We start from the raw sequence: 144179 nt of genomic DNA, 5'->3' as shown, positions 1-144179 counted from the left end.
AGCAATTATAGCCGCAAATCTCTTTTCCATTCCCGTTTTTTTAAATCCCTTTTAGAGTTATTTAGCTAACGATTGTTTCAAAGAGGATCAGAATGGTTTTATTATTTTCTCGTGTGTTCGTATAGGAATGAATTAATTAGAATGTCTCTTTTACATTTAATTTGCGAGTAAGTACGAAATGCATTTTTTAGGTCGCTACTAACTCTGTCAATACATACCTACCTATACCTACAGTGCGGGGCCGAAAGTAATGTACATCGACATTTAGAAGGAGAAAAACAGATTTGTAGAGCGTTGACCCTGTCATTGAGACCGACAAAACGTCATATAGGTATGAGTGACAGAGACAACGCTTTACAAATCCGAAATGTCATTCTGAAGGCCGATGTACATTACTTTCTGCCGCGTACTGTACTAGTCTCGACCCCTTGCTTTTCTGGGATATATTATGTTTGTCCCCAAGATGCAAGCTATTTCTGTACCAAATTTCGTTAAAATTGGCTAAACAGATGAGCCGTGAAAAGCTAGCTGACAGACAAACAGAAAGACACACTGTTGTATTTAATTTGGATGGATATGCAAGCATGCATTTTAAAAACCTTTTATCCACCTACGGAAAAGCCTTGGAGCTATAAGCTATATCGAAGTTCATTGCATTTAGTTCATTCAGAAATTTCATTTCCTGTAAAATGTTACGTAAGCGGAAAGATCAAATTGTATCGAATTGGTAAACACTAGTGCTTCTATGTTCGTACATTGTATACAGAGCCTTAGGAGGTTAAGAGGCACGGTATAACACAGTGTATAAACAACAGTGGTTAATCCGAGCCGTCATCGAGTGAGCGCTGGCTGGGTGAAACTATCTGGAACCCGGCCAGTTCTATTATCTTGTGCATAGCTTGTGCTCAGCGATATAAGCACTTGCGGTGTAAATATGCATTATAATATCTACATAATTCTATGTGTCGTGATTCGATTAAATTACTGAATGGCGGTAGATTTTATGTTGGTAGTCTTGCGAGCATGTTTGAATTGCCCTATGATAAGTTCAGCACGTGTTTTTAAAAAGTAATCGACGAAGGGGGGGGGGGCGGGGGGAAATCGAGGATACATCGAAATGAGTGATCAGAGATTCATTACGCATCGTGCTCGATTACGAGTCGAGTTGTGAAAGGGCGCTTTGACCCAGTTACTGTGAAAGTTAATCTGTGTGGCTGTTATTATCGGTGAGTCTTTTTGAATTGTCCCAATTTGTATCAATAAATGTGAGTTTATCTATCTGTGGGTACGGTTGGTCGAAATGTTAATTGGAAGGCTGTAATAGTTAGTTACTGGTTGGTCTGAGATCGGTATGGGGATGGTGGAGCCGATCTTGGTAGGGAGATAGGTAGGGTTTACCTGGGCTAGTTACTTTTTATTATATTAATAGTTCTACTAGTTATTGATACATATTAAATCTAATTATGGAGTTCTCGTGCATTCTATTAATTTCTAACATATGAAAAACTGTCAATGCACATTCGAGCTAAGTATTTCTATTTGAAGTTCGGTGTAAAGTTTTTTAAGCTACCTGATTGAAACCCGGCTTTAAATGCTACTACAAAGTTCAATCAAATTTCATTTTCCTTATAATGTTCTACATCATTATATTATTATGAAATGCTATTAAGTACTCTGATGACGACCGCGACCTCGCCCCGTGGTTTTTTAAAAATCCTGTGGGAATTCTTTGATTACATAAAAAGTAACCTATGTAAAGGTTGCCAAGCCGCTCTGGCTTTTATAAGTTTTACTTATATATTTTACTAGCTTATTTTCGCAACTTAGTCCGCGTGGACTACACAAATTTCAAACCCCTATTTCACCCCCTTAGGGGTGAATTTTCAAAAATCCTTTCTCAGCGGATGCCTACGTTATAATAGCTCTCTGCATGCCAAATTTCAGCCCAATCCGTCCAGTAGTTTGAGCTGTGATTGATAGATCAATCAGGCAGTCAGTCAGTCACTTTTCCTTTTATACATTTAGAGGTATGTTTCCATTTGTAAGCTCTGCTTGGTTCAAAAAGCTTCAGGGATTGCAAGAATTTGATTATTAGAACTATCAGTGTAACCCTCGTTTAATCATTCTTACCACTAGCTACCAAGGATTGTTTATTATAATACCAGCCCATTTAAAGGGAACTGCAATCGGACGTTGGTTTCCGAGGCCAATTAAAAACGTCTGCACTAACAAACGAGGCAAGATAGATGGGGATTACTACACGGACCGGCACTCGCGAGGAAGTGGGGGAAATTGCTGCTTCCGGACAGCAGGGGGATGTTTACTTCTATTTATCTGGTCCTAAACACATTCCAATAACTATTTGCCTTATACTTGTAGTTTTAGTGATTTAAACCCAAACCCGCAATGTATAGCTAAAAAACTCGAGGTCAATGCCCTGCCTACGACGCGTCATTATGGCGCATTGACCCCTGCGGCACCTAACTACGCAACGTTCGTTAACCTCTAGCGTCAGTCAGATGTTTTATTTGCAATACATTGCGAACTTTTAAAAATACTGTTTTTTAATCGCGTTTTTTTGTGGTATCTTATCAGTAATCATCAGCACTATGACCTGTCTTCATTTTTGCTATCGTTCTATTTACACTCCGTATATTGAGCAAATGTTGAGCATATGCGTGGAGAAGGAGCTCAGCTTCGCGGCACGTACTCCCACAGACTTCAGCCTGTCAAGAATATGCCACAACAACAGCAATGAGCAAATATTTCCTAAATTATGACGTTGGGCGGACGTCAGTTGGTTTTCGAGGTCAATTAAAAACGTCTGCACTAACAAACGAGGCAAGATAGATGGCTATCACTACACGGAACGGCACTCGCGAGGAAGTGGGGGAAATGGCTGCTTCCGGACAACATGGGGGTGTGTGCGTTGAAAACGCTTACAATGTTTTCTTCTATCATACCTATCTTTCTATCTTTACCTAGTTACACCAGCTAAGTATTGAGTTCGCGAGGCTTTCCTTTCCTTTATCTACTTACTAGATGCAGCGACTTTTTCCGCGTGGACGTGGAGGTTTTTAATAATCCCGTGGCAATTCTTCGATATTCAGGAATAAAAAATAGCCCATGCCCGTCTCCGGGATATAGTTACACGGGGGTTAAATCATTGAGCTGGTGTAACTTTGCAACCAGATATAATTTGCAAAAAATTACTTCTCACGAGCCATTTTAACTTTTTGGGTCAAAATTTAGTGAGAATGTGGCGTGAGAAGTCATTTTGTACGAACTATACACATTTTTATGAAAACATAACAAACCCTAAACACAGATATTTGTTTCTAGAACGTGTCTAGAAAATTTCACTGAATTTGATGGGTTAATATTCAAATTAACGCTAGGGCAGCGCGCTAGGTTAGGACGTATTTATAAGTACTATACAGGATGCAACCACAGAACGCTGGCAAAAACGAAGACAGGTGAAGACATGGTTATTGGTATCGTATTGCGTTTAGGTAGTATAACAATAACGTTAAGTTTTTGCTAGCGTTCTGGTTACACCCTGTACTTATCATCTTTTAAATACAGCGCAGCGTCATTAACCTCCTGTGATAAAGTCACCTTAGTTTCAACTTCAAATGTCTCCGATAGCATTAAATCTAGGTTCAAAAACAAATCAAAAGTTCTAATCTAAAACCAACTAGAGAGCAATATAAATACTCATTTATATTCAGCCTCGCAACAAATGAATTTATAGCTGTAGTCTATTTAATTGAAACGCTCCAATGCGGAGCCCTTAATATGGACATAAAGTTGCTAGAGGGTTCAAGTAAAGGACAGACAGACAAACGCTTGAATCGCGTATCTCGTTTTATTAATTTACTGGACCATACCCGTAACTTTGTCCGCGTAAGAGTCGGTTATTTCAAAATTTCGTGGGAACGCTTTGTTTTTCCGACAACTTCTTAGGCGTGTTTTTTTTATTTTTTATTTATTTATACTTTATTGCACACAACAACAACACGTTTGGAACCCTCGTAGCTTTAGTTTTAAGTTTGCATAATAATTATCACCACTATATCTTATAAATCTAACACCATACCAGACCATCAATAAGAGTAATTTATTACCTATTTTGAATAAATCATTTGACTTTGACATACAAGGATCTTAATCTAATAACCGTAGCATGCAAAGGCGGCCTTATTGCTAAAGCGATCTCTTCCAGGCAGCCTTTGACGAAAGGAATCACGAAAGCACGGGTTGGTGCGGCCGCCGAAATTGGCCCTAATGTATATTATATTGTTATAAATTAGACTTCATACACATGCGTGTATTTTAGGTTTTTAAAAATCTTAAGGGATTTTCCGGGGTAAAAAGTACCAACTTAGTCTATATCCTTCCCTGAGATGCAAGCTATCTCTGTCTGTACCTACCGGTTAAACAGATGGGCCGTGAAAATCTAGCAGACAGACAGACAGCCTAAGATTATCACATGACTCATCAACGCTTTACTTTAAAATTAATGGTGCCAATTTTTCAGAAAATCTTTATTTATCTCTGCTGTTGCCCAAAAATTTCTTCTTAATTGAAAGTCTTACCTCTGATCAACGACTAGACAAAGCGAATTACTCAAGAATATCCTTTTAAGTCGAGAAATTATTCAAATTCTTACAAATGAGGTAATTTGAGGGGGAAAACACTTCCTTTCCTTGGGGAAAAAATTTCGTTACATAGCGTTATTTTTTTTTCTTTTGAAGATAAGTTTTTTTTTCTGCGTCATATTCAACCAGCTCTGGTTTTTAAAACTTCAAGTGAAATTTCTAAAAATCCTTTCTTAGTGAAAGTCTACGTTATAAAAAAACCTGCATGTATAAATCTCAAGATCTGGAATGACCTTCCGGCATCCATGCTCCCTGCCACATATTATATCCTAAAAATCTTTTATGCCTTAAAGCAAATTTAAAAACTTTAAACACTTTATTTCATTTTATTTATTCATTTACTAAAGTATATAATTCGCCAACTTTATATATTCTATGCCACTGACGTTTCGGTAATATAAAAGGCCGTCACTGAAATTCAGCGTTGGGGTGTCTGGTACCTCAGATGTTTGCTATAGAGGTTTGTATCTGAGGGGCCCGAGCGACGTCTCAACACAAGCTGAGTGGCCTTCCTGTTCGAGGTGTTGCACTGCTGTACAGGACGATATTGCCTGCACCATGTACCTATATGATACCTTGAATAAACATTTTTCTATTCTATTCTATTCTAAATACCTTCAAGGCAAGAGTGAATTGGCATCTTCTAGGTAAAAAAATTATAAACCATAATGCTCTTTATTTGAGGTAAAATTACACCTACATATTTACAAATCAAAGTGAAAGAAAGTCTTTGAACGTTGGTGCGCGAAGTTTGAATGGGAGAGATGTGTTTTGATCATGTTCCGTTATTGTTATAGGTATGAGTATTAGAATATGAGTAAAATTGGGTCCTTTGTTAGAAATAAAAGTAGATGGAATTATATGATTATATTGAATGATTTATTTGATGTCGAATAAATCAGACCTTTTTGTTTTCGCTTAAAATCCAAAACGATTTGTTCTTTAGCAAGGCCACTGCGAGTTTCAAACTAGAGCCTCAATAGCTCAACGGATAAAGGAGCGGACTAAAATCCGAATGGTCGCCGGTTCAAACCCCACCCGTTGCACTATAGTCGTACCTACTCCTAGCATAAGCCTAACGCTTAATAGGAAGGGAAAGGGAAATATTAGTCATCATTGAAAAAAACTTACAGTAGGTAGGTACGCTTATAATGTTCATCAACCTTTAGAATGAGATTTCGGCTTTGTAGAGCGTTGTCTTCGTCACTCATATCTATGTGACGTTTTGTCGCTCTAAACGACAAAGACAAGATGTGAGTTAATGCCACCATAGCTTCTAAATGCCTAAATAGGTTAGGGTGTATGTATGGTGTATTAGAATCCTTACAATTATCCTGAGTGTCACTGGCTGTTTTCTAAGAGCGCCATTTTGAAATGTGAAAATTTATACTTTTTAGTTCGCTTTTAGCCAGGACAGTCATGTTTTTTACATTTGTTGATCTATGGTGTTTGAAATTACGTACGTACCTATGAATTGCCTGGTGGGAGGGTTCGGCCAGTTACCACCCTACCGGAAAAGCCGTGCCGCCAAGCGATTTAGCATTCCCAATGCCGTGTAGAAACCAAAAGGGTGTGGGTTTAATTTAAAAAAAAACTGCCATACCCCTTCCAGGTTAGCCCGCTTTCACCTTAGACTGCATCATTACTTACCACCAGGTGAGATTGCAGTCGAGGGCTAACTTCTATCTGAATAAAATAAAAATAAATAAACTTTTTCCTTTCAAAGATCAATATTCGATTTTATTTGAAAAAATTTGTATTCAGATGAGACCGCCGGAATTTTACTACATCGTGTAGATTTACTTGTGTATTGACGCGAACACCGCATATTTTTGGGGAAAATAAAACGGGGGTCGAAATGCCTCTCTGGGGGTGAAATCGAAATGACTTCACATTTTCGCCCCCTCCCTACCCTGTTTCGATTTCAAATAAAATATTATGTCACTAAATAAATGCTTTCAGGTAGGTAATCGAATATTTATTGGTGCGACGTGAGAGGACCAAATTTAAAATGATACTCGAAGAGTGGAGACCACGTAGGTATAAGTATAGTACGCGACAGATTGAGATGGCAATTGGAGTATGAGGCAGGGGAGGAGTTTTCCCCCTGCCTCGTTTGACACCCGCACGTCACCCGCGCTGTGCCGCACTGGGTTAGCGTGAGGGCTGTGCGGGTGTGCGGGGCGTCCTCACCTCTATTGCCATCTCGACCTGTCACGAACTTATACCTATTCTTAACCACCACGCTATCAGAAAGAAAGAAAAGAAAGAAGAAAGAAAGATCACTACCGCCGCTTTTTATGATGACTAGCTTGTGTTGTGATATTTAATTGCTTAAAACGCATGTAACTCCGAAAAGTTAGAGGTGCGTGCCCGGGATCGAACCTCCTCCCAAATAGGAGGCGGACGTCGTAACCACTTCGCTATCACAGGTAAGCAAGGATTATAATATTTTACCTCAAAACTATACTCAGAATTTTCGGAAGCACAACTCAATTTGATCCAGCAAACACGGACTGTGTTTGGACCTGGAGCCCTAGACTTGAAAACGTGTCAAAGTGTACCGGAAAGAGATTTGTGTATTTTATGAAAATGTCCATGAATTTGTGGAAAATCTGTGCAGTGCAGAAGCGACATAATTCCTTGGGATTTGAATTTTAAGCAAAATACGAGTATGTCTCAGGGCTTTTTGCAACACTCATTACAATGGCTTACCGATATACGAATACTTTAGGGTACCAAGGTGCTGGAATGGCGACCTTGCACCAGAAAGCGCAGCGTTGGAAGACTTTTATTGATTTATTTTATTCAGATACAAGTTACCAACCTAGACGGAGTATGGCCCCTTTGGTTTCTACACAGCATCGTACCGGAGCTCTCACCAATGCGCCAGGGAGGTCGCCTTTTTAATGTATGAGTCAAAGTTCGTGAATTATGTTGTGAACCGATGTCATCGCATAGATTGCTTTGAGGAATCTTCAGAATTATCTCGAAGTTCGTAGCCTAGAGCTTTCTACGGCGAAAATGGAAAAACTTTTGAGTGTCGGAATTTTATTTGTCACTTCGGGGCTGCCGTACACTAGGTACCGTAAAAATATTTTGGAGCTCATTTTAGTATATCAACATTGTAATTATAATAATACCTACCTACTTTTAAATTTGTAATTTTTAACATTTGGTTATAAATATATTTTGTATCTCTTGTTTTATGAGCTGAATAAACTTTTATTTATTAATTTATTTATTTAATATGATTTACGAATGTACTTACTCTGTTTTTCTTACTTGAATGCACCACAAAAGTAGGTATATCACCTATCTATACATTACGACGATTTTTTATTTTTTATTTTATTTTTAACAACTCACCACCGACATTCATACATAAACAAATATTTACAGAAAAAAAGAGATTTATAACTAATAGGAAAAGATACATATAAACGTTAACAACTGGGTAGTACAGAATTAAGGGGTCACCCCTTAGGGGGTGAACAACAGGGGTTTGAAATTTGTGTAGTCCACGCGGACGAAGTCACGAGCATAAGCTAGTAAGTAATTAAATTATATAAATTATATTTTATATATTATACGTTATATACATTAGTGTTTGATAAATACTTTAGGTAATCTTTAACTTACTATAAAGAAATATAGAAAGAGTGTACAAAGAACGCCGTATCAATCAGAATCCCGTTAGATTGGGACATGATGCATGGTAATCTAATAAAAGAGCGTAAAGTCCTCATCCATTTGCCGATCTAACCACCCGGCCGTGCCGAGCTATTCAAAGCAATGTTCGGAAAATGTTTTCCAGGCTTCCGTATGGAGGCCGTTTACACGACACTGATACGATTTTTATGTATTTTAAATTGTTTATTAGACAATATTTCAAGATTTTTATTATTTTCTTTCAGCTCAAACAAGACATCATTTTTGTTTTAAGTACTTTCGAGCTCGTAGTTTTATGTTTACTAATTTTAATTTTATAATTTTTAATATTTGGTTATATATTTTGTTTCTATTGTTTTGTGAGCTGAATAAACTTTTATTTATTTATTTTATTTTAGATTCGCAATTGCATATATTTAAACATTATGTAAAAACACGCATAATTTTTGCCGGCTCTACTCGGTAAAATTTTCATTCTGAACCGGTGATAGAGTCAAAGACGTAGCATAAGTGACACTAGTTGTCCTACATGAAACAAATAAATTTTGATGTTTTGTCAATTGTGCTGTTTGATTCTTTAGGTGTTTCTCCGAATAGTTAGATAGTGTAATTGACTGCTTATTTTTTACGAGGTTGAAAAAAATAATTAAAATTAACTTAATGTATTTTGCTTCAAATAGAACTACTAACTACGCTACACTCTTTTACTACGCTAGTTGCTAGATATAAAAAAAAATTGTTTCATTATTAATAGCTACCTAGGTCGTTATATACCTGAGCTATTTATCTAGAAATTTAAGATTAGCATGTAGTTTGATTCTTAAATACGTAGAACTCCACTTAGCAAAAATTTTCAGCAATTCTACCCAAATGAATCTAGGGCATGTCAGATGCACATTTTTAGGATATAAATGTTTAATAAGTAAGTACATTATTCGGACATGATGTCGTGTAAACGTGTTTTTGGATCATTCCACTAGCACGGCTTCGTCAAGATTTCCGGATGCTGCGATTTGAGCCGGCGGCGTTTCGGTTTAGTCTATTATACAGTTATTTGAAGCGCTTTGTTTTAAAAATATTCTCCATCTACCCTCCGAGCTTGACATTCTGCCTGAGTGTATTGTTTTCTACAGAAGTGGAAGCAAGATATAGGCACATTTATATGTGGAAATCTCAAGCTCTGCCTATTTTCGTAGCCTAAAAGCTGGCGTTATTCAAAAAAGACTTTTATTTTTATTCTATCTTAAAGAGTTATTTCAAATGGTTATAAAATATGCAATCTTATATTTTTATTTAGAAGTGATAATGCTGAAAACAAGTTTGCACTAATAATACGCAAACAATCATGAATTCAAGAGTAAATTTTTTATTCGATTACGTTCACCTCATCCTCGCATTAATTTTAGTCTAACTATACACCGTTAGTTTTAGTGAACGCAAAAACCCAAACACGACGTGTCGAATATTTTTACATAAAGAATATAATATTATTATTTAAGGATACGAAATTTCAAAAAAATTTAATGAAAATTTACGAAGTTATAAAGCTTGCTATGTTGAGTCGTTGTCATCGCAAAAACATGGTCACCCCAAGCGAGCGGCTATGAGCGAACGAACGGCTGGCGTCGATCGTGCGCTGCCGCTTGCACGGCTCGAATCAGCTGGTGCATGCGGTCATTCAACTAGGACGTGTCTAAACGTACAGGATTTAAAAGTCATTTTTGGTCAAAATATAACACAACAATTTTTTTTTATATAATATATACTAATAAACAATTTATTTATTAACACCACTGTGCCATCAGCACAGATGTCCGTGTGGAAAAGAGGTTGATAAATTTGGAATCCACGGACTCTCTTGCCAAAGGAGCTCTGGTAGGCTGTTTAGGCATGGCTCTCTTAACGATACAATTAAAAGAGCTCTTGCCACCATAAATATTCCTGCGCTCATTGAGCCGGCAGGGATTAGTCGGGATGATGGCAAGAGACCTGATGGATTGACGCTGGTTCCCTGGGAACGGGGACGGGCGCTAATGTGGGACGCAACTTGCGTTGACACATTGGCCCCGTGTCATATCAGGAAGACAGCATCAAGACCGGGAGCCGCAGCAGAAACAGCTGAAAACGGCAAGCGGCGCAAGTATGCCTCTCTTATAGAGAGTTACATTTTTGTGCCGTTTGCCGTGGAGACCCTGGGGCCATGGAGTCTTAGTGCTAAAAAATTTTTACGAGACATTTCACCGCGATTAATAGCCTCATCTGGTGACAGAAGGGCTGGCTCATTTTTTGCGCAACGGATCAGCCTGGCTGTCCAGCGCGGAAATGAAGCCAGTATTCTTGGCACCATTCCACGCGGTCATGATTTATATAGTAATTAGATAAGGCTAGCTTTAAGTTTTATTGTAATAATAAAAAAAAAATAAAGAGAAAAAGAGAGTAAAAAAAAAAAAAAAATTTTTATATATACTCGTATTATAGTAACGGAGCTATAAAAACTGGATCCCTGTCACCTTCCAGCATAAATAAACTACTAAACCACAAAAGTTACATTAATTCTAAATAATTCACAACAATTTCGACGAATGTGTGCATTAAACGTGAAATATGCATACAAATGGCCGCCGAATTTCGGCAAATGCCTCAAGAATCACCGCAACACGTGTTTTTTATCGGCAACTGCCAATATAGAAGGCAATTTGGCTGTTTTATTGGACGTTAGATTGTGGGGACATCTTTATTGTTATCGTGCCTATTTTATTTTTAAACTAGCTTATGGCAAGGAATTAGCTAGCTGAAGTGGCAGTGGGCAGGTCACGTCTGCCGGAGAACCGATGGCCGCTGGGGCAGAGGTGTTCTGGAGTGGAAACCGCGTATTCGCAAGCGAAGTGTGGGACGACCTCCAACCCGCTGGACTGACGACCTTAAGAACGTAACGGGAAGTGGGTAGATGAGGAAGGCAGAAGATCGTGTGTGGTGGCGCGCTCTTGGGAAGGCCTATGTACAGCAGTGGACGCAAACAGGCTGATTGATTGATTTTATGGCAACGACATTATTCGCGTGGACTACACAAATTTCAAACCCCTATTTTACCCTCTTAAGGGTTGAGTTTTCAAAAATCCTTTCTAAACGGATGTCTAAGTTATCTGCAATTTCTGCATGCCAAATTTCAGCCCGACCCGTTCAGTAGTATATTATGTGCCAGTAGTTTGAGCTGTGCGTTGATAGATCAGTCAGTCAGTCAGTCAGTCAGCTAACTTTTCCTTTCATATATTTAGATTTAAAAAATATCTACTAACGACCGCCCGTGGCTTCGCTAGGCTTCGGCGCTCAACAGACACCGCGTTGAGTACAGAGAAGAAGGATCTCAGACACTTCTGAAACTGTCGGGCATACTCCAACATACAAGTGAGTTTAGCCGGGCATACAATATAATTATATTATTTATAATGTTAATGAATATCACTTACGATAGATAAAATGCTAAAATTTTGGCAGATTTACCTTGTTAAGGCCATTGCATTCGCTAATGACAGTTGCCGTTTCACCTTGAAACTAGCAATTTTTGTTTTGGCGTTTGGTTTTGGCGCAATTTATTGACATTTGATCAGCTGATACTAATTACTAACACGCACTTTTAGTACTTTAACGTACTAGGGTAAAGGACTCCAGTAAATGAACGAATACGAAACCTCGAAAAAATCGGTGTACATACATTTAAAAAAACGGGCCGAATTGAGAACCATCTCCTTTTTGGAAGTTGGTTACTAAATGCGAAAGTGTATCTGTCTGTCTGCTAAGGCTAATTTTTAACCCGTAAAATTAGAGAGTTCCCACGGGATTTTCAAAAAGCCTCAATCCACGCCCACGAAATCGCGGGCATCGTTTAGTATTTTTTTATTATTTTGTGTATCTATATTATAGTCATAAATTATTTAATAATCAAAAAGAGCAAAAATAATGCGCGGTATTAATTATTGTTATACTTATATTTTTTTATTTAACAGGAAAACTTACAGCTAATTGGAAAAGTAAATTGATAAGAACAGAAGAAAATTGAAGCTGATGACAAGTTTCACAAATAGAATTTATATAAGACTAGCTTATGCTCGCGACTACGTCCGCGTAGACTACATAAATTTCAAACACCTATTTCACCCCCTTAGGAGTTGAATTTTCAAAAAATCCTTTCTTAGCGGATGCCTACGTCGTAGATAGATAGAAATACTTTATTGCACATAAAAAATATTACATAACATGACAAAGAAACTAAAACGAAAAAAAGATTGTATGCAAAGGCGGCCTTATTGCTCACAGCAATCTACCAGGCAACCTTTGGTGAAAGGAGAAACTAGGTGTGTTGGATAGTACTTACACGCAATACAGAAAAATGAAGTAGTATAAAATAATATAATATAATTAATTAATAAGTACCTAACTATTTCAGTAATACATACATAACTATCATACATATACATATCTATTATAAATATCAATATATATACAATCCATAATAGTAATATATATATATATATATATATATATATATATATATATATATATATATATATATTACTCGACTACGACGACGATAGGTATATACCTATCGTCGTCGTAGTCGTAATAGCTATCAGCATGCCAAATTTCAGCCCGATCCGCCCATTAGTTTGAGCTGTGCATTGATAGATCAGTCAGTCAGTCAGTCAGTCAGTCACGTTTTCCTTCTATATATTAAAGATCAAAAAACAAAAAAAAACTCGACTGAGGGAGAGAGAGAATAGAGGCAAAAGTAGTAAATGTTTGTCGTATACCGTCAATTGTAACACCTACAGTTGACGATTGATTTTTAAAAAACCTAATTCTACGCGGACGAAGTCGCAGGCATCACCTAGTAGTTTATAAGTCACTTAGGACCTTTGTAAACAGCGTCATACTTACTCATAGGCGAACAAAATCCGACACGATTTTATTCCGAACGTAGAGGGCTGGCAAAACACCCGACATTTCTTGTCGGCGCCAACATAAAATCGGTTTTAGTCAAGCGTGCATCATATAAAATGTTCTGCCACTGGAACATCCGATTAAAATCCGGGCCCGACAACCGACAAGTGGGAACCGACTCTTACGGAAATAATCGACTGTGATAGACAAACAGACGGAAGGACGGAGCAAATCGAACCATAAGGGTTCCATTTTTAGGGTTCCGTAGCCAAATGGCAAAAAACGGAACCCTTATAGATTCGTCATGTCTGTCTGTCTATCCGTCCGTATGTCACAGCCACTTTTTTACGAAACTATAGGAGCTATACTGTTGAAACTTGGTAAGTAGACGTATGCTGTGAACCGCACTAAGATTTTCACACAAAAATAGAAAAAAACAGTAAATTTTGGGGGTTCCCCATGCTTAGAACTGAAACTGAATATTTTTTTTTCATCAAACCCATACGTGTGGGTTATTTCTTTCTTCAGTCTTTAAAAATGAAATTGAAGTTTCTAATATAATTTTTTTCCAAACTGAATAGTTTGCGCGACACTTCCAAAGTGGTAAAATGTGTGTGTGTGTGTGTGTCCCCCTGTTACTTCTAAAATACTAGAATGATGAAACAAAAAAAAATATGATGATATTACCATGAAAGTTTGCTTTCACCGAAAATTGGTTTGAACGAGATCTAGTAAGTAGTTTTTGATTTATCGTGCAAAATGTCGATAAAATACGATTGAAGTACGGAACCCTTAGTGCGCGAGTCTGATTCGCACTTGGCTGGTTTTTACGATTATGGTACGGAAACCCTTAAAAACTCTTATTCATAAAAATTTGTATCAGCTGGTTTAATTCCTGGTAGTTTTTATTTATGGTAAAAACCTGTGATTTGTTCATTCACTTGAGTCTTTTACCTTAGAACCTGCCCCCCAATTGTGTAAGAATAACCATTTCATGGCTATCGCAATCGTCAAGAATTCTGCGCTTTGATTGGCTGTGAAAAAATGTAAACAGCGAATCAACCAATCAAAGGGCAGAATTTCTTGACGATTGCGATAGCCATGAAATGGTTATTCTTACACAATTGGGGGGCTGATTAAACCGACCGCCCCATATCGAAACCCAGTAAATGACATTTTTTGAAAAATCGTTATCTTATGTCATAATTCTTACTTCAATAGTATCTCCCATTATTGTAAGGAAAACATCATTAAAATCTATACTTCCACATCCATATCTATACTCCATACCTACTTAATATTATAAATGCGAAAGTGTGTCTGTCTGTCCGTCCGTCGGTCTGTCTGTCTGTCTGCTAGCCTTTTAAGGCCCATCCGTTCAACCAATTTTGACGAAATTTGGTACAGCGATAGCTTGCATCCCGGGGAAGGACTTTTTACTTTTTATCTCGGAAAATCAAAGAGTTCCCACAGGATTTTAAAAACCTAAATCCACGCAGACGAAGTCGCGGGCATCCTCTGGTTTTCCATATAACAGAAATTTTGATACCTCTAAAGTCTAAACCTACAGTACGCGACAGGTTGAAAAAATGGTAATCGCGGAGGGAACGCCTCGTATACCCGCACAGCTCCTGCGCTAACCCGGTGCAGTCGTGCGCCTTATGACGTGCGGGTGTACGGCGCGTCCCCTTGCCATATCCCGATTACCCTCTCAACCTGTCGCAGGCTATATATAGTAAGTGCACCTTATACAATGAGAAAACCAATTCAAAGCCTAGTAAGTCGCTGTGACCATTTTAAAAACATAACCCATGATCTAAAATCCAAATCAAAACAGTAAAGACGTTTAATAATGCATTAAAAGTAAGAATAGGAAAGGCAATAAGCTCTATAGTACGCGAGATGAATGATGAGAAAATGACAGATGGAAATCGGGGTATAAGGCCCGCACACCCGCACAGCCCCCACGCTAACCCGGTGCGTGATAGCGCGATTGACGTCCCCACCCCGATTGCCATCTCGACCTGTCACGTACTATAGGTACATGTTAAATGTTTGCAAGGAAAATACTTTGCATACAATAATGTTTTTTCTGCATTATTTAACAAAGTCTAACTACTAGAAAATCTACTGAAAATACTTAGTCTTAAAATAAAATAAATTAAATTATCTCCCTGCGATCTCGTCTGATGTCGTTTACAGGGTTTGGATTTTAGGCAGCCGAAATGTCACTGTTGACGCTATCAGAAGACCTAAAGCTTACGCTAGAACACAGAACTGTCATAATTCGTGTTCACTTAACCTAACGTCTCTCAGAGGGCTGAGAGGCAATAAATCTTTTTCTTATAATCCATACTAATAGTATAAATGCGAAAGTGTGTCTGTCTGCTAGCTTTTCACGGCCCAACAGTTTAACCGATTTTGATGAAATTTAGTACAGAGTCAGCTTATATCCCAGAGAAGGCTACTTAGGCTACTTTTTATCTCGCAAGAGTTCCCAGGGGATTTTAAAAAACCCAAATCCACGCGGACGAAGTCGCGGGCATCATCTAGTTTTAAATATCAATTTAATTTGAAATAGCCTTAATAATTATTATTAAGGCTTCAAGTTAACAGGTTATGCCAGATGCTTTCAAATTTTTTTTTCAAAATTTAAGAAGAAGAAGAAAGGCATAATCATCATCATCATCATCATCATCAACCGACAGACGTCCACTGTTGGACATAGGTCTCTAATAAGGTCTTCCTCATGGCACAGTCTTTCACCGCCTGAATCGAGCGGCTCCCTGTGACTCGTTTGATTCGTCTGTCCACCTAGAGGGGGTCTTCTAACGCTGCGCTTTCAGGTGCGAGGTCGCCATTCCAGTACCTTGGGAATTGGGATCGTACTTTGTAAATATATATTGGCTTTTCGAATTACGAGCGCTCATTGCCACTTGAAATGAAATGAAATTAAATGAAATGAAATTCAAATATGGATCTGACACATAGGTATAATACTTACTTAGAAAATATTACTGTCTGTCAACATAATCTATGACAACCTCACAACTAGTACGTAATACTACGATAATTTTAAAATAAATTTGAGTAGTGAGCAGGCTTCATTTTGAGATAAATAAATCCCTATTTTATTATTCAACCATTACCAGTACATATAAACACAACTTTCATTCAAAAATAATAAGTTTATAGCGTAATTTTACGAAGAAATGGATGCGCACAGCTCCGCCCGCCATGAAAGCCAAAAGGCTACTGACAGGATTTAGCGCCTGCAAGAAAATGAATAATTTCCGTTCGTTTTAGATTATTTAAGAAATGAAATACATTTAGTTTAAAACCAATAATTTAAAATGATAAGATAACCTAAACATATTGTTTTGTGATGGTTTGAATTTAACACGTTTAGCCGTTAAAGAAAAAAACAACAAAACAAGTAGATCATAGCAATGTTTTCAACATCAATTCTTCAAAAAACGGGATAATTTGAACAAATGTGATATAGGTCATTATGATCTTCACAAATTGAAGTTTTTTATTACATGTATTTAATAGCTATTAATGCTTTAGGAAAGAAAATCTTTTTCTTCAAATTTACAGCATTTTCGCGATTTGACACTTCCTTTCCCCTTAACGTGAAAAGAATAAGCAGTGATAGCCTAATGCTGACGTTGGACCTCCTAGTCGGTGATAATGCTGAACCTGAAAACCACACTAGACTTTAGAGCCTCAGAGTTCTATTTTGCAAAATGACGGATTAACACCAACTTCACTGAAAAGTTTTGTTTACTTGCCCATACTCGAGACTCTCTGTAACGATAACAAATTGTTTTCACTTCTCATGAACTTGTAATGATGTAAAAACAATCTGCGAACGCAAAACTTTCTCAATCACGTTAAAAGGCTACATGTACAATAATTACGAGGGGGTCTAAATTGCCATTCATCTATCATAACCCCCTTGATATGCTAATTAAAATTTATGGCGAAACGATTTTTCCTCTAAGGTTATAAATTAATGCCAAGTGTTCCCATAAGGGTATTTCCCACATTTAGACGTATGAAGAGGCTATAGAGAGAATATGGGACAAAAAAAGTGTTCCCATAAGGGTATTTCCCACATTAGGACGTATGAAGAGGCTATAGAGAGAATATAGGACGAAAAAAAAAACTGTTATCATTACCCTACTACAACATTACTAAAAATGTGAAAGTGTGTTTGTTTGTTGGTTTGTCCTTCAATCACGTCAAATAGGAGCAACGGACCGACGTGATTTTTTGCATGGGTATAGTTTAAAATCTGGAGCGTGACATGGGCTACTTTTTATAATACAATAATAATAATAAAGTTTTTTATTATAGGCAAAAGAACCCAGTATACATATTATTCAAATAAAATATACCATTACAAATATTAAAATAACATTAACTACGTGTACATACAAACTTAAAAACTAACTGTGAAGTGTGAATGATAAAAAACTCTTCACAGGCGTCATTGTCAACAAATCCATTAATTCTATTTCTGATTTCTATTATGATGCACAGATAGCCAATTTGTAAACATATTGCTAGGCATTCCGTCACAAACCATCTATAGAATACTGTTCTGAGTTCTGTACTTTATCCCGGAAAATCAAAGAGTTCCCACGGCACGGGATTTTCAAGAACCGAAATCATCAGCTATAGTGTTTGTAATAATTCACCTTCATTAAAAACTCTCGTGTTAGATGTGGAAAAATCCTTAATTGCATTGAAGTAAATCACTAGTCTTATTACAATTTCAATCGCTCTTGAATATTCATATTGAAATATATTTACATAAATTAATATTCTCTCTTAGGGAAAGAGATTTTAAAATAGAATTACCTACATAGGTACGGTACATACAATTATAGGAGAAATATAAAATTCTAGGGTTCTGTAGATTTAACTTTTCAGGGTTATGTGTATTTTTGAAGGAAAACATTCCGAGAAACTCTGGTGAAAAAAGGTGTGTGAAGTCTGCCATTCAGCACTGAGCCAGCGCGGCAGACTATGGCCTAAGCCCTTCTCATTTTGAGAGGAAACCTGTGCTCAGTAGTGGGCCGGCGAAGAGTTCATCATGATGATGATGATGATTAGTGCTCTGGAGGTTAAAGCAACTTCAAAATATATTAAGTTGCCAATTACCAACAATAAGTTGCCTTCAATTTATAACCAATTTTCTGGCCAATTTCGTGAGGGTCTATTGGCTCTTAGGTTTCCAAATTGGAGTAGATACTAGATTGTCCAATTTATGGATGCTATTACTAAACTGTCAGCTGAATCTTTTTTCAAATTGCTTCTAAGAAATTATTCTTAAAGTATTTCAGAAAATTTCTAGATGATGGCATAAAACTTTTAATTACTAATGGACTATACTATAATATACTGAATATATCCGCGATATCATAGAATGGTGCCAAGAATACTGGCTGCTCAAGAATACACGCTGGACAGCCAGGCTGATCCGTTGCGCAAAAAATGAGCCAACCAGATGTGCCTTTTAATCGCAGTGAAATGTCTCGTAAATTATTATTTTTAGCACTAATACTCCATGGCCCCAGGGTTTCCACGACAAACGGAACAAAAATGTAACTCTCGTATGGCAAGAGGCATACGTGCGTCGCTTGCCGTTTTCAGCTGTTCTGCTGCGGCTTCCGGTCTTGATGCTGTCTCCCTGATATGACCTGCCTCCTTGTAATATTTTACTTGATAGTCGATTTAAAAAACCTATCAAAAAGTAAAAGGGCTACATCATTCACTTGCATGTACCTACCCTCTATAGGGTCTACGAATGCTTGTTACCTGAACACACTAGGGGATGTGAATTCTAGTCCCTTAGGACCTGTTGAAGGGTAGATCGGTCCAAATCGAATTATCTATCAAAAGAAATAAGCTACTTACAAATATGTCATTGTGATAAATTGACTTTACACAGAAGTGGGGGAGTTAGAAAATGTTTCAATCAGTACCCTTATTATGAATGCGAAAGTGTGTTTATTTGTTGGTTTATTGGTGTGTTGGTTTGTCCGTCAATCACGTCGCAACGGTGCAACGGATTGACGTGATTTTTTTGCATGGGTTTAGATAAAGACCTGGAGAGTGACATAGGCTACTTTTTATACCGGAAAATCAAAGAGTTCCCACGGGAATTTAAAAAACCTAATTCCACGCGGACGAAGTCGCGGGCATCAGCTAGTCTACTATATTAACGGAAAGAAAGGAATGCGTACTATAGTCCGCGACAGGTTGAGATGGCAATCGGGGTATGAGGCGCGTGCCATCACACGTCACTCGCGGTTGCCTGTACCGTCTTAGTGTGGGGGCTGTGAGGGTATGCGGGGCGTTCCCTCCCCGATTGCCATCTTGACCTGTCGCGTACTATAAGAATGTGGATAAAACGAATTTTCAGTACGCGGCTGAAAGTAATGTACTTTGGCCTTTAGAATAACATTTCGGCTTTGTAGAGCGTTATCTCTGTCACTCATACCTTTATGACGTTTTGTCGGTCTCAACGACAGAGACAGTGCTCTACAAATCTGCTATCTCCTTCTAAAGTTCGATGTACATTAGTTTCGGCCACGTACTGTAGTTCTGTATGGCGCAATCAGATGACACCAGTTTCAATTACAATTAACATAAGACGACCAAACTAAACCCCAAATCTAATAGACAGAATACAATAAGATTTCGAATGCAAATAACAGCAAATTGCACTAGAACTTTACGGAGTTAATTAAGTTCCACGACACGATACACTTAATTTCCATTATCCCATCCCTTTCAATAACCCTCAAAGATATTTATTCCAAACAACATTAATAGACGAGTACAAAGTTGTCAAACGGGTCCTAAACTGCTAACAATATTCTCAAGTTGAAACTACCTCGGAACAAGACATCAAATGTTACGCCCACAACACCCTTAATAAGTTTGACCATGGTCCCCCTATCACACCAAAACGAATCTTTATAAACGATAACTTCGTCAAAAACAACTTCTGTACACAAAAAGCGGTGATAGCCTAGTGGTACAGTTCACGACAGTTACCTACCTTGTAACAAAATGTCGAGACGTTACTGGCAAGTGGCAGGTGTCAAATCACTATTATTCATATTATAATATATCATATCACATTATAACACAACGCACAACAGACGGAAACGTTTAAGTGCGGAAACCAGCCCAGAGCGAAGAAGAAGATCACATTATTAATGCTAAAGTGTGTTTGTTTGTTGGTTTGTTGGTTTGTCAGAACGAAGGAACGGAGGAAAGGACGTGATTTTTTGCATGGGTATATTTAAAGATCTGGAGAGTGACATAGGCTACTCTTTGTCCCGGGAAATCAAAGAGTTCCCACAGGATTTTTAAAAACCTTATTTCACGCGTTCGAAGTCGCGGGCATCAGCTAGTAATGAATAAAAAAAACAAGCATAATTTGTTCGACTTGTTCATGTTACGCGTAGGTGTAACAGAGTGCCTGACTGACGCATCTGTCCCTTTTCATTAGGCTAGTTCGGATTACAGGAGTATGAATAAAACATAGAGGGCTAACAGCAAATTATTAACGAGTTGTTTACGGCCCGGGTAAAGTCTCAGACTGTTATGGTTTGCTATGGTAATCTGTATCAATACTGTATAGAATTCTCTGTGCTCAAATCAGAAATGAGGAGATCCGTAGGAGAAACAGAATAACTGACATAGGTCTACGGGTTGCGCAGCTCAAGTGGCAATGGACGGGGCACACAGTTCGAAAAACCATTAGACGTCTCAACGTGCTAGAACCTGCACGTACACCGGAAAGCATAAAGCGTAGCAATGGAAGACCCCTGCCTCCTGGGCTGGGGTCTTCCAACGCTTAGTAGGGGAACTAGTTGGACAAACAACATCAAACCAGTAGCAGGGAGTCGTTGCGCTGGATTCAGGCGGCCCAGGACCGCGGCGTGCATTGACTTACTAACTTCGTATGGACGCGGCTATTGAACAAACAAAATGGCACCGACTCAGTGGTGCTTTAGCACCAATGCAACCTCAGTGACTTCTGGATTTCAAACGGGTCGTTCATTAGTATCTAAGAGGTGGCGCTGATTTATTTGGTTCCAAAACCGTGAAAAATTTTGTTCGCTTGACCATAAATAAAATTATCTTCTCACTTATATCGATGGCGGCGTGTGAAATAGGCTGGTCTCATCGGTTGGTCGGCTCGGGTTTTAAAGTATTTAATTAAAACACTTTAAAGTCTCCTTTATTCTACAACAACACAACAGAAAATTAGTTAAACGCGCCGCACGGTTGGAACTTAATGAATTATGCTGTACATCCGAAGTTGGTCATCTAATTTCCCCGCTATGGCAAGCAGTAGGTACATGAGTAATAACTCGGCAAGGCACAATAGCTTTGTTCCGACATGTTATTGAGTTAAGTGTGTTAATATTGTATATTATGTTATAGTTTATGCTATCTATTTGCAATAAATAATAACTATTACTTGGGTTATAGCTGCAGCTATCGATAATTTAGTATGCTTATGGTTATTCCATACAAGCCTATGATTTATCTGAATAGAAGAGACATTTTCAACAAGTGGAAGATGAAATAGGTACCTACAGACTTTTATAACTTTATTTTACAGACTAGCTGATGCCCGCCACTTCGTCCACGTGGATTTAGGTTTTGTTTAATTTCCCGTGGGAATTCTTTGATTTTCCGGAATAAAAAGTAGCATCTCTCTCTCCAGATCTTTAACTAAACCCAAGCAAATCACGTCGATCCGTTGTTGTGCCGTTGCGATGTGATTGAAGGACAAACCAACAAACAAACTTTCGCGTTTATAATATGGGTAGTGTTATCGACAAAATATAGGTATTAATGTGTTATGCTCATTAAAATCTTCTTACTTATAAATAATGATTTTAAAATGATTTCGTGGTTTAACTACATAATATTTTAATGTAGGTAGGTACATGTTCCACGAATAATTTGATGTTTTTATTTGTTGATATTTCAACCCAATTGCACGGATCGTCTCGTCACGACGGGACCGTCGTGGTCACGACAGTCACGACGGGACCGTCGTGGTCACGACAGTCCCGAGCAATGGAGTTATCTACATTAAAATATGAAAAGCTAGAAATTATAAATTTCCACATGACTCCTTTTGGAAATCAAATCTCGCACTTATAAGACCACTGCGCCAGAAAGGGTGTCAGAAAGTTTGAATATAATAAAATTAAGCAATCATAAAGTCAGATTGAAATGCTACAATCTTGCAAAACACAAATACAAAATGTCCTGGGCGAACTTAAATGGGTTATCGTAAAGTTATTACTTTAAGACCACCTGCTGGTAGAGGATAAGCAGCGAAATATGGCGGTACACTTCAGTGAGATTATGAGCCATAATACCAAATTATGGTGACGTTTTAATGGTAAAGATAGGGTGTGATAAGAAAGTGCGAAACAAAAGGCTATTCGGGCGGGTATTGAGACATTTTGCTGATAGTTGGATGGATATTGTATACTTAGAAATATTTATTCCTTTGCTAAAATGTTATTTTACATACCTGTAAGTCTTATTTTAAGGCTCGATGGATGGATATTGTATAGAAATATTTATTCCTTTGCTAAAATGTTATTTTAGATACCTGTAAGTCTTATTTTAAGGCTCGAGGTATATTTAGAGACCATAGTACGACGCCTTCAAATGTCATCTAAATATATAAAAGGAAAAGGTGACCGACCGACTGACTGACTGAGCTATCAACGTACAGCTCAAACTACTAAACGGATCGGGCTGAAATTTGGCATGCAGATAGCTATTATGACGTAGGCATCCGCTAAGAACGGATTTTTGAAAATTCAACCTCTAAGCGGATGAAATAGGGGTTTGAAATTTGTGTAGTCCACGCGGACGAAGTCGCGAGCATATATTATTACTAGACTAGCTGTCTAGTAATAAAATAGATCCTTGCAAGGGAAAAATAGAAATACGTATGGAATATGAAAGAAACGCGACGGGATTCAATACGAATCTAAATCGATATATTGCGGACAGGTGCGCCTGGGACGTGAGCTCTAACGTGAAGTCTTATCCAGGATTGACGAAGCTTAGTCTTTGACCAATCGCGATGTATTGCACGTCTTGATGCTTGGTGAAAGTCATAAGCGGCGCAAGCCTCTCTTATCGATAGTTATTAAATTCTTGTTCCGTTTGCTGTGGAGATGTTGGAGACATGGAGTCTTAGGGCTGATTCACACGTTTCACGAATGGCAGCGGGCGGCAGCGACGCGACAAGGTCGGCCGAGCCAGCCGCAGCAGGCTCGCGTCGCCGCCGGCGGCGGCCACGGCATGGCACGCGCCAGTTGACCAGTTCAGTTTCTACATTCGGCAAGAAAACTCGTGTGTTTGGAGTAAATGATGAAACTGGTTATTATAGCTCTTATTTCTGAAGAAGAAGAAGAAGAATAAAAAAGAAACCAACAAAGGCAAAAGAAAGTTTAAAATTATTTTACACTGAAAGTGCTCGCCGCGCCGCTGCCGCTCCGGTGTGAATCGGCCCTTAGTGCTAACGAACGAGACATTTCACCGCGGTTAATAGCCTCATCTGGTGAAAGAAGGGCGGGCTCATTTTTGCGCAAAGGCGCCTGGCTGTCCAGCGCAGAAATGCAGCCAGTACCTATTCTTGGCACCATTCCCATCATCATGGTGTAAGCCATGAGTTTCTATAAATGCAGATTTAGATCTGGTCAGAAGCTCTACCAACGATGCGCTTTCTGGTGTGAGATTGCCATTTTTTCCTTCACCGTTAAAGCAAGTGATATTTAATTAATTAAAACGCACACAACTCCGAAAAGTTAGAGGTGCGTGCCCGGGATCGAACTCCCGACCTCCGATTAGAAGGCGGACGTCCTAACCACTAGGCTATCACTTCTATAAAGAAATCCTATAGGTAGTACCTACTTAGCATAAAAGTGTAATATCTTATTCCACATGGAAATGCATCCAGGATGTCTCAATGCACAGGCTTATCTAGACTCGCTACGGCTTAAGTTCCGTTTTCCACCATTTGTTATATTTGGTACACTTATTGCGTCGTTTCAGATGGTACAAGTTACAGAAGGTAAACAATAATTTTTTTATTAATTTAGAGCCCCAATAGCTCAACCGGTAAAGGAGTGGACTGAAAACCGAAAGGCCGACGGTTCAAACCCCGCCTGTTGCACTATTGTCGTACCTACTCCTAGCACAAGCCTGACGCTTAGTTGGAGAGGAAAGGGGAATATTAGTCATTTAACTTGGCTAATATTCTTTAAAAAAAAAATCGAAACATGAAAAGGCTGGTACATCAAAAATTACCAAGTGCGGATTTGCAGATTTCATACACCTTTGAGAATATTATGGAGAACTCTCGAGAAAGAATGGGAGATAAGTTTTAAACTAACAACTTAAAATTTAGTATGCTCAATACTGGCGTTTCAAGTCATGTTGTTCGACAATTCTAAATTATTATAACAAGCTCAGCTGCGCGATTGCGGTAAAATGACAGCTATAACGTCACGGTCGCAATCACCTCTGATTGGTTGACGCTCGCTTACTATTGGCTACAATTAATTGTTACGACAAGAATACCATTTAGCCAATCACAACAAATTATTGCGATTGTAATAATGACTAGCTTATGCTCGCGACTACATATATTTCAAACCCCTATTTCACCCCTTTAGGGGTTGAATTTCAAAAATCCTTTTTTAGCGGATGCCTATGTTATAATAGCTATCTGCATGCAAAATTTCAGCGTGATCCGTCCAGTAGTTTGAGCTGTGCTTTGCTAGATCAGTCAGTCAGTCAGTCAGCCAGTCATTCACCTTTTCCTTTTATATATTTAGATTGATGCAGGTTTTACGAAATAGACCTACTGAATATAATAAAATTGTCTGTTCTTTTCATATTACATTGGCAAGAAAAAGATGTGAATACTATAAAATTTAGTTCCCTTCAGAATCAGTACAAATAACTCTTAAACTACTAGTTTTTGCAGTTAATGGCTTTTTAGATATAAAATGGCAGAATTAATGGCGGTGTTCTCACTAGATTACAACATGGGGTTATTCAAGGGGCGGACCAACAAATTTCTAAAAGGCCGGCAACGCATCAGCAGTTCCCCTGGTGCTGCAAATGTTTATGGGCAGCGGTAATCACTTAACATAAGGTGACCACCCTGCTTGTTTGCTCGCTATCTCTATTAAAAAAAATAGTAATGTGTGGCCACAGCTTTAGACGCGCAATAAGCGCATATAAAAATCAACAAGGCATAGGAAGAAACGTTTTCGCCATCTGTGCTATGATTTATCCTCAGTGTTTCGCAGCGAAGCCTCTGACGATAAATCTAAGGAGTTGTAAGTCGTTGCGTCGTAAATAAAGAATTTCGTCTCGGCTCGACTCGTGTCGTTTGGTCGCGCACACGATCGACATTTTCGTCTTGAAACATTTTTAAAATTAATCAGACGTACTACTACTACTGCAATTTTTAAAAAGACCTTTGTAGAACAAATCAATCAAAAAAAAATCTGTTTTAGAATGTACAGGCAAAGAGCCCTTTCATAAAATATGATACCCCACTTGATATAGTTATCTTACTTTGAAAATTTAAAATAATATTATAGTGAACTACATAATATGCACAAAACCAGCTTTTCTTCATACATTCGAATATCCGGATTTTCGATTATCCGAATCACTAACGACAACAGTTAGTTCAGTTAATCGAGTTTCCACTGTATATTAAATGCGTAAGAAGCTTCGCTTCTGTTGTCTAGCCCATGACATCTCATGGCTTTTTTCAAAATAAGTATTAATCACACTTGAATAACTTTGCCTCTAAGGAAAAGTAGAGCTTATACCTAGGTAGCAAGCTTACAGAGTAAGTTTGACAATGCAAACCTTTAAACTTTCGTATTCCAGTCCTCTTCCTAACCGTTCAGCTCTTGAGGCTTCAATTAAATAATAAATTATCTAAGTAAATTAATAAGAGCAAAGTAAGAGAAATAAAATCCTATAAAGCGAGACAATTTCGCAAATGACAACATTTATAATCCTGTCCAAATAGATTTAATCGGTGGGACTCCTTCTACAAGTACGAATGGCGACTCAACCCGCTTGAAGTTTTCATAGAGACTTTAGCTTCAATAGCTCAATAGTCAGGTTATCACCATCAGCATCTCAATTTATTATAATGAAATATACCTATTTACAAGATCAAGTTGAAAACTAAAACCCGACTACGAACGTCTAAAATTGGGTATCTGTCATGGTATATTTTAATAGTATATTTTTCCGTGGAGACCCTGCCGTCCTAGTGCTACAAAAAAAAAAAGATTCCGACGAATTGAGAACCTCCTCCTTTTTTTGAAGTTGGTTAAAAAGACATTTCACCGCGATTAATAGCCTCATCTGACAGAAGGGCTGGCTCAGTTTTTTGCGTAACAGATCAGCCTGGCTGTCCAGCGCGGAAATGCAGCCAGTATTATGGCACTATTCCACGTGGGCGTGATTTTTACAGTAATAAGATAAGCTAGCTTTCAGATTTATTGTAATATTTTCATTTTAAAAAAAAGAGTGCCTACTATATTTATATTAATTATGAACTCAGTAGTTTTTCTTCTTTCATTCGACATCCCACTCAATACAATAGCAAACAAAAAATCTTACAAAATGGAGCTTATGTCACCCGGACCATAACAACGAATCAATTGACACCTCAAATATGAAAATCGGCCCAGTATTTCAGCCGCTACAGTGGAACACACATAGACAAAGTTACATACATACATAGACTACCAGAACCTCTCCTTTTGGTTATGCCGTAGTCGGGTAAAAAGAAGGTCTTAGCCACATATTGAAAATCAATGAAATCATTGAAAATCCTCACTCGTACGAAGAAAATAGATCCGCAATTATACATCAATTGGATACTTTTTATCCTGAAAAATCAAAGAGTTCCCACGGGATTAAAAAAAGCTAAGTAAATCAATTCTGATCGTGATCAACTGAACACTCTACGCGGCTGAATCGATCGTTGAAGTAATTAGGTCGTGCTTCGTCGATCTACGCGACTCTTTGAATCAACAAAACAAATTTAGGAGATTAAAGAAAATTTAATTTTCTGCCTTCTCTGACTTATTTGACAAATTAGTGGAGTCCCAAACAACCAGCTTTATTATACCAAAGCAAATTAAAACTACAGTTAACTTTACGGGCTATTCGAGTTAGGTACCAGTTTTATATCACGTTGTATTTTCTGGGATTACGAGAAAAATATACTAATTCTAATTGGCTTTCTCCAGCTACGCACGTGTGGGACCAATTCAATGGACTAATAAGTTAACCTTCCTCATGAAAAAATCTAAATATGTACCTAACTAGCATACACATAGAAACACACATACACACACACACACACACACACATACACAAACACAGAACCGTTGTATATGTCAATACCTAATTAAGTTTAAATTCAACCACTATGTATGGGAAGGCCCTGGCCCCTAAAATACGGGATCTCCTAGTTTAGGGGCCAGGACTCTATTTAAGTCAAAATGTAATAATTCTGATCAATAAAGATTTATTTATTCGTTACTAGATGATGCCCGCGACTTCGTCCGCGTGGATTTAGGTTTTAAGAAATCCCGTGGGAACTCTTTAATTTTCCGAGATAAAAAGTAGCCAATGTCCTTCCCCGGGATGTAAGCTATCACTGTACCAAATTTCATCAAAATTGGTCGAACGGATGGGCCGTGAAAAGCTAGCAGACATACAGACAGACAGACGGACAGACAGACGGACAGACAGACAGACACACTTTTGCATTTATAATATCAGTATGGATTCATTCATTCATTTCATTCGTTAATCTTAAAAATCGTTCAAGTGCGAGTCGGACACGTACAGGTAAAAAAAATATTACAATCTTACACGAAATAACACTTTTAATTCATTATCATCATCATCATGATCAACCCATCGCCGGCTCACTACAGAGCACGGGTCTCCTCTCGGAGTGAAAAGGGTTTTGGCCATAGTCTACCACGCTGGCCATGTGCGGATTGGTAGACACACTTTTAATTACGTATTTTTAATTTTCGTGTCAGCAATTTTAAAATTAAACAATTCTTAGTATGTATTTATTGTTAAAGCGGCAATAGAAATATACATTCTGTGAAATTTTTTTAGTCTCTACCTAATATGGTTCACGAGATACAGCCCGCTGACAGACAGTTCTTGGCGTTCTTTGCTGGATCACCTTTTATCATTTTTATAAATTAGAATATTAATAAGTTCCACCTAATCTTATCACAACTCTTGACAGCGCTTATCAATTAAGCGATGGATTTTATCAACATTGTACCACGATGGTGATCAAACTGATAACATTTTTGATCGTCTACGTACGTCGTACGTACTTTAGCTACATATCATGGGGGTACGTTAATAATTTTATGTCTGACTAGCTGACGCCGGCGACTTCGTCCGCGTGGAATTAGGTTTAGAAATCCCGTGGAAACTCTTTGATTTTCCGGGATAAAAAGTAGCCTACGTCACTCTCCAGGTCTTTATCTATACCCATGCAAAAAATCACGTCAATCCGTTGCACCGTTACGACGTGATTGAAGGACAAACCAACAAACAAACACACTTTCGCATTTACAATAAGGGTACTGATATCTCCGATAATGATTGGATTCCATTAATTTTTTTTTTAAACCAGTTAGATATACACTAAAGTAGTTCCTTCAACCCTTACAATGAAACCCATTATACTAACATAGTTATTTAAGAATAAGAAACATAGTTTACTAACCTACTAATAATTCTTTTATTTTTATTTTTTGTTAATAATTATGCACTGTATTAGTAATAAGGAAAATATTGTAAGGAGAAAATAAAGCTATTTTTATTTATTTTTATTATTATTTTTATTATAGTTCCTTCAACCCTAACCGCATCCTCCAATCAAGGGGTAAGTGTTTACTGGTCAAATTTATTAGCCAACCTCAATCAATTATTCACATTTGGTTAGAAACTAATGTAGGCAAATCAAACAACGGCCGGTGGCGACCGGATCCAAAATTCATGTATAGTATGAACCCCATTGCGCGTTTCCCCAATTCGAATATAACGACGTAAGCGCACTTTCTTTAAGGTTATTAAATTTGATACCAATTCTTACTCGATAGTAGGACATTGTATCTGTTTGTCTGTTACGTTTCCCAAGCCCACTTGTAGAAAAGGTGCTGATTGAGATATCCTGGGGACGGTTAAAGTCTATTTTTTATCTCGGAAAACCAATAAAATTCCACGGGATTTAACGTAAAAAGAAGGGAGATTTCTGTAAGGGTATATTAATAAGGTGTCTCAAATTAAAATCTCAATGAACTTTTATTGATAAAAAAATCGGCTAATTTTTTAAATCTTTCGATAAAATTTATTGAACCACTAAACGATGGGCTTGTAATCTTTACTCAGTTAAAAAAATTGAATGGTGTGCGTAACAAGTCATACTTATATATGAACCTAGTAGATGATCCCCGCGACTTTGTCCACGTGAACATAGATTTTTAAAAATCCCGCAGGAACTCTTTGATTTTCCGGGATAAAAAGCAGCCTATGTTATTCAGGGTAAGTAACTCTGATTCGGATGAAATTTGAAATGGAGGTAGCTTGGTATCTACAATCCAAAAAGTCAAATTGGTTATATTGTGTGTGATTGTGGCGTGAAGGAGTAACAAATATTCAAACTTTTACATTTATAATATTATTAAGACTAGCTTATTCCCGCAACTTCGTCTGCGTGGGCTATGCAAATATTTAAGTTATATTTTACCCCCTTAGGGGTTGAATTTTCAAATATCCTTTTTTAGCGGATGTTTACGTCATAATAACTATCTGCATGCTAAAGTTTAGCCCAATCCATTTAGTAAGTAGTTTGAGCTGTGCGTTGATAGATCAGTCAGCCAGGCAGTCAGTCAGTCAGTCAGTTACCTTATCCTCTTTTAGAAGAAGATTAGGTTTTTTAAAAATTTGCAAAAAATATACCTTTAGAAGTTTATATACATATATTTAAAAAAAATTAAAAATTACGAAAATAAAAAAGGTACATTTGCCGTACAAAAACAAAGCTGTAATTTGACTGCGACGAAATAAATACATCAAATTCAAAGTCCATAATGAGAATGCTCTGCTAACGTTTAGAGCTAGGCCAGTATCCAGATAAACAAACGCAGGTTGTCGGTGGGCGCATGGAATATTCATGGCAGGTAAACACGGCTACGGAACCCATGCATGCGAATTAATTTAGTTATACCATCTGCATGCTGGAGCAGAGCTTGAGTAGTTTGAAATATTATGTATAGACTACGACGTAGGTATATGTGATACTAAAAAAAACCGGCCAAGTGCGAGTCAGACTAATACACAGAAATAAGACAAATAGACAAATAGAAATAAGACAGAAAAAAAGACTTTTTTAAAAGTATTTTTTTCGACATCTTGCACGATAAATCAAAAATCTGTTTTAGAATCTACAGGTAAAGCCCTTCCATAATATGATACCCCACTATCTTACTTTGAAAATTGAAAATACTAATTAGGTAATGATTTTTTTAAAATTATTTATTCACATATTCACGGTTTTCAGATTTTTGCCTTTACTCGTGCCATAAGACCTACCTACCCGCCTTTCATGACTCTAGGTCAACGGGAAGTATCATACAGGTTTTCTTGACAGACACGACGGACAGACAGACAGATAGACAGAGAAGTGATCCTATAAGGGTTTCGTTTTTCCTTTTGAGGTACGGCCTAAAAAATCAAGCCTAACCTACAGACGTGTACAATGTACATAATACAAATAATTTTACCTAATAGTCTTTCTAAACGATGAAAATCCAGATACCTTCACAATGAATTTGTAAATAGTGAAGACTCAATTTCAATCGACGAAGTTATCCAATTTCCAAACGAGCATTTTCCGCCAATTTTCGCAAAAAACAATTCCAAGTGGGCCTCATTAAAAACTCGAAACGACACTCTACAGGTTTCAGAAGTTGAGGCAGAAAATCTTAGTACGAGTTTTTTTTGGTCTTCGATAACGAAATAAGTAAATACACACGCCGCGCCGTCAGAATTAGCGAAACACAAAAAAGGACGTCAATTTTCTCCTCTCAATCATCTCATCTCACCCCATCATCTCAATTCTCGCCTCCTGGTCACAATATTTGTAATGTTCTCTCCCTTAAAAAATTTAGAACCGTGATTGTTGGCATCTTTATGTGGTCCAATCCAATCAACTCGCACAAAACGTTTCTGATACGAATCGCCAAGGTTTGGAATGCACTTCCGGCGGTGTCCTCATTTCCTGACACGTATAACCTAAATACCTCCAAAACAAGAGCGAACAGGCATCTTCTAGCGCAAGTGCGCTCCAACCTAGACCTCATCAATCTATCAGGCAATAAAAAAATTGATCGCATCTATGCGAAAGTCGATCGTAGGTATCTACTTACCCACCTTATTTTCGTGACCGTTTATTAGTACTTTAAAAAATAAAATAATTAAATTATTCTCCTGTGTTTCATTTTCCCTGACTTTTTTTGGACCGACTATAAATTATTATCGGTCTGTTAATGCGTAAAACATTGGTACCAGTATAATATTGTGTACATATTCCTCTGACGGTTAACCTATAATTAAAATATGTAATATTTTATAATAAAATTCCACAAGCAATTTTGGACTTGCCTTTACACAAGTTTAAAAAATGTGTTAAAAGTATGCTCCTAAAAAAAGCATATTATACAGTCGCAGACTATGTAAACGATACAAAGCTTGGATTTGACTCGCTCCAGCAATGCACGGGGCTGCAATGGCTTGTATAGAACGGTATAATAACATTGTAAATTGAAAAATTAAAAAGAGCAACCGCCGAGTTTCTTGCTGGTTCTTCTCGGTAGGAACGGCATTCCAAACCAGTGGTAAATTATAACTACCTGACTATTCATTAGCACTTGTAAAAAATTTGCATGAATAAAAAAAACATTCTATTCTATTTCTATTAAAATTTACGAAAACCATAAAAGTTTTCGAGATACACAAACTCATACCAGGAGAGCAGAAAGAGTCAGGTGAGTTTGAGTTAATTGTTCAAAAGCTTTGGCCGCTTGATTGACACGACACCCTTTAATTAAATCTTTTTAGGGGTTCATTTTATTTCATCAACTTTTATTCCGTAGTTTCGTAGTTCAAGGAGATTCCTGTTTTTGTTTTATTTATTTACCTAATTGTTTTTTCTTCTTTTCTCCTTGTTTATATTGTGGTGCTTTATTTCTTTCGATATTTCTTTCAACATACAATTATTTTTGTGTGACCATTATAATCATGATCATCATCATTGCCAACGTACTACGCTACTACTGAGCACGGCCCTCCTCTCAGAATGAAAAGGGTTTATTTAGGCCATAGTCTTCCACGCAAAAACACGTGCGAATATTTTATTTTCATTATTTTCATGTATTTTCTTGCAATCCCGTTTTGACATGATTGTATCCAAATGTTTTAATTTCAAGTCTTTAAACTAAACTAGTAATAAGCCATAGATATAAAGATTGCTTTAAACTATGACTTCAACGACCGATATCTTAGTAATATAAACGATTGTTTTTAAAGAATATTAGCCAAGTTTATCATGCTGACTAATATTCCCCTTTCCCCTCCAATTAAGCGTAAAACTTGTGCTAGGAGTAGGTACGACAATAGTGCAAAGGGTGGGGCTTGAACTGGCGACCTTTCGATTTTCAGTCCGCTCCATTAACCGTTGAGCTATCGAGACTCTTGGGTAGTGAGTATCGAGAATTGGGTAAAATATAGTAAACTAGCTGATGCCCGCGACTTCGTCCGCGTGGATTTAGCTTTTTAAAAATCCTGTGGGAACTCTTTAAATTTCCGGGATAAAAAGTAGCCTATGTCCTTCCCCGGGATGGAAGCTATCTCTGTACCAAATTTCGTCAAAATCGGTTGAACGGTTGAGCCGTGAAAAGCTAGCAGACAGACAGACAGACAAACAGACAGACAGACAGACACACTTTCGCATTTATAATATTAGTATGGATAGAACATAATACGTGACCTAATTTGACATACTCATAGCAATACCAATTAGCGAACAAAAATTTCCGCCCCTTTTAGCAAACGATGAAATACCTACTGCCGAAAGAATTAGTAGAACAAGCGGAAACGGGGCGTAATAATAGCCCACGTAATTTGTGCCGTGAAATTAATTTAAGGTCGTAAAATGCTCTACATGCTATGTGATCCGTATGTCATCATCATCATCATCATCATCAGCCGGTAGACGTCCACTGCTGGTCATAGGTCTCTTGTAGGGACTTCCAGACGCCATATGTCTTGAGCCGCCTGAAGCCAGCGGCTCCCTGCGACTCGTCTCATGTCGTACGTCCACCTAGTGGGGGTCTTCCAACACAGCGTCTTCCGGTGCGAGGTCGCCATTCTAGCACCTTGGGACCCCAACGTCTATCGGTTTTACGAACAATCCGTATGTATAACAACTTAATATCAAAAATGCTCGCCTAAACCTGATTCATCATCATGTTAATTGCTTGAAACGCATCCAACGAAACTGAAAAATCAGAGAGTTCCCGAGGGATTTTTTTGAACCTATAAAATTACAAATACTACTAGTGACAAATAAAATTACAGTAGGTACGCGGGCGAAAGTAATGTACATCGACCTTTAGAAGGAGATAGCAGATTTGTAGAGCGTTGTCCCTGTCGTTGAGATCGACAAAACGTCATTTAGGCATGAGTGACCGAGACAACGCTCTACAAAGCCAAAATGTCATTCTAAAGGTCGATGTACATTACTTTCTGCCGCTTACTGTACAGTATTCAAGTCAAGCTTATCGTAAAAAAATCGGCTTTTAAAACCAAACAAGGAACTGTTTACACATACGATCGAACAGCCCGGGGCAGAGTATTTATAGAATTCGCCCCCACACCACAATGGAATCAAAGGGATTGTAAAAAACGCCGCAAAAGTAGGAAATTCGCAGTTTATTCACAAAGAGTTCTAACACGGGCGCGCAGATTCTTTGCTTTCAGTTAGAGAGCATTATGGTTCTTTCAGACGGGCCACAATAACTAATACATCCTATGGACTTATAAAAAAAGAGGGGCTTCTTGTTGCTAAGAAAGGATCGTCGAAGTGCAGCACCCGGCAGGAAATATTGTAACTGTACCTTTGGAAAGAGGTAGCGGTTTCGTAGAGCGTTGTCTCTGTCGTTGAGACCGACAAAATGTCTCATAGATATGAGTGAGAGAGACAACGCTCTACAAAGACAATCCTTTTCTAAAGGTCGATGTATACGGTATTTTCTACTAAATAAATAAATAAAAATCTTTTTTTATTCGTATAAACTTTTACAAGTACTTACGAATAGTCGGATGCATCTACCACTGGTTCGGAATGCCTTTCCTACCGAGAAGAACCAGCAAGAAACTCGGCGGTTGCTCTTTTCAAATATTTGATATAGGTACAAGATTATGCCATGTATAAAATAGTATTTGCAGTCTTGTGCGTTGCTGGAACGAACTGCAGGTCAAATCCACGCTCTTTTATCATTTAGATAATCTTCAATTGTGTAATATGCTTTTTTAAATAGATTTTTTAAACTTATGCAAAGGTAAGTCCAAAATAGTTTGCGAGATTTTATTATAAAAGGTAATACCCATACCCACAAATGACTTTTGGACTTTCCTGAGGTCTCTCTCTCAGTCCCTTGCCTACTGCACTGCAATGGCGTAAAAATAAAAGTAATGGGGGTAATTAGTGTGAATGAGTGCGTGACCCCTTGTATCTACACTCGAGGCTGGCTTGTTGAGTGCTTCGTGGTGGTGTCTAGCGACAATCCGTCGGCTCTTTTTTTATTCGTCGCTTCATAGTAACAAAGCGTTCCAACGAACATCAGTGTCCGCACTGCTCTCAATAGTAATCCGCTGTAGACAGCTTTTCCGGTAGCATTGTAACTTGAAAACCAGAGCCAACTTAGAAATTATTTTCCACATAATAGAAAGAAGAATAGAAAAATAAGAAAAGAAAAATAGAACCCGCTTCTAAAACCACAGCATTCACCACTGTACCAGAGAGTTTGCCGAAACGTGTGGTCCGTCTGAAAAGACACTAGACCGTTAGTGTTTCCTTTGTAAGCCTTTCTTCTGTACCTCGGAGTGAAAAGCAACGTTCTTTATCCCTCCTCTGATTTGCTTTCCCTCTTTTTTTGCTGTCACTGCCGCCTTTACTCCCACCAGGGTGTTCTTTGACGTCCCTTTGTTTCCCGGTATTTGTGAAAGACTGCTTATTATTTTAATCTAAATTTTTAAAAGGATAATAGATTCCATAAAGCAAATAGGTATTGTGTTTAAGAAATTCCTAATTGAAATTTTCGATGTATAAAATAGCTGTTGCCTGCGACTTCGTCCGCGTGGATTTACGTTTTTAAAAATCCCGCGGGAACTCTTTGATTTTCCGGGATAAAAAGTAGCCTATGTGTTAATACAGTGTATAATCTATCTCTTTTCCAAATTTCAGCCAAATCCGTCCAGTAGTTTTTGCTTGATTGAGTAACAAACATCCACACTTTCACATTTATAATATTAGTAGGATTACTATAAAATATAAAATAAAAATAAAAATATACTGAAATAAAAATATACCATCAGCTCGAAACTTCAGTCTAGTGCTGACGTCACAAAAATGGCGGCCACGTGCATTAGCAATTTGCGGGACTTAAACAACATATCGCTTTCGTGGCGCTCACAACGCTTTGTCAATGAAAAAGTCACAAAAGTACTGCGAAGAAGTGTCGTCACACTGATTGTTCTCAAGCTGCAAAAGTCAAGTCGATCACCATCATCATCATGATCAATCCATTACCAGCCCACTACTGAGCATGGGTCTCATCTCATCACCGAGGTTGGTTGGTACATTGTTGTTTCACTGGGTGATACTAAAACATTTTGTCGTAGAAAACCTTCAACGGATTAAAAAATGAGCTCGATGGATATCATTCAGTGTTAGTAACTGAGTTAGCGAATCACCCTGGTGGGCTGAGAAGAGCCCACAACAAACTCAGCCGCAGCTGCAGCTGTCCTTTTCTCATGCTTAAACTTGTACCTCAACACTTATTTTTATTTTCAAAGTAATCACACCAGTGAAACCCAAATTAAAAGCTAAACTGAGAAAATTCCAGTATTACAAATCATACACATAGTCCACGTTGATTACATTGATTGCAATCACAAGAATATAAATCTTATCTATCTTAAAATAAGGTTTGAATTTACTTAGCGCAGCTCAATCAGATTCTGTTTTAATTTCACTCATCCCTAAAAATATTCGTGGGAGACTTATCAGGTGGCAACTTTGCCGATATCCTCTTAAAGTCTTCTTACACCCCTTGTTACTTTGTAGATTTTGCACCTATAAAGTGATGCAACTTTCATAGGATAGGGTTCTTGCGGGCTTGTCGTGAAACTTTTAAAAATGCGGCATTATTATATTGTGCAAGGATTTGAAAAGTTTTGTAAAATAAGAAGAGATAGACAAGATACTTATATCTCTTGCAATATAAATAAGTATAGGTGTTTTTCAAATAACTATAATATTATATTTTATGCCTTTGCCATACCCTCTGCATCGCAGTGGTACCTACTTAACTTCTGTGGTCTTACCAAGTCCAATTTCCAGCATTTAATTATTTATTTTTAATTTATAAATTATTTTAGATCTGATCTAGAAAGTATGAAATTTTCCAGACCAGACCGCCTTAATCGGTCTCTTCTGTGGTCTTACCAGGTCCAATTTCCAGCATTTAATTATTTATTTTTAATTTCTAAATTATTTTAGATCTGATCTAGAAAGTATGAAATCTTCCAGACCAGACCGCCTGAATCGGTCTAGTTGTTCAAAAATCTTATAATTTTATGCACAGTTATTTTCAGCTATCTCTTTGTTTTGTTCAGATCATATTTTTGTCAAGCTTTTTATCCAAAAATACATAAGTAGGGATATCTTTGTTTATCTTGAATACCTCTACCCAAGCATAATGTACCTACATAGAAATAGGTAAAATTCTACCATTTCCAACGATTAGGTTCGCATCTACGACCATTTGTATTGGATAATTAGTATTTGTTTAATATCCTGTCAATTTAATAAACAATCTCGTTTGCTATTATCTCCGAAACATCAAAGCATCTTAAAAATGGCTGACTTAAATAATAAATATCTTATAATCCTCCGAGCCTAAGTTAAAACGTTTATATCACGGATAAAACAAAAGCATTGAATAAATAAAATTGACAGACAGGCTTCGGAGTTTGCCTTTGAGCTAACTTTCATCATGACAAAAGTTTTATGACATGTTTTGTTAGAAAACTAGGCGAATGAACTATTAAGGGCTTGTGTAAACTAGAATCCACGGAGCTATAATATCCAGACTAAGTATATTAAAATATTTTAAATGCAAATTTCTGTCTATTGTTTATCTGCTAAGGTTTCGCATTTTATCCCAAAAAATAAAACTGTTCTCACAAGATTAAAAAAAAATCTAAATCCACGTGGACGAAGTGGCGTAGGTACAGACAGTGCAACAAGAATCGCACAAATTCAGCCAATCACAACAATTGAGATTGTACCTAATAATGATTGATGCAGATTTTACGAAAGCGACCTTCAGGGATGTGGTGATGCTTGTCACAGTGACAAAACCACAAACATGATTGACGCGTGAATCCTGTCTTGTCTGAGTACTAGACCTTATTTAAATTTTATTTCAGACAAAAGAATATTATTCTCCTTTACATTAGCTAAGAGAGGTGCAAAAGGTGAGCGAAATATAAAATTCATATTTTTTTCTATCAAACACACTATAAAAATGTCCAAAACACAATAAATAGCTTCTTTCTTGAAAAAAATTAACTATGTATTATTAATCATGTACTTTATATTATAATGCTTAGAATGTACTCTATATAATAATTTTAATTACTTACTAATGCCATATAAAGTTCTTCTTCTCTTATTATTTTTCTACTTCTAGTAATATAACTTAATGTTAAAACAAGTGCCACCGAGTTTCTAAAGTGACTCTTTCTCCTATTTACCCGCAGCAGCTCTCTCTTCGTTCTCTTGCTCTAACTCCAATAGTCTCTGCACAACTCTTTGTCTTCTTCTCTCCATTGGTGTCTTGGACCACCATGACTCGGCTGCCATATCCTGGATTTCAGTTATATTTTGATTACTTGCATAACAATTGGTTATTAGAACGTAGATTCTTGTAATAATAATGTTACTTTACGTGATTCTAATAACTATGATATTATTAATTGATTTTAATTTAGTTTTATCTAAACTCAAAAAAATTCAATGGAAATGACGTAATGAAAATGGACTTGCAAGTCAACAAAGCTTTTAAAAAAACAATGAGAAGAAGAAAGGAGATACTGACGGACTGAGATATCAAAGTAAAGCTCAAAGTGGATCTAAAAGCTTGAGATTTGCTATGTTTGTACATACACTCTGTGACATAGACCCCTACCAAGATATAATTTAGAGAACTTCCAATGGCGTGTTTAAAAAACCTGCATCCACGTAGATGAAGCTGGTGATATATAAGTAGATCTTACATGTTCAACATAAACAGGTTCAAAAGAGCTGAGTTGAACAGCAACTTCTTGTGCAGTAAATGCTCTGACTCTTAGTTGAAGTCGTCTTTTTGTAGTCAAAACTGCATCCAATGCTGCCAGTAAAGTACCTAAGAAAACAATTAATATTATTATTATTTATTTATTTTACACCTAATTGGAACGGCAGTGCCACTTACACTTACTAGATGATCAATGATAAATTTAAATACAAACACAAAAATACACAAAATACAAAACGATAAAATATTCGAGGATTTTGATTTTTGAATGTATGCTGAGAACATTGAATGACCTGTTCATGCAATGCTCTCCGCGTACGAGTATTTCGCTTACTCCCGAATCAAAATTATACACCCGTCATTAAATGGATCCCATTGGGCCATCCCATTGGATACTCGTGGTAATACTACTGATATTATTTTATTTTATCAAAAGAACAATTCAAGTTTGAGCCATCGTAGGGATCAAAAGGACAATTCAAGTTTTTGCCGGTCATCATTAAGGATTCTGAAAATGCTCACCAATTGTATAAGAATCAGACACTCTTGACAGACATGACAATTCCAATTTTGGTGATAAGGCACCAGCTCTATGTAATTTGATACGCCACATCAAAGATATACTTCCGTAATCCGCTCTTGGAATTTGAATCAGTTTCGAATAACACTGGAAAAGGAGTTTTTGTTCGGCTTCCCAAGGTGTTCTGGACGTACCCACGAATAAAACACGATCTTCTGGACAAATTCCTGTAATCATCGTCAAAATATTATATTTTGCTACACACCACTTCGTTATGCATTTAAAAAATACCTTTTATTATCTTCACTAAATCTTTCTTCAATCTTTTTGGGTCAGTTTTATCTGTTTTTGGTATCTTCTTCACAAAAGGTTTATCGGCGTCATTCATCCATATCACGGATGGTTGAAGAAGTCTAGATACTTTCATTATAAGATGTATCAGCATTATTAATCCAGATTTTCCTGGATATTTGCCGACTAAGTTTGCTGGAGTTAAATCGAAGAGTGTAGCTCCCGTTTCGCTACAAATTGCTTGAACTAACATTTTCTTTCCACTGCCTGCTGGACCTGTTTATGAAAAATATAAATTAAACCAGAGATTTACCGTATTCTGTGAAATGTTGATAATTACAGTGCACTAACCTGATATAAGTACTGATCTTACTAGAGGTGAATTAGTCCTCACATGTTCAGATCCAAGAGGCAGTATACAATACTCTTTTACCAGTTGACGTATGTCACCTAAACATGGCTCTGGATCTCGACCTTCACTTTTCCACTGAGAAGCTACTAAACTCTTCTCACCAATAAAATCATCAATTTTTACTACAGGATATGGACGTATGATTCCATTGGTAATCAATTCTTCAAAAAGAGATTCAGTAGTTCGATCAGGAGTTAAATCTTTTTCTTTCTTTTTCTTGCCTTTTTTTCCTCCACGTCGAACCTAAATGATACTTGAAAATTTATATCACTCAAATAAAATAATGCTTAAATTAAAATAGTTAAATCGCAATGACTGACTTACTTTCTTCTGTGGTTTTTTAGCTTTTTTTCCTTTATGAGCTCTATCCCTATCCAAAGCTGCCTGTAAAAGTTCTAACTCGCTTCTCATCATATCGTCTACGATGTTGCGAATTTCTTGTTCAATTTTTATCATTTTTTCTCTTTCTATCATGTCTTTGTCACATTTTTCATCATGTTTAACCTCGTCATCTCTATATTTCCATATATCTTCATATCTTAAAATATAATAGCCATGAAAAATAATAAATATTGATATTTGACTTACTTTAATTTGAAGTAACTTACTCCTCGTTAGCACTAACAAAGTCTTTTAAAAACGCTGAAGTTGAACATTTGAAAGATTTTAAGTCTTCTGCTTCATCTTTGTTTTTATTGTCTTCTACTTTATTATTCTTCTTATCCTTACTCTCTTTGCTTTTCTTAGAATCTTTTGATGACACGGGTGAAGATTTACTAAGTTCGCTGTCCATACCTGTACCTGTTAATTTTATAAGTTTATTATTTTTGCTAACAGTAAGCAACATAATTATTATAAAGTTACATTTATATCACCTTGCCTACTAAACATAGCTCTGCTGCCGCCACTGTCTTCTGAAGGTAAGTCAGGGAACTTGCCAGTCCTCTCAAAGTATTCCGAGATCCATCTTCTCAGTTCGTCTCCAATACGCTCATTTATTTTAACCCCATGTTGAGCTCGAAGCTGCTCCTCAATTTTTTCTAATGATTCCTGATATTCCTGTTCATATTCTTTTTGGACTTTACGACGAAAGTCTTTTACCTTTCGGGAAAAATATATTGTCAATAATTACCATAATCTAGAATTAGTTTGATGGTATGACGATCACTCACTTCTTCTGCTTTCTTTATTTCCTGAGATTCAGTATAAGGTGCTAACTTCATCCCAATCAATAGTTGTTCTTCATGTTTTCTCCTTCTGGTATCTCTTCTTGCTATATAACCTCTCCAAACCCGCTGAATAGCTGTTGCTGCTGCAGCTGACATTTCTCCCTTTTGATCCCGACCCTTCTCTTTTAAAAGGCGAATTTCTTTCATGAATTGTCCTCTGCAAAAATATCATCAACTCAGTATGTATTCTTACGGGATAAAGCTCGGACCTGAAACTAGCGTAAAGGCAGGTAGTATGGGCGCTAGGAAATAAAGGTTTTATGAGGATATGGATACAAATAGTGAGATTGATATATGTATAATTATCTCAGTATATCATTAAGTTGCATGGAATGAATCCTCAGTGTGTGCAGAATTATTGCAAGGAATGAACACTTTTACAATTGGATAGCCTTGGTTACGAGGTGATAGTTATCCCGTGTTAATTTACTACAGGTAAATAACTGAATTATAATATCAAATTAACTTTTTCCATCTTCATACCTAAGTCGTCCCTGTCTAGCCCTTTCATGACTTTGGATTATGATCACAGCTTGTTGTTCGGTTAGCACTAATGCCCGCGGTTTTGGAGGTTCATATCCAAGCTTCCTTAAAGTATCAGTTATAAAATCGCGTTTCTTTTCCACTTCATCTTCTCTTTCTCTAACAAAATATTGTGGAATGCTTGGTTCAGCTTCATGCGGTGTGACTCCAAGTTTGACAAGTACCTGAATAATACAATCGTATTTTACACAATAAAATTGTTTTAACTAGAACTTAAGCATAATCAGTACCCTTATTATAAATGCGAAAGTGTGTTTGTTTGTTGGTTTGTTGGTTTGGCCTTCAATCATGTCGCAACGGTGCAACGGATTGACGTGATTATTTGCATGGCTATGGATAAAGACCTGGAGAGTCACATAGGCTATACTGATATAGAGTTCCCACGGGATTTTTAAAAACCTTAATATACGCGGACAAAGTCGCGGGCATCATCTAGTAATAAAATATGATAATTATATCTGATACATTTTTTTACAATCTACATATAAAGGTACCCTTTACTAATTTAAACTGGCAATACTAAAATTATGCGTTCCTTTTCTGCAAGAAGCAAAGTTTTATCATTTCACTTGACGATCGAAAGCACTTCTTAAAACTTTATTTGAATGTAAAACTTTTCTGATCTTTTCTATTCTATTACTAGTTGATGCTCGCGCAGTTTGACATGTTTAATTTTCTAGGATAAGATTTAGCCTATATTCCTTCCCGAGATTCAAGCTATCTCTATACCAAATGTCATCAAAATTGGTAAATTTGATGACATTTGGTATAGGACCCATGAAAAGGTAACAGATAGACAGACGTACACACTTCCACTTTTATAACATAAAAGTGTACAGTGCGACAAGGCTCTCTTGGCACTTGAATGACATCGACAGGGGGCCGCTGTTGGAGAACAAAGGCTAAAAAGGCTCCCCCACACAGGCGCGTTATTATAGGTCGATAATATCGCATGCGTTATTGCGATATCTGTTTTCAGTACATTTTGTATTAGGATGGTCATGTAGTTACACACTGCTGCGATAATAACGCCGCAACGGAAACGTATCATCGCAGCAGTGTGTAACTACGGCATTCCGAACCAGTGGTAAATTAAAACTACCTGACTATTCATAAGCACTTTTAAAAAGTTTACATGAATAAAAAAACATTCTATTCTATTCTATTCATGACGCGCCTGTGTGGGGGAGCCTTTGAATATTCAAACAAGAACAAAGGGAACACTTGACGGCAACGTTAGTTCCAATTTACGCCACGCGCCAAGATAGCCTTGTCGCACTGTAGATTTGTGTAGATGTTCTCTTACCTCATCATCGTCATAAGTTAAATCTGATAAATGAAGCTCAACCAGATCGTGTTTAATTTCCAAAAGGCGTCCCAAACAAGCCTCGAGTAGTCGTTTGACAATCAAGCGCTTTTGCGGCTGCAGAAGTTGGTCGTACACCGCATCTAGTCTAGACAATAGCACCGTGTACCGTATTCGCAGATCAGATAGCAAAGGCTCGAAAGTTGACCTTTCAGCGCTGCCAGCTTCAAAAACCGCTTCGTCTGCCTGTGTTGCTTCGATTATTAACTCTGATGTTTCGCAAATTAAGTCGTTGTATGTTTTGTTTGACATTTTTCCTTAATTTTCCTTAAAATGCGGTTTTTTCTTCACCTGTTTTTTTATATTTGTTGACCAGAGTTACGCTGCAACTACACTTTTAAGCAAGCAACCTAAATGTGTTGCATATTTAAGGTATGTACTAATGACCAAGTGTCATAAACAATTATAATTATTATTTATGTAGACAAGTACATATACTTGTCTACACTATAGGTAGTATACCTATAGGTAATATTCACTCTTGCTTGAAAATTGAAATTGATTATTTAGTTATGTAGGTATAACCGAATCCTAAACATTCAAAATTAATAATAATTATAATTGTTTATGACACTTGGTCATTTTTTATTTTTATTCAGCACGCGTAATATAAATTTACTTTTTTACAGCACTTATGTTTATAAATATTGTTTAATCCCACACTTGGCCTATAATATTAAACGTTAACTAGCGTTAAAACTACAAAACTACAAAATTTGCATATATACGACGCAATATAAGTTGATAAGTAAACATAAACGTGGTATTAGACAAATAATCCTAAATGAAACTCGCTTAATACTCTTTCTAAAAACATAAACAGCAGAAATACATGTAATATTTTTCCACCCACGTCAGTATATTGCGTATAATCTCAAAAAATATGCGCGGCTTTATCGAACAAACAGCCATCACTTGGTTTTGTTGAGGTGTGTACCCTGCTCAACGCGTTTTTTTTTTCAAACTGTATTAGCTTTATAAGCTTTTTATTCAAAGATCAAACAGTTCCCACGAGATATTTAAAAAAAATGATGCCCAGGACTTAGGCTTTCCAAAATCCTGTGGAACTCTTTGATTTTCCGGGACAAATAGAAGCCTATGTCCTTCCCTGGGATGTTAGACATCTCTGTGCCTTTTGTCATAAGCAGTTAAAGAAATGGAAATATTATAATGGATTACTATGCGTTCAACATTATTTTACAAATTACATTATTGACTTATCACAATTTTAACACGATATATTATTCAGTAAGTTTAAAACTAAATCTAAATCTAAATAAGTATTACTCTATATAATATCTCTCAACGGCTATACTCACGTATTTAGTCAACGTTAGCCCGCAGTCTTAACCGCGACGCGTGTGCGAACTGACTCCTTTGACAAAGGACCCCGGATGGGTTCGAAACTAGTCGGGTTAACGTCGACTAAATATGTGAGTGCAGCCGTTGAGAGATATTATATAGTATAATGTAAATCACTCACGAATCACGATAGTGTAAACGCTAAAATAAAGTATTATTCTAATAGGAAAAAAGGCGATCGAAAGGAGAACAACCCGCCGTTGCTATCACAATGTTACACTCGGATTAACGTGTTTATTTTTTGTTATTGTTAACTTATTACGCAATACTGGGTCAAAGTTTTGGACAAAGCTGGGGGATTTCATCTTATCTCAAGTTTTTAACCCAGTGACTCCATAGAATATTTAATGTTATACAAATAAAGGGATAAACTGACTGACTGACAATAATCTACAAGCTTGAGATTTTACAGGTAGGTTTTCTCTATAACTTAGAATCCCCACTTAGATTAATTAATGACATAATCTTGACATAATATAACCTAAGTACCTATAGGTAATACGCGAGAGGTTGAAATGGCAATCGGGGAGGGAACGCCCCGCACACCCGCACAGCCCCCGCGCTAACCCGGAGCGGGCGAGTGCATTTGACGTGCGGGTGTACGGGGCGTCCCCCCGCATCATACCCCGATTGCCATCTTAACCTGTCGCAGACTATAGGTACATACTTACCTTCAAAGCAAGAGTGAATAGGCATCTTCTATAGACAAGACTGTGCGCTCCAACCTAGACCTCATCTTTTTAGGGTTCCGTACCTCAAAAAGAAAAACGGAACCCTTATAGGATCACTTTGTTGTCTTGTCTGTCTGTATGTCGGTCTGTCAAGAAACCTACAGGGTACTTCCCGTTGACCTAGAATCATGAAATTTGGCAGGTAGGTGAATTTGTGGTTACATCACACAAAAAAAAAATTAATTGTGGTCATGAACTAATAATTAGTATTTTAATTTTCTTAGTATGATAACTATGTCAAGTCGGGTATTATAATATGAAAGGTATTCACCTGTGCATTGTAAAACAGATTTTTATTTATTTTTATGCATCATAGTTTTTGAATTATCGTGAAAATTGTTGAAAAAAAAACGACAGCAGTACGGAACCCTCGTTGCGCGAGCCTGACTCGCACTTGGCCGGTTTTTTCAGTAACCAATGCTTCAATTATGTTTTTTAAGCATGATTGTCGTCAAGTGCAAGGCTATCACGCAACAAAAAAATAAAAAATATCAAAAATTCCATCCTAGCTAAATCAGGGTGGGTCAACTAGTAAAACTATAACAAAAGATGCCATGAACGCTAGAGTATAATATTATTAACAGTTTATTGTATCCATAGACTTATGATAGTCTGAGTGTTGCAAATTTAAAACGAGTTAACGCGCGCCGTCTTAATAGTTTGAGAGCCGGGGGATTAAAAGTCCTATGGATCAGATATATTATAATATTATATTATACATAAATATACAAAAAACTCTAAAGCAGTTTTTGTTGAATGGTGGGTCGGTATGTATAGGATTTTGAATTATGTATTAGTATTTAGAAATACGTAAATTTAGAGTTACTCGTAGGTATGGTTAGGACTCTAGCATATAAACCTACGTGGTTTAAGCTGGAGTCAACAATAATAATATTATAACGTGCATTTGTAAAAAAAAAATAGATTGGTCTCACATCCGGTTATGATTTTAAACGTTATATTTAAGGTTACATTAAGGTACATAATTGAACTTTATTGATTTTTGTGTTATTACATACTAAATACATTTTGATTTGGGAAATAAAATAGTCAAGGATCGCTCTTTATACGAGTCACAATTCACAAGCTATGTTCATAGTCCACTTTAGTCGATTGCCATTAAAGATTTTTTTAAATATTTTTAAGTTATCGAACACATCGACGTCATAGTACAGTCGACACTTTTATTTGACTCATCAAAACCTTCAATTTGGTACACATTTTTACTATGTATGCTATAAAATATAAGACGACGCTTAAAATCATAACCAGAACCACCATTTTTGCAGCCAGGCAAAGTTAAGTAATAGTGTCCTGAAAAAGATCTATGGCAATACTACCTACTCACACGGAAAAAAATGCATAAGAATTTTAATCCCCCGGCTCTCGAACCATAATGCAACGACTTGTTCGTAACTCTATTAACGCTTTATACATCAACTTCGTAAATTAGTGTATAGGATTTACTTCTTTGTATAAGTTAGTATAAAGGTGATGATTGAGTGGGGGTTTAGACAGTTGTTGCTCAGTGTACATACCACATCTAAAGTTGTTCAAGAATATAATATCCGTTGTTAAACTTGTAAGCAATATGGACTAGTCATAATGAAGATAGGAGAGTTTAAATTTTAGCAAGACGCTCGCGGCTTCGTTTTTGAATCATCTCAGGTATTTTCGAAAACTTACAATAATATAGAGAAGTCTAACCCTAGCACTTCTTTTTTTTTAGAGAAAAGCCTCCAAAAAAATATATTGTTTATTTATTTTGTTTATTTGAAAGTAATCAACAGCGTAATTACATAATTATTATTTAAATCTATAATCTAAATTTAGTTTTAACAGAAGGCCACAAGAGATTACTGAAAATTATAATGAAAACTATTTTAACAGAATAGATTTAGAATAAATGTACCTATACATATACCTACCTACAATAATAAAAAAATATTCAATATAAAAAAATTAATAACTGAATGTGTTGCTGATCGCAAATCTCGAGAACAGCTGAACCGATTTTGCTAATTCTCTTTTATAATATTCCTTGAAGTACGAGGATCGTTCTTACAGAGCGAAAAAATTGTAAGTATTATAAAAATAAAAAATTAAAGAATCGACTGTTAGGCGGTACAAAGTTCGCTGGGTCAGCTTACTATCTTTAAAAATTAGAATTTAAAAAAACGCTAGCGCGCTCGTGTATATGTGCTCTCGCTGAAAAATTGTGTACCTACGTATTTTGTGTGAAAAACATTAATGCAAAAAGTAATATTTCTTGCGACCCATACCACCAGCGTCCGCCCAGCGGCGGCTCCGGGCAAAACTGTTATAAAATATGAACTGTCCAGCGATAGCCATTCATAATAAAGCCATTATGTGAATAAATGCTAACGACTATATTTACCAGGCGTCTACGCGTCCACCATTAAGGGTTAACCATTATACAAAGATGCTTTTCATCCTAGAAACGGTCTTGCGGTCTTGGAAAGTTTTGCTGGTGAATTGATATTTTAGTTACCAAGCAATGACTACTACACTAAAAAGCTTAAAAAACGCCCGACTTTAGCATACATACATACAATAATATTATGTGTGGAAACAAAAATTATTTTTTACTTTGTAGTGATTTTGGAAGTCGGTTTTTTTTAATTTTTCGTACCTCAAAAGGAAAAACGGAACCCGTATTAGGATCACATTGTTGTCTGTCTGTCGATCTGTCGTTCCGTCAAGAAACCTACAGGGTACTTCCCATTGACCTAGAATCATGAAATTTGGTAGGCAGGTAGGTCGTACAGCAGACATTACGGGAAAAATCGAACCGTGAATTTGTGGTTACATCACACAAAAAAAATTAAATTGCTGGCATGAACTAATAATTAGTTTTTTCAATTTTCAAAGTAAGATTACTTTACCAAGTCGGGTATCATAATAATGAAAGGGCTTTACCTTTACATTCCAAAACACATTTTGATTTATTTTTATGCATAACAGTTTTTGATTTATCGTGCAAAATGACGAAAAAATATGACTGTAGTTCGGAACCCTCTGACTCGCACTTGGTCGGTTTTTTTTATGAAATACCTGGAATTCAGGCGGTTCGTTTGATGTCGTCGATTCTTCGAACTATGTGCCCAGCCAATTTTGCCAATATATGATCACTAATTATTCATTTCTATCATTTGAGAAAATATTAATAAGTATCAGTAGGTATTTATTGTATCACATCCAGTAGTATTAGCTCGATGCGCTCTCCTCAATATCAGATAGGTGCGTTGGACGCTGTTTTGAGTAACGAGCTTGAGCCTTAATAGCTCATTGTGCAGTTTTTTTTGCAACTATGTGGACCCACCACGGCTTTTAATGCAAAAACGGTATCAAAAGCTTGTGTAAACATGTCCTTTTTGTAGCTTGTTATAGTTGAATAGCCACACTACTGAGCTTGACCACGATAACGGTAATGGAAACAACTGCGAAAAAAAACTAATTAATATTCCTTTTTAATTTAGTGCACTTCTTTGTATTTTTTTGTAACCGACCACATCTATTAGCAGGCATTAGCAGAATATAATATAATATATAGTACTAACGTAGCATTAGCTAGTACAATACGCGGCAGAAAGTAATGTACATCGGCCTTTAGAGTGACGTTTCGGCTTTGCAAAGCGTTATCTCTGTCACTCATACCTATGTGACATTTTGTCGGTCTCAACGACAGAGACATAATATGCTCTACAAAACCACTAACTCTTTCTAAAGGTCGATGTACATTACATTCTGCCGCGTACTGTAGCTAGGTACCTATTAGATAAAACAAAATCATATAAACCTCAAAACCTTCATAGAGAAAAATCAAAAAAAAAATAGCAGTCAGTGGGGACATATTACTATCTCTATGGTGGGGACTGCCGACAGAATTGAAAACAAAAACTATGAAAGAAAGCCATAAAAACTATGAGTTGTTAGGAGATACTCTGACTGACGAAAGCATACTTGACACTTTCATTAAAAATTGAACCTTATTAATTGGTCGCATTAAGGAACAAATTTTATTAGCTGATAAAATTAGCATGTCGGTGACACGATCTTAAAGTTTCTACTCATCTCAAAGTCGCCCAACACGTCTTAATAAGTTTTCACTTCAATAATAAATACAAATAGACCTGCAAACAATCGCATCAAAACCGCGCAACATTAATTCACCGCATAACCTTCAACTTTGACGTTTGAACCCGTTTCCAAGATGGCGGCGCAAGATCATGCGCGCGCGCCGACAGGATAATGTCTTCATTTGAGATAATTCCACCGGTTCGGTCCACATTCCATCGAGATGGGTGGGATCTGACCACGCAGAAATTGTATGATTTATTTTGAACTAGCTTTTGCCTACGAGTTCAAATCAAATCATTTATTCAAATTGGGTAGTAGGTAGATAGGTAGGTACCTTTTTTTTCTTGTCAGTTGTGGAATTTTTAAGATAAAGCTTATTTCAGTAAACTTAACACTGAAGTTGAAGTGGCAATGAGCACCTGCTTTGCGTTTGTCCGTCTGTCCGTCCGTCTGTCGTGTCTGTCAAGATACGCTGTAGGGTACTTCCCGTTGACCTAAAATCATGAAATTTGGCAAGTGGCTAGGTCTTATAACACAAGTAAAGGAAAAATCCGAAAACCGTGAATTTGTGGTTACATCATATTTTAAAAATTAAAATGTGTTCATGAACAAATAAATTAGTATTTTCAATTTTCAAAGTAAGATAACTATACCAAGTGGGGTATCATATGAAATGGCCTTACCTGTACAATTTAAAACAGTTTTTTATTATTTTTATGCATAATAGTTTTTGGTGTATCGTGCAAAATGTCGAAATAATATGACTGTACGGAACCCTCGGTGCGCAAGTCTGAGTCGCACTTGGTCGGGTTTTTATTTTTATTGACATAAAACTGTCGTTGAACATCACTGCATCGCTCATAAAGTTAAATAATTTAAACGACAACTACTTAGACCTTCTAGTCAGTAAAACTTTTCCGTCCATTATTGTAAGACCGTAAAAGCTTGTAAAAGCCGTTCGTAAAATGATCAAAAACGCTATTAAGTATTTCGTTCTGAAATGGGCACCAGAAATTCATTAATGGCATTCTAAACCTCTCAACGATCAAACTCAAGTCTTGCTGCGTAAATCCTTTGACTGTTAAGTTTTTGAATGGTATTTGGCGGTTTAAGGTGAACACACACTTATCCGAGCCGAACGCGTCGAACGAGACGAACGAAACGAATTTTAGAATTCTGTATATGAAAATATCTCATGAAACCTCGCACACTTCTCCGCGTCGAATCGTCTGAATCTGCAAGAACCACCGAAATCCTAGACGAATTCGGATGTCGTCATAAGATTCAACGTGGTTTATGCGGTCGACTCGACAGATGCGCTCGCATTCTGTCAGTTGCGTACGACAGAACAGAGTAACTCGCGAGTACTATTTCTTCATTGTTTAAAAAAATGAGTGAATTCAATTTGAGTCGATTCCTTCGGCGCGGTCTATTCGTCTAGTGCGATTGTGTGCGAGGCCTCCTTGACTTCGATTCGTTCGACGCGTTCGGCTCAGATAAGTGTGCGTTTACCTTTAGGGCCTACTCATACAGACGGAGTGGAATGACAGCGAGTCTTTTTTACAGTTCCATATCTCTAGAGATGAAACGAAACCCTTAGATCGACACCTCCCACGTAAGTTGTTGTATCCCCAAAACCGCAACTTTTCAGTAGAGCGTTTTAAAGATACAAATTGAAATTAAAGCTTCATTTTTCAATATTTTTTTGTGAAATTCGGTATATGGTTATAATTTACAGTACTTTTAACTATTCTGAAAAATACTTTATAAAAATACTTCAAATTTCTGAGATTTTGTTCATACAACATTTTACGTGGTGTTTTATCTTTGGAAAATGTTGTATGTGATACTTACAACAACTTACAGGGGAAAACAAGGACTGTGTGTCATTGTATGTGTTAATTACAACGGTGTACGTTGCTTAAATTATAAAAATAGTATTGTATGTGTGATCATTTTCAACAAATAGAAGTCTTCCGCTGGACATAAGTCTCTTGTAGGGACTTTCAGTCACTACGCTCTTGCGTCTCCTGAATCCAGCGGCTCCCTGAGACTCATTCGATGTCATTTGTATACATAGTGTGGGTCTGCCAACGCTGCGCTTTCTGGTGTGAGGTTCAAGTACTTTAGGACCCCAACGTCTATGAGTCCTTTGAATTATGTGCCCCGGCCATTGCCACTTCAGCTTCCCAAACCGTTCATGTCAGGTACTCTGGCTTTTGGACAAATATCCTCATTCCAGATTTGATCACGTAGAGAAACTTCAAGTATAGCTGTCTCCATCACCCACTTAGTGACTCTGAACTTTCTGTGAATGTGTCACATCTCAAATCCATAATATTATGTCATCACTGGCAACATGCGCTGTTCGAAGACTTTAGTTTCCGTACGCTGCCTAGCTGAATCGGACTCGGTGGCTGATCTGTTTCTCGAAATTGGACTTACCTAACTTGGTTGTGTGTCCCAGTTTTACACACTCTTCTATATTTTTGAGCAAAGAGCTCTCAAAGACTACTGGGTGGGCCGAAACATAGGTATTAGACATGCTTTTCGTCTTAGTCATGTTCATTTTCAGGCCCACCTGATATGAAACTTTAATAAGGTCACTGTGCAGTATATCCGGTTTCCCAGTCTCTGCGATAACAACTATGTCATCGAAAAATCGAAGGTGAGTAGCTATTGATGTTAATGTCAAGTTCATTCCAATCCAGAAGCTTAAAGACGTGTTCTAAAGTAGCAGTGAAGAGCTTTGGAGAGTTGCGTCTCCCGTTAAGTGTTACTCTCTGTCACTGCAATTGGATTGGCCTCCTCGTCTGGCCCTGTATGTGGACTGACATGGTGGTGTTTTCGTACAGGTACCTACTTCAGCATTTGTATGTACCGGTAGTCAATCCGGAATCTCAATAGCGACCTTAATACAGCCCAAATTTCCACTGAATCGAAAGCTTTCTCAAAGTTCACAAACGCTTAGCAAAGTGGCCGATTATAGTCTTCAGTTATATGTATGTATAAAATGTTGCAGCTTCTGAATGTGATCTATGGTGCTTAAGCTATTTGAGAATCAAGCTTGTTCAGGATGCTGAAAGTCGTCGAACCTATAAGACTGACTTACGAAAACAACAGCTTGTAAACATGTCTCTAAAGCGAAATGAGTCTATGTTTCTTCTTGAGTAATGTTTAACTTTGTAATTACAGTATGCAATAAACCAAATTAACTTGAATATAAGATTCACTATTAATTTGCACACCAGAAGGTACCTAGTAGAATGTGTAAGGTGACTCAATTAATACAAAAACTGCTTCTGTATGCAAATTCCAGTGAATAAACTATTATTTATTAAGGTGTTATCGCCTTTTTTGAAGAACAGGACCGTTACACTACAAACAAATCATCTTTTAAAATTTTGAAAATAAAATAATAAGAACCACTACGCTCCTGTGCCATGCTCTTATATTTTGCCAATATTTTTAAGCTCCTGCTCCACTCTATGATATCTTTCTTCTTCTGAGTCGTTCACTCTTGACAGAGTGGTCGTGGCTATGAATTTTTCACTGATGCTCGTGCGATCTCCCTCCAGCGACTTCTGTTGGTGGCATTATGTGCACACGTGGAGACAGGCGTGTTGGTTGCGGAGTGGATTAAGTCTGTCCACCTAGTTGGGGAACGCCCACGTGGCCGTGTGCCCTCCACCTGACCTTATACCACGAGGTGTTCGATGGTACCACTCTTCCTCGTAATGTGCCCAAAGAACTTGGTATGGTATCTTTAATCCAGCGTTAAAGTTCCGAAGTTGCGTGTTTGTGTATCAGAGATCTACCGGTAGGCAAATGCATCTGCTCTAGATTGTAGTCACATTTGTTGTCTTTTTTCCATGAGCTTGAGAGTATGGTCATAGAAATTATTTATTATTTTCGGACGATAGGTCGTAAAGAAAGTCTCAACCACCTGGACAGTCCCTACCATTTTTCTTCTAATATCATTGCTACCAACCTATTATTGGTAAGGTAGGCTCTGAAATAATACAATATTGTGTTGATTTTTGGTTACTTACATGATATCCTAGTGGTATTATAAGCGAGTACTTATTTCACTATCTATCATAGGTTTACATCGTCATCAATCGAAACTTTAGCTTTGTTTTATTGGCGTACAATGTTGTATGTAAGAAAAAAAAATGTCATAGCAACGTAAAATATAGCATGTGATCATACAATAAAATTTTGAGTAACAAATGCCGATGTAAAATGTTGTATGTATTACTTAACACAAAAATCAATATAATTCTGCAACGTAAACGGTTGTATGTCATTATACAACACAGTTTTTTGTATCCTCAACGACGTAAATTGTTGTAAGTAATCTATACAATAGTTTAGCTTGGCATCACTATTAACTTAGTAAAATATGATAATAGAATAAAAAAATGCGTAGACAACCGAGATATATCGGAGACTTGACTCACAAACCTGGTGTTTGAAGTCCGGCGTGATCTGTTGTATGTGTTACATACAAGGCGCAAATGCGTGACCTCGTCCTACGTAAAACGTTGTAAAGGTCGATGTGATGTTTTACGTCGTCGTCGTTTGTAAAATACAACATTATACGTCTCATAAGTACCTTAAAAAATAGCATTTTTAGCATTTTATAAATTTGAATGTGTAAAATAGATAAAAATAGGCTTTGTTATGTAAAAAACGCAAAATGCCAATTTTGTGGCTTACAACAACTTACGTGGGAGGTGTCGAGATATAAGATTATTTCGTTGTTTGTCTGTGTGGCAAGACTCGTCAAGGGAATCAAAATCCAGGTACAGGGTACTTGCCGTTGACCAAGAATCATAAAATATTATGGTTAATAATATCTCTTCGGGGATATTGTTGGCTATGGATAATGACCTGGCAGGGGGGAGGTTTCTCCGCGTGTCCCTCTGACTAGCAGAGGGCACAGTGCAGGACTAGGCATCATTGGTGCGCCTCGGACGTGTGGTGGGAGACCTCGTGAGTGGGTCCACGGTGGAGGGTCCGCCTCGGCGGACGTCGCTGGCTGGGTCGCGGTTGGTTGCTTTGGTGTTCTTGTAACCCAGCCACCAGGAGACGCGCAGGAGAGCCGCTGGGTTTTAGTGCGTATTCCGGTCATCTCTCGGCCGGGGAGTCCCACATACCTTGCGGAGGATGCACATTTCCCAGCGTTAAAAAAAAGGTACCTGATATAATATACCTTTCTACACATATATCTTTGAAGAACAACAATAAGACACCTAATTCTCGCATCTGCATTTAGTTTGTTATTTTATTTTTTATTATTATTGCTATTTAATATTCAAAGAGCTTAAAAATTCACCAAGTCAAAGCCAACTTCTGAGGCTTCGTGTTAATACCTAAAAGCACCGCTGAAAGACTTTCGGCAGTTAAATAATTTTATTGCACCATTCTCTTCGAGTTATTGTTTTGTTGGGGCTGGTTTATTTCCTACTTCAGTCAGTTTATGACTAATTAAATCAAAATAAAACTTGATTCAACATAATTATATACTGTTCTAGCTCTCTACACGCAAAAATCTCAAATTTTTCAAGCGGTTCAAGCTGAACCAGCGCTTGATCAATATTGCCTACCAATGGTCTTGGGCTGTAGTAATAAAATGATGTGATTTTTTGTATAGCGGTAGGTAGTTTATGGGGCTAGAATTCATTATTAAAGATATTGACGACCTCCCTGGCGCAGTGGTGAGTGCTGTGGTCTTATAAGTGGGAGGTCCCGGGTTCGATTCCTGGCAGGGGTTTGGAATTTTATAATTTCTAAATTTCTGGTCTGGTCTGGTGGGAGGCTTCGGCCGTGGCTAGTTACCACCCTACCGGCAAAGCCGTGCCGCCAAGCGATTTAGCGTTCCGGTACGATGCCGTGTAGAAACCAAAGGGGTATGGGTTTAATACAAACTGCCATACCCCTTCCAGGTTAGCCCGCTATCATCTTAGACTGCATCATCACTTACCATCAGGTGTGATTGCAGTCAAGAGCTAACTTGTATCTAAATAAAAAAAAATAAAAAAAAAATCATGATTTCATTTCTTTTTAACATAATTAATTAATTAATATTAATCCCGCTGCTGTACGGAAAGCGATTAATGACGTCACAAGACGTAAACGACAAATATTTTTCAATTATGTAACATGAAATTTTTCCACCAAAACAACAACAACAAAACCAGTTTTCAAGCAATTGACAGAAAAAGTTAATTACAGTACGCGGCACAAAATATTGCACATCGACCTTTAGAAAGAGATTTCATAGACCGTTGTCTCTGTTGTTGAGACCGACTGCCATCACACCGGTGGTAAGTGATGATGCAGCCGATGGCGCGCGCTTGCTTTGAAGATGCCTATTCACTCTTGACTTGAAGGTACTATAATTGGACGGGAAAACTGATGCTGGACGGGTGTTCCAAGTCTTAGCGTTTCGAATTAGAAATGAGGAGGGAAATCGCTTCGTACGTATCCATGGAATATCGACTACGTACGGGTGCAGACCTTGGTGATGCCTTGCGGTACGATAGTAGAAGGTGAAGGAGGTATGAATGACAGAGACAACACTCTACAAAGCCGAAATCTCATTCTAAAGGTCGATGTACAATATTTCTTGTCGGCTATTGTACTTAACTACGGTGTTTAACTGGTATCTTTTGTAAGGCCGTCTACAAACTTTTTTGGCAGCTTAAAAGGCTCCCTGATTTATAAAAGCTCTGTAACCAAACCTCTTCAGAATTTCGACGAAAATTCGGGATGACGCGGGAAAATTCAGGAAGTAACTGCCTATTATCGTCTCACTCACGGAAAAGGACAGCTTTTACCAACATTGGCACTCACAATGAGTGCTCTTGAAGACACGATTCAGTTTGAGAGAATGATATTGATTCTGATGGTAACTATAAAATTTAAGAGTATCACATCTTTTTCTTACCAATGTAACTAGAAAAGGACAGAAAAACTTAATTATGTTAATTTAAAATCTCGTAAGTGCCAGTTTTGAGCACATTGTTTAAATTTGTAGAGTAGCACTAAAATATTAAGTTGTTATTTTTAAATTCACTTTTCTTTTTTAGCAATATTGAAAAGAAAACGATGCAGATACTGTAACTAGAAAGACATCAGAATCGACGCCAGTTTAAGACCTGGGGTTCCTGGGACAACAGCTAAGTATCACTCAACTTACAGTTTTAACACGACTAGTAAATCAATAATCTTCTATAGGTAAAAATAAATAAATAAAAATGAATCGGCGAAATGTGTACGCGCATAACTTCCGAACGACTGCACCAAATTGGATATTATGTAAATATTTTAATGTTCGTTATTGTATTTTATACCCATGCAAAAAATCACTTCGATCCGTTGCTCCGTTGCGACATGATTGAAGGACGAATCAACAAACCAACAAAACAGCAAACCGACAAACAAACACATTTATGATATGAGTAGGAGGTAGTGATGACAAGCGAAACGCGATGCGCATCGAATAAGAACCCTGCTACTAACGATTAAAAATTTAAAACAATGTTTTTAAAACTTAGCTATCTGAAATGTCTGAAATACTTAGATAAAAAACGCAGAAACTTAGCAAAGCGTGTTTCACAAGAAGTCTAGAAAGATCTAGGTATAAAAGACATCGCAGCTATGGTGGGGAATTAAAAAACGCTTTTATTTGCTCTTTTTTGTCTGAGGTGCCATCTTTGACTCAAAGGCCGTTCGCACTCCTTACATTGAAAGTTTTGAAAGGAAATGTCTTCTGCTAGGATAAAAATAATGAATGCATTTAGCTACGCGCGATATTATCTTAAAATTTAGGAGATCTTGGCAAAATTATGTCTTTTTACTTTATTTTATTACATTTAAACTAAAGGAAACGAATTTTAAAATGTAATAGAAAACCATGCCTATGAGAATTTAGAAAATAATTTTTTTTTCATGCTTAGATCTGCCGAACGACTATAGTACGCGACAGGTCGAGATGGCAATCGGGGAGGGAACGCCCCGCACAGCTTCCGCGCTAACCCGAGTGACGTGCGGGTGTGCGCGGGGAGTCCCCCCGTCTCATACCCCGACTGCCATCTCAATCTGTCCCGTATTATACGGGGTGTAACCAGAACGCCGCGCCGGCAAAAACAAAAACCGGTGATAGTACCTACTCATGAGGTTTTACGAAATTCAAAGACGTCAATAGCACGATTCGGTCGCATCAGATGCGCCAAGGAAAAGTGAAGGACAATTAGCAGCAAGGTGATGAGCCTGATGTCAAAGAATTTAACCCAATTTTAGAAAAGAAGAGAAGAGACAAACCGTTCCATACAAATAGCGTTTAAGCCAATAAGATATGTTAAGCCTCTTCTGAAACTGTGCTAACACTTTTACCTACTTTTAGAATATTCCAGTAAAGCCTTCCAGTCTCTCCCGGCTAAAGTATTTTAGCCGGGAGAGACTGGAAGGCTTTAGTCAACTTTAGCACCAAAAGTTCGATACATATGTTGCAAAGTCGGGTTTAGACTGGATATTTTCGAAAATGTTTACTAGTTTTGAAGATGGTAAAATCGGGTTGGAGGTAAGAAAGTTTTCGCTTATTTAGACCTACCTAGTGGCTTTAAGGCTTTAAGATGGCTCACTGCAATGTATACAAAGAAACAAACAAAAAATGTGATTAGTGATATCACGACCCTCAGCGAAAAGAAGACTAACCAGAGAAAAATAGATGTAAATAGGTCTTTGTTTTACATCTGTCAGTAGAATAATGACTATCTATACATACATACAGGGTGTAACCAAAACGCTAGCAAAAACTTAGCGTTATTGTATACTACCGAAACACAATCCAATACCAATATCCATTTGATTCATTTTGTAGTTTAAATGTTTTAGTATTTTTTAAACCCGCAATGTTTAGCATGCAAAACTCGGGTCAATGCCCCGCCTACGATACGGCATTGACTCCGAGTGGCCTACTTACGCAACGTTCGTCGATCTCTAGCGTCAGTCAGATGTTTTATTTGCAATATATTGTAAACTTTTACAAAATCATCGTATCGTATCAGTAATCATCAGTAGGTACTAGATATCACCTGTCCTCGTTTTTGCTAGCGTTCTGGTTACACCCTGTATAGCCTCGACTTATTATAGTGATATTCGTAACAAAATGAAATAAAGTAATGAAAAGAACCCATATAAAAGTGTCAAATTCACGCGAAAACATTTGTCGAATACACCGCAAGTCAATTACAGTGGAACGGAAAACAATTACATGTATGTCCGATCGCAGCCAGCGGAAAAAGAAAATGGCAATTCAGTGTTACATTGTATTGTTGGTTTTCTAAAAGCTATTGAAAAAGTTTTAATAGAGAGCGTTTATTTTTGAGACTGGTCGATTGTTGGACTTACTCATTGGTGTTTGGTGAATTGATTAAATCTATACCTACTAATAAATAAAATTGAAGTGTCTGTCTATTTGAACGGGCTAATCTTCGGAACGGCTGAACCTATTTTGACGGGAGTTTCACAGACAAGTAGAGGATTAACCAAGGAGTAACATGGGCTACTTTTTAAACCGACTTTCAAAAGTTGTTTAGCTAGTATAACAAATACCGCTAAGTTTTTGCTAGCGTTCTGGTTACACCCTGTATAAGTATAAATAGATATAGATAACACCTTATTTTAAACTACAAGACGCCTTACATTACATTGGAACAGACACCTTAGGAATTATAAATGTACATGAATAAGCAGGGTTTAGCAAGTCCGATTTGTTCCTTTACATACCACGCCATCCGTAGGTGTAAATACGGGCACAGTGGCAATAATTTTATATTGTTCGCCGATTGTGCCCGTAAAGGCAATATACTGTATTTATTAGTGCCCAACAATGGGATCCGGAGCAACATCTGTTACGTGCTAACACGGAATACTGGAGTGTTAAGCGCAGTCCACACTGTAGACATTTGCGTAAAATTTGTATGGACGTAAAGCGAATGGAGTGCTGGACCAGCAGGGCGATTGTCTAAAACCTGCATCAATCATTATTACAATCTCAATTGTTCTGATTGGCTGAATTTGTGCGATTCTTGTTGCAACAATGCATTGTGGCCAATAGTGAGCGAGCATTAACCAATCAGAGATGATTGCGATCGTGACATTGTAGCTGTCAAATAACCGCGGTAGGGCCACGGATATAAAATTGTATGGGGGATTAGATTTTGCTAACTATGGGCCTCAGGTTAGCTCAGGCTAGCGAATTATGCTTTGTAGTTTGGGGTCCAAATAAAAATTAGAGATTCAAGAACTAGAGTAACCAATATAACTTAACGAATCGTGAAGCTGAAAATATGGCATGAGGTGTTAATCAATCAATCAGCCAGTTTGCGTCCACTGCTGGACATAGGCCTTCCCAAGCGCGCGCCATCACACACGATCCTCTGCCTTCCTCATCCATCCACTTCCCGCTACCTTCTTAAGATCGTCAGTCTAGCGGGTTGGAGGTCGTCCCACACTGCGCTTGCCTATACGTGGTCTCCACTCCATAACACGTCTGTCCCAGCGGCCATCGGTTCTGCGGCAGACGTGGTCTGCCCACTGCCACTTCAGCTGGCTTATTCAGTTACTATGGTTCTCCGACGGATTTGCTTGTTACGGATTTTGTCCCTCAGAGAATGAGAGAATGAGGTGTATAGAGGACAAAAATAGCGAGTAAACGAGCAGGCGGGTCACCTGATGTTAAGTGATTACCGCCGCCCATGAACATATTTAGTACTAGAGGAACCACCAATGCGTTGCCGGCCTTTCAGGCATTTATTGGTTCGCATCTTGAATAACCCCCATGTTGTAATCTAATGGGAACACCGCTGAAGGGAGTTGATTCCACAGTTTGCACATGTGTGCGAGGAAAAAGGATTTGGCACAACGGGCGGTTGAAGTGCACCAGGCAATTTAGAAGTCAAGTAGCTAAGCTAACTTGGCCAAGTAGTTTTTTGGCTATTATAATAATATTACAAATTCCCCATATATATTACCCATATATATTATGTACAGTATGCTCCCGGCTTTAGAGCGAGTCCGTTTGTATTGTTTGTTAACCAAAATAATTATCATTCCTTATTTTCATCTCAGTATAACATGCTTATGCTACTTTAAAAACTATTGGTTTAGAAAGCTAACTGTCCACCTACATTTTTTAGTTAATCATAAACCGTTTGTTCTATGGACTATCAAAACCCGGCCAAGTGCGAGTCTGGCTCGCGCACCGAGAGTTCCGTACTACAGTCGTATTTTTTCGACATTTTGCACGATAAGTCAAACACTATGATGCATAAAAATAAATAAAAATCTGTTTTAGAATGCACAAAAGACGCCCTTTCATATTATGATACCCCCATTTGATATAGTTATCTTACTCTGAAAATTGAAAATACCAACAACGTAATCCTATAAGGGTTCCGTTTTTCCTTTTGAGGTACGGAACCCTAAAAAACACATAAATCTAGTTTAAGTACAATTTTGTTATTCGTACATCCTACACCCATCCCCTTAGGCAAGTCACGGCGATCGGTTCCCTCTATTCAACTAAAATTATCTTACAATGAAAGGGAAAATTCTGTAAATTGCACCCCATGACACCCCATTACTCTATCGCATTCGCAGGGGTGAGTTTATCACAACTTTGGTTGTAAACGTGTTGACATAAAAGCTCTATCGCCTGAGTAGCATCCCTTCGATCTAATAAGCGGGATCATCGGGAAAAAATCGCTGTAAAAATATGGCTAAGAAAATATGCAGGGGATGAAATCCATCCCGGATTTTTAACGCAGTAACGCCCTTATTCAAACCCCACATTCAAACAATCTATCAGTACCTACCCTTATTATAAATGCGAAAGTGTGTTTGTTTGTTGGTTTATTTGTTTGTTGGTTTGTCCTTTAATCAGGTCGCAATGGAGCAACCGATGGACGTCATTTTTTGCAAGGGTATAGTTAAAGACCTGGAGAGTGACACATAGGCTACTTTTTATCCCGGAAAATCAAAGAGTTCTCACGAGATTTTTAAAAACCTATGAACAATGCACTAACCAAGTAACGAACAGACAGACAATTGATACCCATTTATTTATTTAAATAAGACAATTTTATTACGTCATGTCACACAAAATTAATATTACTTACGCGCCTGCAATATTTATTTCGGCAATAGTTTATTTACATAAATTGCATTAAAGTTTCAGTGGAAAAATACTACAAAATAATTTGATTAATGTCTCATCACTATGATCAACCCATCACCGGCTCACTACAGAGCACGGGTCTCCTCTCAGAGTGAGAAGGGTTTTGGGCATAGTCTACCACGCTGGCCATGTGCGGATTGGTAAACTTCACACACCTCTGAGAACATTATGGAAACCATTAGTCATAAAGAACTCTCAGGCATGCAGGTTTCCTCACGACGTTTTCCTTCACCGTTAAAGCAAGGGTTATTTAATTAATTAAAACGCACATAACTCCGAAAAGTTAGAGGTGCGTTCCCAGGATCGAAACCCCGACCTCCGATTAGAAAGCGGACGTCCTAACCTGTCACAGCACATGTCTATTCGACCTTAATTATTAATTAAATACAAAACCAAACTGCTAGTAGGTATTGTAACATCGTAGCCAGGTTCCTCGATGAAATGATAGACATACATAGCCCGTTTAGTAAAACGTTTATTTCTCTCGAGCACTATTAGTTATTTACGGTGACTTTATTTCGTTTACTTGTTTAGCAATTATTGATGACTCACTTTATTAGATAGGAATTCGTAAATTTACGGTCGTGGACCGATATTAAAATGCGTCAATACTGACAGAGCAAGACTGGGCGTTAATACCGCCAAAAGTTCTTATTTATAGACGTTATGATTTTAGTATCATGACTCGTAAAAATATTTATACCTACTGAATTTATTCAAATCAAGACATATATTATTTTTTTAATATTTAAATTTGAGTCAAATGAAGACTTTGTATTTTCTTTATTTTAGTCAAATAGCCTCAAATATTAATTTATGAAATAAAAAGCTAACAGTATGAATTCCTAATTTCAAAGTCAAATCCAACTTCAGAAGATAAAATTACAGTTATCTACCTACCTAAAGATATTATAAAGACACTTCAGAGAATAGGTAAGTAAATAATATTATTACCTCTTATTATTGTACCTACGTTACAGACAAATGTACACGTATTCCATACCAAATTTCCAAAATCAATCCCCTCGCCTACCTACGGATCGTCCCGTTCATACGTATTCGAAACATGTAATGTTTTCATTAGCTCTGATGAGGAAACCTATAACTAAGTTACGACACGCGTGGGGCCTAACCCTTTGAAATATTATATAGGTGCTGTATTGATTGGAATTCAACCCTCGCGAATTGTGGATGTTAAAGATACTGGGGAAGAGGAATTATATTTGTACATACATATCTTAGATTATAGAGATAGTGTAGTTTTAGTGAAAGTGTAGTGCTAGTGCAAATCAAAGATCACACGAACAAAGTGAAAGACTAGTGCTAGTGCAATTGTGCAACACAAGAACAAAGTGTCTTCCAATAAGGTATCTTAACTTAACTATAAACTAAGCTAAGTCAATGGACCGATTCTTAGGTATAAGTACGTTTATAAGTTTAGGTTAATATAATATTGCTTATTAGCCTCTCTCATAGGCTAGATTGTAATGGTAGTAAAGTACTAGTGTCAGTAATTTACGACAAAAAAAAAACTTAGATTGATGAGACGAGAAAGTTTGCAAATTTTCCATCTGGCCTACAGTATAAATGTTTCGGAGAGTGTGCCCAAGAACTTTTTGACCTGGTTCCTCCTGCTTCAACTTCACACGTTATACACAGCGCTCATGAGCGGCTCACCACTGCGCCAAGGAGGTCAAAAATCAGTTTACAGAAAAGAAAACTATGGCACGCACAACAGACGGAAACGTTTAAGTGCGGAAACCAGCCCAGAGCGAAGAAGAAGAAGAAGAAACTATGGATCGTAACCAACTAACAATAGTAGGTACTAACTTAAAAATAGATATCAATAGGACATCCTACGGAAAAGTAAATACTACTCTACCAAAGATTTCCCGTTTTCTACGGAGGTGCAGCACAAAGCACCTTTGATTCACTTGCAGTCCATTAAAATGAAATAGGACGAAATCCTTAAATAATAGACTTTAAGCTCCTTATTGGAGCTCCTCAATGTACAATTGGAAGAGTTTTCAGGTATTGCTTCGGAAAATTTGAGCGAGGTGACCTGGGGACATTGTTGTATTGTTGCCTTTGAAAGTTGCTGAAGTAATTCTACTAATGTTGGTTAAGATTCGATTATTTTTGTGCTTTCCAACGATTTTATTGTTTTATGGGTTTGGAAGTCGAGTGTTTGAACTTCAAACGGAAGATACCTTCTTTAAAAAAAATGAAACTTTTCTTATAAATATTTATCTTATAATGGTCTCCCAGAAGAAATCTGAATCTGATTTGGTCGGAAGAATTTTGTTTTACTTTTAAGTAATTCCAACGGGATCTCCAAAACTCTCAATCCACGAGAAAGTCTAAAAAAAAACCAGTCAAGTGCGAGTCGGATTCGCACACAAAGGCTTCCGTAATTTTTTTTGTGATGTACCTAACAACAAATTTACGGTTTTCGGATTTTTTCCTTTACTTGTGCCATAAGACCTACCTACCTGCCAATGATTCTAGGTCAACGGGAAGTACCCTATAGGTTTTCTTGACAGACAGACAGATGGTCAAGAAAGTGATCCTATAAAATGTTCTTTTTTCCTTTTGAGGTACGGAACCTTAAAAAGCTAGTAAAATGAATAATTTCAGTAGATACCTACATAAGTCACTAGGTGGATGGACGACATCAGACGAATCGCAGGGAGCCGCTGGATTCAGGCGGCGCAAGACCGTGGCGTGTGGAAGTCCCTACAAAAGACCTATGTCCAGTAGTGGACGTCTATTGGTTGATCATGATGATGATGATGACATAAGTCATAAAGACTAAATTTATATCATGTAAGCACTTAAAACTGGACATTACAAAAGTTATCTAATCAAAGATTCCCTTTGTCCGCAACCCTTCCAAGTTCAACCCTAATGTGTCGGGTAGCAAAATGTCCTCGGAATATATTAGTTGTCTACCCTCTATTTAGTGGCTCTAAATTATTCACGGTCCTACATATTGACCAGTTATATTGTTATACAGATGCCATTTATGTATGACCTTTCTGTCCACCCCTTGAAGTTTCATCAATAATATAAGGTTAGTAGACATGAGTATATATATAGTACGCAAGGTAGTTTTCGTACCAGTAAATGGAACTGGAAAAGTCATTATAAGCAAAGCATATTATATTATTATTATACAAGGAAATTACACAATGAAAAGGTGTAAATAAGAACAATAATAATTAGTGTAGTAGTGTAAACAAGAACAATTAATGCAAAATGTGTAGTAAATGGGTTTTATGGGTTTGGAAGTCGAGTGTTTGAACTTCAAACGGAAGATACCTTCTTTAAAAAAAATGAAACTTTTCTTATAAATATTTATCTTATATGGTCTCCCAGAAGAAATCTGAATCTGATTTGGTCGGAAGAATTTTGTTTAACTTTTAAGTAATTCCAACGGGATCTCCAAAACTCTCAATCCACGAGAAAGTCTAAAAAAAAACCAGTCAAGTGCGAATCGGATTCGCACACAAAGGCTTCCGTAATTTTTTTTGTGATGTACCTAACATACGTAACGTAAATAAGAACAATAATAATTAGTGTAGTAGTGTAAACAAGAACAATTAATGCAAAATGTGTAGTAAATGTGTAGAAGTGTAAATAAGAACAATTATTTATCTAAATATACAAAAGGAAAAGGTGACTGACTGACTTACTGACTGATCTATCAACGCACAGCTCAAACTACTGGAAAATCGGGCTGAAATTTGGGATGCAGATATAGCTATTGGGTATGACGTAGGCATCCGCTAAGAAATGATTTTTGAAAATTCAACCCCTACGGGGGTTTTAAATTTGTGTAGTCCACGCGGACGAAGTCGCGAGCATAAGCTAGTGCCAAAAAAATATATCCCATCGATCGCTATAAGTATAAAAACGAAAAAAGCCTACATTACGACTTTGATGTAAGTAGGTACTTATAGTACGCGACAGTTCGAAATGGCAATCGGGGTATGAGGCTGGGGGACGCCCCGCACATCCGCACGTCACCCGTGCTATTAGCACCGGGTTAGCGAGGGGGCAATGCGGGTGTGCGGGGCGTCACCAACTCGATTGCCATACCTAGTTAAATTGAGTCACTCTACAACTCTCATTGCATAGATAGGTAACCACCCTAATCATTAAAGTCCTGACATAGATCAACTTATACTGGTCTGTATATTAGTTTATTGATATACCCACTTGACATGTTGACAAATCTGGGATACAATATGGAATACTTGCGTGCAATATTGCGGTCAGGCTGTATTCAGCTCTGTTTGGCTGCCAAACCTGTTATATAATAACCACTGTTAATATTATATCCATTTATGGTTAGCCATATTGGATATTCCGGTATTTAGGTTGGGTTTCGGTTCCTTAATAATAGGTAATTATTATTATCAAGCTGTGATAGCCTAGTGGTTAGGACGTCCGCCTTCTAATCGGAGGTCGGGGGTTCGATCCCGGGCACGTACCTCTAACTTTTCGGAGTTATGTGCGTTTTAATTAATTAAATATGACTTGCTTTAACGGTGAAGGAAAACATCGTGAGGAAACCTGCATGCCTGAGAGTTCTCCATAATGTTTTCAAAGGTGTGTGAAGTGAGGTGTTACAATTGCAGTGTTCTAACACTTTCGCCGCGACACGGGGTCTATTCCACCCCCGGCACGGGTAAGGCGAGAATAATGTGAGGTAATCGAGTTAAGCTTACATCGTGTCGTCAATGGGCGCTGATTGAGCTCTATAACGATGTTACCGTCAGAGACTGATGAACTTTGTCGTGTTTAGGGTCCAAAGGTCACTAGCGAGCGGGAAAGGGTTGGTCTGTGCGATAAAAGGGTTAGGGGTTAAATTAGCATCACAAGATGTTTGGCCTTGACTGAGGGTTACCTGACTAGGTCTTACCTTTCATTGTAGTTTGACAGCTGCTACAGTGCTAAGAAGGCAAAATATAGTCACAAATAAAACTTAACTACCAGTAGACAGTAGGTATAATATTATTATTTTTATTTTTCATGTACCAAAATAGTAGTTACAAAGTAATAATAAAATAAAGTTACATTGGAAATGCTTATCTCTAAACAGAGATTTCTTCCAGCTTCCCATTCAAGGTTGTGAGTAAGGCGTATCAGGAAGTGGAATAGGTTATACTTAGACTACAAGCAATTTTAATGATTTGTCAATCGAATTGCTGGCTAGTTCTGGCTTCACTTGGGAGGTTATCCTTCATGCAATTGTAACTGCAATACTATTTATATATTATTGCAGTTACAATTGCAGTGTTCTAACACTTTCACTGCGACACGAGGTCTATTCTACCCATGGCACGGGTAAGACGAGAAGGTGATAATAAGAGGCGTGTGAGTCGCATTGCCCAGCATAAGCTAGTTTTAAAATTCAAATCGCTCATTTGGTACAACTTGAGCCAAGAGCCATTAGAGCTAGTGGTTCAAACGACACCGTCTGGAAAGTACGGACAAAGGTGAATTTGTCAGCGAGTCAAACTACTGAGCGAAGCGCGACTCATTTTGTTATATTCTGTACGCTATGCTAATATTTGCTTAAATATTCTTGTCTCCTCTTAGTTCATTAGCGTTTCTTTAAGCAGCAATCCTATAAATATATAGCAACCTTATAAGTCCACGTACGCTTTTTAAAGAAAAAGCTTACGTGGACTTATAAGGAACCAAAAGCTTAATTTTCTAATAAAATTAAATAATATCTGTCTGTGTGTGTTGAGTCAAAACCGCGGCACGTACCCGAACGGACTCCCTTGAAAAAGGACCCCGTATGAGTTCGAAACTAGTCGGGCTAACGTCGACTACACATGTGAGTAAAGCCGGGACAGATATTACTTTTCCTGCTTGTTTTGCAGTGGGAGGGCGGTGCATATCGCATGCTGCGTGTTACACTATACATATTTATCTGTTTCAGCGGCTTATAGCAAATAAAGCTTTTGGTTCCTTGGATGTCATGGCAAAGTAGTTCCGCCTGTCTTTATAGGTACTGCATGGATATTATAGACTTCGCAAATTTGCATTTGCAATATTGTATGTTGTGTTCAAAGCTGTCCAATGACTCCAATGAGTGTTAGCGATGGAATCCCACCCATTGCACTATTGTCGTACCCACTCCTAGCACAAGCTTTACGCTTAGTTGGAGGGGAAAGGGGATAGTTATAGTAAATAATTTTTAAATACATATCAAAAATTGCGTAACCGGCAGGAATCGAACCTGTATCTTCTGGGTTCGCGTCCGATGCCTTGAAAACACTAAAAAATTATAAAAAAAGATAGTTATAGTAGTCATGGCTAATGTTGCCGCACTTGTAGTTGCCACCTTTCAAGGCGAAATGGTTCAACCATTTCGCTTTCTATCTATTTATATTTATATATCAATATCCTAGGCACAGGTCATCTAGTTATGATTCAGATCCACCACCCACGCAAATGACCAAGTTATAACTTAGAGTTTTTCTGGTACTACCCGTGCGCGATAAGTTGAGACTCGCCTGGAATGCAACCCTCCGCCCGCTTGCCATGTAACTTCCCCTCAAGCTTCCGTGTTGTACTGTAGACAACGCCAGTTTTTTAACATCTTAGTCTCGTACTTGCTTACGTCACGCAACGACGACGCGCTCCGATTTTGTCTACAGTACAACCACGCGTCTGTGGCGTCACCGCCCCCCAGGTCTCAACTTATTGCGCACGAGTAGTAACTACCTATTCTAAAAATATTTGTGTGGTTTATTTACGAATTTATAAACTTACTTACTTCATGAACTAGAAGTCGTTACATACTCGTAGTAACTAGCTGTAAAGCAGCAATAAAATCAAGCTTATAACTCAAACAGACAGATCTCGTTAAAAACTCATTCGCTGTACAATATCTTAGTGGCAGTAGGGTATGGGGTTACAATTAATTTCAGGGAGGTTTGCGGTTGCCTCCAGACGTGGTTCGCAAGGTGTGTTCCACTTTGTGTCTTCTAACTACAGTACCTACGCAGCCGTAAGTAATATACAAATACATCGCCTTTTAGAAGGAGATAGCAGATTTGTAGAGCGCTGTCCCTGTCGTTTTGACCGACAAAACTTCATATAGGTATGAGTGACAGAGACAACGCTCTACAAAGCCGAAATGTCATTCTAAAGACCGATGTACATTACTTTCGGCCGAATACTGTACGTTATTATTGAAGATTCATACTTCCATACTAATATCATAAATGCGAAAGTGTGTCTGTCTGTCCGTCCGTCTGTTTGTCTGTCTGTCTGTCTGCTAGCTTTTCACGATCCATCCGTTAACCGATTTTGATAAAATTCGGTAAAGAGATTGCTTGCATCACGGGAAGGACAGCTACTTTTTATCCCGGAAAATCAAAGAGTTCTCGCGAGATAACAAACATAATATCCACGCGGATGAAGTCGCGGGTGTCATCTAGTTTAGTAATATATAAACTGTAATAGAATAGGTAATAATGGTAATAATATAAATACTAGCAGGTACTCATAACTATGCTACATAACTAATCGCTGAATAGTAATTTAAGATAAGTACCACCCTACCGGCAAAGCCGTGCCGCCAAACGAATTAGTGTTCCGGTATAATGCCGTGTAGAAACCAAAGGGCATGGGTTTAATAAAAACTGCCATACCCCTTTCAGGTTAGCCCACTTCCATTTTAGACTGCATCAACACTTACCACCAGGTGAGCTAACTTGTATCTGAATTTAAAAAAATTAAAAAGGAACCTTGGCAAGTTCCTCAGCGTTTTCCATAAAAACATAAATTTGTACGATGCTATATTTAGGTACATTGAATTCATATGCACCAAAAAATCCTTAACTTAGGCACTTATAAAGATCTTACAAAACAATATACAAGATCTAAATCTTAAACCGACATCCCGGGAATAAAGAGTTTCGAAATGTTTCTCGACAAGTTTAAAAAATGCCAAGAGATTTTCTAAAATTTAAATTATTTCTACTCCGTCACAAAATATTCTTTTAAAGAAGTTTTTTCAAACGCTCATTACTATTCTAAAACGAAGCGAGTTCTCGAGCTATCAAGTAGGTAAGTAAGAACTTTTAAAAAGTTTTTAGGCAAGCCTTCAGTCGATAGGAAAAATGTACGGGAACTGCAGTAACGAATAGATTAAGTGCAGTTCGACGACAGTTTGTAATAGTTTAAGTTTTGCTTTCGATCGGAACTGGTAATAGTAATGAATAGACTGCGAGTCGACGACAATTTTTGGCACATTCGCCTACTTATTTCGCAGTATATTTAATAGGTTAAATGCTTGAATTGTGTAAGAAAAGTATGAAAAATAACATTATAAAAAATAAAGTTTTATATTTATATTTTTATGCTAGTCTTTTTACCTATACTTCACGGAAATTTCTAAATATTTCATTTCATAATGGAATTTAGAGCATATTATGTGAATTATTACATCAAAGAATAGAATAGAATAGAATATATTTTTATTCAAGTTTACTTTTAAGTTTACTATTAAGTTTTATAAGTGCTTTTGAATCGTTAAAAATCGTTAAATTTGCTACTGGTTCGGAATGCCATTCCTACCGAGAAGAATCAGCAAGAAACTCAGCGGTTGCTTTTTTCAAGTGTTCAATCCATACTAATATTCTTAATGCGAAAGTGTGTGTGTCTGTCTGTCTGTATTTTATAGAATGCAAAGCTTGTTTTTTGCTTTTCAGTTACCAGTTACTTTAGTTAGCAGTCAGGTTTTAGTTTTTTAATTACGTAATTTTATTATGCACAATAGTTTTTGATTTATCGTGCAAAATGTCGAAAAAATACGACTGTAGTACGAAACCCTCGGTGCGCGAGTCTGACTCGCACTAGGCCAGTTTTTCGAACTATGTGCCCTGTCCATTGCCACTTCAACTTCGCCACCGTCTGAGCTATGTTGGTTACTCTGGTTCTCTTACGGATCTCCTCATTTTTGATTTAATCACGTAGAGTAACTTCAAGCATAGCTCTCTCCATTGCTCGCTGAGTGACTCTGAGCTTTCTTATAAGGCCCTTAATGGAATTCTTCTTTTTGAAATGCTGTCTCCTATCAGAGGTTGGCAATCATTCATCTATCTATCTGCACCTTGGACACTGCCGCGCGGAAAAGAGATCGGGTAGTCTTCCCTTACCATTTGGCGTAAATTCATTAGCCACGATGGAAGCCACAAGAGATGGAGTAGGAGATAGAAAAGAGCCAAAAGGAACGAACCTTATGAACGGAGACACAAATGTGTAGGTCCAATACAAATGGTGAATCGACCGCGGCGATCAATTATAAAACAAAATTGGTTTCCGTTTCCGTTCTTGCCAGTCCTTATTGAATGAACATACTCGTAGCAATGGCTTGATTTAAATCAGATACTGTTTGAATTTTAATCGCGTTCTAGATTCTAGACGGCCTTTTTAATTGAAATGCCTAGTAACTGATTAATTTTACGGTAGATATGCCTCAGCTGAAGCTTCCCACTGTAAAATTAAACCACTACAAAAAGAACTAGGCCTGTATAATAAATGCCCAATGAGAATACAATAAAATAAAAATACTAGTAGGTACTAATGAAGTACGACCAAAATGAAAACCGGCCAAATGCGAGTCAGGCTCGCGCAACGAGGGTTCCGTACTAGAGTCGTATTTTTTCGACATTTTGCACGATAACTCAAAAAATATGATACATAAAAATAAATAAAAATCTGATTTAGAATGCACAAGTGAAGACTTCGAAAATTAAAAATACTATTTATTAGTATAATAGTTATTAGTTTATGACCAAAATTAAGTTTTTCCCCGAATGTCTGTTGTAACTAGCACCCGGGGTTGAATTTTCAAAAATCCTTTCTTAGCGGATGCCTACGTCATAATAGCTATCTGCATGCCAAATTTCAGCCCGATCCGTCCAGTAGTTTGAGCTGTGCGTTGATAGATCAGTCAGTCAGTCAGTCACCTTTTCCTTTTATATTTGTGTAGTCCACGCTGACGAAGTCGCGAGCATGAGCTACTATCTAACTATTAATTGTACAAGGTATAAAGAAAATGTTTTATAGTTTTACGTTAGCGTTTTTATTACCTAGCTTTAGAATGTATTACCATAAATCCTGTACGCAGCTTTAGTAGCACCTTCGAGGTATTTAGTAGTTTTAATAGCTTTTCCGGTGCAATTATGCGAGTTATAACATTTAAAGTGAAAATGGAAAAGAAAAGTTTGGTTGTTCTAGTACCTACTTAAGAAACTACAACCTTTTTTCTTCAATCCGCTAACCCAATAAATTTGTATCTAGCTTATTCCTGCGACTTCATCCGCGTGGACTACACAAATTTCAAACCCCTATTTTACCCTTTTAGGGGTTGAATTTTCAAAAATCCTTTCTTAGCGGATGTCTACGTCATAATAGCTATCTGCATGCCAAATTTCAGCCAGATCCGTCTAGTGGTTTGAGCTTTACGTTTATAGATCAGTCAGTCAGTCATCTTTTCATTTTATATAATATTTAGACAAGGTGTATAGCCAGTAGCGTGCAGATCATAGAAGCATATAATTAATACTTATTACTTACCATATACATACTTTACATACGCACTCGGAGTGGCTTTGATCACTAATCCACGGTTCACTGTCAAGTGTCTGCCAGTTTCGCAATTTTTGAGATGTATTAAAAAAAACCGGCCAAGTGCGAGTCAGGCTCGCGCAATGAGGGTTCCGTACTACAGTCGTATTTTTTTTGACATTTTGCACAATAATTCAAAAACTATGATGATGAAGGGTTCCGTTTTTCCTTTTGAGGTACGTAACCCTAAAAAACCGGTCAAGTGCGAGTCGGACTCGCACACGAAGGATTCCGTACCACAACATATTCTAACATTTTTTATGTGCAACACTGCAACGACAACAGCGCCATCTATAGTGATTAAGTAATTTTTTTAAACACGTTTTTTGTGATGTAATCACAAATTCACGGTTTTCGGATACTTGTGCTATAAAACTTACCTACCTGCAAAATTTCATGACTCTAGGTCAACGGGAATTACCCTATAGGTTTTCTTGACTGACTCGACAGACAGACGGATAGATGGATAGACAGACAGACAAACAACAAAGAGATCCTATAAGGGTTCCGTTTTTACTTTTGAGGTACGGAACCCTAAAACTTATTTACAAGATACGTTTGTTTGGAGCTCACTACGAATAAACCCCTCCTAACAGATGGGTAAATACCAAATATTTGTATTTTCACGTACAAAACTGAACCAGCGAGCGTCAAAACTATTAGCCCCTTCATTAGGTAAACGGTAAACCTGTCGGGAATCAGAAGTAGTAAGAACCGCAGGAGCGCTGGTGAGCTTGCACCTGCTGGGTTCAATTTACATTTAATTATACCGACGTTTTAATTAACCACTAATTTTAAGAGGTGTTCAAGTCTTGCCGGCTTAAATTGAGTTCTACGTGAGACGTTATGGAGTACCTACCTACCAAGATTGGTTGAACTCTACTAATATTCTTAAGAGATACTTAATAGGTTTCTTTATACCTACAGATTGACACTTACTAACCATTCTTTGTGTGTGATAGCCTCCCAAAGCCACAATAATACAAACTAACATCCAAACAAACGTTCCTCCCAGTGTTGGGGAAAATACGCAGCGAACGTTTCAGGTTTTATATAATAAGGAAGGTCTGGCACGCGCTGGCTTTTAGGCCATTGATGATTATTATTATTATTTATTATTTATTTATTATTATACCATACTGTGTAAGTACTGTCCTTACAGGGTAGTCCTAATGCGACAGTGCACTCTAATCTATCTTATACCTATTAACAATTATTATACTTAAAATTAAAAAAATAAACTATTTACAACGATAATAAAATTATCAATCTACTACTTAACAGCTATCTTATGTGTAACTAATAATCCACATTGCTATCCTTCTGAGCTCAGGCAGAGAGCAACAAAAATATCTATTTTTTCAGCTATGAAGTTAAGTTATGATGACTTAAATATATTCAGAGGATATACAAAACTAACGAAAGTAGAAGAGAAAGCATTCTACAGATGTTACCCAAGTATCGTGTTTTTTAATAATAAAAATGGCTAGCAAACAAGCAGGCGGGTCACCTGATGTTAAGTGATTACCGCCGCCAATGAACATTTGCAGTACAAGAAGAACCACCAATGCGTTGCCGGCCTTTCAGGAATTTGTTAGTCCGCCCCTTAATAACCCCATGTTGTAATCTAATAAGAACGCCGCCGAAGAGTGTTGATTCCACACATTTTAAAGACTTACTTCACTTTAGATACCTAAGTTCGTTATACGTATCTAGCTTCTTATTTTAACCGACTTCTAAAAAGGAGATGGTTCTCAATTCGGCCCGTTTTTTCGCATATAATATACTTAATATCATTGATTTCATTTATTTAAGCTAAACTGTACCTAGATATAAATGGAAAGTCTGAGATACGCGTAGTTCCGCCAATTATACAGCCATTTTATGCTGGTTAATTAGTTAATAGTTTTAAGTAGCACTAAAAGCAGCTACTATAGAGCCGAAAGTGTTTTATTTCCGCTTCAGTGTTTGAAAACTGTCTCTCATAATTAAGCCTGTCCGCGTTAAGTAAATGCGCGTCATTTCCAAGTGGCTGTGAAAAGTGATGGTAAAACGATTTTAAGTCCCTTTTCCCGATAAAAGCCTTTGTCAAGTCGTTTAAACATCCATTGGCGTTTGTGTGAACAATTTTATTATGATTTTCCGGATAATGATAATTGCTAAAGATTTTTATAATTAAATTAAGTACTTATAATCAATGACTTATAATGTATACTACATGCGTCCAAAATGAGTTCTCACGCGCTATTTTAAATTTATGTGTCAACTGGCATGTCAAAAGTACGATTTTAGTCCTTATTTTAAAGGTGAACCGTACTTTTGACATGACTATTGACACAATCATAGAGTCAAAAGCGCGCGTGATGACTCATTTTGTATGGTCTATATTAATTGGCCCTGAACTCCGCACAAAGTAGGTATATTTTATGACGTGTAAGACACATTTTCATACAAAATTCAAGTGCCTCAATAGGAGCAGACTGAATTCTGAAAGGTTCGCGGTTCAAACCCCACCCGTTGCACTATTGTCGTACCTACTCCTAGCACAAGCTTTACGCTTAGTTAGAAAGGTCATAATTAACATGGCCAAGATTCTTTAAAAACAAAATCAACTTTTCTTAGAATCCATAAAAATCGAATCCAACCCAACATTAGTAGAATCACTTCAGCAACTTTCAAAGGCAACAATACAACAATGTCCCCAGGTGACCTCGCTCGAATTTTCCGAAGCAATACCTGAAAACTGTTCCAATTGTACATTGAGGAGCTCGAATAAGGAGCTTAAAGTCTATTATTTAAGGATTTCGTCCTATTTCATTTTAATGGACTGCAAGTGAATCAAAGGTGCTTTGTGCTGCACCTCCGTAGATACGGAAAATCTTTGGGAAAAAAATTACTTTTAGAAAGACATTTATGTCCTCTTGGAGCCTAGGAGCCCTTAGCTTTAGCTTTGGGCTCGTATTTGGGGGATCCGGAGTTCATCAAGAGCATGCACCTTTAGTTTTTCGCAATTATGATTTCCAGTTTTTTTTCCGGTTCTTCTCGGTAGGAACGGCATTCCGACTAGTGGTAAATTAAATTAGTTGACGATTCAAAAGCACTTGTAAAAGATTACTTGAAAAAAATATATTCTATTCTATTTTAGTTACAATTTTTATTATTTATAACAATTTTATAATTTTATAAAATTTTATAAATCCAAATTTACTAATAATTTTTATCTACACTAATATTATAAAGAGGAAAACTTTGTTTGTTTGTTTGTTTGTTTGTACTGAATAGGCTCAAAAACTACTGGACCGATTTTAAAAATTCTTTCACCATTCGAAAGCTACATTATCCACGAGTAACATAGGCTATATTTTATTTTGGAAAAAAATAGGGTTCCGTAAGATATTTGGGTTTTTCGGACACAAGGTGTAAAAAATCAACCAGAAAAGTTACTTATTTTGCGTACGCTGCCTAAACTATAAAAGATAGAACCATAAAATGTTCTAATTAATTGTAGATCTTATAAATATCTACAAAAAAGTCCGCGACACACTATACCCATCTATGTCGAGTGAGGCACAGCAACCATTTTTTATTTAAAAATCTTGATTTTTTTTGGACTACATTTAAACGCGTTTATTTTACTCATGCTATTAATCCTTATCAAAATAAATGATTTCATCACTAAGAACAGTTTATGGAGATAATATTTGGTCTTTGAATGATTAAAATTGGACGTTTGGTTTTGAAGTTATGGCGAAATTAAAATATTACGATTTCTGCTGCACGGCCCGTTGTCTACACTAATATTATAAAGAGGAAAACTTTGTTTGTTTGTTTGTTTGTTTGTTTGTTTGTTTGTTTGATTGTACTGAATAGGCTCAAAAACTACTGGACCGATTTTAAAAATTCTTTCACCATTCGAAAGCTACATTATCCACGAGTAACATAGGCTATATTTTATTTTGGAAAAAAATAGGGTTCCGTAAGATATTTGGGTTTTTCGGACACAAGGTGTAAAAAATCAACCAGAAAAGTTACTTATTTTGCGTACGCTGCCTAAACTATAAAGATAGAACCATAAAATGTTCTAATTAATTGTAGATCTTATAAATATCTACAAAAAAGTCCGCGACACACTATACCCATCTATGTCGAGTGAGGCACAGCAACCATTTTTTTTATTTAAAAATCTTGAATTTTTTTTGGACTACATTTAAACGCGTTTATTTTACTCATGCTATTAATCCTTATCAAAATAAATGATTTCATCACTAAGAACAGTTTATGGAGATAATATTTGGTCTTTGAATGATTAAAATTGGACGTTTGGTTTTGAAGTTATGGCGAAATTAAAATATTACGATTTCTGCTGCACGGCCCGTTGCGAAGTGGGCGTCACCAAGGCGGGGGTGCGCGTGCGGGAGGGGAGTTTAGATCTATGAGTAATTCGGCAACAAATGAAGAAATACCTATGTATTTCAGGATTTTCGGAAATTCAACCCCCACCTCGATTTTCTAAATTCCACCCGAGCGAAGCCGGGGCGGGTCAGCTAGTATTATATAAAGAGGTAATGTCGTTAAGTTTGTTTGTAGGGGGTAATCTTTAGAACTACTGAACCGATTTTAAAAATTCTTTCACCAGTAGAAAGCTACATTATTCCTGAGTGACATAGGCTATACGGGATCTTTAAAAACCTAAATCTACGCGGGCGAAGCCGCGGGGATCAGCTAGTTCAACATAAAATTACAAATCGAAAATTTCATCTAAGCCACTGTAACGAGGCAGGGTACCCAGAACGCTGGCTATAGTACGTTACCTCGTTTATAATTTGTAACAATGTCTGTTTAGAAATGGGTGGTGCCGCAATTGCAAAAAAGCATATATATTTGCGTTCTATACGTTTATCAAAGTACGTAGATATTCACCTAATTCCAATCCGAATAAAAAATTGATAATGTAAGTCAAATAGGTATAAGAATTCTATGCATTCCTAAAGTAAATAGAGTCAGTCGAGGTACAAGTCCTTTGTCGTATCCTTTGAACGTTTGATGTCTTGACGTCTGTTTGCTTCATATATTCTGTACTGGCGAAATAGAATGGAAAATAAATAAATACGACGTGGAGTGATGGCTGCCTTCGTATATCAGTCGTTTGAAAGATCGAAACTTAGTGATCACTTCTTATAGTTTTGTTCTTAGTTTTCTTAAAGTAATAATGTATTTTACTGGTGCCTGCTATACTTATTGGTATATTATTTAATTTAATTTAATTTGTACCAAAAATATTTACAATAAAGAGAAAAAGAGAGTTAAAGTGGACAGGGAAGCACTTATCTCTATGAGAGTCTCTACCAGTGACCCTTGGCGGCGTATAGTATTCGATAAGAAACTTCTCTCAAAATATATCATTTATCTAAGTTAGCTCACTATCATCTATAATTCTAAACTGCATTGTCTACACAAGACGAGATCGTAAGCATTTGTTCAAGAGCTAAGTTGCCATCGATCAAAAAATTAAAACATTTATTCAATAATAATTCTTACGTGTATTTTTTCACACTAAGTATAATATATTTTATCATACATTTTGTATAACCGGTATTAATAATTTTTATGGTCATGATGATTTTTATCATTATGTTCTCACCTGACAAACTTAGCAATATTTTAGGCAAAAATTTGAGCAAATGGTATTGAAAAGTAATAAATAACGGAACAACGCACGTGATTTTGACGCATCGTAAGCCTAAGCTTGCGGCGAAACATACGACGCAATCGCATCCAGAATCGCATCCGAGCACTAAACGTACAACACTTCGCAACTACCCTCATAAACTAATCACACAACTATAGTAACAAAAGCCTATACAATAAAGGTTGAAATCGAATGTACCAAATGTTGCTGACACATGCAAGTCTCGGTGATCCAGGGGTGTTCGCCTGCCGAAAATTGGCATATAAATGTGTGTATTATGTAAAACAGTTAGGGTTGCTACACGTTTGTTTTGAGGTTTGCTTCCTGCAAGTCTGGCACAGATAACCTATACGGTAGAGTGAGCAGTATTGTTTGGCTTGGACAAATGGGAGGGACAAATTTTAGGGCTGTAATTAAAATGGACTCCGTAGTTTGGGTGTTATATTTATTACATCTGTTTCCGTGTTTACGCAGAGCCATGGCTTTTGACGATGTGATGACCACCATATTGTTTTCAGACCGTGCTAGATCTACTTTATGAATAGATTTCTTTTTAGTAATTGCTTTGTCTTCAGGCATCGGCTAATGCTGTGAGCTGCTGCTAATTAGACAATAATACGGCCCATGACCACCATGACATTGGAAAATTAGGATAGATGTTATTTCCAATGATTTGGTATTATATAAAAAGAAAAGCTGACTGACTGATTGACTGACTCAAATTACTGGACAGATCGGGCTGAAATTTGGCATGCAGATAGCTGTTAGGTGTAGCGTAGACATCCGCTTAGAACGGATTTTAGAAAATTCAATCCCTAAGGAAGTAAAATAGGGGTTTGAAATTTGTGCAGTCCACGCGGACGAAGTCGCGGGCATAAGCTAGTAAGTTATACAAAAATACATGAACAATTCACGGACAACTTATGTGGCCCATTGATCCACTTATTTGGCAAAGAGAAGCATTTTCCGTAGGTTCCTCACGCCGCGTAGCTTTTTGGTACAAACTCAAATTATTTACTTATGAGAGAGTGGGCACAGCCAAAGCCTTTGACAAACTGTCGTTTTACCTTTTATAGGTATAGGTTAACTTATCTAGTAACAAAGCTAAAGCGCTCCGGGGTAAAAGGTTACATGTCTATAGTGCGCGACAGGTCGAGACGGCAATCTGGGAGGGACCGCTCCGCACACCCGGTGCGGAGCGTTCTCTCCCTCCCTAAATTTAATACTAGGTTATTCCCGCGGCTTCGTCCGCGTGGCTTACACAAATTTCAAACCCCTAAATTACCCCCTTAGGGGTTGTATTTTCAAAAATCCTTTCTTAGCGGATGTCTACGTTATACTAGCTACCTCATACCTGCATGCCAAATTTCAGCCCGATCCGTCCAGTAGTTTGAGCTGTGCGTTGATAGATCAGTCAGTCAGTCAGTCAGTCAGTCACCTTTTCCTTTTATATATTTGGATTTAACAATCCACAAGAGAACGTACATAAGCGTAATAATTTTTTGTATATAAGATCTCATATACCCATTTATGCAGTGCCCCAGATAGTTAGGGTAAAGTGATCCACAAAGCGCTGCGATTGATTCTCAAGATGGGTACGCAAATCTGTCCCCAAATTGGCGCTCGTTAGAAGGGGAAAAGGCGTTGTGTTATTCCACTTTCCTTTGATAAAGGGAATAGGAGGATTTTGCATACGACACGATTTTTATGTTATCTCGAAATGGAATAAGTTTTGTAGACGAATATTCTTTTTCAAGTAGGTGTAAGAGAAAAGAGTGACACTTATTACCACTAGATAGAGTTGTCATCTAAATATATAAATGGAAAAGGTGACTGACTAACACACTACTGGAGAAATTTCGGTAAATTATGTACAATTTACTATATTTTAATAACCAATTCTGAAAACAATGATTCATAAAGAGTAATTTGTATACTGTGACCAAAATATAACTATGTACAGAACCTTGAAAGATCGAGGTCCTACTCGCACTTAGAAGGTTTTTTTACACTTTTCACATATTGAACTGAAATTTATTTAAATACAAAAAAGACACGCAAATGACCGAGTTTTTTGCTACGTCGTAGCTTCCCCGTAGCACGAAGCGCCCTCTGACAGACAGACGGACGGACTGATGCACGATTGACAGTGGAGGCTAGGGTAGTAGTAATGGGGTCCCGTTGACAACCTTTGGACGTACGAAACCCTAAAACAGAAACAGTGGACGAACTTGCAGGTATCAGTCCAATATAACTTACAGTACGCAGCCAAAAGTAATGTACATCGGCCTTTAGAATGACATTTCGGCTTTGTAGAGCGTTGTCTCTGTCACTCATACCTATATGACGTCTTGTCGGTCTCAACGACAGGGACAACGCTCTACAAATCTGCTAAACCCTTCTAAAGATCGATGTACATTACTTTCGATCGTGTACTGTACAATATGACTTTTACCAACAACATACCATTGCATTGTTGTGTTCGCAATAAAAAATGTATTATTCATGAACAAATTACTAGCGGGATCAACCGTACAATAAACTGTTACGGCTGTCTAAACTTGTTCTCGGCCTCAGAGGAACATGTTCCAACATGCACAACTGTTGTGAACTCATGAAATATTCTTGGACTCCAAGTTTTTATAACGTTAGTGTCTCTGTCGTTCGGAAATTGTCCGCTCCGTTGAAATTATGCAAAAACTTTCTAGGGACTCGGAGTATATTTCAGTTTATTACTTCAGAGTTGAGGGTGGATAAATTAAGTTATTCTACAATAACCTTCAATAATGATTTTAAGCTTATTTCGTGGTTTAACGACATATTTTAATGTATATAACGGGTACATACCAGGATTAATTTTTGTTTTTATTTGTCGATATTTTGACCCAATTGCACGGGTCGTGGTCACGACGGGACTGCGGTGCTGCGAGAGATGAAGTTCGAGCTGTCAAGGGCACTAGCGAACTACCCTCTTTCTTGTTCTTCTCGCTGGAACTTCACGAGCTGTCCGACAAAATACACTCACAACGTCACTATTATAAGTAATTAAATAAATAAAAATCTTTTTTATTCGAATAAACTTTTACAAGTACTTTCGAATAGTCAGATGCATCTACCACTGGTTCGGAATGCCTTTCCTACCGAGAAGAACCAGCAAGAAACTCGGCGGTTGCTCTTTTCAAATATTTGATATAGGTACAAGATTATGCCATGTATAAAATAGTATTTGCAGTCTTGTGCGTTGCCGGAACGAGCTGCAGGTCAAATCCACGCTCTTTTATCATTTAGATAATCTTCAATTGTGTAATATGCTTTTTTCAGGAGCATATTAACTTTCGATGTCGTACGATGATGTCTTGGTTTACATAATAATTCTACCACTGGATTCCACATACTTGCAAGTTTAAAACCATCCTCACGATTGAAATTCTGGTGTTTGCGAATTTCAATCGCTTTGCGCACTAGTCTAGGCATATAGTGGCGGTCTGTGGAGAGTAGTCGAGGATTGTGGTCTGTGGAGTTCAATCCAATATTTTGTGCCTGGCTGTAAAATATGCTGCAATCGCGAGGTGATGGTGTAGTCTTAGTTGGAAGCGGAATAAATTGGAAGGGGTAGGTAACACAGTATTTATTAAACTCATACCCCTTATCGGTCTCTACACGGCATCGTACCGAAACGCTAAATCACTTAGCCTTTGGCTTAGGCTTTGTCGGTATGGTGGTAACTAGCCGCAGCCATAGCCTCCCACCAGTCCAGACTAGCAACAATCCCAAATTATCCATGCGGGGAATCGAACTCGGGACCTCATACTTATAAAACCACAGCACTCACCACTGCGCCAAGGGAGAGAGGGAAGGAGGTAAGTAGGTTTTAATCAAACAACGTGTATGCTCGAAGTTACTCCAAGTTTTCAAGTCTTACAAGGCACTCTCGCTTCATCATAATAGCCATAATTGAGAAGTTGCAGCGATCTACTTTCGATTTACTTACCGCAATTCCAAACATCCTACATGAATACGATCCCAGACAAAAGACATTACTGTCTTACACCAGAACTCATAGTCAAGATAAGGGATTCTTTAGATAATGAATTGCATGAAGGTTCAATCATATTACATTGAGTTTTAGAAAGAGATAATCGGTAGCTTAGGCTTTGTATAGCCAGTGACGTGCATAGGGTTCCAAGCTAGGGTAGGGCATTAGTCAGTTAGGTTACCTATTTAGAAGCTGTCATGATGAAAAATGACCATTGAGCCATTTCAACTTGGGTAAGCAGTGCTTTTATGCCTCTATGACCTGCACGCCACTGTGTATAGCGTCATCTCTGCTAGTCGCTAGTCGATAATACTGACAAATCAGGGACAAAGCATCACATATGTGACAGAGACGACGCTCTTCGAAGCCGAAACTACTGATTATCTTTTTCTAAAGCTCGATGAGTGTGCGTAATCTTTATAGCCAGGAATGGTACAGTGCGCGGCCAAAAGTGACGAACATCGATCTTTAGAAGGAGACAGCAGATTTGTAGAGCACTGTCTCGGTCGTTGAGACCGACAAAGCGTCATATGGGTATGAGTGACAGAGACAATGCTCTACAAAGATGAAATCAAAAGTACGTCAAAATTGTCTGACGTCTCGTCTACCGTCTGCAGCGACGAGTCAAATTTGAAATGGAAAACGGCGCTTATACTCAGCAAAGTTCGTGAAGTGATGTCGTGTAAATTAGGGTGAACAATACAGAATACAAAGTTTGTAAGCGGGGCGCTAGTCGGTACATTGTTGATACGAATACTTGGGAATTTGTGTACAATAAACTAAAGAGGTATGCTGGGACGTAAGTACTTACTTAAGAAATTTTGTTGACAGGGAAAGTTTTGGATTGATGTTTTGGTGCGTGCAATTTTGTTATAACTTACTTTAAATTATTCCTCTTTTCCCGTCCTGAATAGTCTTAGTTGGCAAAAAAACTGGCCGAGTGCGAGTCAGGCTCGCGCAATGAGGGTCCCGTACTGCAGTCTTATTTTTTCAACATTTTGCACTATAATTCAAAAACTATGATGCATAAAAATAAATAAAAATCTGTTTTAGAAAGCACAGGTGAAACCCTTTCATATGATACCCCACTTGATATAGTTATCTTACTTTGATAATTATTGAAAATAATAATTGTTAGTTTATGACCACAATTTTTTTTATTTTGTGTGATGTAACCACAAATTCACGGTTTTCAGATTTTTCCCCTAATACCAGCTATAAGACCCACCTACCTACCAAATTTCATGATTCTAGGTCAACGGGAAGTACTCTGTAGGTTTCTTGACAGACAGACAGACAGACAGACAGACAACAAAGTGATCCTATAAGGGTTCCGTTTTTCCTTTTGAGGTACGGAACCCTAAAAAAAGGTTGACTTGACTGATCTATCAACACAGCTCAAACCACTGGACGGTTCGGGCTGAAAGGATTTCAACGTCCATGCGTTGCCCCTTTATCAATGCAACTGGTCCCGAATTGGACTTATTTGGCCAAAATATTGCTTAGTTTTCTGGTTCATAGTTCGAGATAAAATAATTCAAGGAATTGTTAAAAATCTAAATCCACAGACGAATAAATCATTGGTTGCCATCAAAAAAAGTCAATGACCGAAAAATATTTTCCATCCATTATCCACACCTGTTCGACACGATGTCAAAAATCTACAATACAAATCGATCAAGAAAAATAATATAAAAACGAAAATTCCCGAAGAATGACAATAGTAAACTTAGACAACTCCGCTCACGGGAAATTGGACATAAAGTTAAAACGGGTAGATACTAAAATCGCGTATTTACTGTAGAGTGTGCTGAATTTACATATTTATTGCCACCCTCGTTTGTGTAAGGATCTCTGCAATTCGAAGTCAAGACGGTCGACGCGAAAATTATTTTGTTAACAATGCTATGCATTTTTATAGTAGCCGTCGAAGAGAAACGAATTTAAATGAGTGTGAAACTAAAAATTGCTCCTTCCGCTCCCAAATTCCATCCCAAACCCAACAACATCCCACTATACGACGCAAAATTTGTTTTGTTAACAATGCTATGCATTTTTATAGTAGCCGTCGAAGAGAGACGAATTTAAATGAGTGTGAATCTAAAAATTGCTCCCTCTGCTCCCAAATTTCATCCCAACTCGAACAACAACCCACTAGAGAGCTCTCTCTCTCTAGAGCAGAGCTTTTGCAGAGACGTTAGCTCTCTTCGCGTGTTCTATCGCCTTTATAATGGGGAGTGCTCTGAAGAGCTTCTTGACCTCATTCCACCCTCATTTTTCTACAACCACACCGCGCGCCACCGTAAGGAATTTCACCCTCACCACCTGGGTGTCTGGTGCACTTCGACCGTCCGCTGTGCCAGATCCTTCTTTTCACGCACATGCAAACTGTGGAACCCAACTCCCATCGGCGGTGTTCCCACTAGATTACAACATGGGGTTATTCAAGGGGCGGACCAACATATTCCTAAAAGGCCGGCAACGCATCGGCGGCATTGGATCGGGCTGAAATTTGGCCTGCAGATAGCTGTTATAACGTGGACATAAATCGCTTGGCGACACGGCTTCGCCCGTACTACCTTTTCCACCGTAGCACCACACGATGTCGCACTGTCACGACACGACAGCCCGCCGTAGCACACATAGTCACATCGTAGTCACAGGCTATTCGCGTTCATCTTGTCACAAAACAGTCTAAAGTGTACAGATCCCCTAAACTATTCAGGTGACACGTTTTACGCCGAGAATAATGCGATTCTCGGCGAATAGACGATTAACAGGGCAATTTGAGATCGAGACGCGCCCGTGACGTCATCCCAGAGTTATTAGTCGGAGCTATTCGCTTTATGATAATTTCATAAAATTGGATAACAATGTTTTATGTGCGCTTTAGTATGATTAAGTTTAAAAATCCCCTTATTTATCCCTTACTAGCTTATTCCCGCGACTTCATCCTATTTCTCCCCCTAGGGGTTGAATTTTCAAAAATCCTTCCTTAGCGAATGCTTACGCTAAGAAAGGATTTTAGGCCAGTCAGTTTAGGTCAGTCAGTCAGTCAGTCGTCTTTTCCTTTTATATATTTAGATAGATTTTCCCTTATTTTTTTCGGGTTGTGCCACACAGCACGCATCGTCTACTGCCTACTGTAGATAAAGAATTGCACCTAGAGTAAAATGTTGTAAAGAGTTTCTCTACATCATCTCTCACCATCATCGTCATCATCATCATCATCAACAACAATCCATTGCCGCCTCACTACTGTCTCCTCTTCGGCGCAAACCTCAATGTTGTAACTTCACAGACAACTTGTTTTGTGCGCACGATACTTTTTTATTTTATTTTTTATTTTATATTCAGATACAAGTTAGCCCTTGACTGCAATCTGACCTGGTGGTAAGTGATGATGCAATCTAAGATGGATGCGGGCTAACCTGGAAGAGAATTGGTAGTTTTTATTAAATCCATATATCCCTTTGGTTTCTACACGGCATCGTACCGGAACGCCAAATCGGTTAGCGGCACGGCTTTGCCATGCAGACCAGAAATTTAGATATTATAAAACTCCAAATCCCTGCCGGGAATTGAACCTGGGACCTCCCACTAACAAGACCACAGCGCTTACCACTGCGCGAGGGAGTAGGTCATCAAAAATTATTAATATAAACATACATAAAATACTTTTAAGTGATGATGTTTGGTAGGTAAGCAATTAGTTTCAATGAATTCTATCCAGACTGTAGGCAGATATTCTGCAGTGGCACATAATCATAAATCCCGTCCGTTAGGTGGTCTGGAACAGACATAACGGCCGAAGAAATTAGAGGACTGACTCAGGGTAGCCTTTGTAAAATATTCGCTTTTAGAGGATACTAATTCTTCCGGAATTAAAATTATACCTACTATGAAATATAATTTAGAGACTGAGAAAAAAATCCGTACTTTCATTCACTGCCCTTATTTAAATGCGTGTGTTTTTGAATTTTTTCCTTTACTTGTGCTTTATTTGTGTTCTAGGTTACACTCAACGGGAAGTATACCCTATACTTTGATTCCCTTTTCTTGCCAGACACGACAGATAGACAGACAACGAAGTGATCCTATAAGGGTTCCTATTTCCTTTTGATGTACGGAACCCTAAAAATAACCTATGCTCAGGAGAGCAGACAAGACCCGCACCTACATTCAATATTATACAAAAATCATCTACAATCAATACAAGTATGGACTATACGATAGTCTCCTAAAGAGTGCCAGGCTAGGGTCCCTAGGGAAAGAGTCGCACAATACAGCTCTTTACTGGAGTGCCGTTAATTACTACATTTGTTCTTCCCCCTCAATGGGACCGTAAGTATTATATTGTATTTTGTGTGAATAAAAAATTATAATATTTTAGAATTTTACCTGTTCCAAAGATTGTCCATCGCCATTCAGCGTGGTAAAGGTGCCAGCTTAATGGGCACCTTTGGCCATGGGGCAACCAGGGGCGGACTTTTTGACGTCGTTTAATTTTAAGTTCGTAAAGTTTATTTAAGTTTTTATGTTTTAATTATATATTTTGAAGTACTTTTAATTTAGATTTAAGTTTATTTTTATTAAAATAAATTATAAAATTCATTACCTAAAAACTAGAAAAAATTTGAATACGTAGGTATACTTAAACTAGCTTCTGCCCGCGGCTTCGCACGCGTGGCCTACAGGAAACAAATGGCTTTTTTTTTTTCAGAAACAAACATTATAACATCAGGACGCGCGGTCTGAACAGCACCGAATAACATATAACCTTCCAACCCCCATTTCACCCCTTTAGGGGAGGGAGGGGGGGGGGGGTCATAGTCGTTTCTTAGCTTATAATATCAATCAATAATTAAAACTTTCCCATACAAACTTTCATCCCTTATTTTACCACCCTTATGGGCGAATTTTCCAAAAATCCTGAAACATATTTTTTTCATTTGTGACCGAAAACCCAAATACCAATTTTCATGCAAATAACTTGAAAAATGACCGACTTTCATACAAACTTCAATCCCCCATATAACCCACTTAGGGGTGGAATTTCGAAGAATCCTTTCTTAGTGGATACCTACTCTTTACAAAAAATAGAACGTCCAAATTTCGTGTCTTTAGGACCAGCGGTTTAGGCTGTGCGTTGATATATATGTCAGTCTGTCAGTCAGTCAGGACTTTGAATTTTATATATATAGATAGATATAGTCTCCAAAAATAGTCATCCACCTCCACGTCAAGAAAGAAGTTTCCTTCTGATTTTCTTCCAAAAGCATTTTCAAAAAGGAAAAACTTTCCTTCAAGAAATCGAAAATCTGCGAAATTCCTACCGAAATCTGGAAAGGAAAATTTCCTTTTTTTAGAGGAAACGCTACAAACTTCAGCTGGGTTTGCTGGAAAAATGGCCAAAATGTATTTTGTACCATCGTCTATCACCGGTCACTAAGTGGCTACTAAATCAACGTTCAATTTTCGTACATTAGTACTACTAATGTACGAAAATTGAACGTTGGATCAGTAGGTTTAACGGCGATACATCAAAATGGGCAATAATTGAATTCCGTGCGCATAATATCGCTTAACCGTTCTTCCCATTGCCCAATGTTGCCATTAGCATGCCAAACTCGCCGCAATGCATGCGAAAATCGTGCACATTTGCAAGATTAGAGCACAGGAGGATTAGCTCTCTATGCGTGTTCTATCGCCTGTATAATGGGGAGTGCTCTGAAGAGCTTTTTGACCTCATTCCACCCTCTTTTTTCTACAACCGCACCGCGGGCCACCGTAAGGAATTTCACCCTCACCATCTGGGTGTCTGGTGCACTTCGACCGTCCGCTGCGCCAGATCCTTCTTTCCACGCACGTGCAAACTGTGGAACCAACTCCCATCGGCGGTGTTCCCACTAGATTATAACATGGGGTTATTCAAGGGGCGGACCAACAAATTCCTAAAAGGCCGGCAACGCATCGGCGGCTCCTCTGGTGCTGCAAATGTTCATGGGCGGCGGTAATCACTTAACATCAGGTGACCCGCCTGCTCGCTTGCTCGCTATATCTATTAAAAAAAAAAAAAAAAACAGGATTGCAAGATTAGAGCAGAACGCTAGATACTGTGGCAATAGGTGTGAATTGTGAATGGGAATGCCCCGCACACCCGCACAACCTCCGCGCTATCCCAGTATGGGCGAGCGTGGGTGACGTGCGGGTGTGCGGGGTGTCCCCCTTCCTCATACCACGATTACCATCTCAACCTGTCGCGGACTATAAGTATGTATACCGATTTGAACAGTATGTCAAGACAAAAAGTAGAGTTTAGGTAGCTATCAAAAAGATTTATCCACTCCACTCCGTCTGCTTGCGCAGTAGCCTTGGTGCTAAAGAAAACTGAAATTTATTTATTTTAATCCTACTAAAGAGGTGCTCACTGCTCACTAGTAGCGAGCAAGTAGCAGTTGTAAAGTCTACAAAACTATTCAGGATTCTTGGCAAGACTCCTGCGAGCCGAGTTGGCGACTGACTTGTTCTTGAAATTCTAAGTGTTACAAGGAACGTATTCGTTAGAGACACAACTATTATTGAGGTCTGTAAAGTCTGTTTATATAGCTGATGTCCGCGACTTCATCCATCGCGGACTTAGAAAAGTATAAACTTACTTTTAAAATAAAAAATATGATGACCCCACGTGACCCCATGTAAATAATATACATATACCTATCATATTTCAGCAAAATAAATAAATGATTATGATTATGATTATGGTTTGCTTACTTTTAAGGATTCTGTACGTCCGAATGAAAAACGGAACACTTATTATAGTGTGTCTGTCTGTCACAGTCAATTTGCTCCGAATCTACTGGACCGAATATAAAAAAAGAATTTGAATCACTTTAGGGAGCAAATTAGAAAATTTAAAACAGTTCTCAAAATGTACCGTGTCACATATAAAAATAAAAGGGCTTGTTGTGAGCGTATAAAGTATTGAGTCTAAAATTTTGAGAAAAAAACAGAAAAAATAGTTCTTCATAATAAGATACAGCAAAAACTAGGTAAGTTAATGAAGTATAGGTATGAAGACAAATGAATGGACTTCAAAAATGGTTTTTCCATCAATTGCATGTTAACATTGGCATTATTTAAGCTTAGTATAATCCAAATAAATAAAAGGAAAAGATGACTGACTGACTGACTGACTGACTGACTGACTGATCTATCAACGCACAGCACAAACTACTGGACGGATCGGGCTGAAATTTGGCATGCAGATAGCTATTATGACGTAGGCATCCGCTAAGAAAGGATTTTTGAAAATTCAATCCCTAAAGGGGTGAAATAGGGGTAATAGCATACCTATAAATTAATTGCAAAATAAATAATCACATAAGTACTTACTTAGATGATTAACCAATAGGAAAATTCAAAATTAACAACTCGATCACCGATCAATAGGTATTGTGCGAAAATTAATGGCGTTTCTCTATAATAGCTTACATCAAAATGCGCACATATAATTGAATTCAGTTTGCATAATACCCGCCGCCGGATGTTGCCATTAATATGCAAAATTCCCGGCGATGTACAAGCGGAAATCGCGGACGGTATTATGCAAATCTCCGAATGTATGGCCAAAAATTGGCGTTTTATTGCCGAATGCCATTCAGTTGGCTACAAGCGCAAAAGAGCAATCGATAAAATGTGAAGCAGTTTCGTACACTCTTAACTTAATAAGCACTAGTTGATGTAAGTGACTTCGTCTGCGACATTTAATTTTTAGGGTTTCGTACCTCAAAAGGAAAAACGGAACCCTTATAGGATCACTTTGTTGTCTGTCTGTCTGCCTGTCGGTCTGTCTGTCAAGAAACATACAGGGTACTTCCCGTTGACCTAGAATCATGAAATTTGGCAGGTAGGCTCACTCCATGAAGCCCTCGGCAACCTGGGCGGTCTATTTGGCTTCTGGAGCGAGCTTGGATGACTGTAGTGAAGAATTCGGCGGGGAGGGGTAATGCACGCACAACAGACGGAAACGTTTAAGTGCGGAAACCAGCCCAGAGTGAAGAAAGAAGAAAATGAAAAGTCTTATAGCAGACATTAGGGGGAAAATCTGAAAACCGTAAATTTGTGGTTACGTCACACAAAAAAAATTAAATTATGGACATGAACTAAAAATTAGTATTTTCAATTTTCGAAGTAAGATAACTATATCAAGTGGGGTATCAAATAAACCTGTGCATTCTATAACATATTTTTATGCATCATAGTTTTTGAATTATCGTGCTAAATGTCAAAAAATACGACTGTAGTACGGAACCTTCATTGCGCGAGCCTGACTCGCACTTGGCCGGTTTTTTTTATCTCCTATACAATAGTGATAGTACACCTACTTTGTTGATCGTGTTTGTTCCCACAGATGGCATACAACAAACGTCGCACCTCTTATTTCCCCAGCGGCCGCCTCTCATAAGTCGCTTCACTTTGCTTACACGGCTAGTTTGCTTTGAACGTGGAAACTTTTGTTATTTTCCTACTTTGGAAGAGGAATTTGCTTTAAACATACGAGTAGATAATACAACGTTAGTTTTAGTATACGCAAAACTTGAAAGTACATAGTTTGTACAGAATCAGTAACAGAATCATTGCATGCAATCATTTTTAGTACGGATTATAATATTATGACCAAAAAATACTTTTAAATCCTGCAGGTTTGACCACCTAGTTGAATGACCGTATTTTTTTTTAATTTATAGACTAGCGCTTGGCTGCAATCAGACCTGGTGGCAAGTGATGATGCAGCCTAAGATGGAGCGCGCTTGCCTAGAAGATACCTATTCACTCTTGTCTTGAAGGTACCCATATTATAATTCGGTGGGAAAACTGATGCTGAAAGGGTGTTCCAAATCTTGGCGGTTCAAATTAGAAATGAGGTGGCAAATCGCTTCGGACGTATCCGGGGAATTTCGACTACTACGTACGGGTGCAGACCTCGGCGATGCCTTGCGGTACGATAGTAGAAAGGTGAAGGAGGAACCAGGTTGAAAAGTTCTTCGGCACACTCTTAATAAAAATAAAAAAAAAATCCTGTAAAATACCGATAGACAGACCGCAGGCACCAGCTGATTCGAGCCGCGTTCGCTCACAGCCGCTTGCTTGGGGAGACCATGTTTTTCGAGGACAACGACTCAACACCTACCAAACTTGTAACTTCATAAATTTTAATTAATAATATTTTTGAAATTTTGTATACCTACCTATATTATATTCTGTATGTAAAACTAAATATAAAATACTAAAACTATAACGTTGTATAATAATACTTACTGTTTACATAGCTAGATATGAGATAGACGTGACGACGTGTTTTTGGAGCAAATTCCAAAAAGTTGCAGCACTGCGTACCTACCTACCTACTTTTAATCCCTGAAAATCAAAGAATACCCACGGGATTTTGAAAAACCTGAATCCACGCAGACGAACTCGCGGGCATCACCTAGTGAAATTTATTATTATTTTCATTGCATTTTCATAATTTTAATACTTCTCAATGCTAGCCTTTGTTTTCAATTTCATAATATACCAGTATGCTTAGTACGAGATTTTATGTTTCACCAACGTTGATAGTATTCGAGTGTCGAAACACTTCAGCGTTATAGTAAACTTGTTCTTAACTGCCTTGTTTTAAAGCTCAAGTTTGTCTACACATCTACATCCAGTGCTCCATGCGGAAACGTAGCGAAATTAAAATCAGTGGCATTGAATTTTTGACTTCAATTCAAGGACCTTAAGATCCATTTAGCTTTGACGTTATTGTGTTTCGACCCTCAAATACTATCAACGTTGGCGAGACGTAAAATCTTATACTAAGCGTACAGGTTCGCTAGCTGCGAATTTGGGAGAAATGAGAAATGTAAGGGAAGGGATATGAGAAAAAAAGATGTGAGCATCCGGCCACAGTGTTCTCCACGTCAAATGTGGAAAACCGGGCGGAATTTTAGAACTGTGTATTAAAATTTATGGGATCCTCGATATATTGGATGCGGTTTCTATTTATAGATAGATAGATAGATAGAAATACTTTATTGCATACAAAAATATTACATAACATGACCAAAACAAAGAAACTAAAGCTAGAAAATAATTATATGCAAAGGTGGCCTTATTGCTCACAGCAATCTCTACCAGGCAACCTTTGGTGAAAGGAGAAACTAGGTGTGTTGGATAGTACTTACCTACATGCAATACCGGTAAATGTATTTATATGAATTTGACGACCTCTCTGGCGCAGTGGTAAGCGCTGTGGTCTTATTAGTGGAAGGTCCCGGGCTAGATTCCTGGCAGGGGTTTGGAATTTTATGATTTCTAAATTTCTGGTCTGGTCTGGTAGGAGACTTCGGTCGTGGCTAGTTACCACCCTACTGGCAAAGCCGTGCCGCGGAACATTCGCATTTATTCAGACATCCACATCCGCATCCGCGCATGTCAAAATATTGGCATTCACAACAACCCTGATCTGCATGCCACAGGCCGATCCGTCCAGTAGTTTATTGTGCGTTGATAGGTCAGTCAGTCAGCCAGTCAGTCAGTCAGTTTTTCCTTTTATAAATATATATTAATTAGATTAATAGCTGTTATTATTAAAGAAAGATGATATCTTTGGTCACATTCAAGACATAGTAACTCTAGGTCACTACCCAAAGAAATTCTTCACAAAATGAATATGGTACAAGCGTCCGTTTCGGCCATGGACTTAGAATAGCTAGATGCCGCATGTTCATTAAATAAGTAGTATGAAGTTATTGAAAACCAATCGTACAGTACGCGGCAGAAAGAAATGTACATCATAATTCATAATTCATAATTCATAATTTTTTATTGCAAAAAATACACGTGAAGTGGTGTTACAATATTTTTTTGGAAACAGTGTATTACCAAGTATGGCGTGCAATGTTAAATGTCAATAATATATACCTAATTTAAATAAGTCATCAATAATTAGTATTTAAAGGAGAATATTGAGTACGAAACAAAATAAAATATTGCGATTACAAAATGTCAATTATTAAAATTAATAAAATATTATATAAACAGACATCAAAAGTGGAAAAAAGTATGTCAACATGCTGTCATTAAAATTATTATTAGTTATAGTACTTAGATTAGTAATTGTTAACAACAAACACTTTATCCGCCAAATTATTATTCTTTGAAGTTTAAGAAGTCATCGACATTTTAAAGCAGAAAGCAGATTTGTAGAGCATTGTCTCTGTCGTTGAGACCGACATAACGTCATATAGGTATGAGTGACAGAGCCAATGCTCTACAAAGCCGAAATGTCATTCTAAAGGGTTATGTACATTACTTTCTGCCACGGCTTTTTTATTTTACCTACGATGACGTTGCGGGAGTCATTTAGTGATAACCACAACGCGTGATCAAAAATTTCAATCGCCTCGCGTAAATGAGCTAATAGACTTCAACAGAGTAGAAAATCTATTTTTATTACTAAGACTCCTCTTTCCGTCCGTCTGTCTATCAGCGAGCTGTCTCTCGTGAACCGTACCTAATAGGTAGAGAGTTGTCGCAGAATGTGTACCTATTTCTGTTACCGTTATTGCAACAAATATTAAAAACTAGCTGACCCGCCCCGGCTTCGCTCGGGTGGAATTTAGAATATCGAGGTAGGAGTTGAATTTCCAATAATCACGATTTGTGACCGAAAATCCAAATATTAATTTTCATAGAAATAACTTGAAAAATGACGGACTTTCATACTAAGTTCCATCCCCCATTTAACCCACATTCAGCCGCACTAGTCGCTAGATTGAGTTAAAACGAGACAGATTTATGTGAGAGATCTCTGTCTCGTTTTGACTAAACTTAAGTAACGATTATGCGACTCTGAGTACGGCTGTTAGAGTTGGAATTTCAAAAAATCATTTCTTAGTGGATACCTAGGTACTCTTTACTAAAAAAAAGTTTTATTTTTTGTACGATGGTACGGAACCCTTTGTGTGTGAATCCGACTCGCACTTGACTGATTTTCGTATTTTAGGAATGATAGGAAACGAGCACGCTGGCTTGCGGCATCTAGCTTCTCCGAGTCTGCGGTCCCAACATATTATCTCCGAGGTGTTCACGAGATGCATACCATTTACATAATCTATGTTACGCTAAAAAACTTTTTAATATGCCCTTTGAAAATGGAAATCGTGCTTTCTTTTTGTAATTTAGACACACAGACACGAATGAGGTAGAGTGCTAAACAAAGAAGGTACCATTATTATGCTACGAATTCTTTTATACACTCAGTTTTCTTAGTTTTATTTTACTTTTCATATCATACTATATGCTTTTACTCATATATTTAATCGGACAACAATAGACCCATTATGTGTTAGTAACAATAAATACTTATTAGGTAACTATGTTAATACTTAAGCACTAAGGAGTTTTAACAAAATGCTTTGCCTCACCAAAAGACGCAAAGTTCTGCACCTGCAGTACGACAAGGCTCTTTTGGCACTTGAATGACATTGACAGGGGGGCGCTGTTGGAGAACAAAGGCTTAGACTATTCAAACAAGAACAAAGGGAACACTTGACGGCAACGTTAGTTGCGATTTTAGCCACGCGCCAAAAGAGCCTTGTCAGACTGTACCTACCTACCTAGTCGAAATTCATATGTCTTGTGGGAGGCTTCGGCCACCCTACCGGCAAAAGCCGTGCCGCCAAGCGATTAAGCGTTCCGGTACGATGCCGTGTAGAAAGAAGGGGTATAGATTTAATAAAAAACTGCCATACCCCTTCCAGGACAGCCCACTTTCATCCTAGACTGCATCAGCACTTACCGCCAGGTGCGATTGCAGTCAAGGGATAACTTGTATCTGAATAAAAAAAGAAACCAGCCGAATTGAGAACCACCTCTTTTTGGAAGTCGGTTAAGAATTAAAAAAATCAGAGTTAAGATGTGAGTGGCGTGCAGGAAGGCATAGAAGCAAAAAAGCATTGCTTACCCTAGTTAAATGATCAATGCTCAGTTATTGCTATGCCCTGCCTAAAACCAAGTATCCTGACTTCAAACTGTCTGCACGCCACAGGACTTATCTCGTATACAAACCTGAATCTAATCAAAATTTCAAAAATGGAAACATTGAACCCTCTATCCCTTTTAAATTGCAAAAACCGAGTCTAATGTCTACGCTATAAAAGTAGTTATAAATCAAAACCACCGGATTCAATCATTGTTTGTGACAGATGGCTTTTCGTTCTAAAAACTTGATTTCAATAACATCATTGGAAAATTAACTTTCAGATCTGGGAATAGAATTCAGTTTACTGTAAATCTGGTGTTAGAATTGTTGGCAGTTAGAATATAAAATGATCAATGTCCAAATGTTATTGATAGCCCATGGTAAAATGTACCCACCATATTTTAAACTGACATACCTTAGTATTATCCGAAAGTTTTTGAAGTGAAAGTGTTTTAAACTACGTATAACTTTAGACAGTAAATTTCGATTTTTATAATTTTTATCATAGTGTTTTTACCTATTATACTTCAAGAAAATTACAAATTAATTTTAAATACATAAAATTTCAAAAATTGCGTAAGCGGCAGGAATCGAACCTGCATCTTTTGGGTTCGCGCCCGATGCCTTGACCACTCGGCCACGGTTTTGCTTACTGCCAGTGACGAAATTAGTGATATGTATGTTCACTCAGTACTGAAGCGACTGTTTAATGCCATCTAGTAGAGCGACACTTTTGCTTTTATCGAAAGTGAGTCTACTAAATTTGAAAGTGTCGGGGACGGACATAATATGCTACTTTTTATCCCGTAAAATCAAAGAGTTCCCTCGGGATTCTTAAGCAAAGAGCAATTATTATTCTTCATTTTATCAAAATTATTGTATGCAATAACTGAAAAAATGGGAATTTAACTATTTTCAGAGGCAACTTTGCAATTATTTTCTAACGAGTGAAGTTTCTGAAATCGTGTTTCAGAAACAATAATCAGGTCAGTTACGATCAAATTGTAACCAGTTTTTTTTTCATAAAATATATAGGAGCTATAGATTTTACGCAAAATGATCCTCATTCAGCTCAGTACCCTATTGTTATATACAGCGCCTTAAAAACCTAAATCCACGCGGACGAAGTCGCGGGCATCATCTCTTAGCTTATGTAGCATCACAATAATTACTAGACTCAGCATTTGATTTAGTTGGTAAGTTTGTTCAACACAAAATGTAAGTTAATTAAATGATCACTTGCTATAATTAATAACTGAGTTTCAGCGGTTAGTAATTAGTTAACCTCTAATTAGTGAGACGATGTTAGTGATCTGCGGATGACAAGTACAAATTCTTGAATGGTAATTGCTAATTAGCCCGCCAATTCAAAGCCAGTGGTTTACTGACTTAAATTTTCTAAAAACTTTGTTGTTCTTCTTATTAAAACCCTGTCAACACTTATTTTTGTGATTTAAACACATTTTTTTTTTATTCAGATAGAAGTTAGCGCTGGACTGATTGACAATCTCACCTGGTGGTAAGTGACGATGCAGTCTAAGATGGAAGCGGGCTAACTTGGAAGGGGTATGGCAGTTTTTAATAAACCCATGCCCCTTTGATTTCTACACGGCATCGTACCGGAACGCTAAATCGCTTGGCGGCACGGCTTTGCCGGTAGGGTGGTAACTAGCCACGGCCGAAGCCCCCCACCAGACATATGAATCGCTTTGTACGAGACTAGGTAGGTAGGTAAGCAATTCAAATTTATAATATTGTATTTTATAAACATTATAGCATCACTTTAAATAAATAACGAAAATTGTACAATGGAATTCCATGATAATAAAATTTCACTTACGAGATTAAGTTAATGAGCGAACATAATGATTAAATCCGTAATATAGATAAGTATATTAATGCAATTTACTGGATTAATCGACTTAGATGCGCTTCAGTCGCTCGATTGTGTTAATGATCCAGTTAACAGAGGACTCTCCGTCACTCGCTCGATACAAACATTTTGTTCTCATTTGAATATGCAGCAACCAAAATTAATAAAATTTTGTAGACACGTTTTAGAAACCAATATCCCTGTCTGTGGGTATGGTTTGCCAGATGTTTAGAATAGAATAGAATAGAATAGAATAGAATAGAATAGAATAGAATAGAATAGAATAGAATAGAATAGAATAGAATAGAATAGAATAGAATAGAATAGAATAGAATAGAATAGAATAGAATAGAATAGAATAGAATAGAATAGAATAGAATAGAATAGAATAGAATAGAATAGAATAGAATAGAATAGAATAGAATAGAATAGAATAGAATAGAATAGAATAGAATAGAATAGAATAGAATAGAATAGAATAGAATAGAATAGAATAGAATAGAATAGAATAGAATAGAATAGAATAGAATAGAATAGAATAGAATAGAATAGAATAGAATAGAATAGAATAGAATAGAATAGAATAGAATAGAATAGAATAGAATAGAATAGAATAGAATAGAATAGAATAGAATAGAATAGAATAGAATAGAATAGAATAGAATAGAATAGAATAGAATAGAATAGAATAGAATAGAATAGAATAGAATAGAATAGAATAGAATAGAATAGAATAGAATAGAATAGAATAGAATAGAATAGAATAGAATAGAATAGAATAGAATAGAATAGAATAGAATAGAATAGAATAGAATAGAATAGAATAGAATAGAATAGAATAGAATAGAATAGAATAGAATAGAATAGAATAGAATAGAATAGAATAGAATAGAATAGAATAGAATAGAATAGAATAGAATAGAATAGAATAGAATAGAATAGAATAGAATAGAATAGAATAGAATAGAATAGAATAGAATAGAATAGAATAGAATAGAATAGAATAGAATAGAATAGAATAGAATAGAATAGAATAGAATAGAATAGAATAGAATAGAATAGAATAGAATAGAATAGAATAGAATATGTTTTATTCAAGTAAACTTTTACAAGTGCTTTTGAATCGTCAGGTTGTTTTAATTTACCATTGGTTCGGAATGCCGTTCGGAATTTTAATAATCGTTAATATACTAAGTATGTAGTTTCAAACTAAGATGGGTTTAAAGATTTATATTAGGTTGAGCTCGTGTAATTTTAAATAAAACAAGTATTTTAACGGAAATCTGGAAAAACACAGACACAAAACGCAGTCGCGGGAATAATCTATAGTCTTTATAGCATCTTGTGAATGCACGATTATTTCTCACAGCGTTAGAATAAAGAATTTTCTTTCCATGTTCTTTAATAAAATATCAGTTAAAACATAGAAAGATAACGTACCTCCATGAATTGTAAGACGTGTTATAGCTGGAAACATTTCTCACACAGCACAGTCCTGCAGGCGGCGAATCTAAACTGCACTTTACATCTGTACTCTAGATTATTATTCGCTTACATAATGTATGCTAGTGCCGGCAGCTGTTGCGCCGTTTCAGTTGCGAATGCTACAAGATAATATTATTATTGTTGGTAGTTCTGCATGTTCAGGATTCTCAGCCTCAATAGCTCAACCGGTATAGGAGTGGACTGAAAACCGAAAGGTCGACGGTTCAAATCCCGCCCGTTGCACTATTGTCGTACCTACTCCTAGCACAAGCCTGACGCTTAATTCGAGTGGAAAGGGGAATATTAGTCATTTAATATGGCTAATATTCTTTAAATATATATATATATATATATATACTGTAGATGATATCAACTAGCGGTGAAAGCCTATTAGTTAAGATGTCTGTCTTCTATTCGGGAGGTCGGGGGTTCGATCCCGGGCACGCTCCTTTAATTTCTCAAGTCGAATTTATGAATTAAAGAAACTTGCCACAAAGTTTATGTAATTTATTAGCCATCAACCAAAGAAAATGAGGTCAAAATCAACATAAGTGCCCCAAAGACCCATAAGCCAACTTTCCATGGGTTTACTTTATTGTCCAAAAAATCTAAAGATTCACTCACCGTAAAGAGGGTCCCGAAATCTATTGTGCGAAAATACTTCAAAAGAAGATTCGAAAGCTTGACGATACAATATTTCATGGTCTGAGATCAGGTGGGAGATTTGGGTAGATCATTAATATAAGAGTAAGTTTAGTACCTTCATCCTTTTTTAGTTTCGGGAGAGCAATCATCTAAAAATACTTGACCGGGAAGATGTTGGAACTTTGAAGTGGGATTTTTGATCACTAAACACCCGTTAGTAGTTTATGGGGCGTTGAATGTGAAAAGCACCTTTGCATTAGGTACTTGAAAAGGGACCTATATTCAACAGGATGCATATTGATTGAAAATAATCCGTCAAACTGTTGAAAATAAGTATTAAGCCTTCTCTATTGAGTGTAGCATAGATGCGTATTTGTAAAACTTGGTCTAATCTGAATTTTAAACACTAGGCTTGTTTAATTATTTAATCCTTAGTTTATAACCAACCTGACTTACCCCTGTTGCTACTTCATATTGAACTACATCGGCCTTTTGAATGACATTTCGGCTTTGAAGAGCGTTGTCTCTGTCACTCATACCTATATGACGTTTTGTCGGTCTCGATGACAGACACAGTGCTCTACGAATTTGTTATCTCCTTCTAAAGGTCGATGTATATTACTTTCGGCCGCATACTGTACTTGTTTTACGATCACTGTACTGCCAATGAATCTTCCTACTCTAGGCGCTTCCCTCCACCTGTTTTAAATCGTCAGTCCATTGTTCCAGAGGGCGCCCTACATTACACTTACTATAGTATACGCGGTCTCCACTCTTAAGACTTTTCGGTGCAACGGCCATACGGCAAAATAATAATAATATCTAATAGGTCTGCCTGCTTCCTAATGGTTAAGAGCTTAGGCTTTGATGAGGATAATAACTCTTCAAAATAATCCACCAGCTCTCAGATTATAATAAGGACACACGGGACACGGGACACAAATGAATAGCACCCAAAGACATCCTAACGTGGAGTCCCGGAATCAATCCCGGAGTGATTTACGGCTCCATCCCGCATTCCTCTCGCTCCCGATAGTTTTTGTCACCCGTGTCCCGGATCTCTTTGAGTTATACCGGTCCTTTTCCCAGGAAATTGGGAATTACTTTTAGCTACTTCCTGATTTACATGAAGGTTTTCTTATTTATTAATGTAAAAGGTTTTGGAACATTTTGATGACTTAACTCGTGTAGTATTGTCTATTGAGCGCTATATCATAATTTGCGTGACATACAATCACACTTCCTTCAATATCTCTCCTCAACAATCAACGCTGCTTCTCGCACGTCGTTGTCGCTAACCTCCAATGCTATCCATTCATAGGAAAAATAGTATGGGTCGTCCCGAGCACCAGAGTTCAAAAACTAGTTATCTCAAATTGCTCATAGCTAGTTCGAGGTGTCAACTTAATCATTCCGATCATGGATATTATGTAGACCATGCTAACCAAATAGCCATAGACGTGACGAATCAAAAGAAGTTAATATAATATCTTCTCATAATAAAAATCCCAATCAAAAGCTTGGATTTGACTCGCTCCAGCAATGCACGGGGCTGCAATGGCTTGTATAGTACGGTATAATAACATTGTAAATTGAAAAATTAAAAAGAGCAACCGCCGAGTTTCTTGCTGGTTCTTCTCGGTAGGAACGGCATTCCGAACCAGTGGTAAATAAAAACTACCTGACTATTCATAAGCACTTTTAAAAAGTTTACATGAATAAAAAAACATTCTATTCTATTCTATTCTATTCCAATACAACCCGGGTATCTTTAGAACAAGAGTGAATAAGCATCTTCTAGGTAAACGCGTCCCATCTTGGGCCCTATCATCACTTTCCATCAGTTGTGATTGTGGTCAAGCGTTTGCCTATAATGAATAAAAAATATTGACTGACAGACAATACACGAGATTCGGTGGGTCAACACTAAAAGCAGGTAAGGTACTATCTATAGACCCCTAAGAAAGGATTTAAAATTTATCCCCTAAGGGTCGATTCACATTGATAGCAACGTAGCATATGAGATACTAGTTGTCCTACATGAAATAAATAAATTTGGATTTTGATGGCAAAACGAAGCGAATTTAATTTTTCAAAAAAATTGCTATGTAAAATTTTATAATTTTACTTCGATTTGCTGCCAATGTAAATCGACCCTACGGGGGATAAATGACGGGAAATCTCATCGGGTTGCTAGTACAAAATAAACTTCAATTTTTCTTATACTCAAGAAATCACGTCTCAAGAGGTCACAATATCCGTAATAGGATATTCAGGTTCATAACAGCAACTATTTACGCCGCTTTGCTCCTTTGATAAGATTTTTATGGCATTTATTTTTTCCTTCATTTCAAATGGGTAGTGGGGATTATCCCGTCCGGTTAAATCCATCGGAAAATTGTATTGGATCGATTCCATTTGGATAAGATAACCCTAATATAGCTTCAATAGCTCTACGGTTAGGGAGCGGACTGAAATTTTAAAGGTCTTAGATTGAAATCATACACTATAGTCTATTCACATACACGTAAACAAAAAAAAACAGTATGTATACAATAAATGAATGATAATTATTTAACATTGATTGAGTATAATTTAAGTCTTTTACTATATTCTTTAATTTTAATTATTTTAATATGGTGTTTTTTGTTGTATTCTTATTTTCATTAACTTTGTATTATTTGTTCTTTATTTTTAAAATTAAGTTAGTTTATAATTTTTAGGATAAGTAAGTAGGCATGATTTAATGCAAAGACGTACGCATTGAGGGTCAAACCTCTGTAGTTTTTTTTTGCAATGCGTGCTACCTAATATTAATGTTTTTTTTTGTATGTTGATAATACTTAAATTTAAAAAAAAGTACCTAGGTGCTGTGTTATTGCTTCATCGATGTTTCTCGGACTCACACACACTCACACTCACACTTAGTAGGTTTCACACATTATTTTGGGTGCATGATTTTTAACTTAACGAATTTGATTTGATCGTTGTCAACCAGTATACGAGTCTATAGCTGGACTGTGGAATTGCGGTCATTGGTCTCTTATAGGGAATTCAACGCGTCAAGTTCTTATGACTTCTATAACAGTGTGGGATCAACATTTAACAACTCATCCACCCCAAACCAACCACGATGCGAACTTTTCCTAAAAGTTGTATGTTATTTTCCCTCCACAAGTAAACAAAACAACAACGTAACATATTTCTGGCTCACAAATGTTTTACAAAAAGTTTTTTGTCGTGCAAATAAATAGTAAAATTAAAATGTTTTTTTTTAATTTTTATTTAATCTCTAATCTTATTTTAACCTCTAATAGTAGTAGTAGTGTAAAAATTAGCTAAGCTAATGCCTAGTTCCATGGGGTAGAATATAATAAGTACTTATCAATAATATTTTTTAGTCAAAGTCAAAATCAAATCATTTATTCAAAATAAGTGACATTATTTTGATTTCTTGTTGATTGACTTTTTGATTGTCATTTGTTGGATTTATAAGATAATAATGTAATGGTGATAATTAATCACTTAAACTTAAAAACTAAAGCTACGAGTATTCCAAACGCGCCCACTCTCAGCCACTAACAAACTCAGCTTAATAATTCTCATAGTCCAATGGATCGGCAATCCAACACGACCTGAGAGAAATTAAAGGCAGGATCTACGGCTTTACGAGCTTATCGACGTAATATTTTGTAACACTTTTTAACTCCAGACCGCTACTAAAAATTTCTTGAACAACCCAAAACTTTTTGGCACGGCCCGGTACTCCAACCTAGTATATTATCATGAGCAGTCGAATAAGCTGGTGGGAGGCTTCGGCCGTGGCTAGTTACCACCCCACCAGCAAAGCCGTGCCGCCAAGCGATTTAGCGTTCCGGTACGATGCCGTGTAGAAACCAAAGGGGCATGGGTTTATTAAAAACCGCCGTACCCCTTCCAGGTTAGCCCGCTTCCATCTTAGACTGCATCGTCACTAACCTCCAGGTGAGATTGCAGTCAAGGGCTAACTTGTATCTGAATTAAAAAAAAGCTAACCACTAGAACAATGACTAAGGAAAACTAAACCTATACCACAGACCACAGTGTTGAAACTTGAAACTACACTAGACACGGAGGCAATGTAGCATACATTATTTATGACGACAATATCCTTGAGTACTGCAAGTGCAGTTAGATTCAGTCTATGGGGCATTATGATGAATGTTGTACAGAAATACAGGGATGCTCTTATATACCTAATAGCTTCTACTCTCAAGTGAAAGACTTGGGGATTATCAAGCTGTGAACCATTAGCGTGTCAATATTAAGTGTAAAATATTTTTAACTTCGCGTGGATTTAGGTTTTTTAAATCCCGTGGGAACTCTTTGATTTTCCGGGATAAAAAGTAGCCTATGTCACTGTCCAGGTCTTTATCTACACCCATGCAAAAAATCACGTCAATCCGTTGCACCGTTGCGACGTGATTGAAGGACAAACCAAATAAATGCGAAAGTGTAGTTGTTTGTTGGTTTATTGGTTTGTTGGTTTGTCCATCAATCACGTCGCAACAGCGTAACGGATTGACATGATTTTTTGCATGGGTATAGTCAGGTCGTCTCATTTTATCCTGGAAAATCAAAGAGTTCCCACGGGATTTTTGAAAAACCTAATTCCACGCAGGCGAAGTCGCGGGCATCAGCTAGTAGGATATGAAAAGAACGAAGAAAGATCAAAAGATAGGAGGGTAGGTACCAACAGATACATTACGCTGAAAATTTTCTTTTCTTTTTCAGAGAACGCCCGCTGCATTCTATTATCGTGCGAACACAAATCGGATTGCGGCAAGATTGCATCTCTCAAATTCCTCGGGATATAAAGGCGTTTCACACGTGCCCCATCAAAGCAAATTACCGACGGAATATTCTAGATGGATGTAGACTTGGATTCCTTTCCAAGTTTTGCTTCTACGTATAAGACGAAAGCGATGAAATGGAAAATTGTTTGCGACGTCGCTACCCACTCGCTACCGACGCTCGCACCGCAAGATGTAAAGCTGCGCTCACACAGGGAATGTTTTTAAAAGCTTTATAGAGTACTGTGCCCGAAGGTGCCAACGGGCTCCTATCACTAAGATCCCGCTGTCCGTCCGTCTGTATCCGTAATAAGTAGGGAGCTGTATATTTCTCTTGCCGCTATAGCAACAAATAATAAACAAGATGGCGAATTTCAAAATGGCCGCCTTGATAATTGTTTTCATTATCTTTTACGATGGTACAGAACCCTGCATGTGCGAGTCTGACTCGCACTTAACCGGTTTTATTAGTTTGCCCTGTTTGTTGTCATTAAGGTGACGCAGGACGCTCGACCGAAATTGGCAGCGCACGTGGGTAACATGTTTGCTTTTCACTTGACATTGTATGAGAAAGTTGAGAGGCATAATGATTTTCACCGAAATCAAGCGCACGAAAAGGGTTTAGGAAAAGTATTTTTGAGAAAAAACTGCTGAATTTATGTTTGCAAAGTAAAGTTATTTCAACTAATGAATAAATAAACTACGTCTAGTGATAAATTGTTTTAGAATTTTCATATCCCTAATCTTATTTATTTACGCCCAAAGTTGTCATTAATTTAGTGTTAAAATAGGAATCTTTTGAGCCTCGTAACTTTTAAATCAATATTTTTTTCAATGTTTTATATATCAATAAACCTAGATAATGACAAGATAAATCGATATAATTCTTAGTTTTGTGCGTACAGTATCGAATATTGTTGTAATTTCCCTCCTACGTTTGAATGAAGAAAGCACCGAACTGAGTCCCCTTAACATAGTGGTAAGATTTTTCGGCTACTGCCAGTTGGGGCTTTGCCATGTGTCTGCAAAGCGGACAACAGCTGTTGTCTGATATTTAATTGTTTAATGCACACCTAACTCGGAAAAGTTAAAGGTGCTTGCCCGAGATCATAACTCTGAATAAGAGGCGAACGTCTTAACCACTGTGCTATCACGACTTAGACACGTATACCTAGCCCAAAAGATTAAAAAAAAAATACAAAAAAAATAACTTAAATTAAACTTCCACTACAAAATGTGACATCAACCAACAAAATGCGATATTGTAAAAGAAAATACGCAGCTCTTTTGTAATTAAATAAAAGCTCCGTGTAAACAAAGCTTTATATAAAAGCTGCAGCGGAAAATTTTAAAGGAAACCAACAAACCATTGAGTTTAAGTTAGTTTCAGAAATAAAGCCAATTCTCAAACTATTGGCCTGGACAATTTACTTGAAAACTACCCTCCATTTGTTGGAGAGGAGTATTGTTGGATTTCTGTTATATTTTTATTATACTTACTATATTTTTACAAATTGATTATATTACACAAACGGACATAATAATAATATATTCACCGCTGACTGTGTCAAGCTCTGGAATTCTTTCCCCGCTGAAATACGTCAGACGAAATCCTTAAACACCTTCAAAAATCGTCTGAAGAACTATTATTTATCTATGTAAACAGAATTATGTAGTATATTATAGAGATATGTAGCTATATAGGTATTTTTATATATATTTGTGTGTTATTTGTTAATCTATTGCTCCATAGTCCACAGCGACATGATGGAAGGACAAATGAACAAATAAATCAATAAAAAAAATACTTTCATATTTCGCGTTATAATATGGGTAGGTACCTACCCAATACCCATGTGACCAAATTATTTTTTTTGGAAAAAACAAATTTATACACGCTTTTTTTTCACGCTGAAATAACCCAATAACGGATAACAATAGTCAGTCAATATTAAGACACCGGTATACTGTGAGTTGATCCCCGCGGACTCCCTCGCAGAACTCCCAACAAGGGCGCTGAGCAAACTAATTTGTTTAACGAAGTCTCTATTCTAACAACTATCGTATTTTCCCCAGAGTATACCAAGCATAACAAGTCTCTTCCTATTTTCGCTGTAATTGATTTCCTAACAGGAAAGGTAAAATCCATTAATCAATAATTCCCTTTCGATTTTTCAATATGTACTACCATCGGTATTTTATTTTTATTTAAAAGGAGTACTTAACGCTAGTTACAAACTAGTAAATAAGTACAGAAGAAAACTACGTACAACTAAATTACAAGTTTTCACACACAGAGTTTCAAAAAATATGTAGGCAAATAAGTACTAGAAATATTTAAAGTGTAAAAATGCTTATAGTACAAGTAGTAGTAAAAAATCCTATAATTTTGTAAAAGATTATGATATTATAGTGCATATAAAACTTATGACTGACGCTAGAGGTCAACAAATGTTGCGTAAGTAGGTCACTCGGAGTCAATGCCGGAGTTTTGCACGCTATTCATTGCGGGTTTGAAAAATACTGAATCACTAAATTACAAAATGGGGCAAATGGTTATCGGTATTGGATTGTGTTTAGATAGTTGTCTAAAACCTGCATCAATCATTATTATAATCTCAATTGTTCTGATTGGCTGAATTTGTGCGATTCTTGTTGCAACAATGCCAATAGTGAGCGAGCATTAACCAATCAGAGATGATTGCGATCGTGACATTGTAGCTGTCAAACAACCGCGGAAGGGCCACTGGTTACACCCTGTATCGATTGATATTTTTATAAATTACTTTCGTTTGTTATTCTCTAAAGCTTAGCTTCCATTATCAATATAGTTCATCATTCTGTCCTGTATATTATATAGTTCCACTAGCCAATAGTATCGACATCCAATCTAGCAGGTGGGAGTCCCGGCGGAATTCCTGTCCCAACTTCTAACAAGACGCCAGCAAGAGCACGCTAATTTGTTTAACTTAGATAACAACTATTCTCTATGGACTCAAGTGACTTTGGTCTATTGGCTCATTTTGTTTTTGTCTGCTCTGCCGTGTTTCTATTCCCTTCCCTATACATTCCCTGGTCTTTATAAACAAAAGCAATTATTTAGAGTTCATGTTGTTTGAATTATTATATCTTTTATAGTGTTATCCTGTTCGCCTATATTATACAGGATGTAACCAGAACGCTGGCAAAAACTAAGACAGTTGATAGTACTGATGATTACTGTTATGATACAACAAAAAACGTTATGATACGAGAAAAAATATAGAAAAATCCTATAATTTTGTAAAAGTTTACAATATATTGCAAATAAAACATCTGACTGACGCTACAGGTCAACGAACGTTGCCAAAGTAGGTCACTCGGAGTCAATGCCGCGTCGTAGGGAAAATTAAATATAACTTGCTCTGACGATGAAAACATCGTGAGGAAACCTGCATGCCTGAGACTTCTCCACAATGTTCTCAAATGTGTGGACTTGCCCAGCGTGGTATAAACTCTATAAGTAAATTTAGTACAGTAGAGTTTTGTCATTTACCTAAACCTTTCTTATTCTAAGGATCTTTAGAGCGCACTCTGACTTTGGCTTAGACTTAAGACAGAGTTAAAATGAGACAGAGCTATCAGCTATCTCTCACATAAATTTGTCTCGTTTTGACTCAATCTTAAGTCTGAGCAAAGCCAAGTGCGCTCTGTAGATCTCAGCCTTAGAGGAAATCCGTGCTCAGTAGATGGCCGGCAATTGGTCGAGATGATGATAATCTTAGATTTACTTTTACCCAAACTAAGACTGCGTTAAAATAATACGAACACTTATCTCCTCACAAAATTAATTTCCTACGGCGGAAACTTTACCATTCGCGAGCAATCACCCAAACACGCCATCTGTGTGAACATGCGATAATTTATAACTTCAGCCCCCGGGATTGCGTTAAGCAGGCGACAAACTTTGTTGTGTATCTACCCCCAATTTCAACCATTGTGACTCTTAACGACGATTAGACGAGCGGTATGTCGCAATTGAGGTAATTATACAAACTGTTCTTTGCATACTAATGATAAAATATGTTACGTTCATATTACTTACATCCATACTTCCATACTAATGATATAAATGCGAAAATAAGCCTTCTGTCTGTCTGCTAGCTTTTCATGGTCCATCCGTTCAACAGATTTAAACGAAATTGAGTACAGAGATAGCTTGCATCCCGGGAATGACATTTACGGCTACTTTTTATCCCAGAAAATCGAAGAGTTCTCACGGGCTTTTTAAAAACCTAAATCCACGCAGATGAAGGCGCGGTTATCAGTTACCTAGTTGTTATTAAATAAATATTATAAATCAGAAAATGTGTCTGTTACCTGTTCACTGCTCATCCGTTGAACCGATTTTGAAGAAATTTGCTACAGAGATAGCTGGCATCCCGAAGATTTTACGCTTCAGTAGTTTGGAGCCAGAGCAGGCTTATCAGCATCCAAAGAACCGCCTGAACTACTGATTTTTGCCATGGGGGTTTTAAAAACCTAAACCTTTTTCCGGGATAAAAAGTAGCCTGTGTGTGTGTCACTCTCCAAATCTTTAAATCCATGCAAAAATCACGTCGATCCGTTGCTCCGTTGCGACGTGGTTGAAGAACCAACCAACAAACCAATAAAACATCAAACAAACCCACTTTCGCATTTATAATATGGGTAGGGAATAGGGACATAATATGGGTAGGGATTATAAAATCTCTTATTCTTTCTCGTGCACAGTTTAATATTCCGGTGAACCATTTATGGGATACCTTTTTCCTTTGACCAGGTCTGAGGGTTCCAAAAGTTGCAGAAACCAATAAAAAAGTTGTTGGCGGCCAAACAAAAGGGTGAATACCTAATCAGGCGTGTTTATATGTATCAAGTTGTTTCCGATACGTTTAATTAGACTAAGTTTCATAGCCCCAAGCGACCCCGCGGCAAAAATGTTGTTTCATTGTTACGGTAGATTTTTTTGATGTCGATTTGAGTTAAAATACCTATTTGTGTAAGGACCTACATATATAATACGCGACGCCTCGCACGCCCGCACAGCCCCTGCGCTACCGAAATAGCTCAATGGGTTGCGATGCTAAAGTGGCTATGGGCAGCGCACAGTTAGTACTAACCGGCCAAGTGCGAGTCAGGCTCGCACAATGAGGGTTCCGTACTGCAGTCTTATTTTTTTGACATTTTGCACGATAATTCAAAAACTATGGTGCATAAAAATAAATAAAAATCTGTTTTAGAATGCACAGGTAAAGACCTTTCATATTATGATAGCCCACTTGATATAGTTATCTTACTTCGAAAATTGAAAATACTAATTATTAGTTCATGACCACAATTTAACTTTTTTTGTGTGATGTAACCACAAGTTCACGGTTTTCAGATTTTTCCCCGAATGTCAGCTACAAGACCTACCTACCCGCCAAATTTCATGATCTAGACAGACAGACAGACAGACAGAAGACAGACAGACAACAAAGTGATCCTATAAGTGTTCCGTTTTTCCTTTTGAGGTACGGAACCCTAAAAACCGACTGACGGTGGGGTCCCAAGGTTCTAGAATGGCGACCTTGCACCGGAAAGCATAGCGTTGGAACTTGGAAGACCCCCAACTAGGTGGGCAGACGATATCAAACGAGTCACAGGGAGCCGCTGGATTCAGGCGGCGCAAGACCGCAGCGTGTGGCAGTCCCTACAAGAGACATATTATTATGATCAGCAGCGGTCGTCTATCCTTTGATAATGATGATGAAGATGATGAGACACACACTTTCACATTTATAATATACCTACTTAAGTAACTATGGATATGATAGTATAGATTAGTATAGAATAAACTCAAACTCAAACTCAAACTCAAATTATTTATTCAGAATTGGTAAAATTTTACGCTTCCTGATTGTCATAAATTTTTATTTGTAAGATGATAAATGATATAGTGGTGATAATTAATACGTACTTAAAACTAAAGCTACGAGGGTTCCAAACGCACCCAGGTCTCAGAAGAGCCCACAACAAACTCAGAATAGAAGTATGGATGTAGGTCGGTACTGGGCACAGGCCCTGTTATCATTATCAAGCTGTCCAATTTCTAGTTTCAACGTTTATTAAACTAAAATCACCCTAGGCATGCCCATTGTTATAAACTAAACAAAATAATAGCCTTTAGCATTACATATTCATGTTATTCATTGTGAAACATTTCATTTCCTAAATCACCACCCTATTCATTATAACATTTATGTTTAATTTTAGCTCAAAATTATCAACAAATATTATTACCAAGGAGCTGGTGGTAAATTTTTAGGAAGTTCCTATAATAGTATAACGCATATGTGGCGTGCAGGTGCAGGTCTGGGTGAGATTTATAGAGCGCACTCTGACTTTGCTTAGACTCAAGACAGAGTTAAAACGAGACAGAGCTATGTCTCTCACATAAATCTGTCTCGTTTTAACTCAATCTTAAGTCTGAGCAAAGTCAAAGTGCGCTCTATAGATTTCAGTCTTACAGGCATAAAAGTACCTACTGCTTGCCTAGAAGAATCGGCATTAATCCGTACCTACTTAGATACTGATGTTATAAATACAATAATGTGTCTGTCTGTCTATCTTCTCGACTGTACGTCTGTCTTTCTACCTTCTATCCTTTCACGGCCCGTTCATTGGTTTTGATGGAACTTGCTTTTTACGCCGGATAATCGAAGAATTCTGTCACGATTTTTAAAAACCTAAATCCACATAGACGAAGTTAATATGACGAATTTGAAATATGAGTTTTAAGAAAGATGGTTACATTGTTTGGTGATTACAATTTTCACAAAATATTTATCTACTAGCTTATGCTCGCGACTTCGTCCGCGTGGACTACAAAATTTCAAACCCCTATTTCACCCTCTTAGGAGTTGAATTTTCAAAAATCCTTTCTTAGCGGATGCCTACGCCATAATAGCTATCTGCATGCCGAATTTCAGCCCGATCCGTCCAGTAGTTTGAGCTGTGCGTTGATAGATCAGTCAGTCAGTCAGTCAGTCAGTCAGTCAGTCAGTCAGTCACCTTTTCCTTTTATATATATAGATTACCTCCTCAAACTTTACCACAAGTATTTTTATAATTCTTATAATGTTTGATTAATGAACTTGAACTTGACTTGACTTGAAGTGTAGGTATCAAGTCAAGTCAAGTTCAAGTTCATTCGCTTCAGTACTGAGTGAACATACATAATATCACAAATTTTGTGTCTGGCAGCAAGCGTTCCGTAGCTTAGTGGTCAGAGCATCGGGCACGATCCCAGGAGACGCGGATTCGATTCCTGCCGGCCCGCAGTTTTTGATATGTAAAAATTATTTACCACCAGTTCTTAAACTATAATAGCACAGAAATTTCAGCGTCCAATTACATCCGTTTATTAACAATGCATTGCGCCCCATGTGCGAGATTAAACACGTTTTATACATTGTTTGTTATATATTGCGGTCGGGCATACATCGTCAATTTTGTTACCTCCTTCGCCCAAATTGTAATTTTCTTTATGTGGTATTACCTATTTATTATATTTCCGGTCTTTATCCAAGTATATCCATACAAAAAATCACGTCGATCCGTTGCTCGTTGTGGTGTGATTGAAGGACAAACTAACACACCAACATACTTTTTCATTTAGATAACAAATTACAAAAAAAAATGATACATTAAATTTCATTTAGGTAGGTAACAATAAAAATTTGACGATTTATGCCTGATACATCGTCAATTTTGTTACCTCTTTCGCACGAATTGTAATTTTCTCTATGTTGACTATAAATAATTTAAGCAACTTTACCTAGTAGTGTTAGTTAGGTGATATCAGTGGCGTGCACAGGAGTTCAAGCCAGGGTATGCATTTAGGTATGAACTTATTTTACGGCAGGTTAAAATGAAAAATAAGCATTGACTTATTATATTGAGGGTAAGCAGTGCGTTTATGCCTCTATGAGCTGCACGCCACTGGGTGATATCCTAGTGGTTATTAAGACTTCGGCCTTCCATTTGAGGGGTCCAAGGTTTGATTGAGGGACTCATTCTAAATTCTAAGTCTATCTTCAAGTTTTTATTATGTGGAACCGTTGAGCTGTTGCTGCGTAATTGAAAGACAAAGGCGTGAAAAATGGCATAGGTTTAGTCACCCCGCAGGAACTTTTCCCGTTATAATAAGACGGAGCCTGTCACTTTCCAGGTAAATACCTGGAAAGTGCAGGCATTTAGCAGGAACGCAGATTCTATGAGAAGAGCTGGGAAAAAAGTCAACACTTAAGTAGTTAAGTACGGTTTTCAAAAGGCAAAACTCACATTAACTACATTTCTCTACTTTCTTATCAGTACCATTTAATTTTTACTACAATATAGATTATTTTGACGACCTCTCAGGGGACCAGGCTGAAAGGGATGTAATTTTTTACGATTTTTTAAAGGGTGCTCCGCAATTCTATACACGCGTCGTAATGGTGGTTTATGGCTGCTTCTCGTTTTGAATATTTTAATGTCCCCCTCGTTAAGTGACCTTATCTTTTTATATCGTATGTTTATTTAGTATGCAGTTTACCAATCCGTGTTTGGTCAGCGTGGTAGACTATAGCCTAAAGCTTTCTTATTTTGAGAAAAGATCCGTGCTTAGTAATGAGCCGGCAATGAATTGAGATGTTGACGATGATGATTAAAATTTTGCATATAATAAAAGGAAAAAGGTGACTGACTGATCTATCAACGCACAACTCAAACTACAGGACGGATCGGGCTGAAATTTGGTATGCAGATAGCTATTATGACGTAGGCATCCGCTAAGAAAGGATTTTTGAAAATTCAACCCCTACTTAGGGGTTATAGGTGAAATAGGTGTTTGAAATTTGTGTGGTCCACGCGGACGAAGTCGCGAGCATTAGCTAGTTGATAGATATGCATTGCACCCTTGCACTACACTGAACAAATGTTTAGTAAGCAATGATATCCTATTGGTTAAGACTTTGGCCTCCCATTTGGAATTCAATCCCGGCCAACTGAAGTTACGTGCGTTTCAAGCAATTAAATATCACTTGCTTTAACGGTGAGAAAACATCGTGAGGAAACCTACAGACATGAGAGTTCTCCATAATGTTTTCAAAGATGTGTGAAATTATAATAATAATGCCGCTGCCAAATTATTAAATATTCTGCTAAATTAACTAATTAACAATCGCCTTTATAGGCCGGAATATTTAGATTAAAATTGGGATTGCACGTTTAAAATGTAAATAGAAAATTTTGAATACAAAGTGTCTATCTACGATAAGACAAGGGAAATCAGGCAAGTGCTTTCAGAATCACTGTTTAGTATAACAACGCACTTATAACTGACTAGATGCTACCCGCGACTTCATCCGTGTGTATAATATGTTTGAAAATCCCAGAGGAACATAAATTTTACAAATCCCAGGTATAATCTAACTCTATTCCAAATTTCAGTTAAATCCGTTCAGTAGTTTTTGCATGAAATATTGTGCAAATATGTTACACACACACACACAACATACAAACTTTCACTATTATAATATCAGTGTGATAAGTTTCTGATAGCTGATTACCACAACTTCGTTCAGTTTAGGTTTTGCAAAAATCCAGTAGTTTTTTTTAAATAAAAATAGCGAGTAAACGAGCAGGTGGCAAAAATTTCAGCTATCTAGGGATTTCTTGGGATATACTTAAAATGCTAAGTCCGTTTCTGGGATGTCTAATTATTTCCGGGATTATAGTTGATGACATACACACGCTGACAGACAGATGGACGGACAGCAGAGGCTTAGTATTAGGGTCCCGATAGCACCCTTCGGGCACGGAACCCTAAAAAAGCAAAACTTGCTGACTCAGTGATTGACTCATCAGCACCCCCTCCTTGGACCTAGAAAGCTGAAATTTTGCACATGAGTTACTTCTATATTGCAGTAGACAAGGAATAAGGCAGGTTTTTTCGAAATTCTCGGGGTAGGATATGATTTATATTTTTGGCAAGCAAAGCCGCGGGCGGTCGCTAGTTTAAAATTTTAATGGGTATGTATTTTGGGATAAAAGCCCGGATAAATATTTAAATAAAAGCCTTGATGCTATCAGTGTTATGTAAAAGTGGGTATGAATTTAAATTGTATTAAAATGGCTTTTAACAAAACTAAGTAAGCTTTTAATGATACTCCTAAACTGCCTACTCCTAAAATCTCTGATCGTCTTATCTGTTACAGTTCTTGCAATTCACGAAGGCTAGTGAACTTTACTTGTGGTAACGTCGTTTACATGGTCATTGCGTAAGTGTGCGTGCATGTCGGACTAATCAGTCGCGAGCAAGCGCTGTCAAACGCACACATTTAGAGTAGGTACCTTACGTATACCGATACGACTTAAACACAAGCATGAGTCAGTGGCCTTCGTGAAATAATAAAAATAAAAATAAAATAAAAATCTTTTTTATTCGTATAAACTTTTACAAGTACTTACGAATAGTCGGATGCATCTACCACTGGTTCGGAATGCCTTTCCTAATAAATGCAAGAACTACACTAGCTAATGCCCACGACTTCGACTGTGTGGTTTTTAAAAATCCACGATCACGGTGCCAAGCTGTTCCACCTCTTGTGCCATTGGTGTGCGAACTCCCGTAATCTTCCCGAAGCTTTCTGCCGAGGCGACAAGCCCAGTAGAAGCCTGAACCCCCTTTCTCACGAACAACCCCGTCCAGCAGAACACTATCAGTACCTACCCTTATTATAAATGCGAATGTGTGTTTGTTTGTTGGTTTGTCCTTCAACCACGTCGCAATGGTGCAACGGATTGACGTGATTTTTTGTATGGGTATAGATAAAAACCTGGAGAGTGACATAGGCTACTTTTCATCCCGGAAAATCAAAGAGTTCCCACGGGATTTTTAAAAAACTAATTCCACGCGGATGAAATCGCGGCCATCAGCTAGTAGAGTACATAGAACACTTGCTCAAGACGTGGTGGAGGTCCTCCTCTGCCAGTCTATGCAAGCACACACTCCATTAATAGATCAGTATGCAAAGCCCCAAACAAAACCCCAATATTTAAGCCACCTCAACGAGCAGGCAACTGTTTTCTGAGCAAATTCGCTCATCGCTAAGTCTCGCGACGCATTTGCCATGCGTTAAGAGTATTAAACTTTTTGTTCCCCCAGAGGCACTCAAATTGAGCGTGAATTGCGTAAGGGAATGTAAACTCGTCATCCCATACACTTATTGGATGAGGCATCTTAAACAAATATACAGTACGTGACAGGTCGAGATGGCAAGCGAGAGGGAACGCCCCGCACACCCGCACAGCCCTCGCGCTAACCCGGTGCGGACGAGTGCGGGTAAAGTGCGGGCCGTCCCTCGCCTCATACCCCGATTGCCATCGCGACATGTCGCGGGCTAGAATGATATTTATTTGGCACATTTTGAGGAAAATCAGTAGGTAATTTTTTTTTTTTTAATAAATAATTATTATCTTTTTATCATTATCATCATAGTCAACCAAATAGACATCCATATGCTGGATGGCTTACGCTGCGATCTTGCACCCCTGAACTCCCAGTAGGAGGTCTGCTAAACGCTGCACTTTCCGGCGCGAGGTCGCTATTCTAGCACCTCGGGACCCCAATATCTACCGGTTTTTCGGACTATATGTGCCCTGCCCATTTCCAATTCTGCTTCTTTCTCTTTGTTTCTTTAATCTTTATTCAGACTTGTGCCAGAAACAACGTTAAACTTTTAGGCTAAAGCAGCTACAAAATCAAATAAAATAACCCAGTTTTGAAATTCTCAAAACTGTGCTACAAAGAACAAAGTAAGTACCTATTTAACATTATAAACGGTACTGACCACAGAATTCAAAAAAGGTATAGAAATAGCGAACATCGTGAATCTGTCGCCAAGCAGATGACTAGTGAAACATCAGTGTGCATTACTGTAAAAACAAATGTATAGTTAATTGTTTTAATTTTTAGATGCTATCGTCGCTAATACTGTTGTACACAATCTCTTAGATCGAATGACAGGTCTAAATCTTCTGCTATGCATTTCATAATGATCCTGCTCATAAAATGACGTCCTCCTTGGCACAGTGATAAGCACTGTGGTCTTATTAATGCAAGGTCCCGGGTTCGATTCCTGGCAGGGGTTTCTAAATTTCTGGTCTGGTCTGGTGAGAGGCTTCGGCTGTGGCTAGGTACCACCCTACCAGCAAAGCTGTACCGCCAAGCGATTTAGCGTTCCGGTACGAGGCCGTGTAGAAACCAAAGGGCATTCCAGGTTAGCCCGCTTCCATCTTAGACTGCATCATCACTTCTGCATCTCACCAGGTGAGATTGTAGTCAAGGACCAACTTGAATTTGAATTAAAAAATCCATACTTAATATTATAAATGCGAAAGTGTGTCTGTCTGTCTGTCAGTCTCTCTGTCTGTCTGTCTGCTAGCCTTTCACGGCCCATCCGTTCAACCGATTTTGACGAAATTTGGTACATAGATAGCTTGCATCCCGGGGAAGGACATAGGCTACTTTTTATCCCGAAAAATCAAAGAGTTCCCACGGGATTTTTAAAAACCTAAATCCACGCGGACGAAGTCGCGGGCATCAGCTGGTTAAAAATAAATAAAAGAGCAGCAGTTACTGTTTCTGTTTCTATATTTCAAACTCTGTGGTGCTGACTAACGCTAGTAGTTAGTATAATTAGATTAATCCTGACCCATTTGTTCTGGAAAGGTGCAATTCCAGAATTTAACTACATTTTACTCGTAAATTACTCGCAGTCGCAAACGGTTGGCTAAACTAAACTCCCAGCAAGATGATACTGCTTATAGGTCGTAACTCGTAACATAAACTGGTTTTAAAATTGCATCTAGCTATAATTATTTATTATTTATTTTTATTTTATTTTGTTTAATTGAAAGTAATCAACAGCGTAGTTACATAATTATTTAAATCTAAATCTAGTTTTAACAGAAGGCCACAAGAGATTACTTAAAATTATAATTAAAAGTATTTTAACAGAATAGAATTAGAATAAAATGTGTATACAATAATAAAATTACAACAGTGTGTGTGTATGCTTGTGTGAATGTGTGCTTGTGCGTGTGTGTGTATGTGTGTGTGTAAGTGGGAGTGTGTGATCGCATGCATTTTTAAATCTAGCTGTGTTGTCGCACTTGTGGTTGCCGCTATTTTCAACGGAAGTCACTTGGTATGTTGCGGGGAAGCCATCTTGAATTTTTAAGTCTTCCCCCCCGGTGACGCTGTAGCGACCAGTAGGGCCTACGCAGCATAGACAATCCGAAACAACACAAAAGAGACTCGACGACTATTAAATACTTTTTGTGTTTAACTCGCCATTTTGATTGAGTGGTTACAATTGCAATTATTGTGCTCTAATCAAGTTAATATTGCAGTTAGGTTATTATAAAAGGTACAACTCTCAATAAGCCTCTGCACGTTGGGATTAATATTTAATTTCACTTCGGTATGTTTATACAAATCAACATAATATTATTTTACTTTTAAAATATCAGTATAGACTAGCTTATGGTAGAACACGTCTTAGAGGAAAGTTTACCGAATTGTTTGCGACTACGAGTAATTTACGAGAGGTCTGTAATTAAATTCTAGACTTGCACCTTTGCGGAAAAGCGGTACAGAGCTGATCTAATTAAAAGGTTATCATTAGTCTTCGCTTGTTATTAGTTACGAAGTACAAATTAACTAAAACTTAGAACCTTTAGGGCGTTTGTACACTTAGCCGTGGTTTTACGGATCCGTGAAAAAAATATGGATCGAATGTAGGTACATAATATGACAGCCACTTTGAAGAATCACGGATACGAAATACCGGAAATGCATTGTATGGCCTCAGTCTTACGTTTGTTTGTATAAAGTAGCCTCATCATCATCATCATCATCATTATCAACCGATAGACGTCCACTGCTGGACATAGGTCTCTTTTAGGGACTTCCACACGCCACGGTCTTGCGCTGCCTGAATGCAACGGCTCCCTGCGACTCGTGTGATGTCGTCCGTCCACCTGTCTTCCGGTGCGAGGTCGCCATTCCAGCACCTTGGCACCCCAACGCCTATCGGTTTTTCGAACTATGTGCCCTGCCCATTGCCACTTCAGCCAGTAGCTAGCTAGTATTGTAGCTTCAGTAGAGTAGCCATTATAACTTTTTAGGGTTCCGTACCTCAAAAGGAAAAACGGAACCCTTATAGGATCACTTTGTTGTCTGTCTGTCTCTCTCAAATGGAGTATCATATGAAAGGTCTTCACCTCCACCATTCTAAAAAAGATTTTTATTTATTTTTATGCATCATAGTTTTTGAATTATCGTGCAAAATGTCGAAAAAATACGACTGTAGTACGGAACCCTCTATGCGCGAGCCTGACTCGCACTTGGCCGGTTTTTTTTTTTTCATGCGATACAAGAAGGGGGTGAAATAGGGGTTTGAAATTTGTGTAGTCCAGGCGGACGAAGTCGCGAGCATAAGCTAGTCTTACATAATTCAACAATTGACTATCAGAAAGTGTTTTACTAAACAACTTTGACGTTTGACTTTTATTACAACCTTTAAATACTTTAGAAGTTATAAATCTGGATGAGCTGATAAAACACCTTAGTTTTTTTAAAATCTTTTATTAACAGGCTTTTACATTTATGTATGTCAGCCTCATCTTAGTTTGTCGTCCTACTTGAGACACTCTTACTAAATTTTATATAGACTATCGCCTTTAGAAGTACCTACTGAAAATACTTATTTACTTTTGTAAAAACATACACTACGAAGCTTTATTTTTAAGCGCCTTGTAAGGTGTAACGGAATTTTTTCATTCGTTACAGACTCTGGTATTTTTTATAGAAAAAATACCAAAGGCTCACGCACCGAGGGTTTTGTAGTAGGTACAGTCGTATTTTTCGACATTTTGCACGATCAATCAAAAACTATGTATGATTCACAAAAATCAGTTTTAAGAATCCACAAGTGAAGCCCTTTCATATGATACCCCACTTGATATAGTTATCTTACTTAGAAAATTGAAAATACTAATTATTATTTCATGACCACAATTTTTTTTTTGTATGATGTTAACCACAAATTCACGGTTTTCATTTTTAACCTAATGTCTGCTATAAGACCTACCTACCTGCCAAATTTCATGATTCTAGGTCAACGGGAAGTACCCTGTAGGTTTCTTGACAGAGAGACAGATAGATAGACAACAAAGTGATCCTATTAGGGTTCCGTTTTTCCTTTTGAGGTACGGAACCCTAAAAAAGCGTTTCCGCACAAAATTCTCGCCCGTATATTTCAAACTCAGTGCTGTTTGATGTGACAAATTGCATCCTTTGTTGGCACCAAACTGTCGATAACCCCTCACTATTTGTCGACCTCCCTCACTAAACGATTTGATTCTTGCAGACTTGATGGAACGCGACTTTCTTCCTTTTTTCTTTTTTTGGAAATCTTACGATGTTTGTGTATATCTTCAATAAAAGCGAATTTCGTATTTTTCTATTGACAGCAATTCCTATTAGGTTATTTAACACTTCAGAGTATTTTCTTTCGATAATATAATAAATAACCTGCATAAAATTCAGTCACTTCTGTCGGTTCCTAAATCATATAGTACCTAAGCACAACGGCCTTGGTTAAGTAGAATTTATTTTTCTAACTAATCACAGAAGCACTGCGGAATGTCACATGCTTCGGAGTTTTATTGTAACAAAGAAGCAAAAAGTAAAAACTATGAATTAAAAATTGAAAATTGCGTATTATATGGCACAAATTATTTATTGTGTAAAAAACACTAAGGACTATCGAGTAGGTACAAAATATTCAAATCATAATAAAATAAGTAAGATATTAATATTATGTTTATCACAATATGTCACTGTTCTCAGTGATAATAAAATTCTCACACAAAATATAACAATATACAGTGATCACAGAAGCATGGCGGATTATAATAATATCCTTCGGAGTTTGAAATATTAAAGTATTTTAACGCTCTGATAAAAGTACAAAAATATTAAAATTATAATAAAATAAGTGTGATATTATGTTTATCACAATATTTCACTGTTCTCAGTGCTAATAAAATTCTCACATATTTAACAATATACAGTGATTACAGAAGCATGGCGGATTTTAGTAATATCCTTCGGAGCTTGAAATGTTGAAATATTTTAGCATTCTGATAAAGGTATACATCTACCGCTCAGAGCTCTAACATTAGGGCGGTCACAGAAGCACTGCGGAATGTCACAAGCACTTGGACGATTTAACTTGTGAACGGTTGGGTTGCTGCACGTGGGTTCTGCCATTTGTGGGCAATACAGCACGGAGTGTTCGCCAGGAGGACATGATCCTACAAAAGAAAAATAATTTTAAGTTTCTAATATTTTAGTTTTATGCAAAAAATCTAAGTAGTAAAGGAATAATGCACTAAACTTCTAGTTAAAACTTAGAACTAGTTACTTAGGTATAAATTCGGCACTATGTAGTAAAATTTCTAATATATTTATTTTGGTTTTATGCCAAAAAAATCTAGTAAAGGAATAATTCACTAATCTTCCAGTTAAAATTTAGAACTAGGTATAAGTTTCTGCACAATGTAGTAAAGTCAGTCGTGTGTTTGTTTGTTGAAAGCAAAGTGCTAACTGAATTTTTAATTAAGTTTTCAGCACTTTAATTAGATAGTGTTTTTTTCATAAATGCTCGCGACTTAGTCTGCGTGGATTTAATTTTAAATACTTTAATTTTACTATTAGGTACCTACTTTTATTTTCCGGGATAAAAAGTAGCCTATGTCAATGTCTGGGCCTTTAACAATACCCACGCAAAAAATCACCTCAATCCCTTGCTTCGTTGCAGGCAGCGTGACTGAAGGACAAACCAGAAAAAACCGGCCAAGTGCGAGTCAGACTCGCACACCGAGGGTTCCGTACTACAGGCGTATTTTTTTAAACGTTTTGCACGATAATTCAAAAACTATGATGCATAAAATGAATAAAATCTGATTTAGAATGTACAGGTGAAGCCCTTTCATATGATACCCCACTTGATATAGTTATCTTACTCCGAAAATTGAAAATACTAATTTCTAGTTCATGACCTCAATTTTTTTTGTGTGATGTAACCACATATTTACGGTTTTCAGATTTTTCCCCTAATGTCTGCTATAAGACCTACCTACCTGCCACTGACAGACAGACATACAGACAGACGAACAGACAGACAGACAGACAGACAGACAACAAAGTGATCCTATAAGGGTTCCGTTTTTCCTTTTGAGGTACGGAACCCTAAAAACCAACAAACCAACACATTTTCGCATTTATAATATGAATAGTAATACAGTACAAAAAGCCGGGTGTATCACCTAGTTAATTAATTGATTGAATATAATTAATATAAACGGAAACTATAATTAATCTATAATATAAAAATGAATCGCCAAATGTGTTGGTCATCGCAAATCTCGAGAACCGCTGAACTGATTTCGCTAATTCTTTTTTTATAATATTCCTTGAAGTACGAGGAAGGTTCTTACGGAGAGAAAAATTTAATTCAACCTCCCCCTCAATTTTCTAAACTCCACCCGAGCGAAGCCGGGGCGGTTCAGCTAATATAAAATATAATAATATAAACGAAAACTACTTACTGGTTGGAATACCTTGTGGGCTAACAGCAGCAAACGCAATAGTCACAATGAGTACCATCAAAATCGACTTCATGGTCTACTAATTTATTTTTCGACTACAAAACAAGCGAGTTAATACGACCACCAATAACTTTTGACTGTAAAAGTAAAATGCTTGACGCTTTTATATTGATCAGTTTAATATCGTCTCCAGGGGAATAACTGCTATGAGGAAAATAAAAGATACTTTTTACTATGAAATGACTTTGTTCCGTGTACAAGGCCTATTACGCCTTATATGGTAATATTATTTACTTCTATGATAAGGATAACACAAATTATGACTAATATAAGCTTGTGACTTTGCTTACTTTTATTTTATACTAGCTGATGCCCGCGACTTCGTCGGCATGGATAAGTTTTTGAAAATCCCGTGGGAACTCTTTGATTTTCCGGGATAAAAAGTAGCTTATGTCACTCTCCAGGTCTTTATCTATACCGATGAAAAAAATCACCTCAATCCATTGCACCGTTACGATGTGATTGAAGGACAAACCAATAAACCAACAGACCAACAAACAAACACACTTTTGCATTTGTAATATGGGTACTGATTGTTTACTTCTTTGATAACACAAATTATGGCTAGTAAAGCTACGATGGTTCCAAACGCGCTCAGGGTCTGAGAAGAGCCCACAACAAACTCAACCGGGTAATTTACAGCCTTAATAGTTCAACGGGTAAAGGAGTGGACTGAAACTCAAACCCCGCCCGTTGCACTATTGTCGTACCTACTCCTAGCACAAGCTTGACGCTTAGTTGGAGAGGAAAGGGGAATATTAGTCATTTAACATGGCTAATATTCTTTTGTAAAAAAAAAGAGTGGGCCCTTTTGCCTCCTTTTTGCGATCAGTCGGAAAACAATACTTTTATGAAAATTTCGTACAAAGCAATCCGTTTTAACATAATTGTCTTCCATTTCATCCTAAAACGCTTATTAAACGGCGAAGTAGGCGGTAAAGAACAAATATTAGACGAGGATCAAACGAGATTCCACCCAAGATCTGCTTTTTGTTCCCCTTTTAAGGGGTAGGGACAAAAGGTATTAGCTTTATGACAGCCCGTAAACATGAAATGGTAGGGTAGATAATGCACGGAAACTTTTTGTGTACCCTTTTGTAATACTTTTTGTACTCGTCGTTTATAAATCCCTTTGATATAAATTATATTAGGCACTTGATGACTTTAAGGCACATTATTTTTATATATTATTTTATAATTATAATATAGGCCCTTTGTTGTTTTGTCCTTCAATCACGTTGCAACGGTGCAACCATAAATAAAAGAAGTAAGGCCTTTACTTCTCTAATCTGTGGGTGCAACGGATTGATGTGATTATTTGCATGGGTATAGCAGGAGAGTGACATAGGGTAGGTACTTTTTATCCCGGAAAATCAAAGATTCCCACGGGATTTTTAGAAACCTAAATCCACGAGATGAAGTTGCGGGCATCAGCTAGTTAATTATACTCATACTTGATACTTCTTATTCCAAAAAGTAGTAGGTGATTATTGGTTTTGATGGTAACCCCATATTTTTTTTTTCTTTTATTATAAATGCGAAAGTGTGTTTGTTTTTTGGTTTATCCTTCAATCACGTCGCAACAGAGCAACGGATCGACGTTTCTTTTTTAATGAATATAGTTTAAGACCTAGTGAGTGACATAGGGTACCTACTTTTTATCCCGAAAAATGAAAGAGTTCCCACGGGATTTTTAAAAACCTAAATCCACGCGGGCATCAGCTAGTGCTGAATAATTTAATAGCTAGGCACTTCAAAGTAAGTTACTATACTAGATATATGTGGAGATAGATAACCTTTTCACGTTGGTGATAATAATAATAAACCATTTGATTAGCTGCGACACGATATCAGTAATTAAATGTAACGCATATGAAATTAATAGTACCTAATTACTTATTTTTATAAGTATTTAATCAAAAACAAGTATGTTTAAATATATGTGTTATTTACGTACACATCTCTCGCCTTGAAAATACTTAAATTATTCTTAGAACGTATCTATAATATATTTTCGCATAGTAACAAAATAAATATTATAAACTAGCTGCCCCGGCGAACTTCGTACCGCCTAACAGTCGATTCTTTTTCAGGATTTTTTTAAATTTTTCTCTCCGTAAGAACCATCCTCGTACTTCAAGGAATATTATGAAAAAAGAATTAGCGAATTCGGTTCAGCTGTTCTCGAGATTTGCGATCGGCAACACATTCAGCGATTCATTTTTATATATAGAGAAGATATACGAAATTGTCTGTTACCTTTTCACGGTGCATCCGCTTTATCGGTTTTAATGGTATCCCCGGATACCATGTCCGTATCGGGGGATTATTTTTCATCCCGGAAATTAAAGAGTTCTCTCGTCACAATAAAAACAAATCCACACGTGGTCCCGAGCGTAACTCATGCTTTATTAAAATATTTTACCTATAGTACCTATGGCTCAGTATTTTTCTTTCTTTTTATTCAGATACAAGTTAGCCCTTGACTACAATCTCACCTGGTGATAAGTGATGATGCTGCGAGCTAACCTGGAAGGGGTATGGTAGTTATTATTAAACCCATACCCCTTTGGTTATTACACGGCATCGTACTGGAACGCTAAATAGCTTGGCGGCACGGCTTTGCCGGTAGGGTGGTAACTAGCCACGGTTGAACCCTCCACATACCACATACCATTTATCCACCTACTTTGTGATGAAAAGCTGTGATAGGCTAGTAAAAGCTGTGATAGCCTAGTGGTTGGGACGCCCGCCTTCTAATCGGAGGTCGGGGGTTCGATCCCGGGCACGCACCTCTAACTTTCCGGAGTTATGTGCGTTTTAAGTATTTAAATGTCACACACATCGTGAGGAAACCTGCATGCCTGAGTCTCTCAACGGTGTGTGAAGTCTGCCAATCCGTCCTTGGCCAGCGTGGTAGACTATGGAAAAACCTTTCTCACTCTGAGCGGAGACCCGTGCTCTGTAGTGAGCCGGCGATGGGTTGATCATGATGATGATGACTTTGTGATAGTCACAAAAGCTATACAAATTAAGCTCAACATTAAGCAAATTGTACGACAGTTCGCAGGCGTTAACGATTCGTAATAGACCCTATTATGAGCCCCGGGCAGCTCAATTACTAGGTAAACAGAGGTTAATCTCCCAAATTATTTTAATTGCGATACCAACTGGTGTAATATCGTATTAATTACCTCTGGAGCTACAGCAATCGCAAAGGAAACAAATCAGGAGGATAATTCAGTCCAAAAGTTTAAGCTAAAGTGACCTAACCCACAATCTTACAAAATCGAATTATTCTTCTTTTTTTTTAATTTATAGACTAGCGCTTGGCTGCAATCAGACCTGGTAGGAAGCGATGATGCAGCCTAAGATGGAGCGCGCTTGCCTTGAAGCTCTTGTCTTGAAATTTCCGTGAATATGGGTACCTTACCCATATTGACGGAAATTGAATAGCCGGGACCCGCACACGTCCCCCACCACACGTCAGAGGCGCACCAACGCCTCCTCCCCCGGGGACGCAACGGGCGACAACGCCATCCCGCGCACGTCGCCCGCGTCTCATTCTTCGCCTCGTCCACTGTGCCCTCTGCTAGTGAGAAGGACACGAGGAGAAACCTCCTCCTTGCCAGGTCATTAGCCATAGCCAACAATATTCCCGAAGAGAAATTATTAGCCATGTTACCGGGGTGCTCCGGCCCGAATACCACTCTTTCCCTCGGACGTATCCAAAAGGGACCAGCAGCACCCAGGCACACTGGGAGGTTACCTGGCTGGCACCCCACGTTATTGAAAATCCTAGTAAAAACATACCAAATCTCCAGTTTCTAGACCTGTAAGTTGAATCGCTTAATCCGTGCGTCTATATGTCAGTCAGTTTATCCTTTTATAGGCAGACTAGCTGATGCCCGCGACTTCGTACGCGTGGAATCAGGTTTTTAAAAATCCCGTGGGAACTCATTGAATTTCCGGGATAAAAAGTAGCCTATGTCACTCTCCAGGTTTCTATCTATACCCATGCAAAAAATCACGTCAATCGGTTGCACCGTTGCGACGTGATTGAAGGACAAACCAACAAACCAACAAACATACACACTTTCGCATTTATAATAAGGGTACTGATAGAATTTAGAATTTTGATAATAATAAAAACGTTATTTTGGGGTTATGCTACTTTATATTGTAGACCCTGTCCTAAATTGTAATGTGAAGGCGATCATTACGAGGCATTAATTCAATTCAGTCAGTGGTTATTTCTTCACACACGATTCTTTAGTCGGTGATAGCGACATAATCATGATTTTTTTTTAATTCGTTTTACTACGAACGTTGTACGGAAGGTGATTAATGACGTCACAATCCATAATAAATGACTTCTTACACGCCATTTTAACTCTATGGGTCAACTGTCATGTCCTAGCCTCAATAGCTCAACGAGTAAAGGAGTGGAATGAAAACCGAAAGGTCGATGGTTCAAACCCCGCCCGTAGCACTATAATTTTACTGTCGTACCTACTCCTAGTACAAGCTTGACGCTTAGTTGGAGAGGAAAGGGGAATATTAGTCATTTAACATGGCTATTCTTTAAAAAAAAAAGTACGGTTCACGTTTAAAATAAGGACTGAAATCAACAATTGATACATATACCTAGTTAAAATGGCGCATGAGAAGATAAAGCCAGTTACACACCGAGTATATTTTACAAGACAGCCTACAAAATAGCTTTTGCAATGTAATTAAAAAAAATTTATAGCTGGGTTTTGTCGGAATTTATGCGAGGCGCCTCTAATTGGTTGATACTGCTATACTACTGGTAATTTCCCTACGGACGGATTGCCCCAATTCATGAACGAGGACTCGCAAATTAAACATATTCGCTATGTCGCATTGATACTAAAGAAACAATAGTACTTACTTACCTATCCTTGAATTATAGGTATACATACAAAACTTCTCTTAAGGCCCAAGACACGGGCACGGGTCTGCCCGCGAAATTCAAATTTAATTTGGTTTTTCACAATTTGTAGACTAATGCGACAAAGTAGACTTATGGCACTCAAATTTCGCCTCTAGCAATATCATACCCACAGGCAAGTGTCCAGTTTAAGAAATTAGTCAAAATAATGACTAATTTGTGAGTAGCTTATGGGTTGAATTTTCAAAAAATCTTTCTTAGCGGACGCCTACGTCATAATAGCTATCTGCATGCTAAATTTCAGCCCGATCCGTCCAGTAGTTTGATCTGTGTGTTGATAGATCAGTCAGTCAGTCAACTTTTCCTTTGCACTCGCACTTGACCGGTTTTTTGGTGATCAAATCACTTCACCACCTGATTTGCAACTATCTGGTACGGAGACAGTCACCTTTTCTTTTTATATATTTAGATAATTAAATAAACATTCAAAGATTAAAAAACATTTAATAGCAAATTTACCGACACTCAAGGGCCCTGAAATATAAATATCAGGGAGTTTTCCGAAAAAAGTAACTTACCTATTTACTAGTTAAATAACGAAACCTTGTTGGGCCCAACAAGCTTGGTTGTCCGTAGCCAAAGGTAAACCAATTTCACTTTACCCCGTACGTCTACTGACAACACGCAAACCTTTTCTGGTGTACTAACTTGAGATATTGGATATTTCATACGAACTCTGTTTTATTTAGGAAATAGGTAACCACATTAACGAAAGACTGGTTTTCCATAGCACAGGGAATCTTTAGCTTGGGGGCTTAGTAGTTACCTTGCAAATTTTCATCAAATAATGATTGAATTTATTTCATCATCATCATCATGATCAACCCATCACCGGCTCACTACAGAGCGCGGGTCTCCTCTCAGAGTGAGAAGGGTTTTTGGCCATAGTCTACCACGCTGGCCATGTGCGGATTGGTAGACTTCACACACCTTTGAGAACATTATGGAGAACTCTCAGGCATGCAGGTTTCCTTACGATGTTTTCCTTCACCGTTAAAGCAAATGATATTTAATTAATTAAAACGCACATAACTCCGGAAAGTTAGAGGTGCGTGCCCGGGATCGAACCCCCGACCTCCGATTAGGAGGCGGTCGTCCTAACCACTAGGCTATCACAGCTTATATTTTAAATGAATGAATGAATTTTATGAATTTATTTATTGTCATTATATTACATACACGTACTGCTTTAGCAGTGAAGTAAAACATCATGAAGAAGCCTGCGTGCCTGAAGGTTTTCCATAATTTTCTCTAAAGTGATTGAACAATTATGGCCTAAGTGTATGACCTAAAACCCTTCGCATTCTGAAAAGAGTATACCCAGAAATATATAGAGACTACCCATACTCGTTAAACCTGATAGAATTTACAAATTATTAACCAGAAATCGAATCCGAGACCTCTCACGGCACTCGCCACTGCATATCTCAACCAAATCTTTGTCTTTATTCTAGTAGTCTACTGAGGGTTAAACGGGTTAAATAACGAAATCATAAATAACCCGAAATACCTGATTTTCGCCCGAAATCCGTGACTGTAACGCAACTAAACACTTCAGAGTGAATAGTGGGACAGGATAACATATTTTACGGCCAGGTACCCTGGAACAAACCGAATATATTCAGCGTGAAGATGTGTTCCCTTACACATTACGATACGACTTAAAATATAGCTGACTAGCTGATGCCCGCGACTTCATCCGCGTGGATTTACGTTTTTCAAAATCCCGCGATAACTCTTTGATTTTTCGTGATAAAAAGTAGTATATGTGTTAATCCAGAGTATAATCTATTTTCATTCCAAATATCAGCCAAATCCGTCCAGTAGTTTTTGCGTGAATGAGTAACAAACATCCAAATATGCAAACATCCACACTTTCACATTTATAATATTAATAATATTAGGATTAAGCAATTTAAATATCTGTTGTATAGAAGCAGGTGTTACTTTGCGGAAATCCATGATATACAATGAACCAAAAGCTTAATTTGCTATAGTCCGCTAAAACAGATCAAATTTGTATGGTGCAACATACAGCATGCGACATGCACCGCCAGCCCTCCCACTGCTAAACATGCAGGAGAAACCAGCCACCAGGCAAGCAGTACGCAACGCACCACCACCACGCAGCACCGCCTAAATCCCAAAACACACTCGACGCACGTTTCGCCCCGACACCGGAGCATCCTCATTATCTCCTGAGGATAAAGTCTACATATCCTGAGGATGCTCCGGTGTCGGGCCTAGCCTATGTCCTTCATCAAAATATAATTTCATCAAAATCGGTTTAACTGTTGGGCCGTAAAAAGCTAGCAGACATACACTCACACACACATTAGTATTTTTGTTATAGTTGTCACTCTCAGTCGCCAAAACGTTTCTGGCGACTTAAAGGTTCATTTTAATCTGATAGTCTAAATGGCCCCAGACACCGCGCTCGGACGTCACCTCGGACACCTAAACGAGCCATAAAGAATATCTTATGATAATACACTTCGCGATTTTCACTAAAACATTTTTAGGGTTCCGTAGGAAGGGTGCCAATGGTGCTGTCTATCCTTTGTCTATCAGCGGGCTGTATCTCATGAACCGTAATAGGTAAAGAGATAAAATTTTCAATGAGTGTGTATCACAATACAAGATATTATGTATAATAAATCAAGATGGCGAATTTCAAAATGGCTGCCATACAAATTAAATAAGTTAAAAAGTACATAATGTTATATCTCGTGCGTCATGCGATGGTTACGGAACCAATCGTGTGCGACCCCGACTCGTACTTGAGTGGTTTTCATAATATTATTTTACTATTTCGCGAAACACAGATTTATGATGCAAACATCAAACTTTATAGCTGGAATAATTTTACTGTATTTTTTATTTTATTTTATTTTAATATTTCGCCATTCTGTGTTTTATGCTTAAAACATCGTATGATAATATTCCCGCATTTATTACAAAATCGCAAGAAAATAGCGCAACGCTTCCTCTTTACAACAAAATCTCAGACCTCGGATCAAATAAGTACATATACCTAATGTTACTGGGGGCTTCTCTCACTGACTCATTATCAACTAGCATATATTATGCTCACGACTTCGTCCGCGTGGACTACACAAACAAACCTTAATTGAACCCCCTGAGGGGTTGAATTCTCAAAAATCCTTTCTTAGCGGTTGCCTACGTCATATGCCAAATTTCAGCCCGATCAGTCCAGTACCATGAGCTGTGCGTTAATAGATCAGTCAGTCAGTCACCTTTTTCTTTGCACTCGCACTTGACCGGTTTTTTGGTGATCAAATCACTTCACCACCTGATTTGCAACTATCTGGTACGGAGACAGCTATCGACAACCCCTTCCATGATTTAAAACGGCAAAGGCAAAGTACCTATAAAGAAAATTAAAATACGAAAAAGTTTCCCAACTTTGGGTCATTTCCTTGCAGTGCTTTTATCTTTCGCCCCAAGCTTTGAATTTCAAGACGGTCGTCGGAGTTTGTTTCGAGCGCTTTGTCTACAAAGAATACTAAGTTGTAAATAGGGAAGCTATTTTTCTAAGGAACTGCGGGGAGTTTTTCTTTTTAAAAATGGCAAGTTTCGGTTTGATAGTTTATAGATTTCAAATGAGCTCATACTGTGGAGTTTTTTACTACTGAGTACCGACTATTCATCATCATCATGATCATCCGGCTCACTACAGTGCACGGGTCTCCTCTCAGAGTGAGAAGTTACCTTTTCACGGCCCATCCGCTTAACCTACTTTAACAAAAGGTACTCACCTCCAGAGATAACTTGCATCGCGGAGACGGACGTAGCGCTGTCGTGTTTTGTCCCAAAAAATCGGCCAATTGCGAGTCAGACTCGCGCACCGAGGATTCCGTATTTACAGTCGTATTTTTTTCGACATTTTCGCGAGTCTGACTCGCACTTGGTCAGTTTTTTGAAAAAAAAATCAATATAGGTAGCAGGGCAGACGTGATTTCGATTTTTTTAAATTCCAATAATTATATCAAAATTCCATTTCTATTTATTATCAACGAAGATTAACAAATCCAGATTAAAAATCAGTTTACGTGTCCGTCTCTCCTTTGGCCAATTTATCAATATTATCAAATTAATTATCACACGTTATCAATTCATTCTAACCGGGACTTACTTGTTACGTACAATTATAATGTAGGTAGGTACATAAGTTTACGTATTGTGTTTATCAAAAATGTCGCGAATGTTTAATTTATTTATTTTATGTGTTATATTTAATTGTGTTTTTGCTAGTGAAGAGTCCAAAGTGGTTGTTTTGGCTGACGGTGCTGTAAAAGGAGATAAGTACTGGGATGGAGAGTTCTATGAGTTTTACGGTGTGCCGTACGCTACAGCTCCCACGGGTAGAGATAGGTTTCAGGTTAGTTTACAGTTTCTCGTTTTCTTAATAGTTTTTTATCCATGTAACTGACTTAAGCTGTGAAAGGCTAGTGGTTAAGACGTCCACCTGCTTAATCGTAGGTTCGATCCCGGGCACGCACTTCTAACTTTTCGGAGTTGTGTGCGTTTTAAGTAACGATGTTTTCCTTCACCGTTAAAGCAAGTGACATTTAATTACTTAAAACGCACATAGCTCGGAAAAATTAGAGGTACGTGTCCAGGATCGAACCCCGACCTCCAATCAGAAGGCGGACGTCCTAACCACTAGGCTATCACAGCTGTACAAAATATAAAGCTTTACAAAATATAAACTGATAATTAAAATATTTTTCCAGGCGCCCTTACCACCAGAACCATGGCAAGGAGTATTAGAAGCCTCGAAAAAACAGACAATATGCCAACAATGTTATATCACAGGAGACAGCGATGATGGCGTCCTAGTTGATGGCGTCGAGGACTGTCTCCTAATGAACTTGCTAGTCCCTCAAGTAGCATCAGAAACTAATCTAGTACCTGTTGTAGTATACATCCATAGTGGAGCGTTCTCCGGCGGCAGTAGCAGTATGGCCAACTACCATTACGTAGCTAGACATGACGTCATAACCATAAGCTTCAATTACAGATTGGGAGCGTTGGGATTCGCATGTTTAGGCAACAAAGAAATACCAGGAAACGCTGCACTTAAAGACCAAGTTGCAGCTCTGAGATGGATTCGAAAAAACATCAAGAAATTTGGTGGTGATCCGTCTAAAGTTACACTTGCTGGATTCAGTGTTGGTGCTACAATGGCTGAGTTACTCTCTCTTTCTAAAGCAACAACAGGTCTTTTCAATAGAATTATTTTAGACAGCGGTTCAGCGTTAGCTCCATTCGCTATTAATAGAGATCCTATATCTACAGCTAAAAATATAGCTATATCTCTTGGTTATAATGGAACTATGACGTTAGAAGGCTTAACTGAATTTTACCTGGCCACAAATATAAGTGGTCTAGCAGAGAAAAGTATAAATTACCATTTGAAGAATAGCACTTTTGGTTTCGCTCCATGCATTGAAAATGTTCTGGAAGATATAGAACCTATACTAACTGAATCTCCATTAGATACACTGAAGAACGGCAAAAATAATGATGTGGCTGTATTAACAGGTTTTGCTGATATGGAAGGTTTGAGTCGATCTATTAAATTTGGTACATGGCGAGAAGATATGAATGAAGACTTTTCCGAATTCCTTCCCGCTGATCTTCTGTTTGATGATGATAAAACTAGAGAAGAATTTATCAAAGAAGTTAAAAAACACTATTTCAATAATAAACCAGTTAACGCAGAAGCACTGCAAAAATATGTGGATTACTTTTCAGATACTATGTTCAAATACAACATTCTCAAATCGGCCAAATTACATGCAGCTTCTAGTAAAAAGCCAGTGTATCTTTACGAGTTTTCTTATACAGGCAAGCTCAATATTGAACATAGTTATATGGACAGAATAAAAGGTGCTAGTCATAGAGATCAAACTGCTTACATCTTGGACTTCTTTGGTCACACAAATAGTTACAAGGATTTGGATACCAGAGAGCGTTTGACCACTATGTGGACTGACTTTGTGAAATATGAGTGAGTACTATTCAAAACTTAATAATTATCATATTGCATTTAAGAGATTTGGTAATGAAGCTATCGTTTCAAAAGAGTAATTTACTTATTTTCTAAAGTAATGTCACTGCCTTCACTTAAATCATTCTTAAATAAATGGTTATTAGAGAAATGCTACTATTCAATTAAGGAGTATCTAAAACCTTATAAGTGACTTTTTTTTTTAATTTTAAAGAGGCGGATAAAATGTTTATATTTAATTTATATTTAATACCTATTGATTGTAAATTTTCATTTTTTTCTATGATAATGTAATAGAACAATTTGCACACTAAGTTATTGGTTGAATGTGTTAGAACAAAATAGATTTAAGACCAAATTGTACCACATTCTAGCAAATAAACACTATTTCTATTTCTATTTCTATTTCTAAAGGTTTCTCACAGCATATATTGTTTTTTCTACAAATTATTGTCATACTTCGATGATTAATTTCTACTTGTTTACTGGTGTTTCCTTGAACCATTGCATAAACATATTCTCATATTATTATATAACTTGATTTTGAACGTGAATAAACGAATCATTAGATATCTGATAAAATCTTTTGTTGTATTGCAGAAATCCAACAGCATTTGAAAGCTCTCTTATAAGTATAAAATGGCTTCCATTCACAAACAGCAAACGACACTATATGGAGATCAATAAGAAATTGCAAATGAAGAAAGATCTTTTCGAAGATGGATACGATTTCTGGGATAAAATTTACAAAAAATATTACTGGACCCCGACTGCTCCTAAATTTGAAGAGAGCAAAGACACTAATAAAGAAAAAGATACCCTGAACGAAAAGAACTCTCTAAAAGTAAAGAAGACCCCAAAAGAAAATAACCCTCCGAAAGAAAAGGACACTTCGAAAGAAAAGAGTACTCCAGAACAAAAGGATAATTTGAAAGAAAAAGATGCCACGAAGGTGAAGGACATTAAGAAAGAAACCGACACAACAAAAGAAAAGAAACTTGTAAATGAAAATGATGCCTCGAAAGATAAGTACACTTCGAAACACAAGGACACAACCAATGTAAAAGACAACAAGAAGGAAATTAACACTTCGGATGAAAATGAGGGTCTAAAAAAAGAAAGAAATTAATAATCAAAAAGAAATGAAACTATAATTTTTACGTAGACATAAGTAGAATAAATAAATATTTATTTATCAATAGCATACTGAATGTATTGATTCTAACCGTTATAGTCATGTGCAAAATGTACCTACATATCCATTGTCCAAGTAAACAATCAGAAAAGAGCGTACTAATACTTAATTAATAAATGAATGTGAGCCGGCGCGTGTGGCACGCAGTCTCAACCGCAACGCGTTTGCAAGCCAAGTCAGTGTGAAAAAAGACCCCGGATGGGTTCGAAACTAGTCGGGCTTACGTTGACTAACCACGTGAGTACAGACAGGAGCATTTATCTAAATATATAAAAGTAAAAAGTGACTGATTGACTGAATGACTCATCTATCAAAGCACAGCTGAAACTACTGGACGGATTGGGCTGAAAGTTGGCATGCAGATAACTATTCTGACGTAAGCATTCGCTAAGAAGGGATTTTGAAAATCCAACCTCTAAGGGAGTAAAATATGGGGTTGTTTATGTAGTCCTCGCGGACAAAGTCGCTAGTATTTTAAAATTAAAAAAAATTGCCAGATCCATAATTTATTGATCTGCTTCTACCAGTTTCTGAATTTCCATTTCACTTCTTTTTTGGCATCATTATAATTTTCCATGAGATGATTAACGTAGTCAAGCGCAAGAACCGTCAACAAAAAAACATTATTATCTACTCCTGAAGATTGCCAAATCCTTCCGGATCCTGACTTTGACACTTATAAATTGACACGACCGTTAAACATGTCACCTGTACATACAGATAAAAATAAAGTAAACCAACAATGCATTCAATATTAGCCCTTATCCAAAACACCACTTAAAATAGAGCCCAGGGGCTCTATTTTTGACCTCTGCAACAATAGATAAAAGGTTGAATTTAGCCTGCATTTATAAATACTAAAGGTGGTTAGTTTCGAAGATGTTTGTTTGTGTGTTCCCATAAAGCGACGCAGTCCTTTACTTCAGGGGGACGAGATAAAAATGTCACCTCTAAAGTACCAGACCACTGGGTCTAAAAAATGTACTATTCGGTTTTTAAAAAAATGTGTGTATTGTTTGCTCGTTGCTCCACCGGTGTTAAGGTTACGCTCTTTAGAGCGTATTGTACGTCCTTATACACGTGCAGCCTGTGGGTTAACTACACGAAGAAACGATACAGTGACCTCCGGGTCCTTTACAACAATGCGTTCAGAATGTTGATGGGGTTGCCCCGATTCTGCAGCGCCTCAGGCATGTTTGCGGACGCGCGCATCGACTGCTTCTATACTAATGTACGCAAGCGGTGCGCGTCGTTGGTGCGCAGAGTGCGGGAAAGCCCCAACACCATTCTGCAGATGATTGCAGCCCGACTCGACTGTCCTTATCTTCGGCATTGCTGTGAAAGACATGTTCCAGTACCAATGCCGGAGAGAAGGTACTAGATATTTAATTTTATTTTTATTTATTAATTATTTTATGTATTGTTATTTTACTTTTATTAATTTCAAAATTGTTATTATGGGTATGTTAACCTGAAATAAATCAATTTTATTTTTATTTATTTTTATTGTTAATTATACTTTAGTGTGCTGGATATAGAGGCAGTTGATGCAAAATTTAAAACGTCAATCACGCAATAAAAACCCAAAAGCTCTTTAAGTTTTTTACAGTAATAATTGAAAACTGAAGTTGGAGCAAGCCTTGGGCCTGAAAATAGCTATAGCGATTCATAATAATTAGGTATATTGCTTGCTTTAACTTTGTATTTGTGAAGGAAAACATCGTGAGGGAACCTGCATGTCTGTTAGTTCTCCATGTTATCAACGATGTGTGAAGTCTGCCAATCCACATTGGGCCAGCGTGGCAGACTATGATCTAAACCCTTCTCACTCTGAGAGGAGACCCGGCTAAGCAGTGGGCCGGTAATAGGTTAATCATGATGATGATGATTTATTATGTTTATGATTATTAAGATCCTTGAAACTAGTAGAACCAGCACGCGTCTTCTTACCATTTCCGATTGTTATAAATTGTAAAATGATGATGAGATTATGACATCATTATAATATTATGTACGGACAATATAAGGGCGTGGTATGTGATCCTACAAAAGAACCTATGTCCAGCAATGTACCTACTATCGGTTGACGACGACGACATTGAGTTGGGTACTGTACCAGCTTGCATTGCTCAATGATCGGAAGAGAGCAAGGTCTTCTTCTACACGTGATACTCGATAGTACGTTCCCCTTGGATGCAAGGGGAAACATTTTGCAATGATTTTCCTGGCAGTCGGCCCCCTTTGAAGTTTCCCAGTTATTTATGGTTTAGAATTTCGTTATTACGAACTTGGTTGGAGTTCCGCGTGCAATATAAACTTTGACCCCCATTAGACACATCGGGGCTCTTTAATGATGTTTGGTTTTGAATTACTTATGTAGACAAGATGGGAAAGGGTTTTGCTTTAAGTCCCGTTGAGATGATGTAGGTACTTAAACTGAGGGCCTTAATAACGGCCGCTCCGGTGCAACTGAGGCAGTACCCAAGGGATTCGAAACAGTAATTGGATTCAAAAAAGTTCTAATTAGATACCTTATTGTAGCGGGAAGTGGGTGGATGAGGAAGGCAGAGGATCGTACCTATGTAGTGGCGCGCTCTTGGAAAAGCCTATGTCCAGCAGTGAACGCAAACAGGCTGATTGATTGGTTGATTGAGATACCTTATTATAGGTACATCAAATCCATTTACATGAAAAAACTACTTGAAATTTTAATCTACCAAGCCACTTTGCATCGATTACAGGAAAAGATATTTGATTTAAGATGGATTTTAGACACGTCATTAATTATTACAAAAACAAGCACACTTTCGCATTTATAATAAGGGTATCTACTCATTGTATGGGCTCAACTAATAAAGGCAAGTAAGTAGGCTAGATTGGCATTATAATATCACATAGCACAGAAATTCCATCATAAAGGTGTATCCACACCATTGTTCAAATACTTGTGTGGATCAAAGTTGATCGTCGTCACTTAATTAGGTACGGAGGGATGCTACGAGTATGTGTGGCACGCTACGTGTCTACGAGACATCGCTCGCCTGAAATTGACGTGCATACGATTGTATACAGCATGTTCTAAAATTGTCCAGAATTTTATCTAGTTTGTAAGTGTTATTTACAACCAACAGGTAAGTTTATTTCACTTACATCGTCGTTTATCGCAAAAAACGCATTCTAGTTAAACTGGAAGATATATAATTGTAATACAATTAGGGATTTAACAAGATTATAACAAGGGATTTCCAAAAAACCGTCAATTATTGCGAGTCGGACTTGCGCACAAAGGGTTCTACACCGTCTTACAAGATATAACACTAAGCAAGTACCTACCGACTTTTAATATTTTTTATTAATATGATGGCCATTTTGAAAATTGCAATCTTGATTTATTTTAATTTATTGTTATAGTGGCAATAGAAAAAAACACTCAAAATTTTCTCTCTCTAGCTATTAAGATTCATGAGATACAACAGCCCACTGACAGACAGACGGATGGACAGATGGACGGACAGCGGAGGCTAATAATGTCATGATTTCCAAATAATACTAATATTCTGTGATGATTTTAAAACTGATGGTGTGTGATTTGGCTTAAATAATTTATGGTTTGAGTCAAATCACGTACTTTCTTAATAATAACATTGAAGTTAAGAAGGAATCTCATTGGATGGAATCTTGAGAGGATCTCATTGGTCAGTCCAACATGTTGTTACGGTTTAAAAATTAAGGGTGCAAGATTTGACTTAAATAGTTTATTGTTTGAGTCAAATCACGTACCTTTTTAAAACGGCCTTGAATTTTAGAAGGATCGCATTGGATGGAATTTTAAGTGGAATCTCATTGGTCAATTCAGTTTCAGTTCAGCTCAATCACATACTCTTTTTAGTTCAGTTGAATGAATGTAAAACATGATATTCGGTCCGGACAGCTCTTTAGTTTTTAAGTTAATCCTGTTCGAGCATCCAAACCGAAAGGTTAGTAAAAGTGTCTCCTAAGTACTACAATACGTGTTGTTCATAATTGTATTTATTGTTCATAATAAGTGTGCAGAATTATATATTAATATCGATACTATTGAAAGAGTTTTATTAAATCTCAGAAGTGGGATAGAATCCAAAAAAAAGAGTTGCTTGTAATTAATTTTATTCTAAAACGAGATTGCTAAACGCCCACTTTTTTTTTAACAAACTTATCAAATTTATTATTTTGCGATCGTTGGTTACGTGAGTCGTGACGCTACACATTAAGTCAGGGCAACTCTCTGATAATGTGTGGTTGTTTAGGTTATGTGTAACGGTGTGTGCGGGTACGTGGCTGGGGCTACTCTCTGGTAGTACTATAGCGCACATTGTTACATATTCTGGTGGGACATATCGTGTGCTTGGTCGGGGCTACTCTCCGTTAGCACGGGATGTGTTTTGGCTAAACGGAACTAATGATCGTAATTTTCTGTTACCTACCTACCCACTTTGAATAAAATAATGTATCTACACTGTTGCGATTTGTTGGTTACGTGACTCACTGCACATTAAGTCAGGGCAACTCTCTGATAATGTGTTAGTGTTTAAATTATGTGTAATAGTGTGTGTGTGCATGTACGTGGCTAGGGCTACTCTCTAGCAGTACGGTAGCGCGCATTGTTACATATACTAGCATGACATATCTTGAGCTTGGTCGGGGCCACCCTCCGATAGCATGGGATATGTTTGAGCTAAATGGAACCAATAATCGTGATTTTCTGATACCTACTTTGAACGAAACCACGTTTTCCCTTTTGTGATTTCTGCTTCATTATCTCATACCCTTAACTAATTATTTTGATGATCTTTTTTTTTTTGTAAAATTACTTACAAGCAATAAACTGTAAGGTTATTTATTCTCACTAATAATAGTCTTCATGAAAAGTTGCCTAATTCATATTATTATGAACATCACGTTGCGTAATTGTTCATCGGATTATTTAGCTTAGGCGGCGTACTAGTGGCTTCACTAGTTTATTGAGTGGGTATGCTTCCTACTGGTTCATGAGTGAGTCACTGGTCGTCGGATTATAGTAATTTAGGGGACGTACAGTGGCTTCACTGGTTGGAGTGGGTATGTTTCCTACTGGTGTTTGAGTGAGTCGCTGGCCGTCGGATAGTGCTAGATTAGGGGACGTTCTAGTGGCTTCACTGGTGTATTTATTGAGTGGGTATGTTTCCTACTGGTTTTTTTTAGTGAGTCACTGGCCGTCAGATAGTGTTAGGTTAGGGGACGTTCTAGTGGCTTCACTGGTGTATTTAATGAGTGGGTATGTTTCCTACTGGTTTTTTTTGAGTGAGTCACTGGCCGTCAGATAGTGTTAGGTTAGGGGACGTACTAGTGGCTTCACTGGTGTATTGAGTGGGTATGCTTCCCACTGGGTTTTTTTTGAGTGAGTCGCTAGTCGTCGGATAATACTTATTCTATGGACCCTTTAGTAGCTTGAGCCAGCTAGTATTATGTATTAACGATTGGAATCAAGTCAATTGAATTGCTTTATGAAACTACTGCAATTATATTGAAGAACTTATATAGAAAACTTTTACATTTTTGCATAAATTTATCTACTTAGAAGACTTATTCTCAAATATTGTATTTATCGATTCTCTCATCAGTTTAAAGATCAAGACCCTATTATGTAAGGAGTGTGAATAGATTATGTCCCGAATATGTGTTTCAGGGAGGTGTAATGATGATGATGTCTGATGACGAGCCCGGTACTCCACCTGATACGCCTCCGAGATCGCGGCGTAACTCTAAGAAAAAGAAGGATAGGCGGCGAAGTCCGTCTCCTTCTAGTTCCAGTGAAGAGGTTGTACCTAAGAAGATGCGTAAGCGTGTAAAAGAACTTTCTGCTAAGGATATCCTAAAGTTAGTTAAGCATGTTTCAAGAGGTCCTTCCAAAAACTCCTGGAATTACAACAACCTTAACAATGTTATCCCGGAGTTTGATCCGTCAAGTAAAATTCAAAATATCGAAAGCTGGCTCCGAAAGGTTAATGAATGTGCGGCTATATATGGATGGGACGAGCAACAAACTGTTCACTTCTCTTTGCAAAAGTTAGCGGGTTTAGCGAAAAGATGGTTCGAGGCATTGCCAACAGTCGTCTTCACTTGGGAGGAGTGGCAAGTTAAACTCAGGAAGGCTTTCCCTAGTGAAGAAAATTATGGACGTCTTTTAGAAGAAATGTTAAGTCGGACTTCACGTTTTGATGAAAGCCTTCGTGAGTATTTTTATGATAAACTAGGATTACTAAATAGATGTGAAATTAGTGGACGGAAGGCTGTTGACTGTATTATATACGGTATTAGTGATCGTTCGATTAGGAATGGGGCGCAGGCGCAAAATAGTTCGGAACCTGAAGATTTACTTTGCTTTCTTGCATCCCAAAAAGTTCAACCACCGCTTAAAAGTAGAATAAATGAACGTACTACTCAGAGGCCAAGCTCTATTAATCCCAACACAAATTTTAACAGTACTAATTCCAACAGCAATGGTACTAGCGTCAATTCATTCTCTTGTTACAATTGCCGAGCTAGGGGACATCCTTTTTATAAGTGTCCTAGGCCCATTATCAAATGCAGAAAATGCAATCGAATAGGACACGATTTTGAGGCATGTAAATTAGAGCCCCGTGCGTCCCCAAATCTTAAATCTAACCAAGCGGAGAGTACAGCGGAGAAAAATATTTTAAAAATTGATTCTAACAATGATAGTAACGCCAAATTCTTTAAAACCGTGGTAATCAATGATAAATCTTTCAAAGCATTTATTGACTTCGGTAGCGAGTGTACACTCTTGCGTAGTACTGATGCCGAACAACTTAATGTAGTTAAGAGTTTTGATAATGTTCCAGTAGTCAAAGGTTTTGGACAATCGTCAGTTGTACCTCTATATAAGACAAACTTGTTTGTTAGGGTCGATGAAATTGAATCGGATCTTGAGGTTCTAGTTATAGATGATGTTCACATGCAGACCTCGCTTATTATCGGACAGAATTTTACGGAATTGCCATTTATTACCGTTTTAAAAGACAGCTCTAATCTTAATAATAATAAAAAAACAACAAATACGTGGAACAGGTATTGGAGCATGAAGGAGATTTTTAAAGGTAACCTTCCCACAAAAATAAAAACTAAAGTATTAGAGACTTGTCTTTTACCATGTCTTACCTATGCATGTCAGTCCTGGCCTCTTACTATCAGAACAATTAAAAAAATACGTACATGCCAGAGAGGCCTAGAGAGAAGTCTCCTTGGGCTGAAACTAAGAGACCGCGTAAGAAGCTCCGATATAAGACGTGAGACTAAAGCGAGAGACGCAATAAAGCAAATCCTACGACTTAAATGGAGATGGGCGGGGCATATTCAAAGATACAAAGATGATAGATGGACCAAAACTGTAACAAATTGGTATCCTTTGAATTGGAAGCGAAGACCCGGAAGACCATTAAAAAGATGGGAAGACGACCTCGCGAAAGTTGCGGGGAAGATTTGGAGTACGCTGGCCAGAGATAGGTGTACATGGAGTAAAATGGAGGAGGCTTTTACCGCCACTGGCGGCCCTTACATAGACCTTAAGTAAAAAAAAAAAAAAAAAAAAAAGTGCAATATAAAACTTTTATTGTAGATATTAGATTATTTAAATTGTTTAGTGTAAATATTAAGTAAGTTGGGAAGGATAAAAATAAGAATATCTAGTTTAAACTAAGTATAGATAAAAATGTAAAATTAATTAGTAAGGGATAAAAATAAAGCTTTTTATTATTATTATTATTATTATTATTATGTCAATAATATTCCCGGAAAATGTAAGGTCATAGTATTTTTGTTGTGTTGTAATAAAACTAAAATGTCATGATTTATTTAAAAGTACAAATGATGATTGTGTGTGCCAGGAGGCTACACAGTGTCTGATGGCCGAATGTCATGATTTCCAAATAATACTAATATTCTGTGATGATTTTAAAACTGATGGTGTGTGATTTGGCTTAAATAATTTATGGTTTGAGTCAAATCACGTACTTTCTTAATAATAACATTGAAGTTTAGAAGGAATCTCATTGGATGGAATCTTGAGAGGATCTCATTGGTCAGTCCAACATGTTGTTACGGTTTAAAAATTAAGGGTGCAAGATTTGACTTAAATAGTTTATTGTTTGAGTCAAATCACGTACCTTTTTAAAACGGCCTTGAATTTTAGAAGGATCGCATTGGATGGAATTTTAAGTGGAATCTCATTGGTCAATTCAGTTTCAGTTCAGCTCAATCACATACTCTTTTTAGTTCAGTTGAATGAATGTAAAACATGATATTCGGTCCGGACAGCTCTTTAGTTTTTAAGTTAATCCTGTTCGAGCATCCAAACCGAAAGGTTAGTAAAAGTGTCTCCTAAGTACTACAATACGTGTTGTTCATAATTGTATTTATTGTTCATAATAAGTGTGCAGAATTATATATTAATATCGATACTATTGAAAGAGTTTTATTAAATCAGTAATAGGCAGTAGGGACCCTTCGGGTATGGAACCATAACATTAATTAAAATGCCTATTTCTTTCTTAATGATTTTAAAACTACGACACGTTTGGAAAGCAGATGCTACGTAGAGGAACGTTTATATGCCGAAGTCTAAAATTAATTTCAGAATAAACAATACATTTTCGGATCAGCCTGTATAAGCTATTCTGACAGCACATTCCGAGTTCCGACGCCGCCGTAGGCAAACCGAGCCGACAGCCCGCTACCAGCCGCTACGACAACTAAACGTCACTTGACTTACGTAATACCTACGTAGTCTCGACGTTTTCCGAGGGCTTTCTAGTTTCAACTACATAGTTGGATTTAATGGATTTAACGTAATTAAATAAGCGTAAATTTTTAATAATAAATCTTATAGTTACTTGTATTTAATTGGGTACTGTACATATAATATTATGGCCGCGTGGAATGGACGCGTATACTGTGCGCCGCGTCGTGAGCAGACGCTCATTGAAAAAGGGCCCTGGATGGGTTCGGACGCTGAAAAAGGGCCCTGGATGGGTTCGGACGCATGAGTTTAGGCCGTCAGATATTTATATTGATAACTAAAAATTTCGAAAAAATCTATATAATATATGAAAGGAAAAGCTGACTGACTGACTGACTGACTGGCTGACTTTCCGAGAGCTTTCCAGTTTCAACTACATAGTTGGATTTAATGGATTTCACTTTCATCTAGTTATTATAGTATTGTAAGCTAGCTGATTCCCGCGACTTATTCCACATGGGTTTAGGTTTTTAAAAATCCGGTGGGAAGTCTTCAGCCCAAAAAAAATTCAGCCCAATCCGTCCAGTAGTTTGAGCTGTGCGTTGATAGATCAGTCAGTCAGTCACCTTTTTCTTTTATATATAGATATTACATATTCGTCTAATTTTATATGTCTAAGTCGAAAACAAAACTTGTTAATCCGTTTACAAAACGTTTCTGCCCAAAGTTTTGTAATAACAACACTCCCTTAAAACTCGACAGGGCATAAATTTAGCTAAAAGAATTTCCGATTCCCGTTCATTTTTAGGGTTCCGTACCTACCCGAACGATGCCAACGGGACCCTACTACTCAGCATCCGCTGTCGGTCTATGTGTCTGTCAGCGACCTGTATCTCATCAATCGTGATAGTTACAGTCGAAATTTTCAAAATTGTGTTCAAAGGTGTATTTCTATTGAAGCTATAACAACAAACAATGAAAAACCGAGATGGCGAATTTCAAAATGGCCGCCATGCAAGTTACATAAAAGTACGTCACTACCCATATTATAAATGCTATAGTGCGTTTGTTGGTTTGTCCTTAAATCATGCCGTAACGAAGCAACGGTTCGGCGTGGTTTTTGCATGGATAGGTGAGGATACCTGGAGAGTGAGATAGGCTATTATTTTTTATGCCGGGAAAATCAAAAAAAATCTTTGGAATTTTAAAAACCTAAATCCATGCGGAAGAAATTGCAAGCATTAGCTAGCACTGTTATATCTTGTACGATGATATGGAACCCTTT

At 37.5% G+C, this 144179-nt stretch overlaps 2 protein-coding genes across 3 annotated transcripts; one reads left to right on the top strand and one right to left on the bottom strand.

Annotated features, from left to right (window-relative positions):
• Positions 1-38311: 38311 nt before the first annotated feature.
• Positions 38312-98748, bottom strand: LOC117990803 (IQ and AAA domain-containing protein 1-like). Of its 2 annotated transcripts, none has more exons than XM_069504594.1 (12): positions 98606-98748; positions 43375-43784; positions 42009-42232; positions 41469-41682; positions 41172-41397; positions 40905-41097; positions 40621-40834; positions 40236-40539; positions 39885-40160; positions 39596-39820; positions 39054-39181; positions 38312-38643 (listed from the first exon to the last, which is right to left on the bottom strand). In XM_069504594.1, exons 2-12 carry the CDS (start codon positions 43684-43686, stop codon positions 38524-38526), a joined length of 2436 nt encoding a protein of 811 aa, XP_069360695.1. In that variant the 5' UTR covers positions 43687-43784; positions 98606-98748; the 3' UTR covers positions 38312-38523. The 2 variants fall into 2 exon arrangements, with proteins under 2 accessions (XP_069360695.1, XP_069360696.1); XM_069504595.1 differs by having other exon boundaries at positions 43375-43725.
• A 32357-nt stretch (positions 98749-131105) lies between these two features.
• LOC117990802 (esterase FE4-like) lies at positions 131106-134055 on the top strand. Its single transcript, XM_034978293.1, has 3 exons — positions 131106-131291; positions 131647-132926; positions 133527-134055. Exons 1-3 carry the CDS (start codon positions 131106-131108, stop codon positions 134053-134055), a joined length of 1995 nt encoding a protein of 664 aa, XP_034834184.1.
• Positions 134056-144179: the final 10124 nt, after the last annotated feature.

Source organism: Maniola hyperantus, chromosome 18, assembly GCF_902806685.2.
Source record: "Maniola hyperantus chromosome 18, iAphHyp1.2, whole genome shotgun sequence".
In the NCBI taxonomy this organism is placed as follows: domain Eukaryota; kingdom Metazoa; phylum Arthropoda; class Insecta; order Lepidoptera; family Nymphalidae; genus Maniola; species Maniola hyperantus.
The sequence above is the reverse complement of the archived record's forward strand: the minus strand, read 5'-3'. Positions and strand labels throughout refer to the sequence as shown.

Excerpts from the sequence above, each read along its gene's own strand:
- LOC117990803 (XM_069504594.1), bottom strand. The coding sequence starts at position 43,686 with ATGTCAAACAAAACATACAACGACTTAATTTGCGAAACATCAGAGTTA. Across the intron at positions 40,161-40,235 it reads AAGATCAGTACTTATATCAG|GTCCAGCAGGCAGTGGAAAG; the intron begins GTTAGTGCACTG and ends TTTCATAAACAG. Across the intron at positions 39,821-39,884 it reads TTTAGTGAAGATAATAAAAG|GAATTTGTCCAGAAGATCGT; the intron begins GTATTTTTTAAA and ends CGATGATTACAG.
- LOC117990802 (XM_034978293.1), top strand. The coding sequence starts at position 131,106 with ATGTCGCGAATGTTTAATTTATTTATTTTATGTGTTATATTTAATTGT. Across the intron at positions 131,292-131,646 it reads CGGGTAGAGATAGGTTTCAG|GCGCCCTTACCACCAGAACC; the intron begins GTTAGTTTACAG and ends ATATTTTTCCAG. Across the intron at positions 132,927-133,526 it reads ACTGACTTTGTGAAATATGA|AAATCCAACAGCATTTGAAA; the intron begins GTGAGTACTATT and ends GTTGTATTGCAG.